Source organism: Colias croceus, chromosome 1, assembly GCF_905220415.1.
Source record: "Colias croceus chromosome 1, ilColCroc2.1".
Classification (NCBI taxonomy): Eukaryota; Metazoa; Arthropoda; class Insecta; order Lepidoptera; family Pieridae; genus Colias; species Colias croceus.
In genome coordinates this window covers 12,691,505-12,823,248 of record NC_059537.1, presented here as the reverse complement: position 1 = coordinate 12,823,248, position 131,744 = coordinate 12,691,505, and the positions used below count along the sequence as shown (strand labels likewise).

The 131,744-nt window shown below is 33.5% G+C and overlaps 12 protein-coding genes, 1 long non-coding RNA gene and 3 other non-coding genes across 21 annotated transcripts; 13 read left to right on the top strand and 3 right to left on the bottom strand.

The window, feature by feature from the left end:
* Positions 1 to 10,351: 10,351 nt before the first annotated feature.
* On the bottom strand, positions 10,352 to 15,418 carry LOC123694578 (epidermal retinol dehydrogenase 2-like). Of its 6 annotated transcripts, none has more exons than XM_045640045.1 (6): positions 15,130 to 15,418; positions 14,714 to 14,758; positions 14,357 to 14,557; positions 13,698 to 14,027; positions 13,103 to 13,347; positions 10,352 to 11,610 (listed from the first exon to the last, which is right to left on the bottom strand). In XM_045640045.1, the coding sequence occupies exons 2-6, from the start codon at positions 14,714 to 14,716 to the stop codon at positions 11,418 to 11,420; spliced, it is 972 nt and encodes a 323-aa protein (XP_045496001.1). In that variant the 5' UTR covers positions 14,717 to 14,758; positions 15,130 to 15,418; the 3' UTR covers positions 10,352 to 11,417. The 6 variants fall into 6 exon arrangements, with proteins under 6 accessions (XP_045496001.1, XP_045496005.1, XP_045496011.1 ...); XM_045640049.1 differs by lacking the exon at positions 15,130 to 15,418 and adding an exon at positions 14,874 to 15,074; XM_045640055.1 differs by lacking the exon at positions 14,714 to 14,758 and having other exon boundaries at positions 15,130 to 15,413.
* A 243-nt stretch (positions 15,419 to 15,661) lies between these two features.
* Positions 15,662 to 17,496, top strand: LOC123694409 (BLOC-1-related complex subunit 8 homolog). Its single transcript, XM_045639840.1, has 3 exons — positions 15,662 to 15,849; positions 16,327 to 16,504; positions 17,035 to 17,496. Exons 1-3 carry the CDS (start codon positions 15,798 to 15,800, stop codon positions 17,318 to 17,320), a joined length of 516 nt encoding a protein of 171 aa, XP_045495796.1. The 5' UTR covers positions 15,662 to 15,797; the 3' UTR covers positions 17,321 to 17,496.
* Positions 17,497 to 20,209: 2,713 nt separating this feature from the next.
* Positions 20,210 to 45,773, bottom strand: LOC123705983 (ATP-binding cassette sub-family A member 17-like). The gene is made up of 33 exons (XM_045655107.1): positions 45,688 to 45,773; positions 45,158 to 45,390; positions 44,269 to 44,375; positions 43,672 to 43,845; positions 42,581 to 42,736; positions 41,880 to 42,096; positions 41,348 to 41,527; positions 40,867 to 41,030; positions 40,565 to 40,675; positions 40,347 to 40,470; positions 39,886 to 40,046; positions 39,393 to 39,566; positions 39,004 to 39,069; positions 38,786 to 38,921; positions 29,761 to 30,013; positions 29,403 to 29,485; positions 29,166 to 29,278; positions 28,527 to 28,631; positions 28,028 to 28,113; positions 27,868 to 27,943; positions 27,663 to 27,767; positions 27,089 to 27,241; positions 26,545 to 26,658; positions 25,918 to 26,071; positions 25,322 to 25,444; positions 24,943 to 25,137; positions 23,133 to 23,408; positions 22,674 to 22,844; positions 22,481 to 22,551; positions 22,242 to 22,389; positions 21,698 to 21,908; positions 21,072 to 21,273; positions 20,210 to 20,690 (listed from the first exon to the last, which is right to left on the bottom strand). Exons 1-33 carry the CDS (start codon positions 45,771 to 45,773, stop codon positions 20,361 to 20,363), a joined length of 5,058 nt encoding a protein of 1,685 aa, XP_045511063.1. The 3' UTR covers positions 20,210 to 20,360.
* Trnaf-gaa lies at positions 43,183 to 43,255 on the top strand. The gene has a single exon. It is a non-coding gene; the product is annotated as a tRNA-Phe (tRNA).
* Positions 45,774 to 49,123: 3,350 nt separating the features above from the next.
* Positions 49,124 to 49,242, top strand: LOC123697745. The gene has a single exon (XR_006752264.1). It is a non-coding gene; the product is annotated as a 5S ribosomal RNA (ribosomal RNA).
* A 366-nt stretch (positions 49,243 to 49,608) lies between these two features.
* LOC123694159 (wiskott-Aldrich syndrome protein-like) lies at positions 49,609 to 50,479 on the top strand. Its single transcript, XM_045639496.1, has 2 exons — positions 49,609 to 49,716; positions 49,906 to 50,479. Exons 1-2 carry the CDS (start codon positions 49,656 to 49,658, stop codon positions 50,295 to 50,297), a joined length of 453 nt encoding a protein of 150 aa, XP_045495452.1. The 5' UTR covers positions 49,609 to 49,655; the 3' UTR covers positions 50,298 to 50,479.
* Positions 50,480 to 52,487: 2,008 nt separating this feature from the next.
* On the top strand, positions 52,488 to 53,628 carry LOC123694400 (keratin, type II cytoskeletal 2 epidermal-like). Its single transcript, XM_045639828.1, has 2 exons — positions 52,488 to 52,598; positions 53,236 to 53,628. The coding sequence occupies exons 1-2, from the start codon at positions 52,538 to 52,540 to the stop codon at positions 53,550 to 53,552; spliced, it is 378 nt and encodes a 125-aa protein (XP_045495784.1). The 5' UTR covers positions 52,488 to 52,537; the 3' UTR covers positions 53,553 to 53,628.
* Positions 53,629 to 61,590: 7,962 nt separating this feature from the next.
* Positions 61,591 to 62,939, bottom strand: LOC123694026 (acanthoscurrin-2-like). The gene is made up of 2 exons (XM_045639323.1): positions 62,811 to 62,939; positions 61,591 to 62,077 (listed from the first exon to the last, which is right to left on the bottom strand). The coding sequence occupies exons 1-2, from the start codon at positions 62,869 to 62,871 to the stop codon at positions 61,740 to 61,742; spliced, it is 399 nt and encodes a 132-aa protein (XP_045495279.1). The 5' UTR covers positions 62,872 to 62,939; the 3' UTR covers positions 61,591 to 61,739.
* Positions 62,940 to 65,765: 2,826 nt separating this feature from the next.
* LOC123693811 (glycine-rich cell wall structural protein 1.8-like) lies at positions 65,766 to 67,868 on the top strand. The gene is made up of 2 exons (XM_045639048.1): positions 65,766 to 65,865; positions 66,074 to 67,868. Exons 1-2 carry the CDS (start codon positions 65,793 to 65,795, stop codon positions 67,837 to 67,839), a joined length of 1,839 nt encoding a protein of 612 aa, XP_045495004.1. The 5' UTR covers positions 65,766 to 65,792; the 3' UTR covers positions 67,840 to 67,868.
* Positions 67,869 to 78,396: 10,528 nt separating this feature from the next.
* On the top strand, positions 78,397 to 83,676 carry LOC123705975 (prisilkin-39-like). Its single transcript, XM_045655099.1, has 4 exons — positions 78,397 to 78,469; positions 78,723 to 78,974; positions 81,352 to 81,849; positions 82,940 to 83,676. The coding sequence occupies exons 1-4, from the start codon at positions 78,400 to 78,402 to the stop codon at positions 83,674 to 83,676; spliced, it is 1,557 nt and encodes a 518-aa protein (XP_045511055.1). The 5' UTR covers positions 78,397 to 78,399.
* Positions 83,677 to 87,629: 3,953 nt separating this feature from the next.
* Positions 87,630 to 88,455, top strand: LOC123694675. Its single transcript, XM_045640172.1, has 2 exons — positions 87,630 to 87,732; positions 87,888 to 88,455. The coding sequence occupies exons 1-2, from the start codon at positions 87,669 to 87,671 to the stop codon at positions 88,370 to 88,372; spliced, it is 549 nt and encodes a 182-aa protein (XP_045496128.1). The 5' UTR covers positions 87,630 to 87,668; the 3' UTR covers positions 88,373 to 88,455.
* A 1,097-nt stretch (positions 88,456 to 89,552) lies between these two features.
* On the top strand, positions 89,553 to 91,839 carry LOC123692694. The gene is made up of 2 exons (XR_006751589.1): positions 89,553 to 89,732; positions 91,605 to 91,839. It is a non-coding gene; the product is annotated as an uncharacterized LOC123692694 (long non-coding RNA).
* Positions 91,840 to 101,128: 9,289 nt separating this feature from the next.
* On the top strand, positions 101,129 to 102,650 carry LOC123691075. The gene is made up of 2 exons (XM_045635304.1): positions 101,129 to 101,295; positions 101,596 to 102,650. Exons 1-2 carry the CDS (start codon positions 101,202 to 101,204, stop codon positions 102,282 to 102,284), a joined length of 783 nt encoding a protein of 260 aa, XP_045491260.1. The 5' UTR covers positions 101,129 to 101,201; the 3' UTR covers positions 102,285 to 102,650.
* A 9,815-nt stretch (positions 102,651 to 112,465) lies between these two features.
* On the top strand, positions 112,466 to 115,765 carry LOC123694606 (glycine-rich cell wall structural protein-like). Its single transcript, XM_045640089.1, has 2 exons — positions 112,466 to 112,605; positions 113,814 to 115,765. Exons 1-2 carry the CDS (start codon positions 112,548 to 112,550, stop codon positions 115,628 to 115,630), a joined length of 1,875 nt encoding a protein of 624 aa, XP_045496045.1. The 5' UTR covers positions 112,466 to 112,547; the 3' UTR covers positions 115,631 to 115,765.
* Positions 115,766 to 123,503: 7,738 nt separating this feature from the next.
* On the top strand, positions 123,504 to 123,622 carry LOC123698033. Its single transcript, XR_006752340.1, has one exon. It is a non-coding gene; the product is annotated as a 5S ribosomal RNA (ribosomal RNA).
* A 4,259-nt stretch (positions 123,623 to 127,881) lies between these two features.
* LOC123694571 (ctenidin-3-like) lies at positions 127,882 to 129,326 on the top strand. The gene is made up of 3 exons (XM_045640039.1): positions 127,882 to 128,087; positions 128,424 to 128,705; positions 129,206 to 129,326. The coding sequence occupies exons 1-2, from the start codon at positions 128,024 to 128,026 to the stop codon at positions 128,690 to 128,692; spliced, it is 333 nt and encodes a 110-aa protein (XP_045495995.1). The 5' UTR covers positions 127,882 to 128,023; the 3' UTR covers positions 128,693 to 128,705; positions 129,206 to 129,326.
* Positions 129,327 to 131,744: the final 2,418 nt, after the last annotated feature.

Sequence of the window (131,744 nt, the reverse complement as noted above, 5' to 3'; positions counted from 1 at the left end):
GGTAAGAGGGAGAGAGTATATATACCTAATGATTTTGTACTTGAAAGCAGATATTAAATTAAAAAAAAATTGTTATACCTGAAAATAAATGTGATATTTATTGAATTTCATTTGATAAATTGTTTTCCACAAAATTGTGAAATTTTCACATCCCCAAGTTAAGTTAAGAAGTATCAATAAAATATTGTCATCGAAATCATCATCAAATGGAGAAATGGCAACAAGTTATCGGATACATTACTAATGCAATGTTATTCTGGGGTTTGATGATAAGCTGTCTTAATAAATAGAGATTTTCTCGTTCGAATAATTTCACGCTAATAATTTATACATTCATTTCTTTGCAACTTGTCAATCCTGTAGAATCAGTTTGCAGTTAAATAATGTACTCTACAGCTAGCATTTTGCTACTATTATGTATTCTGTGCTACAGCTGCACACACAGGTAATAAAGGTTCAATGTCAAAAAACATATTTCCACATAAATCCCGCTCGGATTCTAAGAAATATTTCTATGTTACTTTGTATGAATTGAATGTTCCATGTAGTACTTTATGAAATCGCATCATAAAACTTTCAGACATCAATGCCCCGACGCTCCATTTTTCAAGAAAGCGAAGAACAGATACTTTTATAGTTACTACTTATCAAAATCAATTTCCTGTAGAAGCCATAAGCTTGAGGATGTTACTGTCGATAAACAATGTTCATTATAATATTGGAGTATCAAATGACACCCCAGAAACCAATACGAAGTGCACTCCGGCACATTGAATACAATATGAATGATTCATATTCAGCCACTAATAAAGCAGCCGCCGTATTTCCTGTGTATGAACGGTACATTACAGCCTCTGTATTACGTGATCTCAATATCAACACGACTTTATGCAAAGCAGTATACAATGAAATGCGAATTTCAGTGAAGTGATTATTCTGTCGGACAATGGGGGCGCGGAGAACGATCAGTAACAGGTCAATTAATTACTTTTATTGTCGAACATTTTTCTGCAGTAATAATCAAGCTATCCGGGAATATTATTTTTAAATGTACAGGCTATAGTACCGTTAAATCCTATCTTCCATCGACATCGACCAAGAGTTGTTCTAAGGCTTAGTTTGTGAGTGGTAGTACCTAAGTATAAATCCACTGAGCTTTCGTCTCCATTTTCACTGATCCTCTCCTTTATAGAAAATTCTTTGAAATAAGTAGGAATACAAACGATTTAGTTGTTTTGGTGTTGGAAAATGTGGATTTTAGATATAAAAGGATCATCCTAGTCCGTTTGAACAGTCTGCAATATACCCACAAAGAAATTAATATATGTACGCGTATTAAAATAAGTTCCTCGTCTGCACGTTCCAAACATCTTTGAAATACGGAGACAACAGGTCTTGAATAAACATAATTCGACTATGGAGGGTGAATCATATTATTCAAAGTTACTTTTATAGGTTTATTTAAACATTATTTATCGTGGTCCTGAGCCACCTGCCTCCCATATTTCTAACCAATTACTTTAAGCCTTATTCGTTCCGTGGCGATAGCGAAATCTCACGAAATAAATTCAGATAATGTGCCCCGATAAGGTTCTTTAATTATTAGGGTATAAGATTTTTCTCGCGAAATAGCAATTTCTGACGAAGGAAGAATCGCTTAATTCTTGCTATTGTGGTGCTGAATAGGAATTTTCCACTTAATTTTAAATTAATAAAATGCTTATCGACATCATAAAAAATATAACATTAATTATCATAATTTCAATATTTCTGGCCTAAGCGAAAAAGTATCAAATAGTAAAAATACTCGTATTTGGTAATTAATATATCTGGAAGAATTCCCAGCGAGATTTGACGTTTTAACGTAGAAAGAGACGGAAATTGAGAATATAAATACGAAAACGTCGATTTACTGTTAAAGGGCTACCCTACATCAAGGGAAGGTAGTAGCCCGTGGGCGAACTCTGATAAAATCTACACATACATCTAATATAAATTTGTTTTCAAATGTTGCATAAAAAGAGCCATATGTACCACGTACGTTAGGCCTTAGGGGTATAAAAATGTAACGTCTAGTTCTACCTTATAGCGAGCAACACTGATAATTTATGAGAAGAGTATCGTTTAAGAGTCATTGTCCGGAAAGCATAAAAGCTTTTAACGTTAACAGAGCACCCCACAAATGCACCCAGCCCAGTCATTCTGCGGTTCAAAAACATTAAAATGAATTCTGGCTGAATGTAGCCATTAAAGATTATTACTTTTTTATCGCGAAAAAGTTCCGAGCATTGGATGGTTGGATGCCTGAAAATCGTTTTGTTATTTATCCTATGCTGGCACTATCTGATTTTGATATGATCAAATTGACACATTATTTAAATAAATTACATAGTCAACTCGTTCTCAAGGTCTATTTCATACTTCTAAGTCAAGGATACACATCAAGGTCAAATGCAAAGTGAAATGTAACAGCTTTTATTTAATAAAGGAGCGAACTTACTAGAGCACCAATCCATAAACACGTGGAATGACTTCTGATAGTTTCAGTAAATGAAGTCAGATAATTTTATAAATAACATGAGCAACATCTGTACCTCACCAATAAAAAATATTTTAATATTTCAAAGAATAATCAATTGATAAGCCAGACTATTTTCTCCTTCGATTAAGCTTAAAGATTGCCCAAAGATAAAATATTGTGACGGTGACAAAGCTTCCTATAGACCTTCCGATGACCTTACAAAATGCCTTCAAATTTATTCGACAAGTTTAAGTACTGTTTTCACTTAGCACATGTCACCGTCAACTATTAATCTTGTTTCTCGAAACAATTTATTACTGACAATGAAACGTAAACCATGGCTATTTAGCGAATTGGTAATTTAAAGCTTTAGGAGAGCAGTAGGACAATTTCTATATAATATAGATAATACAAATCGTATGCTTTTTATTATAATTATTGTCAACTATTCAATAATTTGATGGGAGCGTAATGCGCTTACCTCTGTCGTTACCTACGTATATGAATTATTTGTGAATTGCCTTAACATTGTTTCTTATGACTTATCCTTTTATCCTTCTTCTATTCGCTATTTGAAAAGCGATAAAAGTTAATATGCACTTAAAATTGCTATTTTTTGTCCAAGTCGCTTGATTGCTTGTAGTCTATTATTCTATTATAATTCTATTCAGAAATTTTATTTTGTAAGGTTGTTCAACTTGAAGCAAAAAACTGCGAATGGAAATTTAATTACTACAAGTGAATTACCTTTCGGTGAACAAGATAAACAAGTTCCGAACGGAACAGGTTTTTATGCAACAATGCGTTTCGTTCAAGAATTTACATACAAATATCTTTGCAACTCTGCCTAAATATTCTGTAAAATATCCCTTGAAAACTAGGTATAAATTAAACCAAGCACTTCGATTTATAACATTTATTCTGAAACAAATGTAACAGTTTGACGATATACATCAGAATCGCATTTACAATCTAAAATGTTATTGTACGTTATGAATTGTATTAAATACTAGCTTCCGCCCGCGACTCTGTCCGCGCGGAAAAATTAAGAAAAATTACGATTTATTTTTTTTCTACGTATTTTTCCGGGATAAAAAGTATCCTATTTTATGCCCAGGATAATAAGGTATAATTATACCAAGTTTCATCGAAATCGAACCGTTAGTTTTCACGTGAAGCCTGAACATACAGACAGACAGACAGACAGACAGACAACAATTTTTTTAATCACATATTTGGGCTTGATATCGATCCAGTAACACCCCCTACTATTTTTTTACACAATATTTTCAATGTACAGAATTGACCCTTCTACAGATTTATTATAGGTATAGATTCACAGTGAAACGGTTCGTTCCTTCAATAAGCGTATTGTTTTCACTAGTCACGTATCACCAATTAAAGTTAGAAACTGTTTTCAGTTAAGGAGCTTATGTATTATGATTTAGAACAGTCCCTGAATATTGTTGCTAATGGCTCGGGTTCAGCATAATATAATGTACCTTATTCAAGTACACATATTTCATAATTTAATTTAATTGGGTGTTTATTTAGAGTATTTTAAGAAAACACCAATTTAAAACAGGCAGAGATCGTGCTCGGTTAACAAAATATCTCATAACAAAAGAGCTATTCCCTATCACAAAGAAAATTGTAAAAAAAGTACAAAGAGCGGAAACAAAGAGCAGCTTTGCTCATTTAAAAATTTCAACTTAAAAATGAAACATAATCATGACTATTTTACTTTGCGCAATTTAATTTGTTGGGACGCTCGCGAAGTTTTGGTTCTCGTCTGGTGTCTGAGGTTTAAGGAAGTTTTTACTAGTTTTAATTGAGTGTAACTTGGTGCTTGGCCTCAATTAAGAGTATGGTAAACATCCTTTCATGAAATTGAATTTTGTATGCATGTAGTTCCTACCTATGAATATGCATTACAATTACACTTGTTTTCAGCTTAAGGTCACTATAAAAAAATCACACACATAAAAAAAATGAATTTGCAGCTAACTCGACGATATTCCATTTCAATTATTATGTGTTGGTCCAATGAAATCCAATATCTACATCAACAATGTAGCCAAAAGTAAGATGTTTAAACGTCTTACAGCAAACTGTTCGAATAAATCAATTCTGAATAGGCCTGGACTAAATGCCAAAAACAAAATGAATCGCGGCACCTCTGGTAGATTTACAAAAGGAGCATTGGAGCAATAACAAGACGGGGAATAATGGCTTATTCAAATAACGTGAACACCGCACTTTGGAAAACGATCAGTCTGCGCACCTGCTGCGGAACAAAAACCTTTTAATGTCGACCGTAAACCCAATGAGGGTAGTAGAATTTTTAAATTTATGTTACGTTCCTAGTTGACCCTGTTCGTATCGGATATTTTTAGAGAAAGGAGCATTTTTTTAAGTAGCCAGTCTTTCTGAATTGTATCTTTATTGAAGCAGCCCAAAAGTACCTATTTGTTATTTTAAATTTTGTAATATATCCAAGTTCAAGGATTTATTTTTGTAGTTATGAGTGAATTTTATACAGACGAAAATGATGTTGCATTTATGTGTCATAGTGAGTACAGATAGCTTTCGTAAAGTGTAGAAACTAAAGGCTGTGAGAGCAATTTTGGAGAGGCGGGCGTGCGGGCTGTGACCTTTTTCAGATAATATGCCTACTTTTACAAAATTTTGATTCACAAATAAGCTCTAGGCTTTTACGCTCATCTCAAACGCCATGTAAAGCGATGTATCTAGACACCGCTTTTTATATTTAGCCATTCAATGTTTTTGAAACTTTGGTGGAATAAAAAAGGTAGGATCTTAAATAAGCAATTACACTTACATTTTTCGTCTTATCCAACATAATAATTGTTAAAATAGGAAATATTTGATTGTATGTTTATAATAATATGTTTATTGTAATATAGACAATAATTATAATAGGTATGGTTGGGTGAACCAGCCAATCGCCACAGGGAATACACTGTACACATGTCAGCAAGTAGGTAAAATTAGTTAACTTTGCCAGTTTAACAAATAATGGTATTGAAAGGGGTATTATTTACATTTCAATAGATCCGCTACAAACTAACCACAATTTAATAATAATTACTAATGAATGCTCTCGTTTCAATCAAAATATTTCAGTAATTGGATGTTTTAATGTAGTATAGCAATTATTTTTTATTAGAAAATCGTCTGACTCTATGTCTATAGCATCATTTAATGAATAAACGTTTAAATCGGTTCTATTTCCTAAATAATTCAATTCCAAAAGAAATTCTCATAATTGAATGTATGGACACTCGAAACAGTTTAGAAATTTATTTTTATAAGATTTCCTTATAAATTGCTTTCGATGTTAAATGTTTAGTGGAGATTAAGCTTTGAAAACTTTAAAGAAGCATTAGCTGTGTGAATATAATTTCTATTGAATGGCGATGAAAATTGTCCGCAGAAATAGCGATTCCCATTAATATAACAATAAATAACGATTTGCTAATGCCCCACGCCATTACGAAGCAATTAATCAAGAAATGATGAATTGGAATGACAAAAAATTCAGGGATGGCTTATAATCGATGTAATTTTTCAAACGGTCATTAGTATTCTGATCTTCGGTTATAAATTGACGAGTTAGATATAAAGGCATACTTATAGGGTACGTATTCACAATCGATAGGTTAATCAATGAATGGTTTATATTATTAGTATTGTTGTAGGTAGCGAACCTGCGATCCTGGAAAGGGCGAATCAGAAAGTATTCCTATTCATACCTGGGTTTTCTCTGACAAAATACCTGAATAGTCAGGGTTAGTTTATACCAGCCATATGCTATTTGGTAAGTAGAAATAATTAAACAAAAGAAAGTTGACTTGAAGTAGTAATGAAGACGAAATTAATTATGAACTTATTTATTAATAAATCAAATTGAAAAGAGGACCTCGAATATCACCAGATTTCAATTAAAAAACACAACAATTACAACCGATGTTTGAAAACCTGCACATTTTTAAAGCTGGTTAATAAATAGATTATGTTAAAAACATGCAATATAAATAAGCAACAAAATTATATTCTCTTTTGTATCTTAACATTTTACTGTGAAGCATTATGTTACAAAGTATTGAATATCTTGCATTTTGAATAATACTTTTAAACCAGAAATATAATCTGGTAACTAGATATTTTATGGCGTAATTAGACTAGCTAGCATTGTATTAATTATAGTTACTGACCTTCTATACATTTCATATAGAATAAAATTCCTTTCTTAGAGACATGCGTTTTTCAAATAAATTCATAAAAATTATTATGGAACCAGTTCTTTAAAAATTAAATAAAAAAACGTTTCTGTTATCACTATGTTACTCATAAGAATTGTAGCTTTCTAATCCATATTCTAATATTATAAAGCTGAATAGATTGTTTGTTTGTTTGGACACAATAATCTCAGGAACTACTGCAACTGGTCCCATTTGAAAAATTCTCTCTCTATTCTTGGTGTTAGTTAGCCCTTTGTAAGGCTTTATAGCATCACGCTAAGACCAACAGGAGTTCAGATAGAAAGATTTAAACTCAGTCAAGCAGATTTTGAGTTATCAAACAATCAAACAAAAAAAAATATCAAATCTTTTCTGCTAATAATATAAGTAAAAACATAGACAAGCAGTGATTATAGTATCCTACTTAATGTTACAGATTTTTACGATTTTGTTGTTCTTAGTTAGTCATAAAAATCAGCTTCTACTCACAACTAACAGTTAATGACATGGGAAAAATATCTTTGAAAATATAAAACTGTTTAGATTTATAATTATAAATCTATAAAAACAGTTTAACTAAGGCAATTGCCTTAGTTACAATATACACCTAAAAGATTGCGACAAAAAAGCATCAAAAAGGTATTTAGATCGACTTACATGAAAATGAAAGTGTTGTAACTAAATTATGTGTAATAAATTATTTCATAGGTAGGTTTCATTCACAGTAAAAAAATATTACTAAATCAAGCATACAGTTCTCGTTGATACACATGAGTACTGTTATTTTCTTTTCCTTTTTACCAAAATATTAAATAAATAAAGTCAAAACAATTCTAAATTGAAACATAAATTTACAAGCATTGAGATATACATATGGAGACGACGACGACGACTGAAAATCAGTGGCACGAATGGTTTTATTATCATTCGTGCCGAATACTGAGTTGGTCCCTTTTGTCAACATGAAAATGCCCAGTACCTTACTTACCTACTTATTGATGATAAATTTAATGTGTGTATATTATCTGTGTAAATCTCATGCTCTGGTGTATTTGTGTTATGTTGACAATAAACGTTTATTTATTTATTTTATTTATTCATTAAAGAATATAATTTATTAAATATGTTTATTTTAAATAGAAATCATATCTACCTAGGTACCTACAAATAAAAAATTCTTATATTTCGACAAAGCAGTTTACAATTTAAAAAAAAATATTTGGAGATAAATTTAAGTATGTTTTGTTAACAAAATCTTGTTTAACTACCAAATAAATAAATTCTTATAAATTTTTAGTAAAGCCTTAAAAACCTACATTACATATATTATTTATTAATCAAGCTAAGTATTAAGAATTCGCCAACCATCGGCGTTGTGAAGGACATGTTTTATTAAATTTAACTAGTGTTGAATGATAATTTTTAAAATACAGCACAAGTTGCAGATATTTAATGTATTAACTAGATTATTTTAATTTTTAAATAGATCCAGAGAGTTAAAAATATTACGTTTACTATATTTTTCGCGTAAAACGATTAGATTTTTGACATCAATTTAAGTTCCATAATTTACAATATTATGTTCATGCAAATTAAATAACATGTCGTTTCGTTTAATATTTTTCAAGATAATAGGGACATGAAACACTTACCTATAAGAAAATTAACTTAACGTAACCAATACAATAAAACGGCAATTTTCATTTATATCGATCGACTGTAACTAGCTGTCTGTGTTAGAATATGAAACTAATAACTTACTTTCTTCTTTGCCACGGGCTTGGAGTCAAAAAATCTGCTTACCACTGTCACAAATATACAGTTATATGCAAAAACTAAGGGATAAACTTAACACTGATTTGTTATCGAAGTTAATTAACAATTTAAAAAAAGAAAAACAGAAACAATCTCGAAACGATAAACAGCTATGCCAGCGCCACTGTGTTTAGAAGTGTCAAATGGATTGTAAATTTACCGAAAAAAATTATTTGACTGGATACGAGTCTTTTGGCTCCATAAAAGTGACATTTCACGATGCAGATGCTTTCTCATTGACCTAATCTTCTTAATATATATAAATCTCGTGTCACAATGTTTGTCCTCAATGGACTCCTAAACCACTTAACCGATTGTAATAAAATTCGCACACCATGTGCAGTTCGATCCAACTTGAGAGATAGGATAGGTTTTATCCCGGAAATCCCTTGGGAACGGGAACTATGTCGATTTTTCTTTGAAAACGCGGGCGAAGCCGCGGGCGGAAAGCTAGTCATTATTTAAATTTTAATAAAACTATTACTACATACAAGCATCTGAGTATATAGAGCATATGTGCATATGAGTGTGAGTTTGAGGTGTTTGGGCATAGCTGCCGTCCGAAGCAGATTGCACGGTATAAATGGAAAATTTTTAAAATTATATACTTAAAGCGATCCTAACAATCTAACAATCTGAAACGATGGTCATATTATATTGTGAGTGAAAAGATGTAGACAGCGTTGTGGGAGTGGCCCGTCGAAATGTGGCTGATTAGCCAAACCTTACTTCAGTTGTCTTTTTCGCTCATCATGCCATCATACTTTGCAGTGTGTGTCCCGTGGTGTGTCCTAGGAGTCCGTAAGGCGTAAGTGTGACGTTGAATGAATGAATGAAATGAAATATGAATGAGTGCGGCGTAAGTGTGACGTTTTTGAAGATCAAATGCTGTGTTGTGTTAAGTGTTAACTATCTACACTTTTTACGTAATATAATATCACAGAGCAAGTAATCTACATCTACACTAATATTATAAAGAGGAAAACTTTGTTTGTTTGTTTGATTGTAATGAATAGGCTCATAAACAACTGGACCGATTTTAAAAATTCTTTCACCATTCGAAAGCTACATTATCCACGAGTAACATAGGCTAGGTTTTATCCCGGAATTATGCGGGTTTTTCTTTGAAAACGCGGGCGAAGCCGCATGCGGAAAGCTAGTATAGTAGGTATAAAAATATAATATCATTGGACCTACATTTACCCACCAATCAAACAAAAAATTTGCGTCATAGTCGCTGCTGAATTTGGAATATGATATGTTGTAGACTCTATGCGTGACACTTCTGAGTTAATTACTGTACGTGGAATTAAAACTAAAAAATAAAAACCGGCCAAGTGCGATTCTGATTCGCGAACCGATTTTTTATATTATGCACCTATAAATGTTGTACCTTGAAATTAGTTTTTCCTTTACGTGTGCTATTGTTGCTTTGTACCAAAATATAAACTGATTAAAGCGCGTCACACACGGTGAAGATACTATAATATTTTATATTAAGATACTCTAATATAAAACGTTATAGTATCTTAAGGTATCCGGTATCAGCGTTCTGACCATCATTTTTCTTTTTGTCATTGCGTACTAAGACCCCTCAACCCCTGTAGATTGTAGAACCGCCATCCTGTTACAAATGACCCACAAAATTTCGGGCAATAGGGTAATTCGCTTAATAGTTCTATCTCTATTGCTATTAAATTTTTGAGAAATATTTTAAACGGAAACTATTAATTAAAATAAAATACGATAATTCATTACAAAACTTTATTAAAAAGTCTCAAGAATTCTGTATAAAATAGCTATGCGAAAATACAAATATAAAACTTAAATCTATACTTATAATAATATGGAAATGATTTGTTATTTACTCTTTTATGTTAAATATATTTTAAAAATTAAAATACTCTTTTTATAAAAAAAAAAAAAAAATCTTACAAAATAATATTACAATAAGTCTTTCTTAATGCCATATAGGTACATAGGAACTTACTATTTTTGGAGATCACAATAATGTGAGTTAATAATAACTCTTTTAATTAAAATATATCAAAAATAAAAGCTCAATTTGGAATATTAAACATCTTATCTTATAATGAGCTTCATAAAAACTTTGTAACTGATACCTATATCTTATGATTTCTTTCCAATAAATCACTGAGATAACATTTCATGACCTTCATTTGTATAGTACATATATTAAACATTGTTACCTTTTATAATTAATCAACACCTTACGTTTTTAAGGGTCATTCCTGGATTTACATTTAGACATCTATATAATATTCAGGATCATGAACCCACATAAAGATAAAAATAGCTCAAACGTTTTAAAATCATGTAATTTGAAGAAAGGCTAATCTCAGTATGCATTGAACATTATTCATGCATGATAAGATTAAAAATGTTTTGTCAAACATTTTTTTATATTTTCCAGGAAGAAATAGCAAAAAAATTTTAATCTTTGAATTACGTACTATTTACTGGAATTCGACCTACCTAATACACCATAAATTACAATACAAATAAATTATTTCATTTAACTTCCAAGCACATCATAACCTTCAACTTTGATACATAATTGTTCAGTTACACATAGTAGACATACGATGCAAGTCTTTGTAGTTAACTAAAACTATAGTTAGGCACTTATTTCTTTATTTCTAAATATTCCGATAAGAAATTTTTTAAATGAATAAAAAAATTCTTATTCTTAGGCACTTATTGTCTATCTGAACTATAGGCACTTTTTTCATTTCTTTTTGAATGCTTTTTGAAAGAGAAATAATAAAAAAATTTATAGGCACAGCATTGAAAATTTACCCAAAATCTACCCCTGTATCTAGGAGATCTCTAATCAAAACGGTAGCTTTACGTGGTAGAATTCGTAATAAATGTCCGAGATATAACAGATGTTTGGGCACAGATGCTTCCGGGTAATTTCGTCGGACACTCTCTAGAATGGACGTAGCAGCCCTGTCTGGTGTTATTGTCCCGAAGTAGCTTGGTATCCTGAAATAAGAAATGTTTAAATTTCAGATAATGCAGATAAATGTTGCTTATTGCTAAATAAGCAAACATCATAGATTATTGCAGTTGCAGATATAAGTATCAGTAATGATAATCTCAAATGACATTATGAACAAGTGATAACTGCGTTAAAAACAACCGACTTCAAACTTGCACTTGCAAAATTCACAAATACCTACAGACAAAAATGCTCATAAAATAAAAACTACTGGGCCTATCCGAATAAAATTTTTATGGGACCAATTCGACACCATCCCGCATGGAACAATCAACAAGAATGGAACAAACAAAAAGAATCACGTAAATCGGTTCAGAAACCTCGGAGTAATCGGTGTACATACATAAAAAAAACATACCGGCCGAATTGATAACCTCCACCTTTTTTTTGAAGTCGGTTAAAAACGATGGACATAAGTGAAAAAGCTATATTTTCTGCCATGTCCAGAAAGTATGTGATTAAGTCTTGAATGATTAATCCTACCTACCTCCTTCACTACCTATTAGTTTAGTTCAATTTTATAACAAAGCATGAAATTAATTAAATTATAGTCTCATAAACAAACACAACAATAAACACAACAAACAATAAAACACAACAAACACAACACAACAAACACAACAAACAATAAACAACACCACACCACACAAGTACTGACTGGTCATGGTGGATTCGCCTTCTATTTGAACAGATTCAAGCTGAAGGAGAATCCGTCATGTCTATGTCAGCCCGGAGTAGAGGAGACGGTTCCTCACCTGTTACTCGAGTGCCCAATTTTTGCAAGCAATAGATATGCTATTGAGCAAAAATTGGGCATGGCGATGACGGGTGAGAATCTGCCTTCCGCCCTGGGGGACAAGTGTAGGGATGCGTTCTTGCAATATTGTAAGCATATTGTAGTCGTAGTTAACCAAAGAAATAAGTAGTGTGTGATATTAGTTTAACTGTGATATAGGATTAAGTTGAGTGTTTTGTGCCGTGTTTTTATTGAATTTGTACTAAATAATTTTGTCTTTATTTTATATTTATTTTATTTTATTTTATTTATTCATCTTAGGGAAACAACAAATATTGTAATTTAATTTAAGCTCTTCTAATTTTAATAGTACCTTATTTATATTTATATTATGTGAGTAACCAGTATGTTAATATTTCTAAAAATTGAAAAAAAAAAAAAAAAAAAAAAAGGCAAGAAAAGTCTCTGGACTATAATCCAGAGGTGGCGCGAACACCCTGTGATGACGGGTGCCATTAAAAAAAAAAAAAAAAAAAAAAAAAAAAAGTCTCATAAACACAATTTGATGAGAGTAGTATGAAGTTCTTTCATGCATCTAACTGATTTTAAATATTTTAAGACTCAGTATTAACTCTGATTTTGGAGATTTGAGACTAGATACAATGAATGCTAGTACAATTTAACACTGTATCTAGTTCTTATAATTTTCATGAATTTGATAATAATAATTCGGTACTCACTTCAACCTCACATCTGAGTTGTTATCCACAATAAACGGATAGATATGTGACAGTGTTACATGCACTCCTGTAATTTTATTCACTCGTAGATCTTCCATCAGTGATTCCGCTAGGCCTTGTACTGCAAATTGTGCGACACTGAGCGGCATTCTGTCCTTTATGTAGCTTAGACCAGCCACAGATGTTAACGCTACTATGTGACCGTGGTTCTTGGCTTTCATTTTCGGCATGAACTGGTCTATGAGCTAGAATTTATTTAAAAAAAAGATTAGTATAATTGAGTATTTGTCTATAGTTGAAAATATTCCTGTTTTCTTATAAAAATATCAACATAGGCTCCTTTTAAATGGGTACCTATGATTTAAAAATGCTGACTAAATTTTACAAAAAAGTTTTGGTTAAATCATGTCATTGTTTAGTTGTTTTTAATTTGACAAGAAATAAACACTTTTAGTAGGTACTTATGTCAAAGATACTTTCAGTTTCAATATCTATTAGCTGACTGTATTGAATAGGTATGTACACTTCAGAACATTAATTGATCAATAATTTGTGTTATGAAAATTTTCAGCTAAAATATAATTATAATTCTTACCCAAAAGTACGAAGTCAGTGTCAAATCCAGTGTATCATGTATATTTTGGGGAGGCTGTGTGATCAAGGACCTTGGGCTTGGTATACCACAACAGTAAAACAGCATACTAACGAAACCCAAATCGACTTTAATGTGCGAAGCAAGTTCTATAATATTTTCCTTCTTCGTAATATCACATGTGTATCCATAAACTGCATTACTAGTTTGTTTTATATAATCTATAGTTTTTTCATTATTTTCCTCATTTATGTCCACACATATTACTGTAGCACCTAGATCAGCTAATTGTATAGCTATAGAACGGCCAACACCTCTGCCAGCACCAATAACCTTAAATGATAATAAATAGTATGTTACTAACAACATAGGACAAAGTTTAAAATCATCAAACAACCAGTGAATCGAGCTAACAAGGTGTGCAGACTATACTAAAATACTAAAACTATAACACTTACCTAAATAAAGGCTTAATAAATAATAATTATACATTGAAAATTTCACCTCTTTCTATTTAATTGATCAATGATAATATTGCATAGCAAACAGATACGTCTTACAAAAATGATGTTCAAAGATAGCACTGATCGCTCTACACATAAATCACTATTTCATATTGTTCATGTTTTTATTAATTTTAATAAAATATGATAGTAGCTTACCAATGCAGTTTCATTTTCCAAAGACTTCATATGTGGTGGTATAAAGAATTCATATACCGACTCAATTATGGCATAAATTGTGTTCAAGTACACCCATACTGCGTCCACCACCAGAACACAGAATGAATACAACCTGAGCAGCATTTGGAATGGTAACATGGGGTTTAAGATGGTCGTTAATATACTGGTGTTTTCCGAAGACTGAAAAAAAATTTAGCTAAATTATCTGCTTAATAAATATTAATAATTAAGCAATATTCCAAAATATATAAATATAAGCACACTCTAAAGTCTACTAATAAGCAAATATTATTATTTATTTTATAAAATAAAGAGGGTATTTATAAAAGTACTCACCATGATTAAATTTGCAGTTAAAAGTTATAAAAGGTTAGTAGACAACTAAAATAAATATAATTAGTTAGTACCAACACCTTGATAATGAACAATATAATTTTTACAATTAATTAATTACATAGATAAATAAATTATCGATAGGTACTGATTATACAATCACCTTGACTTTTTAATATAAGCAGGTTAACGAGCTATTATATGTTTATAAACGGATCTTACTAACGTCAAGTGCACATATTGCACGATAAGCTGATAAAATAAAATTAGTCAAAGATAAAACATAATATCAAACAACATAAAACATAATAATCACAAATGTATAATTAGTGTGAAGCCAACATTGTGAATTGTCTAGTTGTATAATAATAATTAAACCACAGAATTAAACCCTAGAAACATACTAGATACATACTCACATTTGTTTTACAATATTCTGAATCAAAGTAAAATTCTTTGAATTGAACAGAAATAATAAATAAATATTTTTATATAAATATTCAACGATTTGTCAATATACCTAGGTATAATACCAAACTTTATTGAAAAATGAAAAAAACTAACGGTCGTTCATTGGACTTTGGAGTCACAGAGTTGAGAGTGCTGATATGAGCGTATGAGATATGAGCTGATTCATTCATCTGGGAATAGCTTATGGGAATAGTTTATGAGATTAGGAATAAGTTGAAAAAAATATGCCCAACCAAGCCGAATCGAAGTTACGAAAAAAACTTAGGTCCGGCCACAAAATATATACGTATGACCGTAAAAATTATAATAAATAAGCCGTTCGCGTTGGTTTTATAACATTTTAGCTGAGCATTTTACTGATTTTAGACTTAGAAAATTGACTCAATATAATCTGTGGTTTGTCACTTGTCAAATATCAGCTGATATTTGTTGTCTTCATTTGACATTTTGTTTATACCGTTTAGTTTAGGTTTGTACCGTTGTACCGTGTTTTCTACGTCTTGATCTCAAAATATTATATTGTTTATCGCTACATTTAAAGTGTATAAATATTTATTTTATTCAAATTGGATAATTTTCGTGAGGTTTAAAAACGTTACTATTTTATATTGTAACAATGGCGTTTGTTTATCAAGGCGATGCTGATTTAGAAACAAAAGCGAAAAAAGGTTTGTGTTCGTTTTCGCAGGATGCATTATCTTATTTTAAAGTCATTTAAACTCTTAAATGTAATGGAAAATTGCAGGGGCCAGGTAATTTCAAAAATTATGAAGATGTATTTTCGATTATAAATACGGTGTTGCTATAGTTAGAGAAAATATAGCAACACGATCACAGATTGAGATAGAAGCATTCGCATTTATAAAAAAGTACATATCCAAAAAAAATACGTGTGGCACTCGGGGACTGCCGCGGTAAAGCTATTGCATGCTATGCCTTCAAGCCACACCTCCGAGCCCGTCGGAGTGGGGAGCGTGAGGTTTTTTCGTTACGGAATTTCTCGATTCGGACCCCGCGCTCAAGGCCCGCGATAGAAGCTATGCAATAGCTTAACAATCTCTAGTTACATCTAAATTTTACACTGTAAGATATACCAGACCAAAGTACATATCCAAAAATTTCAAAATTATTATTTTTTATTACAGCGGCGGAAAGAATATCGGAAAACATGCATATTGTAGCAAACGAACCGTCCTTAGCTTTGTATCGTCTACAGGAGCATGTGAGGAAAGCCTTGCCTCCAATGGTTGAACGAAGAGTGGAAGTGACCAAACTCCAACATGAACTTCAGGGTCGATGTTATGATGTGGAATATGCTTTGAGGTAAACCTGTTTAACTTACGATTTATATTCTAATACTTGTACACATTGAAATTTATAAAATTCTGTATCAAATTTCATACAGATTCAAATTAATGGTATTTTTATTGTATAAATACACTAGTTAAATGCTAGCTGTTTTCTTTCTTTGTACTCAGATATGATTTGAACACCATCCAGAATTCATTGCTAGTTTAGAAAACAATCCTATCAAAATGTTGTCTGGCAGAAATTCGCTTATGATTAACAGCCCCCTATTTCACATATAATATGACTAGTGGTCCGCCCCGGCTTCGCCCGTGGTACCTACATGTTTAAACTATCCTATCTCTCAAGTTGGATCGAACTGCACATGGTGTGCGAATTTTATTATAATTGGTTAAGTGGTTTAGGAGTCCATTGAGGACAAACATTGTGACACGAGATTTATATATATTAAGATATATTATTGAGTAAAGTTTCTTTCCTCTTTGTTTATTTTTATGTAAAGATTTGTGTGCATTATTGCTCAATTTACTCTTTAAACATTTCAGTGCTGTAAAATCCATGGACGCTGCTGCAACCAGCTTCCAGAACATTCAAGAAATGTTGAAGCAGGCTATATTTTTAAAACAACAGTTAAAATATGAGGAGACTAGAAGAAATAAAAAAGTTACAAATTCTGTGTACAAACGTCTCTCTGCTCATATTGTTCTTGATCTGCCAGACTTATCTGATTTCTCTATGGTTCGTGAGACAACCAATAGAATAGAGAATATGATGGCTCATGCTAGGGGGTCTAATGCTGAGTTACATAGGTCTCATACTACATTACATTAGACTGAATAGTGTGTTACCTATAGTGGTCATATTTGGTATGATCTCTATATTTTAACAGTGTGAGTCATTTAGTAATGGAACATTGGACTTATTTGAAGTCAAGACTAGTCAGTTTTCTCGAAAAGTAATGGATATATTATTTTCTTTTACTCAATAACAAATAACTTATTAAACAATTTCTTATAGTTATTGAATAATCAAATGAGATGATTCCCATATAGTCAATGGGAGTTTTTATATCTTGTCATATTACTTCCTTCTAGTTATATTTATGTAGATGTAGATGTATTTTTCAGTACTTGTAATACTATTTGATATTAGGGCCGATATTTCAATCCTTGGTTAAAATTCATCCGTCCAATATAGTATTACACTAACATTTTAAAATGTCACCTGTAAACTGTCAAATACATACAATTAGAATACATTTTTTAAATGGTAGTTTAATACGTTATTCGATGAATAAGTGATAACCAACAATTGAAAAATCAGCCCTCATAATATATGTATTTAGATGGTTATGGTCTATGTAACATTTATAGTTTACAATCTAGTACAATTCTAATACTGGCTTTGGTGCATTGCTCACATTAGTGTTAATTTTTGAATTTGATTTTGATTTATTAGTGTTAAATCACAGAACAGTAAGAATATAATAGAAGTGCTATAATGTCATCATTAGTATGAAAACCAGTGTCGCCAAACCCACACATTTAAACCGATAGCACACCCCGGACACTCCATACAAAATTATCGTTTTGACAGTCACACTGTAGAGACTGCAAATGTGTGTGTTAACGCTTTATGGTTGGCACATTTTTGACTAGCGTAAAAAAAAATCGCGTTTTTCTGATGAAATACATCCGTAAACAGCACAATATCTAACCATTTTCTACGAAAAACGATAATCACAAATCCAAAATAATAAAATTACTTTAAGTCAATTTGATTAATGTTGTCAATCTTCGTGGCGTATCGTCCCTGTAGAAAAATATGGACCATTTTTAGACTGATCGTGCGGGGTGAGGTAAGTGTTTAATTTTGGCGGGAGGCGGAGAGTGTCCGTTCTGTAGCGTTTAGCTACTATTATGTATTCTGTGCCGATAGTTATACAGTACACTACAAGTAAACTATGCCTTTGATTGGACAGCTTAATTTGAGTAAAAACTGACTTAGGTTATAAATTCAGCATTTCAATATGTACCCTAACGAACCAAGTTACGGTTTATTTTAGTATAACATCCCTAGGTATATTAGCTGTTTTGTTTCTCTTTGCTCAGAAATTCCAAATTCGAAAACATTCAGCTATTCCACAACAGATGGCGTTGGTTTTCAATACATATAACTTTGAACCTCTACACATAAAGATAAGGTTGAAATTTGTGTCACTCTAAATTAATGACATTAACTTGACATTAACCTGATGCTATGCTCTAAGGGATGTCAGCCTTGTTATCGATAATTCACAAATAAATATATTTTTGTGCATTTTTTTTTCTTTCTATTATATGAGTATAGGATAATGTGTCACATTTTGGAGTATGTTTATTACTACTAAGTACGTCTTTTCATATTATTATATTTAAATAAAAAACGGAATAGAATAGTATAAATCTATATTTACAAAGCAAACAGAAAATATGCATTATTTTAAATCTTGGAACTGCCGTAGGTTTGATGTATCGGTGGCCTTTGTTAGATTGCTTATTGCTGTTCGGCATCCAGTTAACTCGTCACGTTGCATTTATTATCCATTTCTCTTTTAAATTAGGCTCTTTCGAAAATCTATAAATAAATAGGACAAATGAAAGCTAAGGAAAAATAGAATAAAATTTAATATTTAAAATGTTTGTCTTTTCTAAAGTATCGATACTGTCGATATGCGCCACATGCATCACTAATCCGACATTCGTTTGTTTATTTCAATAATATTCCAGAAAGTCTTGTTTGCTGTTCAATCTATATTAGTACTTATATCTTATGGATTAAGGTTCATTTTGACTTAATATTTTTATAAATTTTTGACAAATTACGACAAGCGAAGTTGTAACATAAAATATATTTAAAATAAATTAAAATAAGACTTACCGATGGTATGAAATGCCTCGATTGCTGATATTATTTCGTCTGCTATCATTTTTCCACTCTAATACCGAACAACACGCTCTAAATAATGAATAAATATGGAAATAAGGTTTGACAGTTGACAACCGACTCCAATATTTTTCTGCGCACAACTGAGAGCGAGTTAGGTGATCTTACCTTACTAGTGACACGTGGGCCACGCCCACATCGCACTTCTATTATGTTCTTACTGTTCTGTGTGTTAAATCTAAATCATTGCTATAGGTATATTTTCTATTATAAAAACTTATTTCTTTGGTGATAGCACTAAAAGATACAACAAGTTAGGATTAAATTATTCAGTACTAGAGACAGAGACAGAGTTACAGTACAGTTACTACTACTTTTTCTCGGGTATCAAAATATCTCCATACCAAATTTCATGCAAATTGGTTCAGTAGTTTAGGCGTGATTGAGTAACAGACAGACAGACAGAGTTACTTTCGCATTTATAATATTAGGATGGATTATTTTTATTAGGGTATTATAAAAACCATTTGTCTGAAGCTAGATTTTGTATCTTTTGTATTTTAGTGTGCTTTAAGTTTATATTTTTTGTTCCTCGTTATGTCCAATTGTGCCATAAATCTGATTTGACCATTAGATTTTTCTTATACTGTCAGTGAAGGAAGAATTTGTTTAATTTAGCGTAGGTATATTTAAAATAGCTTATCATGCACTAATAATAAGGATTAAAATGAAATATCTGTATTATTGTATGCAAAATTGCTTTATTAACACAATATTATTCTTGCCTAACCTCACGCTTATTTTAACAAAATAAATTAAATTTAAAAACAAATATGTTTTACTTCTTTATAATATCATTAATTAATATATTAACAATGCCAACTAACATGCTTCACGTCATAAAGCTTATATTATCTATTTTAATCTGTGGCTACCATTATATATTTTATCTGTGGAAAATAACAGACCATGGCAACTCTTTAAGCTTGGTTATGGAATATTTCTTTTCAAACGGTATTAACTTCGCCAGGGCTTGTTTATTTGGCCTTTTCTTTGGCTTTGATTGGCACAAATACTTAGTAAAGATAGACTTTGGTTCCACATCATCCATTTGGCCAGATTCACTGCTTAATATGCTATTGTATATGTAGTCTATGGGCACAGACGACACAACATATGAATACACATTATGGTTTTCAGCTTGTAGCTTTTCCATCTTTTCAAAAATCGTTGCCCAAGTCAAATCAGCGTCTAAAACTTGAACATTAGCGAGCACCTGTGAAAATAACAATATCAATATAACATAGATATGTATTTTAAAGTGAGAAATATGTTACATAATTCATGGCACATAATTTTTGCTAAAGTAACAAAATTCGCAGTTTTCTTTCTATATAAGACAGGTCTCGGTTGTATCAATGAAAGGTATGACCGGGGTAAATAATTATTTATACAGTTCTCATTTTAGTTTACAGCAAACAGACATAATATATTAAAAACCAAAATGCTCATGCAGATGTGACATCCGCCAACGTGTCAGACTTCCTAATTGTACCTATATCGTGGTGAAACACTTAAAATTTCATCAGGTATTTGCAGTGGGATTAGAAAGAGCTAAAACTCATGTTTTAAATGGTAAACCAAAGCTTTAAAATACCTCAGTTACATCATTGATTATAAACATCTTGAAATATTTCGAGAACATTCTCTCCACATCTATTTCGTTCTTGAGGTGTATCACTACGGTATACCCCTTATCGCTATACCGTTCTATTAGATTATCCACGTAGTCTATGTCATAGATGCCGCCATTCACGAATATGGCCAAGCGATTCGTGATCGGCATGTGGCTTTCAACACTGGTGAAAATGATTAAATATTATGTCCTGAGATCTACGTTAATTAATTTAAACCTTAAGTGAAAAGGTGTAGTATAGTAGTGGTAAAAAAGCAATGGAAAACATAATGTTATAAATTAATGTCAAAAAAAAGACGTGTGGCACTCGGGGACTGCCGCGGTAAAGCTATGCAGCATGCTATGCCTTCAAGCCACACCTCGGTCGGAGTGGGGAGCGTGAGGTTTTTTCGTTACGGAATTTCTCGATTCGGTCCCCGCGCTCAAGGCCCGCGATAGAAGCTATGCAATAGCTTAAAAAAACAAAAACGGTTTCGAGGAATCGACGCACCGCCATTTAATGAGTACTATTGATAAAGTAACGAGGACTCTCTTATACTTACCTATTATTTATGACTTTTTTTTAATTAGTACTTTTTAATGTTCACCTGCTAGAACAGATAAGTATAGCATGTCCACGTTTCCTCAACTTATGGATAATCGAGTACATAGCGCGCTGAACAGAGTATTTCTGGTATGCCGTGCATTCATCCAGGATTATAACCGGAGGGGCTCCGATGACTGCAGCGGCGAAATGTATGCGCGTTTGTTCGTTGGGTTCCAGGTATTGAATGAGCTTGTATGTGAAATTGTGCAATTCTGGAATATAGAGATTTGGTATGAGAAGAACGTGCTGAATATTGTCACTTATCGTTAAGGATGCGCGATGGAAGCTACCTATAGTTATAGAAATATCGAAATACCATTACCTAGATAAAATATGAAATTATGCGAGCGTAATGTTATAGGTGAAATTCTTAATAACAGTGGTTCGCAGCATAGGTTAAAAAACATGACAAATTATGAATTCAGAACTCCTGCCGATTTTGAGAACGTCGCATCAGTTAAAAAAAAAACCTATTTGTTATGTGAATAAAAATGACTTGATAATAAGGTAATTAACATCAAATTCGTGAAAGAATAATATATTACCAAGCGCATCAATATAATTGCTAATCTCCTTCCTCACGTCCGATCTTGGCACTCCACGAAGCACTGCTATGAGAGCCAGCGCATCGTACACTGTCATCCAATGAGGTAGAGGATTGTGCCGACAACTTAGGCTTATTTGACGACTATACTGTAATAATGATTTTGTAGGTGACCCAACCAACTAGCTTAATTAGCCGTTAAATTGATAGCTTAGCCTTTTGGGCTTGAATGTTTACTACCTGATATGGATTTCTATCCAAACTCCATTTAGACATGCTCCATAGTTTGCCTTCGTTGGGCAATTTTAAGCCTGAAAGAAAAACTAGTAAACTAAATAATAGTTAAAAATTCTCTGACAAAATCTGACCGATGTAGGTAGCTGGTAGTAAGTACTTAACGAAATCGGAAAAAATATAAATATTATCTTCTTACCAGCCAGTAACTCGCAAAGCTTCAGTCTTCCATGATGGAGTAAACCAGATAATGCCAATGCTTCACCCCTGCCAATCCCTAAGTTAATATGTTTGATGACATACTTCCCATAGTGTAGTTGAGATACATTGGACGCGAGAAGATACTCTCCGAACGTGTCCCTTTTGATTGCTAAAAAGGAGAGTTACATTTTTTAAATTTATTCAAAGTTAGATAGTAATTATTTAATCAAATAAAGGTAGCTATAATAAGTATACGGATAGCAAACATCGTAAATCGTAATTAAACTAGAGTAGGTAACTAACTTAGTTTTGAGAATTTAGCATCGAAGATTTTAACTCTTTCCATAAATATGACTATGTGTAGGTGTAGAAATAGATTATTATTCTTCAGACCTTCTTTTTGCTTTTGATACAATTGCAAAACGATCTAATTACAATTATAATGAGTGAAACTAACATGTTTTAGATCTCATTTCAATAGTTTTATTTACAACATCTTCCTTTTCTTGTAAAACACCCAATGAGTCAAGACTAGTTTCCTTTTTGTCAATATAAATCCATTTGCAAATGACGTACGAGCAGAACCTTTGGATATATTTATATTCCCAAATAAGCAGAATAGCTGTGAAAACAATGGCTATAGAGAACATCGCAAATATCTCCATGCGGACTCCAGGCGCGTTTTGGAGATAATACTGCCTCGAGAAACATTGCTGCAGGACGCCGCATTTTGCTGAAAAACAATAATAAATTGATATTTCAGTAATGTAAGTGTAACGTAAGTAGGATTTCCGGCAGAAAAATTAAAGAAAAACGTGTGGCACTTGGGGACTGCCGCGGTAAAGCTATTGCATAGCATGCCTTCAAGCCACACCTCCGTGCCCGTCGGAGTGGGGAGCGTGAGGTTTTTTCGTTACGAAATTTCTTGATTCGTTCCCCGCGCTCAAGGCCCGTGATAGAAGCTATGCAATAGCTTAACCTCCTGGGGCCTGCGGTCATATATATATTACATAAACAATAAAAAAATATTTCAACGCCATCTTTTGCGTATATGCGGGAATAATACCTCAAATCGATGTAGTGGTATGTCATCCGCTTTATTAAACGGTTTTTGGTTTTATAAGTGACAGTGATTTGAAGTATTCTCATTTCGAAGTTGACGGTGGCTGTGCGACGGCAAACACGTGGTCAGTAATCTTACATTTTTAGTGGAACCATTAGTATATTGCAGTATATCTTTGTATATCTAATTATAATAGATATTATTTCTGCAACCGCAATAGTTATTTTGTAAGATAAATCTAAAACTTGTGAAAAATATGAATGTTTTCTTTTATGTCATACTGGTAAGACATTTGGTCTCAATTCTTGCCAAATTGGTATTGGTTACAAGGGCCCCATGTATTACCTATATGACATTATTTAGTTTATGTTACAGATTTTATTATAATTTTCAAGGATTATAAGATACTGAGATCTACCAACACCTGGATGAGTCAAATATTGACCTATATGATGGACCTATGGAGTTTCTTGCCGGTTCTTCTCCATAGATACTGCTTTCCGATTCGGTGGTAAATGTTAATACTGTTATGACGATTCAAAAGTGCTTTTAGAAGAAGTCTAATTTAATAAATAAATGTTTGAGATGAAGATAATCCCCCAAATGATACCGATGAAGCCGCCCAAACACCAGAAAATGAGTCTTCTTCCATTCGTCCAATGAGTATGAGTCACGTCAGTACAGAATCGTCACTATATATGTCATCTTCAGTTGTTGGCAGACCATTTCGGGGACGCACATGACGTGGACCAAGAATTAGAGGAGGCTGACCAAGAGGATGGATTAGAAATAAGACCTATGGGTGGACGTGACAATATAAATACACCGCCGCGCCGGTGCAAAATAATTGAACTGGTTATTTCTCACCCTTAAAAATACCTATCTTTGAACCAAGTTACAAAAAATAGATACAGAACAATAGATAGAATAATAAATATTAGGTTTCAAGTTTAAAAATATATAATAACTAAAAAAACAAGTAGTTTTTCTTCATTTTCATAAACTTATTACACTTGGAACTGGGACCCCCTGTAATATATAAATGACATAAAGAAAATCCAAGTTTTCCACGAAAGATTTTTTTTTCCATTTTTTTTAATATCTATAATTGCATTAGAACAGATACAGCTAATTTTTATTAAAAAAGAAAGAAAAAAAAATCCTGGGTCTCAGGAGGTTAAAATGTTTAGGACTAGGTACTTACGACAACACTTGTGGAGAGTTTTCGACGAGCAGAGATTTCGCCGTTTGAATATATTGCATTCGCTATTATATAGAAAGATTTTCTTAATCTTAATTAAAGCGTACGCCATATTGAATTGCGGCGAGAAACTTAGGAAATTCAGGACATAATCAAGAGCATTGCCGTAAAACAATTTAGCTAATACTGTAGTTTCACCTGAAACAGCAATTTGATGTAGTAAAAATAGATGAGAAAAAATATACTTACACAAGGTAAGGTTAAGAGGTAATGTATGCTCCACCTTAGGCCGTGTGTGTACCTATACAACTTACCTAGCATAAAGCGAAATTACTAAAAACAATACAAATAACTATGTAGCAATAATTAAAATCCATCTTACCAAAAACGATATTCACCATGATGAAAATCATGGAATTCAGTGCCGCACGTGGGCCCAAGCTAAATAGATAGGCTTGTGGTATGCAACCGATTCCATATACCGCCAATATCACGGTTATTATTGCTGCAAATATAATCTGTTGATGTTTGACGTATAAAAATGGAAAACTGGTTATTTAAATTGTACTAGGCACTACGATTTCGATTGCTATTTTAATCAGGAGCGTAGCTACCGCCGTATCTGCCGTATCAATTATACGAGGCCCCCCAACATGCGTAGGCAAAAATTACTAAAAACTTCCCAAATTTTTTTTTCAGAAATGACAAAAGTCAAAAAAGCATTTTTCTGGCCTCCTGTGTGTAAATTTAATTTGAATTGTTTGTAAAAATTTTGGAATAAGTGACAGATAGATAATTATGATGAATAGGTACGTAAATATTTCTTTTAATTTAGTGCAGACATTTTTTTTTTCTTTTGTGAGAAATCTTTACACTTCCTAAAGGCCCCCAAACAATTTTTTATACGGGGCTTCGCCAAGGCACGCTACGCTTCTGCTTTTAATCGTTAATTATTTCATTAAAAGCTGCTACACTTACCTATATCAGACACGCCAAAATAGAAGGGAGCCACTAAAGTCATGATTCCCACAATCGCCCCTGACATCACAGCCACAAGAATCCAATAGAGAATAAGATCACATAGAAACATTGAGAACCAATATCGAAGTGGGGAGAAGTTTATGGTGTAGCACTGAAATATTATATAACTACTAGCTGTGCCACGCGGTTTTACCCGCACTGCTCCGCTCCTGTTGATCTTAGCGTGATGATATAATATAGCCTATAAGCCTTCCTCGATATATAGGTAGGCTATCTAACACATTGAGTTACTATGTATCTAACACCGAAATAATTTTCCAAATCGGTAAGGTAGGTAGTTCCTGAGATTAGCGCGTTCAAACAAACAAAATGATTATTGTTTATATTATTCATTGAACAAATATGTATGTCTGTCTATCTGTTACACGTTTATGGCAAGGCAGGCAGCAGGCTGCAGGGAGGTTCTAAAAAAATTTACCTACCGCTGAGATAGAGACGGTAAATTCGTGACTATAAGTACGTGGGCATTTTACAAAAATTAACTGGCGCAAATTTATTTTCTTTTAGCTAATTGGAAAAAACATCCTTAAAGAAGTAAACATTTTCATTAGTAACTGTACCTACCTGTGTATGTCTTATAAACCCGCTCTCCAAAGACGGTATCAGAATCATGTGTGATATTGTTAGAATCAGCAGAAATTGTATAAATATAGGCGGGTGTTCTGCATACTTTACCCACTGAAATCGAAAACGGTAATAGCCTAATAACAAAGTTATTACTTTAAAAATAACTTTGTAAGTACCATCTTCTAGGGTTTGATTTTACGCGAGTATTATACATTTAGAAATTAAAGACTTTTTAACGGATTTTAAACGCGATTTATTCATTCTATTATTTTCCCGACGTTTCGAACACTTTACAGCGAGCGTGGTCACGGGGAGACTCAAGTCTCCCCGTGACCACGCTCGCTGTAAAGTGTTCGAAACGTCGGGAAAATAATAGAATGAATAAATCGCGTTTAAAATCCGTTAAAAAGTCTTTAATTTCTAAAAGTACCATCTTACAAAAGAAAAACTTCTCTATAAATTATATAATTTTTTAAGATTTTGTAAGTGTGCGTTTTACACAAAACAAAATAGGCAAAAACAAAATCATAATTATACTAACTGGTGTAAGATCCAACGCTAGTGGGTCATCAGTGACCTGAATAGTGGAGTCTGGAGCCATGGTATAATGCCTCATCAGCGCCATGTATACGCGAGCTAAAGACCTGGCAGCCGCTCCGTGGTCGTAATGTATTGGACTGTATAATACTTTAATCTGCAACATTTTAATGTATTATGCTGTATGAAGTTACTTATCCGTATTTAGTATTAAAGCTATTTAGCTGGTATTCGACGTAACAACTAAATGAGAAACTATCTACCTACCCTTTTAATTGCATCACTATCCGTTGATTAATCAACTAGAAAGTAAACTAGTAAAATACTAGATGCTACTGAATGTAAACTTGGTGATTTGATCATAGGTGCTTTAAGTTATGTCGAGATTATTGGAATAAGGTTGATTCGCTATTTCGTAGTGCAAAATGATGAAATGGGGTGGTCTACAGCGGTAGAGCCATGTGATTGTTTTACCAGGACCATATATATGCATCCATATGTTTTACAATTTATAAGAAAATAATGAGGTATTCACGATCGATATGGATCGATATGTGATGAGTAATTGAGTAGCTTACCGATATTATGTCATTAATGGACGATACTTCCATTCCATAAGCGAACATGTAAACATAATGCTGGGGAGAGTCTATGGCCCTAGTCACCAGATATTCCGAGATGCTCTAAAATTTAAATTAATTTAAATAATTACCTACTAAATTATTGAGACACCTTTAATTTTTAAATGAACAACAATTTAAGATAAATAAAAGTTATATTTACTTCTGTATGTTGAAGAGCGGTGTATGCCATATTCTCAATTTCTTTTTCCGCTGCGTTCGTTTCGGATAACACGTATCTGTGACAATATAATATTTGAAATTTTAAAAACCCGTATGAAAAAAAAATATACATCTCAAAATCAAAAAATAAATTAACTAACGCATTGGCTATCGATTGAGCGGCGCTTGAATTATCAGATTGTAATACCAATGTCGTTTTCTGTTCTAACGCTTCCACTGTTAAAATCTAAAATGAGAAATAGATACAGTATAATATAAATATAACAAGTATTCATTATGATTATAAGTGAATTGTTTTATTTTGAAAAGTACAGAACTGGAGAAAAGTTAAATCTAACGAAATACTAAAATTAAAATATGAAATTAGATCTGTAGTTGCTGAAAGCGAGAAGATTTTATTTATTTGTTTGGCTGAACGCCCTTTTCTTAGGAACTACGGGGTTCTATTTGAAAAATTCATCAACAGTGTTAGATAGATAAATCTACTAATCAGATAGCCCATTTATTGAGAGTGGATATAGGCTATATTATATCAACACACTAAGACCAATTTATAGAGGGGAAGCAATGCGGGTAAAACCGCGGGACATTGCTAGTCATATAAATGTCTAAGATTATAAAGTAGCAAGTTATTCATACATCACCGTGCAGAATCTTTTTAGCAACTCGATCGTGTTCTATATCAGTCAAAACTTGAGACAAAGATAGACCGATGAACACTCCAGCAATTAATGCAGACAATACCTGTTAGTCATAAAATTATTTTATTTTAGTGCTTTAACTTATGGAGTTTCTTGCCGATTCTTCTCCATAGATACAGTTTTCCGAATCGGTGGTAAATGTTAAAATATGTATTGACGTTTCAAAAGTGCTTCTCGAATAAGTCTAATTGAATAAATAAATGTTTGAGTTTGAGTTTGAGTTTAACTCCAAAAACCTCCGGGGCCTACAAAGGTTCTGTAATCCTAAATCAACTTCGCTATTGGCCAAATAAATTGAAACTTTTGAAGGTAGAGCTCATGTTATGTAGGCATGCGCGTTATAGCAAGAAATTCCTTCTGTTTATAATATGTACACCTAGGCCCTAGCATGTTTATTACCGATTTTGATGGATTTCAATAGAGATTGATTAATTTAGTCGCGAAGTCTAAGCGAGCGAAGCGGGCAAAGATAGAGTTTAAAGACGTAATGTTACTTTCATTAAACCGTAATATTATAATATACATGTTATATGAGTAAAAATTTTATGATATTATAGTAGTAACATAATAGTATTACCGTACTGACTAAAATAACTCGGTAGTGTCGATAAAACGAAGTGAACTTCTGTCCAATGTACGTCAAATGAGTAACATTCTTAAATTGTACATCTTCTCTTTCAGGATTTTCATCTAAAATGAGAATAAGTATTTCTTACATATATTTCTAATGTGAAAATGCTATCTATATTACAACAAAACAACTAACTATTATTGAATTATTTATTTATAAGAAAGTGGATATGTCTATAATTACCCATTAGATGTGCTAGAGCTGTTCTAGAAAGTTCGTGAGTTTCTGGTGTTCCGTGAATCGAAGCTCGTGATTCAAAGATAGCTCTGTAAAGTAAAATTAATTTTAAAAGTATATTTTTTAATTCAATTTCAGGCAAAAAAATGCTTAGGTACGCATTTATTGTTCCTTTTTACTATATTTGCTACTTTGCTTATTCTATTTCTATGTTTTATTGGTGATGATAACTTCAGGCATATCCTTATCTTGATGTATTTCAATTTTGTGACTTCCTGTAAAATGTCTGGAAAAACTTTAAAGAAAAATGTCATACTTACTTACCTATAATTTCATGTCTTATATAGCTAACAGAGCTATTTACCTGTTACAAATCTCCTCCGAATCAGCAATGCTAATAGAAATCGATAGAATGCCGTATTTAGATTCATTATCATTCAGAGTTTTAACAAAATCCGCTACTTTCCCAGTAGGTCGTGTAGGAACTCGCAATATCAGTAAGGTACCCAAATGGGCCCTTACAGTAGCTCCAACTTCTGAAGCTTTATCTAATAATTCATCCTTCCCTTCCGTGTATCTATTCTTTCTGAATGTTATTCTTAGTCTGTATTCTCGACCTGAAATAAAGTATCATTTATTGTCTATATTATAATATATAAAGCTACACTACCACTCACTCACTCACTGACATCGCTTTTCTCGGAAACTACGTGGAAAGTGGGGGGGATTTCGACGTGATCGTGTAGAGGTGCGCCGAGTGACCAGAGGAAAAATATAGCGATCTCGATCACCTTCGAATACCGAGTGGACCCCTGGTGGTGCGCAGAAACGGTGCCACCTGGAGGGGGGGTGTCTGAACAAAAAATGCTCGGAACTGGTGGCGATTACCAGGGATGATGGAAAAATGGTGATTTTCGCGAAAACAAGATGGCCGCCGTACTTTGCCAAAATCGCCGTTTATGAATCCTTACGTCTCAAATTTGGCACACGTGCTCTGTTCGAGCCGGCGAATCGATCGGTGCCCCGTTCGAGTGGCTCCGGGCCCCAGTTTCCAACTTCCATACAACGTAAAATCCAACGGCCCGCGGAAACGGTGCGAGTTGGGTGGGGGGTGTCGGAACTAAAAATGATCACCACCCTGGGACGCTACCAGGGAGCCGTAGTGGGACGCTCGATTTTGGAATTTTTTCCATTTTTGGCGCAAACATAAAAACGTAAATTTAGACGAGGTGGCGCAACGGAGAAATACACCAATGATGCATTCGTACTCGCCCAGCTCCCAGGATATCCAGAAAAATACGAAATCTTAAACTTTCCCTCATCTCTCGAAGACGGTCAACGGCCCGCGCAAACGGTAGCAGCTACATCTGGGGTGCTCGAACTAAACTTGGAGTAGACCTCGAGCAATTACCACAGAGTGCGAAAAAAATTCAAAATGGCGGAAAAAATGGCCGCCGCCATACAAATTCTAAAACGGCCACCGCTGGTGTGATCGCGCTGAAACTTGGCACAGGGGCTTTAATCGAGCCGCACATTAAGGTGGGATACTCATAATTGAATTTCCACCGCTGGTTTCCGAGTTTCATACAACGCGAAATTCGACGGCTCTCGGAAACAGCGCGAGATAGGTGGGGGGTGTAGAACTAAAAAATGATCAGGAAGATGGGGTGCTACCAGGGCAATGGAGAAATTTCAAATTGGACGCCATTTTTTTTTTCAAAAATGGCCAATTTTTCAAAGCAAGATGGTGGCGCCGGTTACTTTACGATGGGTCTAAAAATTGACTTTTGTGCTCTTATCGGCCATATTTACAAAACTGCATACTCAGAATCTCTCTCCGACCCCTGGTTTCCATTTTCCATACATCAGGAAATTCAACGGCTCTCTGAACCGGTGACAGGTAGGTCGGGGTCGCCTAAGTAAAAAATGTTTAAAAACTTGGTCCGCTTCCAGGCACATAAAATTTTTTGCTAAAAAGCGAAATTTTTTTTTTCGAAAATTTTGTATGGAAATTTCCATAGTAGGAAGGATGATTGAATAGCAACGGCAAAAGGTGGTACCGCGGGCTGCTTGCTGCCCGCGCACCGCGCAACCTCGAAGGTCGACAGCCTCCCGGAGTAGAAAATATTTGAAATAAGTAATTTATAAGCAGTTTCGACTGACTGTGGAATCGCTGTTAGCAGATAATAACAAATGGATAAGGAATTCTAATGCATTTTCAAATGACTGAAGATTTCTTCCCTGGGACGCGCCGCGGGCTGCTTACTGCCCGCGCACCACGCAACTTCGGTGGAAGATGGCCTCCCGGAGTAAAAAAAAATGAATAGGGAATTTATAAGCATTTCGGACTGACTGTAGAATCGCTGTTAGCAGATGTAACAAATGGACAGGAAATTCGAATGCATTTTCAAATGACTGAAGATTGCTGCCCTGGGATGAGCCGCGAGCTGCTTGCAGCTCGCGCACCACTCACCCTCGAAGGTGGACAGCCCTCCGGAATAGAAAATATTTGAATGAGAAATTTATGAGCACTTCCGATTGACTGTGGAATCGCTGTTAGCAGATAATAACAAATTGACGGGGAATTTTAATGCATAATAATAATAATGAATTTGATTTTAATCGACGCTACTAAAAAGACTGAAGTTTTCAATATGTTTTATACATCTTCACACATAATAAACTGAATTCGCAAGGGTGATATTACAGTTAATCTGTTATCGTTAAGAAGTTATTTAAAGCTTATTTTTCTTTGTTAATTTATGTATGTTATTTTAATTTAGTTAAGTTTATTATGTTTTATAAAATTGTATCTCTGTCGCATTGGGCATTGTCCTGTAATGGCATGTGATGTTTTTTTAATAAATAAATAAATATTTTATTGAGTGAATAAGCCAATCGTTCACGCTTTATAAGCGTAGGACTTACACCAAGAGTAGTACACTACTCTCTGTTTTTGTATCGAAAATAGCGTATTTTTGTATTGCGAATAATGTAGTTCTTGAATTGCAAGTAAGGTAAATAGCACAACTAAATATTATGTAGTAATTAAGTAGGTATATTAAATCGTTTTTATTCGGTTTTTTTAACGTAGTTTTTTTTTTCAAATCAAATCATTTATTGCATACTAATATATTTTACATAATATTAGAAACCTTATGCAGGTATTGCAATATAATATTATATTTAAATTACATTAATATTGTCACATACATTTCAATTTTCCAATACACAGATTACAATTACATACAATTAATATACAATTTAGATATGTCCGGGATTATACATTATAAATATTCGTAGATAACGATATAAGACGTAAATAGAAATACTCATATAGATGCATAGATATACATTGATTGCGATTGATTTATTTGGTAGGTTTAGTTAGATCGAAGTTTTCAAGTTAAGTTTAGTTTGGGATTCAGTAGGTTTAGATAGTTAGGTAAGTATAATTTATTTTTGTTAGTTTCAATTACATTTATTAGGTATATGAGATTGGAAAGACTTAACCACACGAAAATTCAAGTTTAGCGTAGTTTAGCTTCGAAATATTCATTTATTGAATAAAAGCATTTTTGGATTAAAAGGAGCTTTAGTTGTTTGTTAAAAGAATAAATAGTTTTTGGGTTTTTAATTTGGTCAGGAAGTTTTTTTGTTATATATTTTTATAGCCATGTGATAGGGGCTATGATTTAACATTTTGATTCTTGAGAATGGTAGGTGTAATCTATTTTACACGCTTTATTTAAAGCGCGTATTTACTTCGTGGTGTTCCTCGACTCGTGAAAATGTATTAATATTTTTATAGACAAATGTGCAAATTTCGTGTAAGTATATACATAGATGGTAATGTTAAAAGGTTATATTTTCTAAAGTATGGTTTGCAACTGTTTGTGTTTTTTATTTGGGCTAAGATTCTCACGCACTTCTTCTGCATTTTAAATAAATCATTAACATCAACGCTGTTTCCCCATAACATCACACCATATCTTAACCATGAGTAGGCGTACCCGTAATATGCAGATAAAGCGGTGTGTAAGTTTGTTTGCTATGTTTTATCTGGAATAGGGCATAGGTAAATTTCGACAACTTAGATTTTAAATATTCAATATGTGTTTTCCAATTAATATGTTGTTTCCAAGTTATTTTTATTTAATACTTTTTAGTGTATTTTTCATCACGAATCAATGATTTTTTATCAGTGACTGTAGATTGTAGAATCTCTGTTAGCATATAGTAACAAATGGACAGGAAATTCGAATGCATTTTCAATTGACTGAAGATTTCTGCCCCGGGATGAGACGCACCCGCACCTTCGAAAGTGGACGGCCCCCCAGAGCAGAAAATTTATGAATTGGGAATTTATAAGCACTTCCGATTGACTGTGGAATCGCAGTTAGCAGAAAATTATAAATGGACTTGGAATTCTAACACATTTTCTAATGACTGCCCTATTGCTTCAACCCAGGGGCAAAAGGGGCTCGCGGGCTGCTTGCAGCCCGCGCACAACGCACCAGCTAGTTATAATATATAAAGCTACACTACCACTCACTGACTGACTGACATCGGGTTTCTCGGAAACTACGCGGAAAGTTGGGGGGATTTCGACGTGACCGTGTAGAGGTGCGCCGAGTGACCACCGGAAAAATATTGACATCTCCAACACCCTGGACAAGAGAGTGGACCCCTGGAGGTGCGCAGAAACGGTGGCACCTGGAGGGGGGGTGTCTGAACAAAAAATGCTCGGAACTGGTGGCGATTACCAGGGGAGGTGGAAAAATGGGGATTTTCGCGAAAACAAGATGGCCGCCGTACTTTGCCAAAATCGCCGTTTATGAATCCTTACGTCTCAAATTTGGCACACGTGCTCTGTTCGAGCCGGCGAATCGATCGGTGCCCCGTTCGAGTGGCTCCGGGCCCCAGTTTCCAACTTTCATACAACGCGAAATCCAACGGCCCGCGGAAACGGTCCGAGTTGGGTGGGGGGTCCCGGAACTAAAAATGATCACCACCCTGGGACGCTACCAGGGAGCTACAGTGGGACGCTCGATTTTGGAATTTTTCCATTTTTGGCGCAAACATAAAAACGTAAATTTAGACGAGGTGGTGCAATGGAGAAATACACCAATGATGCATTCGTACTCGCCCAGCTCCCAGGATATCCAGAAAAATCCGAAATCTTAAACTTTCCCTCATCTCTCGAAGACGGTCAACGGCCCGCGCAAACGGTAGCAGCTACATCTGGGGTGCTCAAACTAAACTTGTAGTAGACCTCGAGCAATTACCACAGATAGTGAAAAAAATTCAAAATGGCGGAAAAAATGGCCGCCGCCATACAAATTCTAAAATGGTCATCTCTGGTCCGATCGCGCTGAAACTTGGCACAGGGGCTTTAGTCGAGCCGCACATTGAGATGGCATACTCATAATCGAGTTTCCATCGCTGGTTTCCGAGTTTCATACAACGCGAAATTCGACGGCTCTCCAAAACGGCACTAGATAGCCGGGGGGTGTAGAACTAAAAATTGATCAGGAAGATGGGGCGCTCCCAGGGCAATCGAGAAATTTCAAATTGGACGCAATTTTTTTTTCAAAAATGGCCAATTTTTCAAAGCAAGTTGGTGGCGCCGGTTACTTTACGATCGGTCTGAAAATTGACTTCTGTGCTCTAATCGGCCATATTTACAAAACTGCATACTCAGAATTTCTCTCCGACCCTCGGTTTCCATTTTCCATACATCACGAAATTCAACGGCTCTCTGAACCGGTGGCAGGTAGGGCGGGGTCGCCGAAGTAAAAAATGCTTCAAAACCTGGTCCGCTTCCAGGCATGTAAAAATATTTGGTAAAAAGCGAAATTTTTTTTTTCGAAAATTTTGTATGGAAATTTCCATAGTAGGAAGGGTAATTGAATAGCAACGGCAAAAGACGGCGCCGCGGGCTGCTTGCTGCTCGCGCACCGCGCAACCTCGAAGGTCGACAGCCTCCCGGAGTAATAAATATTTATTAACTTTTGAACTACCGCACGAGCCAAGCGAGCGAAGCGAGCGAATCACGGCAGCGGCTGGCGTAAATATTTAAATAGGTAGCGAGGAGCGAAGCGACGAGCGTGTTAGGTTAACTTTTGAACTACTGCACTAGCCAAGCGAGCGAAGCGAGCAAGTCACGTCAGCGGCCGGCGTAAAAATTCAAAGAAGTAGCGAGGAGCGAAGCGACGAGCGAGTTAGGTTAACTTTTGAACTATCCCTTTTACCAGACTCACAGAAAAAGAATCGAAGGAATTCAAAGAAGACTTGTTCGCCAGCTGGCTTACCGAGCTGGTATCAAGAAATCATTGACTCGATATGAAGACAGACTTAAATATTTCAATATGAGATCTCTTGAGTCGCGTCGCACTATAGCTGATCTTCTGTTTTTGTATAAAGTGTTTAATAATGGTTTCGACTGTCCAGCGTTACTAACCAGATTTAATATTAATGTACCATCTAGAGTTCCTCGTCAACCTCGTTGCCTTTTTAGTGCCCCCTCTTATCGGACAAACCTTGGTAAAAACTCACCAACAGTCAGACTCACCCATGAGTATAACAAGCTCACTGGTATCTCGCAAGACATAGACATCTTCAGTCAATCTCTAACACGCTTCAAATTGTTAATCCTTCAATTTAGCCAATGATAAAAGTTTCTATTTTTCCTTTATTAATTAATGTAACCAACCTGTATAATTTTATTGTAGTGATTAATTTTAATATACCTAATTGTAATTGAATAATATTTGCAATTTTAATAATAATTATGTATTTGAATTCTGTATATAATTAATTGCTCTTTAATTTTTTATTATATAATATTTTTTTTTATAATATTTTTTTATAATTTGACGAATATAATTGTAATTTTAGATTTGTAATTGTAATACTTTTTTGGTTTTCCTATATAATTAATGTTATTAAATTTATTTTAATATTTTTAAGAAATTGACGAATTGTAATTGTAATTGTAATGGTAATTGTAATTGTAATTGTAATTTTAATTTTAATTTTAATTTTAATTGTAATTGTAATCCATTCTGAACGCTGTAATTTCCTTTAATTAGAGGTGTAGAAGATCATGTACTTGTATTAGATGTAACGAATGTAATCTGTATCCTCTGTCGGAAATTCTAAAATAAATAAATAAATAAATAAATAAATACTGCACTAGCCAAGCGAGCGAAGCGAGCAAGTCACGTCAGCAGCCGGCGTAAATATTGAAAGAAAGAGCGAGGAGCGAAGCGACGAGCGAGTTAGGTTAACTTTTGAACTACTGCACTAGCCAAGCGAGCGAAGCGAGCAAGTCACGTCAGCGGCCGGCGTAAATATTCAAAGAAGTAGCGAGGAGCGAAGCGACGAGCGAGTTAGGTTAACTTTTGAACTACTGCACTAGCCAAGCGAGCGAAGCGAGCCAGTCACGTCAGCGGCCGGCGTAAATATTCAAATAGGTAGCGAGGAGCGATTAAGCGACGAGCGTGTTAAGTAAACTCTTGAACAGAAGCGACTTTAGGGCGATTCCCACTCAAACAAAAAAACTACGTAGGTTAAAAACTATTAAAACTACGTTAAAAAAACCGACTTCAAAAACGGAAAAGTAGGTTCTTATTTTTAGTGCCGAAAACATAATGATTTTGATTTTAAACGAAGCTACTAAAAAGACTGAAGTTTTCAATACGTAATAATATATTCATCTTCACACATTTATTGAGTGAATGAGCCAATCGTTCACGCTTTATAAGCGTAGGACTTACACCAAGAGTAGTGTAGTTTTTGTATCGAAAATAGCCAATTTTTTGTATTGCGAATAATGTAATTGAATTGCAAGTAGGTAGTTCTTGTATCGAAATAATCGTAGTTCTTGTATCAAAAAATAGCGTAGTTTAATAAGTGCTTATGCTTGGCACCGACTTCAAACCTATATAGTGAATAACACAACTAAATAATATGTAGTAACTAATTAATTATTTTTTACTTTTCCGTTTTTGAAGTCGGTTTTTTTAAAGTAGTTATTTTTATAGTGTAACGATATCTTATTCGATACACCCTTTGACTTTAGTGCTATGGCTTTCACTTAGATATTTTTAGTGCCGAAAGCATAATGAATTTGATTTTAAACGACGCTACTAATGATGACTTGAAGTTTTCAATATGTTTTATACATCTTCACACATTAATTGTCTTGAACAGTTTATTATGAAAAGTCACCGCTATTGATTAGACACATCAAAAAAATAAAATTCGGGATCACGTTTCAAAAATTTAACCAATATTTGAATAAGTAATTTATAAGCAGTTTCGACTGACTGTAGAATCGCTGTTAGCAGATGTAACAAATGGATAGGAAATTTGAATGCATTTTCAAATGACTGAAGATTTCTGCTCTGGGATGAGCCGCGAGCTGCTTGCAGCTCGCGCACCGCACGTCCTCGAAGGTGAACAGCCCCCCGGAATAGAAAATATTTGAATGGGGAATTTATAAGCACTTCGATTGACTGTGGAATCGCTGTTAGCAGATAATAACAAATTGACAGGGAATTTTAACGCATTTTCAAATGACTGAAGATTTCTGCCCTGGGATGAGCCGCGAGCTACTTGCAGCTCGCGCACCACGCACCCTCGAAGGTGAACCGCCCCCCGGAATATAAAATATTTGAATTTGAAATTTATAAGCACTTCCGATTGACTGTGGAATCGCTGTTTGCAGATAATAGCAAATTTACGGGGAATTTTAATGCATTTTCAAATGACTGAAGATTTCTGCCCTGGGATGCTTCGCGGGCTGCTTGCAGCCCGCGCACTACGCTCCCTCGAAGGTGGACAGCCTCCCGGAGTGGAAAATACTTGAATGGGGAATTTATAAGCATTACCGACTGACTGTAGAATCGCTGTTAGCAGATGTTACAAATGGACAGAAAATTCGAATTTATTTTCAAATGACTGCCCTATTGCTTCAACCCAGGGGCAAAAGGGGCTCGCGGGCTGCTTGCAGCCCGCGCACAACGCACCTTCGAAGGTCGACAGCATTCCAGAATAGAAAATATTTGAATTGGGAATTTATAAGCATTACCGACTGACTGTAGAATCGCTGTTAGCAGATGTAACAAATGCACAGAAAATTCGAATATATTTTTAAATGACTGCCCTATAGCTTCAACCCAGGGGCAAAAGGGGCTCGCGGGCTGCTTGCAGCCCGCGCACAACGCACCAGCTAGTCTATAATATAACATACAAAAATCGAATACTTAAGGTTATGAGTATATTGTACCGAAGTATATCTTTTTTTTTACTCATCATATAACTTTAATACTTTCACTAACAAAGTTAATCTATGTCATCAAGTATCATGCATTTATTCTTACCGTATTTGAAAAACATATAAGCAGGAGTGCCGCCAAAAACCAAAGCTCTATTGTCAAAAATAAACACACGGTCTGCATACTCCATATACACACTGGCATAACTCACTTTTATCAAAGTAATGTATTTCCTGTATAGCTAAAAAAATTATTAAAAAAATTATGAAAGTTTACAATTTATTTTTCCAAAAAAAATGATAATGATGTATATAATAATGTACCATAATTTTATCCTTGATAACCGCTGTATAGTGTGGATCCCCAGTGAAATGAGGTATTATAATTATCTGCAAAATTAAGTTAATTTGTACAAACACTTAAAACAAGCTTATTATAAACTCATGAAATTATTGTAATGTCACCACTCCTTGATATTCGTTAGAGTACAATCACACTTCACAGTATTACAATATTATTTTCCTACAGTAAGGAATCGCCTTTGATGTCGCGCGATGCCGCCGCCAGTGTAGGTACTCACGCTGCCACGTGTAAATATGCTAGGGTTGTCACCAAATGGGATAGGTTCAGTAGTTTATGCGTGAAAACCATACATACACACAAACCTTTTCTCTTTATAATATTATTAGTATGTATTAGTATAGATAGGTACCCTAGGCTCCAAAAGCATTGCAATCGCCCAACACAGCTGTCCTTTATAATATCCGTCCAAATTCCGTATGTACTCCCTTTTCACTCCCTCCAAACCGCACTCTTTGAGGAGATATTTCGATCTCAAATGTCCATACTCCGACACGTATTGGCTTGTTTCGTTCCAAAGACAGATCTTGGAATTTAGAAGAAACATTATTTATTTAATAAGTAAAAGATAAAATAGTAAATCTTTTAATCGATGTGCGAGTGTGACTAAGTTCTTAAAAAAAAGAATAAAGCTTTATACAGAACCACGCTCGCTATACAAGTATTAAACGAATGAAATGAATGTACCTTATGACTTTTATGAAAAGCTGAAGAAATATTTAAATATTTTATTACTGAGTTAAAATTAGTCTTGTCAAAGTCATGGTCGTCAAAGCAATTGATGCTACTCAATGTTAAAGTTGGAGATAAAAAATACAATGAAATATTATGTCTATTTTGCTTACAGAAACAAAGAATATAAAGTGCTCTTCAACCGTCAGATCATCAATGAGAAATTCACTGCGATGGCAATAGCCCATCATTGTCTGCATTGACATTAGATTCAATCCAGGCCTTAGCTCCTCACCGAGGATGTTAATACTGCCTTTGTCAGGAAGAGTCAATCCTAAAGCAAATTCTTTAATATTACCGAAGCAAAATATACGCATATGTAGATGATTTCCTTGGATATCTACTTTTGATATCGATTTGATGTTATGACATTCATTTTATCGACATCACTACCTAGTCTTCAGAAAATATTGCGAGGAATTGTGAGGAAACATGTGGCATCTACCAAACCAAATGGTCCGCGTGGTGATTATAAATCAAAACATAAAAAGCCTATGTTTGTGCAGAGGGAGAAAATAAGCGATGATTTATTTATTTATTTTTGGTAATCCAATGATGCATATAAACTTCTTACCCGTGATAAGATCTTCAAATGTGGTCATCATTTTCACTTGTATGAGTTCTGCGTGGAGAATCGTAAACTCGCCCCGGTAAATATCTAACGTTATATTATTTAGAACCGGACGATCCATTATACTCTAAAAAGGACAATTTGAAGAACATTATGACCATATGTACCTATATTACAAGATACTTAATTATATTATATGCCTATGTAAATGTAAAATGTACCTTGGACACGTTACGCATACTAATAGCCTTCGCTACAAATTCGTCTACCTCTTGCAATTTGTCCCGTTCCCTGCCAGTCGGATTTTCAATTTTATGCAGCACGTTTACGTCCTAAATAAAACGACATAAATGTTTAAAAGTATGTTAATTTAACTGATGCTTTCTTTTCCTTGAAACGACTTTTAAGCGCATGAAATTCAATGTGATTAAAGTTTCAAGCTTTCTGCGTACTTTTCCACAACTTTTACAGACTGTTGTAAAATTTTCAAAATATGATTTTGAGATAGAGATTCAATATCTACCTCAACTTTCTTAAACAGAACCGTCTTCCATGACACTTCTCCTCCTATTGCTATCTGTTTTACCGTGCGCTGCAATAACATCAACACGCTGAAGTATGCGGCTATCAAGAAGAGCCAGAAGAACGTCGTAAATATTATGGACTGTCCCTCCCAGTGGTTTTCCTCTGAAAATGTCATATTTATTTTGTACCTACACAAAGTTTTAACAAAGAAAAAATCTGATTCTTTATTTTGTTTTTATGCTAATATCAACCTTTATGATATGAAGCTAATTATGTGTTTTCTTGATTGTTGTGGGCTTTTACCCGGGTTTAGCTTTAGTTGCCAAGTCAATTAGCTGGTATCAAAATCATTCCATAGTAGTCAAAAAAGTAGTTTTAAATTTTATTTTAACAAGTGTGATGCGTACATATTACGATAATAATATGTAATTATTATTATCGTATGCTTATCAAAAGCTCTAAGTTGATTTATTCCTCACGTCCAGTCTGCAGCAGCGCAAACTCATTCATCGCGTGGTGCAGCCCCAGGGGCGGTATGATCACATGCAGGAGGAAGGTGAGAGCCGGGTGCGCGGAGTCGATCTGGTGGTGGATGATCAGCTCCGCCACGAACATCTGCATCAGTGTGAACAGTGTCGTCCATACGATTGCAACCCACGCTGGAAAGAACAAGTAGAATTTGGTGCATTAAATACTATTATTTTATATCTTTATCTAAATACATAGCCCTGAATTTTGCTTGAGGAATATCTTTATTAAAGTTGTTATAACTTCTTTTATATGTTTTTTTAATTTTGTTTACACATTTTTACACATTTTTTAACTTGGCTTATGAAATTTATATTGATCATACAAGAGACAATGCCTGCCAGGAAACGAGAAAACAATAAAAAATCCATTTCATACAAAACCATTTATCATTCAAAAGTTATCGTGTATAAAAGTATATTCACTTAAAAGCTTAAAAAAATATTATCACTTGTATAAAGCCGTGAGTTTAAAAATAGATACCTGTATCATGAAACATAGACATGATCATCGCCAGCATAATCATAACCGACACGTACGCGAGCAGTATCACGAAGCTGTACAGCAGGTGGATCCACCTGAAGATCAGCAGCAGACACGTGCTACCGAGCAGGCAGACAGGTAGGACCGTGAGGTAGGCGTACACCAGCCAGCCGAGGTACATGGATGAGTAGTCTACGTTGCGGAGGCGGAGGGCGCGCTATAAGTACAATAGTACCTAGTAAGGAGATGAGTTAATATCGGTGGTAAATGTTAAAAGTTTGTAATGACGATTCGAAAGTGCTTCTAAAAGAAGCCTATTTGAATAAATAAATGTTTGAGTTTGATTTTGAGTTTTAGTGAGTGAAATTAGAAGTTCGATTATTTATCTCAACATGCAAAGGATTTGTCACAATTTTTGGAGTGTAATCTAAAGATTATAAAAATAATTATGTACACATTTTAATCGTATTAACTGTGGTAATAACTAATAACCAATCATTTACTTGAGTTGTAAACATTAAAAAAAACACAGGATAGGAGCAGTGAGAACAAGTTTGTGATTTACCTAGTACCACAGCACAGACTAATAGTAACGTGACTAAGACCTAAGACGTGTACCACATAATAATATTTATAAAAAACACCTTAAAATACAATAGGTAAAAAAGCTCTGTTACTCACATAGATTTAGAAAAGCCAACCTTAAATCTATTGATAGTCTCCTTAACAACCAGCGCTTGGGTTTCCAAAACTGGAGGTAACAAAGCCAGAGTAAAGCACAGAAGTATCCCCGAGATAGCCTGCCTTACTCTGTTCTCTTGCATTAATGGTGATACTGGCATGGACACTAGACTTAACTGAAAATTAATAAATACATGATTCTGCAACTGGACGTCAAGCGCGTGTATTGCATGAAACTAGAAAATAAAATAATTCGATTTTTCTCTAGATCGTATTAAGTAGTTATGTGAATTCAGTTCATCTACGTGTAAAAAAAACGTTTTTACGGATGTTAATTGAATGTGCTTGAAATTAAACAGAGTTTTCTGAAGGGATTTGTATTGTTATGCTATTGTAGGTCAGTAATGCGATTCATAAAAGTACCTACTAAAGAATCGTACATACATTTTAGATATATTCTTATTTCTTTGAAAGGCAAACCAAAGTTATAGTTTTAGTAGAAGTAGCGGTAGTATAATAATTATTGTACATGATTGACATTGTTATAAAAATTATGATAAATCATTATTAGTTGATTCAATAATCATACCAATTGATCGATAATTTTAGAAAGATGTTCATCGCCGAAATAGCTCAGTTGGGAGAGCGTTAGACTGAAGATCTAAAGGTCCCCGGTTCAATCCCGGGTTTCGGCAATCTTTCTTTTTATTATACTTAATACGCATCTTTAAAAAAATATTACCTATTTATAACTAAGCTACGCTTAGAGCATTCTCTAGGAAGCTACGCATTATATTTTGAGCATGACTTTTTGTTAATATCTCAACATGTTTTGAAGCGCCTTCTGTATAAGAATAGCAAACATGAGAAACGTCGTTCATGCCGAGCCGTCTACTCACCTACTTTACTTATTTCTCCGTTAAAATAGCAAATAATACATGCCTTGCATCAAATAGGCTATCAGATATTATCAGCAAGCGGTGAAAACAGAAGAGCAAACACAAAAACTAAAGTATTCAGCAAATCAAATCACAAATTCTCATACAAATGTTCTCGTTAACGGTACGAATACTTAGACGATATTTTTCGTTGTTTCAGCTCATCTAATTACCTCATATGAAGGTGGTGTAACACTGACATGTTCCAGCAGTGCTTCGCTGACAGCCAGCTGGACGGCCAGGAACCCACTCCTCAGGTGAGGGTTGTGCGACACCGTGTTTTCTGGCCTAGTTGCGTAGCGGGCTCGCTCTGTACTACGAATGCTGAATCTCCACATTCTGTTTACCTTTATGGTAGCATTTTGCGTATTAAAAATTAAATATCGATTTAAAAATGAAGAATATACGGTTCAAACTTAGACTCTACATCATTTATGGGAATGCCGGTAAAAACTAGAAACAGACGCATTCATTGTATCTGCAAATACCTAAGTTCAGTTTTTTAAATTCAGTTTTTTTTTTGCTATAAAATTTTATCATAGCATTTTGTAATTTAAGGAAGTTGAAAAAAATCGTCTGTTGTTAAAATATTGTTTTTGTCTAACATGCGATCTTTAAAAGAACATAGCCACAGATCTATTACACCAGATCTGTGAACATAGCCAACATCGTCTATTGACACTTCAAAGTTCTAATTTACACGAGTTAGATGTCGCATAATGTCACAGATAATATACTGGATATTATGACGTCTATCTTTAAAATAATACCTCCAGCTTCCAAATAACCCATATGATCGGGTTATTTATCGGCGTACCCTGAGACCGATTGTACAGCATATTGTTAAGGTCATCCTCGGTCGACGCACTCATTGTATCTGCAAATACCTATGTTCTTAGAATCATTACGTAGCATATTCGCCATAGTAATAATAGTGTGTACATACACTTGTAAAAAAGCTATGAAAAACCTCGCGCCGTCAAACAACACTCAGGGCTAATGTACTGACGACAAGTATGTCTTTCGGGGAATTATTGAATAATTTAACTTCTGTGTTTGTTGGTATCAAGTATTATTGAAAAGAAGAGATTCGTAACATATCATTAAGTGATAGGCAGATACATCATGCGCCTTCGTACATGATAAATGATAATAGAGTCATCGATAAAGATCTAACTCTAAGCCTATGGTCGTAATTTCACAAAGCATTACTATTGGAACTGGTCTAATTTATTAAGTTTATAAATGTCCATAAACTATATTTTATATAACATATAATATATTTAGAAATTAACCTAACCCTAGAAAATACTATATTATAATATATTTTCAATAGTATTCGTACAATTTAGTAGATATAAACAGAATCAGTTTTTCGGTCTTGAAAGACGAGTACTAAGTTAAGGTCTCCAACATATTGTTCATAATATTATAATCTTCAAATTATTAAACACATAACAGTGTTCAACACATACGCCTAAGGGGCCATCAAAAATGTGACAACTTGTAAAAAGGACGGGACGGGTTTCTTAAATAAATTATGGATGGCCCCTAATTCGCCAACAAATACCTGCATCGCTCTTAACCAGAGGTATTTAGATAATACTATACTAGCTCTACAACCTAACTTCTAACTAACTGCCATACAATATAACATACCGACACCCAACCGCCCAGCAGCCTTGTTCATAATATACGTATACGGGGGGATGTCAGGCGCATATCCGAGTATATTCTGCGTGTTGAGAGACGCTATGATGTCAGCAGACGTGAGCGGTGGTTCTGGTATCGCTTCGATTGGCGTCATGAACACTGGCTTCGCGATGTACACAGATATGGAGTAGAGGCAGAGAGCGAATAATGTTTCCATTACTAGGATTCGCCATCTACGTCTGGGAAGAATTTTTTAAATTATGAATGATAAATTAGATATGATTATACAATTGGATTCCATCTTACAGGTATTACTCGATTTAAAAGTAGGCTACTGTAATATTCGCTTTGAATAATAACTAGACGGTCAACAGGACTGTAGGTATGTAGGTAGTTCTACTAACATACCTAGTGCATATAAAAAATATCATCTAGGTATTAATTCACTACTTAATAATTTTTATTTTATCCATAAAGCTCTGACGCACGACTGGAACATTTCCAATTTGTTTAAAATTACGAGATCAGCTACTTACTGTCTTTGGAGATAAGACTTCCAAAATAATGTGCTGCAATGTCTCTGAAATCGGCTGTGGATAGATTTTTTCTCCTCCGCTGTCATTATTTTTCTTCATTTACTCTTATTCAAGAAAATATAACAATAATATTTTCACCTAGGATTTATTGACCATTCATTCATGTCAAAACGAATACTGACATACTGACATTGTGTTTATTTACTTTTTACTTGATAATGAGTTCCTATTGGCTATTACCTACACTTTTATTACAGCTTGCTAAGTAAGCTTGTATATAAAACGTAGTATATAAAATTTTCCAACTCATTAGGTACTTAATTTATGTACACATAGGCTAAAATAGCCTTTTTATGTAGTTCCGATTATCAGTTACCGAAACACGATGTCATAATATTATGTTAAACTCTACAACTCTAGATTTTTATATAGATTTTATAACTAGCGAACCCCGCGAACTCCGTTTCGCCACCTTATGTTTAAATACAAAACGAAATGTTACAATTGTGGTTACAACCATGAGGCGCTGTATGTGAAAAATGATTTTCCCGCTTTTGCGCTTTTCTGTTGAAATGTTTCCTTTGCAATAAACCTCACGGAGCCCGAGACCTTTCCAACCACTTTCCAACAAATGCAAATCCATCGAAATCGGTTCGTGCGTTCTGGAGTTCGTCAGGAAGGAAAACCCGACTTATTTTTATATAGTAGATTATTATTATAAACAAATAAATTAATATATTATGTTCGTACTGTACATTCCGAAGATTCCAATGTAAAGCCTTAAACCTTGTCAAGGACTTATCGATAGTTAATTATTAAGCAAATATTATTTCGAAATAGAACGCGAATTTGGTAATACCCGCTAACGAGTCCACATGAATACAATAAACAGTTATGTTTTAATTTTACATGGGTTCCGTATATTCATATTGTGTGATTACTATTATAGTCTATAGACTATATTACTTAACGTTAGTTTAACTTTATATATAAAAATCTATATGTACCTACGGTATAAGACATAAGATACATACTTTCCTACTGTTATGTATAATACCTAAATCACTTCGAAATTAATTGTCAGTATTCTTGTTATGTAAGAAGTTGGTAAGTTTCTTATGAGGAAATTCAAGTCATACAAACTGAACTACTTGTTTTTCATATATTCTAAAGGAATTCCAAAACACAAGAACATTAAACACGGCGTAATATTATATTTTAAATTAAATTAAAAATTTCCCAATACCACCACTATAAGGTGACCTCTTGCTTACCTCTACTATTAGATACCTATAGTTTATTTTATACTGGTTATCGTATCGGTTACTGCCGGGTTGTGTACTATGCTAATACAACCAAGTACATAAATGTATGGTTGTAATTATATAAATGGATGATATCATATATTTTATGTCAGTTTATGTAGAGCTTATATGGTGCGTTCAAAATGATTCGTTATATTTATGTGTGTGTTTGTGTTTTGCTGATATCTGGACTATCACAAGCAGGTTTGTTGATTGTAGAGTGTAGACAAAAGTATATTGAAAACATACTACCCGTAATTTCGTTAACACTATGAGATAGAGCATTTAAATAATTTTATAATACTAGCTGCTCCGCGCGGTTTCACCCCCGTGGCTCCACTCCTGTTGGTCGTAGCGTGATGATATATAGCCTGTAGCCTTCCTCGATAAATGAGCTATATAACACTGAAAGAATTTTTCAAATTGGACCAGTAGTTCCCGAGATTAGCGCGTTCAAACAAACAAACAAACTGTTCAGTCTTATAATATTAGTATATATAATTGTTATTGTAATATACATATAATATAATTGTTAACAATAAATGAATAGTGAAAAAGTAATTATTAGCTTTATACTTATTAAAGGTAAACTAGATTAAAATTTCCTAACACAGTTACGTTTACTGGACAAAATCCAAGCATAATTATATTCCATAGAGGCATAGACATTTTGTGAACCAAAAACCCGCATAGTTCCCGTTCCCGTGGGATTTCGGGGATTGCGTCATTTTCCCGGGATAAAAAAAGTAGCCTATGTCCTTTCTTGTGTGTCAAAATATCTCCATACCAAATTTCATGAAAATTGGTTCAGTAGTTTAGGCGTGATTGAGTAACAGACAGACAGACAGAGTTACTTTCGCATTTATAATATTAATTATTAATATATAGTATAGTATGGATTACATTGAGATAAAGCTATACGAATAAAAATTAGAATCATGGTAAAATCTTGCAATAAAATTATTAATACTTTAATCTACTAAAAGATACCTACAATCTACGTATATATATATATATATATTTTATTGATATAAAATCTACTTCCAGGTATTCGTGTAGCACGTTCCCCGCAGTTTGGGTACAGCCAAGCGAGTTCTAGCGCGAGCTCTGGCTTCGGCGGGCACTATGGAGGGTACTCTCCAATACGACCCTTGTTTGGCGGTGGCGGTTACGGCGGAGGCGGTTTCGGTGGAGGCGGTTACGGCGGTGGCGGTTATGGCGGCGGTGGTTTCGGACCTGGCGGAGGCTTCGGACCCGGCGGGGGCTTCGGACCTGGATTCGGTGGTTTTGGTGGAGGTTCCCTGAGCGTATCGAAGAGTGTCAGTATCGGTGCAGGAGGCGGAGCCCAATCCAGCTCTGGTGCCTTCTCTTTTGGCAAATGATAATAAATAATAAATGTACTGGAAGACTGCAAATTGTGCTTGTTTAATTGAATGTAGGTATGAAAAATAACGTGTTGGAGCCAAATTTAATAAATTGTTATTTGTGTTTTGAATAAAGTTATTGTTGTTAAACTAACTGTTAAATGTTGTATTATTTTACCCTAGAAGACTAGAAATAACACACTACACACTATCAAAATATAACCAAACCTAAGTATGTCTGTTTTATAAGATATCATATTTAGGTTCGTCTAAAAGATTGAAAAGAAAAGTTTTTATTACTATAAAATCAATTTCTACTCTATAATAAAGAGTGTAAACCAGTTTGTAGAGTAGATACTTTATGCCTCATTTCGGAAGTAAATTATTTCATGGAATCTATTGAAACACCTATTTTTAATAATTTTTTTTATCATAACATCACGACATAGTATGAAATAAAGTCGCTTTTGTCTGTCCTTATGTATGTTTAAATCTTTAAAACTACGTTACTATATTATATTACTAGCTTACCGCCCGCGGCTTCGCCCGCTTTGTCTAAAACCTAATAAATTACATACAATTCCTTTATATTAATACCTTCCTCTTGAATTATTCTATCAATTAAAAAAAACCGCATCAAAATCCGTTGCGTAGTTTAAAAAATTTATGCATACAAATGGACATAGGGGCAGAGAAAGCGATTTGTTTTATACTATGTAGTGATCATGTACCTTACCATTTATATAAAGCAATTTCGTTACACCTATCGCCAACGTCCATACCACGTTGAATACACCGGTTCTCGTCCGATCACCGAAGTTAAGCAACGTCGGGCGCGGTCAGTACTTGGATGGGTGACCGCCTGGGAACACCGCGTGATGTTGGCTTTTTACATTTTGTTTCATTTTTCGATTTAATAAGATAAGAACTCGAAAAACTTTTGATTTAATAAGTTGGATTAAGTTCTTAGTAACCTAAAAACTGAACTAATAACAACTAGAGGACTAGTTATTTTTTCTCAAAAGTTTTAAATAAGTAAAAAGTTTTTAATAATTTAAAAGCAAAGTACTAAAGTATAATCCTTCATGATAACAACAGGAGCAATACCAATTAATTTATATGGGTTTTTTATCCATCATCGGGTATTTACTATATTAAAGAAATACATACATATAAGGTGTGATTTAACAATAATCACATAGGTGTTAATAGAAGTATTGTTCCTTTTAATAAATAACTTATAACATGTCATATTGTCGTCAGTAGGATTTTCAGCGTTGAGAATAAGCCAGACAGAAAAATGGCCCGTCTTTTAACATTTTGCACGTTTTTCATCGTCATTTTTAGTATGGCAAATGCAGGTAACTTTTTTGTAAGACATATCACATAGGTGTAGGTACTAGAATTTGTCGACTTCAGTATTTACCGATTCAATATTTTCAATATTATATATTTTTAGAATACTAACACAAAATAATGAGAGATTTTTTATTTAGATAAATTATTTATATTATGCTTAGCAAATATCTACAATTTTTTTTTTATTTCAGCAAATCGAGTCGAGCGGTCGCCTCAGTTCGCGCAATCAAATGCATTAGCAATAGGGGGTGGTTTTGGCGGACCATTCGGGCATAGTTTCTACCCACATAGACCACCATCGCCCTTTGGACATGGGTTCTATCCACCCCCTCCGCCTCCACCACCTCCACCGCCTTTTGGGGGTGGATTTTACCCGCCTCCACCTCCACCGCCTTTTGGGGGTGGTTTTTACCCGCCCCCACCGCCTCCACCGCCTTATGGTGGTTTTGGTAACGGCTTCTATCCGCCTTCACATGGACATGGCCAAGGAAGTGGTTTCGGAGGAGGCTTGAGCATAGCAAAGAGTGTGAGCATCAGTACAGGAGGTGGGGCTCAAGCTAGTTCGAATGCTGTGGGTAAATGATATGTTGTATTGTTGTATGCTATGACTGGTACTTTATGTAATTAAAATGACAAGGATTGGATTGTTGTGTGTTTTATATTATAGAGTCGTGTGTAAATGTAAGATAATTAAAATAAGTTTGTGTTTTGTTCATTTGATGTTTCAATGTGTTGTGTTTTATGAATAAATTGTTAACAATTTTTTACTTGTTGTTTATTTTTAATGAAATCGTTTTGAAATAATATCTGAACTGAAACATAAATACCTATTACAACTGAATTTATGAACCTACCTATTTTTATAAAATAGAAGTATTGAATTGTAAATTGTTATACTTACTAAACACGAAAACAGAAATGAACATAAAAGCTGTGCGATAGAGAAATAGGGAAAATAGTGGCATTGAAATTCATAGTACCTAAGTATTATATAGAGGGAAATTTAAACCCTTTTTGCCTCTGACACAAACGTAATGAATGTTGTTATTATTTAAAACAAATAAACAGTTCGGAGCTCCTTTTTACACGCTTTATATTAGCTTCACCTGTATGTTTGTAACCGACTTCTTTGGGCGCGATTTTGACCCACTTTAAACGGCCAGATTTCGTTCAAACTTTGTAGATTTATTGAGGACCGATGACAATACACTAATTTGATAAAATTTTCTATTTTTTAGTTCGGTTTTCTATAAAAAGCGTGTTTTTTAGTTTTTTTAAACTATTATTATTTTATTTTTAAAATATAATGGCTAATGAGTAATTTGCACTATTTACATAGTGTGCTACTTTACATTTTAAAGGTAGAAACTACAATTGTGCAATATGTAAGTAATTCCTGCTATAAGGCTTCCTTTGACTTCTGTCGTGTTCGATCATTTATGAGAAATTTTAGTAATGAGTGCTATGTTTAGCATTAATCAATAATACAGTTTTTAGACCTTACTCTTTAGGTATATCTACCATGAAATAAATTTCATAACAAAATTCTTGATAACAACTGACATCACTGAGAAAATTATGGTGAAAATGAATAGTTCAAATATATACGGCAAATATTACTCAGAAATTTATCAGAGGTAATCCCCGTGTATTTCTCTATATTTAAAACTAAAACCGCAGTGTCAATAAACTTTAATAGCCAAGTACTTGTTTGTTATGATTTTAATTCCAGTGGGTTCCGTATGATATTATTTTTGTTTTCCTTCTCTACTCTTATCTCTATATTTTGTTAAGAAGGCTATGGCTATAATTGGATTTATTTTTCTACATTGTTTAATATTATATTTACGTTTTTAAAGACATACTTATTGTTGAAACCTTATTAAAGGAAGGTAACTTAAATAAAAAATAATAATAGTTTAAAAAAACTAAAAAACACGCTTTTTGTAGAAAACCGAACTAAAAAATAGAAAATTTTATCAAATTAGTGTATTGTCATCGGTCCTCAATAAATCTACAAAGTTTGAACGAAATCTGGTCGTTTAAAGTGGGTCAAAATCGCGCCCAAAGAAGTCGGTTACAAACATACAAACATACAGGTGAAGCTAATATAAACCGTGTAAAAAGGCATAACTTTACAGAACTATCAAAAATATAGTAATACATTTATTCCGACGAATTTCTGAATAAATAGAAAAGTAGTAACTTATCTTTAAAAAAATATTTTTAAACCATTTTCAAGACACGAACCCCACAGTACTAAATATTTTCTTTATATCCATAAATCTTTGCTGATACTGCTGATACTGGTATGTTTAAAAATACTTTTCTAAAACACAAAATTATGCTCGATAAAAGAAAAACTGAACCCTAAAAGTCGCCTGGAAACAAACTTAACGAAAACAAACACAAACAGACTGCCAAAATTCGCATCATTACACCGCACCAGTATAACTTGACCCCTCCTTAACATGTCATTAACTAGATGTGCCCTGCGGTTTTACCAGCATTACTCCTATCCTATTGGTCTTAGTGTGATGATATACAACCTCTAGCCTCCTTGATAAATGGACTATCTAATAGTGAAAAGTTTTTTCAAATCGGACTCGTGGTTACAGAGATTAGCGGTCAAGCGAACAAACAAACTCTTCAGCCTTATAATATTAGTATACATTGAGCGGTGTCATCTTACACTGGCCAATAATATAACTTGTGATGATGATCTATACTAATATACACATAGCTGTTAAGTGGAAGTATTGTAGTGATTACATATAAATTGAGGCATCTTGTTCCTTGCGTTAGTGACAGTGTGATAACAAAATGAGTCGGTTAAATTTAATCTGTGTCTTGATTTTGGTAGTCCTTGGAATAAGCCATGCAGGTACTTTTTAATTGATTTTAATAAATACAAATTGGGATAGAGTTGGTATCCAGAGTCCAGACTCTGTACAATAGATACTTATGTTTGCTTTTAAATATTATCTATTCAATAACAATGTTCTTAATTTATGCATCTTATTTGTTAAACTATTTTTTGTGTGATAATTATTCTAATATTCATATGCATGTATACATAATTAGACAACAAGTAGAGCCTTTGTAGAACTATCACTAATAATGCTCACAAGGTTTTACGTCATAAGCTATAATCAATTATTATGGCCTATGGGGTAATAAAAACAACTTAACAAAATATTATCACATTATTTACATAGAATTTAAATTGTTCTTATCGAGCGGGATATAAACGAAACATTAAGATGCAAATTATATGATTTTATTTGAAAGTTTCATTTTTGTAGTTCAGTTTGTGTCTGAAGGTTAATTAATAATCTTGATAAATACTCTGAAATCTCATCTAGCAAGCTTTAAACCAAAACAATACAGGCCACAAACCATTTTCAAATGCACCTCTATATAGATGCTTTTAGGTTTTAATATCTAGGTACTTTATAAATCACAAGCGTAAATTCAGTTTAATTACTCTTAAACAAGTTAACACTTCATTCTCTTTACAGCTCGGATAGCCAGATCTCCACAGTTTGGAGGGGCCAGTGCGAGCGCCCAGGCAGGAGCTTTTGGTGGTAACAGATTTAACCCCGGCCCATCTCGTCCCGGTTTTGGCCAAGGCGGTTTTGGCCAAGGCGGTTTCGGACAACGCGGTTTCGGTCAACGCGGTTTCGGTCAAGGTGGTTTCGGACAAGGCGGTTTCGGCCGTCCCGGTTTCAACCGTCCAGGAGGTGGTCCGTCCATAAGCATTGCGAAGAGTGTCAGCATTAGTGCAGGAAGAGGTGGTGCGCAGTCGAGCTCCAGTGCTAACTCCTTTGGCAAATGATCAAATTGATGTATAAGACTTTAAAAACCGTCCGAATTTGTGATCTTTTTGTTTTTAAATAAATAATTATCTCCTACGCTGTGTTTTTTACTTGCAATATATGAGACGTACACAATTACGATTGCTTCCTGACTATTTCACACATAAAACAATATGTAGAACAAAACTATGTCTAAATATAAATATATTTTTGTAATTATGTGTAATCGAATCGACTCGAATCATAATATATATAGACACTTGATCAGATAAAAATAATTGATATTTATAAATGCAAAAAACAATCAAAAGCCTCCTAGCAAAAAAATGTTGAAAAAACTAGATATTGTTTAAAAAAATATACAAGGCTCAAAGTTTAAGAAAAGGGCTTTTGTGAATTACCCAAATGAGGATTCAACTAACATTTAAAATATCTGTTACGTAGATTGTTCATTTTTTATTTATTCAAAATTCATTTAGATTATTACAGGAATGAAGGTAAACACGAATGAAGGATAATTACCAAATGAGTTCCTGCAGATTATCGATTAAAACTGAAACTATAATCGCTTCCACATAGGTGATACAATGGTGATACAAGAATCAGCTCACAACATTTAATTCACAATCTAAGTGTTTGAAAATATATGCAAATAATGCACTATCTACACAAGTAACCACTTTCCTGTTAATTATGACAAAAAAAGAAAAACAAATAGCTGAATTTGCTGCTGAATATTTAAAAATTTCTAGATATTTTATTACCATCAACATCATGGTGGCTGTCATTTAGAAGTATGTACTTACCCAATAACTCAATTTCAAGGAGAGGCTTCCTAAATACAAATAACAATTAAAAAATAATACCAAATAAAAACCTTACGTACGCTCTTATTACGTTTTATCGTTTTAATTTCAGTACCTAATACATATTAATCTAATAACATTGTTGTTGTATAATATGGAAGAATACTTAAACTTATATTTCAGTTGCAGCCAAGTGTTATTAAAATGGCGCGTTTTAAATTAATTTGCTTAACATTTTTGGTGATTTTGGGACTTGCTCTTGCAGGTGATAGAATTTTTTGATACAAATTTTCGAGTTTTTCTCATTTGAAGTACGAGCATAATCCATACTAATATTATAAATGCGAAAGTAACTCTGTCTGTCTGTCTGTTACTCAATCACGCCTAAACTACTGAACCAATTTGCATGAAATTTGGTATGGAGATATTTTGATACCCGAGAAAGGACATAGGCTACCTTTTATTGCAAAATATGTACCACGGGCGAAGCCGGGGCGGACCACTAGTTATACAGGGTGGCCCGTTTTCAGTGGTCCAAAAATTTTTTTCAGCTTGAGAGCATCATGAGTAATCATTTAAAACAAACTTTAGTTAAGCGAAAACTTATGGTTTAGAAATTATGAATTTTTTTTAAATAATCCGAAGTTTCAATGTTTTTGACACAAAACTACTCTGTTATGAAAACTACTGGACCGAATTCAATGAAATTTGGTATAGGTATAGCGCAATAACCTACCTATCGCGCTATAGGCTCATCTTGTGTAAATAATTACACTGAATTTTTTTAATTTAACTTTTTCTGTAGTTTTTTTAATTTCTCGGCAAAATGTCGATTTTTCGAAAAAATCCTGTGAAAAAAAAATGTACCACCAAGGTTTTGCTGGTACTGCTAAAAACTTCCTTAACATAAGGTTATTCTTTACACAAAAAACCATAGTTGTCCTTCGATTGTAACATCTTCAAAAACAATATCATGTGCATTAACACATGAAAATCGAAAAATTACGAAATTTACCATAATTCAATTTTAATCATTTGGAACGGCCAATTTTTGGTTAAAGAACCATTTATTGCCATAAAAGTAATTGCCATCAGTATTCACATGGCTATAAAAGTTAAAATGAATGAAATAAATTTTTTACCTACTAGCCAAGATAACTTTACTTTATTCTAATGTCAATTTATAGTTTTTTTTTTGTTATTTAGTTTTTAGGTTTAAATCTTAATAAAAGGTTTGGAGAATCAATAAAACAACATAAATATTAATTAACATATTGTTTATTTTTTACAAAAGGTTTTCGAAATGCCGTCCGCCTTTCGCTAAACATAATCTGCATCTGCGTAAGAAATTTCTTCGCAGCCTATTAAATGGCTGCCGGCTTTCTTTAATGGCTGTTATAGCCATTTGAATTTATGCCTATAAATAACCATAAATTCATTATACATAGGTACATTTGTATACCAGTTTATGGTATTATACCATTTAATACCATAGGTTCATACCTATCCGGAGAGGAGGATCGGTCGCGGTGGCACCATCCACTGGCCAGCCTGTTCACCCGACTTGAACCCCGTTGATTTTTTCATTTGGGGATACATTAAGGAGATTGTGTACGCACGGGAGAGCACATCGGAGCAAGAATTGGAGGAAAATTCAAGTGGCTATAACAGCCATTAAAGAAAGCCGGCAGCCATTTAATAGGCTGCGAATAAATTTTCTTACGCAGATGCAGATCTAGACACGCGGCAGCGTGTCAAGCCGAGTTCAAGCGAAGAGAACTGGCGAGCAGCAGCCGTGTGTATATTTACACGAACCATTTCGAGCCACTTTTCACCCCCTTATAACTCGAAAACTATTTAAGTTATATAAACCAAATTTGGTACATATCAAGAGGACCTCAAGATAAACAAGAACCTTAAATTTCATAAATACAGATTAAACAGTTGCGTAGATATTAATATCCAAAAATCGCAATTTTTAAGACTGACTGACTTATAGACATATACAAAACCTAACCCACTTCCAGATGACCTAGAAAGTTCAAATTTTGTAATCAACTAGGTAATAGTGAGTGTACAAAGGAAAAAATCAGAAAATACTGAATTTATTTGTATTTAATTTTTTTTTCAATGACATAAATTTTGTTTGTATGGAAAAATGGAAAAGTTTAAAAAAAAAGAAAATAGTATATTCACCTTACTAGTCTTAAAAAATAGATCAAAACTAATCAGTGGCCGAAAAAAATTTTGAAATCCATCAATAAATGACTGAGATATAGATTATTGAAGTTTACATATTTTAGGACGAAATATCTGTAGATTCGAAGCGCCTCTGACATCACACTCACTCGCGCTAGTATCGCTAGGGCGGATTACTTCGATTGCATGATTTCTTTATTCAAAACTGTTATTAAACGTAAAATAAAAAAAAAATTGTAATAAACATAGGTATTGCCTTTATTGCTCATACAGTTAAAAATAATATATAATTTTACATATTCACATTTATTTATTCTTTATTTATGAGTGTTTAGTTTAGTTTTAATTTCAGTGTAAATAAATAAATAAATAAATAAAATCTTTATTTTGCTTTAAACATGGTATTCAATGGTGATACAATTATATTAATAAAGCACAAACATGTTTAGCCAATACAAGCATGCAAAAATAATTACCATAAATGGTGTAATGGAAGCAGGCTTCGTCGAAGGTCGAAATGATTTAATTTTCGTAATATTAATATGAGTGAAACATCTTTAGGCGCGTTTAGAGTAAAATTTCAAGATCGCGTCAAGGCAATACCGTAACGTCATGGAGTAAGGCGACGATTCTTCTACAACGATCTTTGCATCTTGGTAATAGTGTGTGTACAAATTCACGCTGGATGTTTAGAAAATCATGTAATCTTTTAAACAGAAAACGAGTTTAAAAAATTGCAGATAATGACGGGGCAATGTGCGCTGACATTCATAACATACAAGAAAATATAGAAAATAATACTAAACAAACCATACAGAGAAACCGCAAGAAAAAAAAATCGTATATAAAAAGTATTATATTTATAAAGTAAATCAAATTTGCAGAGTAATTTTCTGTACAAAAAGTAATGATATCCCACCAAAAACATAAATGTAAAAATTGGAGCCGAGTTCAATCGTTGACTTAATTTGCCAAAAAAAGAAATGAGATCTAAATGTGTGCCAAGTTCTGCAGACAGTCCAGAAATTTATTTACCAAGATGTATTTAGTTCTTAGGTTGACTGAAAACTCAATTGTTTTATTTTCCCTTAGAGAACAATGTTTATTCCAAAATATAACTTTTTTAATTTGAATAATATAATTATTTTCACAAAGCAAACAACTAATGACCTATTGAACCCCATAATTTGATGAGGCTAGTTTTACATACTGTTTATATTTTGTGAGGTTCTAAAAACTAGCCTCATCAAATTATGGGGTTCAATAGGTAATTAGTTGTTTGCTTTGTGAAAATAATTATATTATTCAAATTAAAAAAGTTATATTTTGGAATAAACATTGTTCTCTAAGGGAAAATAAAACAATTGAGTTTTCAGTCCACCTAAGAACTTAATACATCTTTGTAAATAAATTTCTGGACTGTCTGCAGAACTTGGCACACATTTAGATCTCATTTCTTTTTTTGGCAAATTAAGTCAACGATTGAACTCGGCTCCAATTTTTACATTTATGTTTTTGGTAGGATATTATGTTTAGCGAAAGGCGGACGGCATTTCGAAAACCTTTTGTAAAAAATAAACAATATGTTAATTAATATTTATGTTGTTTTATTGATTCTCCAAACCTTTTATTAAGATTTAAACCTAATAACTAAATAACAAAAAAAAAAAACTCTATAAATTGACATTAGAATAAAGTAAAGTTATCTTGGCTAGTAGGTAAAAAATTTATTTCATTCATTTTAACTTTTATAGCCATGTGAATACTGATTTGTAACGACTTTTATGGCAATAAATGGTTCTTTAACCAAAAATTGGCCGTTCCAAATGATTAAAATTGAATTTTGGTAAATTTCGTAATTTTTCGATTTTCATGTGTTGAATGCACATGATAATATTGTTTTTGAAGATGTTACAATCGAAGGACAACTATAATTTTTTGTGTAAAGAATAACCTTATGTTAAGGAAGTTTTTAGCAGTACCAGCAAAACCTTGGTGGTACATTTTTTTTTCACAGGATTTTTTCGAAAAATCGACATTTTGCCGAGAAATTAAAAAAACTACAGAAAAAGTTAAATTAAAAAAATTCAGTGTAATTATTTACACAAGATGAGCCTATAGCGCGATAGGTAGGTTATTGCGCTATACCTACACCAAATTTCATTCAATTCGGTCTAGTAGTTTTCATAACAGAGTAGTTTTGTGTCAAAAACATTGAAACTTCGGATTATTTAAAAAAAAATTCATAATTTCTAAACCATAAGTTTTCGCTTAACTAAAGTTTGTTTTAAATGATTACTCATGATGCTCTCAAGCTGAAAAAAATTTTTGGACCACTGTAAACGGGCCACCCTGTATATAATTTTTACAATAGTTGTCAGTTTAAGGATTGCCTTGATTTTTAAGCTGTTTTGTTGTTCTTTCTTATGTTTGTTTATTTCCAGTCCCTACTTGGCCCGTCGATTAGAAGTCAAGAAGTTTTCTAAATTTTTAAGATCAGTATTCTGATTTTGTAATATTAGAGAGAATATATAAATTACATCGGCATATACAGTAATCCAAAATTAATAATGCGCATGCAAATCTTCGCTAATTGTCGTATTTCCGAAGACACTCGAATCATTGAATCGTATGAGCCCTAAACAACGAACTTCCATTTTACACCTTGTTCAAAAGAAATAGAAGTCAATTCACGGTCATACACATTCAAAAACAAGTCTGTCAGTCAAAAAACTCAAAAATCCGTCAGTTGTCTTTAATTATTGGTGGTGACTGCACGTGTTCTCTCTGTGTGGAATTATATAGAGCTGCTATTACGTACCCTTCTTGGTTTTGTTTTTAAAGGTGAATTGAATTAATCGATGAAATGATTTACACAGGTGATGGCAGTAGGGAAAGTGAAAATGAAGAAGAGTTCCGATGTATCTAAAATGTCAGAAATAAAGATAATCCCTGAATTTGATTGTTTTTATTTTTTTTTGTAATTGTCATAATATTGAAGAATGATCAGTACTGTAAATACTTTTGAACTGAGATTTTAATGATAAGATTTACATATATGGTTTAAATATAAACCTGTGTTTGAAAACCATACTTTATCTACACTAATATTATAAAGAGGAAAACTTTGTTTGTTTGTTTGATTGTGATGAATAGGCTCATGAACTACTGGACTGATTTTAAAAATTCTTTCACCATTCGAAAGTTACACTATCCACGAGTAACATAGGCTAGGTTTTATCCCGGAAATCCCACGGGAACGGGAACTATGCGGGTTTTTCTTTGAAAACGCGAAACTGCGAAGCCGCATGCGGAAAGCTAATACAATATAAATTTTGTATTATTTTAACCTTCTTTTCTTCCATCATTACACCAGCTTCAGTAAGACACTTTAAAAGTACTATAAAATTTTCCAAGTAAATCAATCCAACAAAGATAATATATTCGCAATCGTGGGGTTATACTCGCTATTTACTTACAAGGAATTATCGAAACAAAATCGTTACTTACCTACAAATACATATTAATCTCTTTTAGCACAAAACATATAATTTGACTAAATTATGCATGAAGAAAATGCATTAACCGCTCTATATAGATATCATCTTCGGACTCTCCGAGAATATGACAGTTGCCGAACAGTGACGAAGATTTCTATGCGCATTATTACTTTTGGATTACTGTAATTACCTCGTAAGCTGTGGCGAGATCAGACAAACCCTGCTCATAAAAAGGGAAAAATGACTTTGACGAAAGATTTTATTTCCAACTTCCAATTTCATCAACTGCTCAAATGTGTCAATTAATTTATGTTATTTATAGCATGTAACGTGTAACTATTTGTATCAATTCGTTGTAGGTGTGCGATTATCCCGATCACCTCAATTTGGTGGTAGACCAGGTGATTTCGGTTTCGGGCAAATCGACTCTAGGGGAGGCTTTGGAGGCTTCGGACAAGGCACTTTCGGCAACGGCAGTTTCGGTGGTCTTAGAAAATAAATAGCAATGGTGGTTTTCAAGGAGTGGTTAATTTGAAAAGCTCACAAAAATATGTTTTTTTTTTCATAACAGTTTCGATTGACTTTATTGATTTCATTATATGTATAATCGGTCTAAAAATAATTGTGTTCTTAAGAAATTAAGAAAGAAATTATTAACTCACTCAAAGTTATTTTTGAGTGAGTTAATAATTTAAATTTCTTAAAATAAGGATTTCATGTTAAACAACCCTCATGTAAATATGTATATTTGATTTATTAAAAGTTTTAAGAAATACTTTCTTCAGTTTGCCTTTTTTAACTGGGTAAGAAATAATAGAAACACCATTTTTATGTCGACTTGTATGAGAGGTTCTTGTTAATGGCTCGTAGAAACAAAAAAACTACAAAAAATTTATTAAACAGTACTTATATCTGAATAATAAAAATACTACAACTAATATATTAAGTTCACTTCTTATTAGAAGTGCATAATTATAATGAAAAAAAGGTGACCTACATTTGTTTATTTATGTAATTCACTAAATATTTCAAGGATTTGTACAAATGAATACCGCGAAATCCCACAGAATTGAAAAGCAAACACATAAATAGGTATTTGTTATGACGTCATCTACAACGTCTGAGTGCATTATAATTGAACTGTACTTGAAAACCATTTACATAGAACACCCTTGCATATGAAATTAGCACATACACAATACAATGTTTATAATTTAGATTTATATGAGAATGAACAAGAAAATATATAAAATCTTGTGTTACCCAAATGATATAAAACTGTTTATAACAGAACAATTGGATTTTTTTGTTGGAACAATTCGAAGTTTTTATCACACAAATGATAATTAATTAACTGGATGATTTTTACTTAGTTTTTGTAACATTTATTAAGATGTATCTACTAAATTACATTGATAAGTCAAATAATTATCAAATAATCAGAGATCAGATTTCAAATAAAACTCAGTTTTTTCATTTTCTGTCTTTGTTTCAGATTTTTATACATCGTAGGTTCAAAGGTTCACAGGTAAATACTTTAATAAATAAAAAGCTTTAAACATTTTGTACATTTATTAAATAACATTAGTATCACATAAAAAACATATTAACGTATGTAGTTTAAAAAATAAATACAGAGTACATCATTAAATCAATCATCTCAATCGAAACCGTTATGTAGTTCTCTCATAAATCACTTAATTTATCCTCCGAAACCCCGTCCAAAACCACCTTGGCCAAAACCATTTTGCCCGAAACCACCGTTGCCAAGGCCACCTTGTCCAAAGCCCCTTTGCCCGAAGCCACCTTGTCCACGAGCTTGTCCGAAACCACCTTGTCCAAAACCTCGTTGTCCGAATCCACCTTGTCCAAACCCGCCGTTCCCAAAACCACCTTGTCCAAAGCCGCCATTGCCAAAACCACCTTGCCCAAACCCGCCATTGCCGAAACCACCTTGGCCGAAACCGCCTTGGCCGAAACCACCTTGGCCAAAACCTCCTGGTCTACCACCAAATTGAGGAGATCGAGGTAATCGTACACCTGTAACGAAGTAATATTAATTATATACCTCGAAGTAATTATTACACGAAATAATTTAGACTCACGAATTAGGATAATTGGGAAACTTATCTAACATTGATAAACGGATTGAATCGTTAATCCATACTAATATTATAAATGCGAAAGTAACTCTGTCTGTCTGTCTGTCTGTTACTCAATCACGCCTAAACTACTGAACCAATTTGCATGAAATTTGGTATAGAGATATTTTGATACCCGAGAAAGGACATAGGATAGGTTTTATCCCGGAAATCCCACGGGAACGGGAACTATGCGGGTTTTACTTTGACTGCGCAGGCGATGCCGCGGGTGGAAAGCTAGTTTAAAATAATTTAAGTCTTCACTAGATCTGCCATATATCTGTATCTATTTTATTTATATCACATCTTTTTTGATAATTTATAGCCTACTAGCTCGGCGCCCGCGGCTTCGCCCGCTTTCTCTAAAACGATTTGAGATTTAAACTCCTATCTATCAAGTTGGACCGAACTGCACATGGTGTGCGAATTTTATTATAATCGGAGTCCATTGAGGACAAACATTGTGACACGAGATTTCTGATTTATATATATTAAGATAGGTAGGTCTAATAACATGAGATAAGATTATTAAGAACCGTGAATGGCGAAGCTGTGCTCATTAATATCACTTCCAACTAAGGCAAAACTCCAAAACCAATATCAATAATTCGATAACATCTTATTAATATCACCTGCAAGAGCAAGTCCCAAAATCACTACAAATGTTAAACAAATTAAGTTAAAACGCGCCATTTTTAGTAACACTTGGCGGCGACTGAGATATAAGTTGAAATATTCTCCCGTTTTATACAATAACAACGTTATTAGAGTAGTGTGTATTGCTTGAACAAATCTGGGGGCACGGTAGTGCCCCCGCCAAGACGAGCCAAGCGAACAAGCGACGGGCACTACCTACCTTTTCTCGAAGCGCTTCGACGTTTTTTTGAACCCTCATAACTTGGGTTTGGATTATGCTAGATCAACAAAATTTTCGGGATATATTGTCAATAGCGGACTTATTGAACATATTAAGTTTTAATGACATTAGCTTTTATACTTCAGATTTTATTTATATCTAAAAAACGCTAATTTCGTCACTGACTCACTGATGATCATCAAAATTCTTATGGTATTTCCTAATGTCCTAGAAAGCTGAAATTTTGTATGTAAGCTAGTATTAGCACACAAACAACAAAAAAATTATAAAACTTGTAACTTTCATCCCCCATCCCCTTAAACTAGGGGATGGGAGATTGTATGAGACCTGTAATTTTAAATTAAATTTTGATGACGCTAGAGGTCTAATCTAATAATCTAAAACTTGGTTCCCCTAGATATATATATGTTTGTTAAAAAAAAAATTAAAAGTTTAATCGACATATACAATTTTGTTACAAACAACTTACAAAAAGAAATGAAATCCCACCAAAAACATTTTCATGTAAAATGTTGCCATGACTCGCTCTGTCAAAAAGTTATCAGATCTCATGTAGAGCCAAGCTTCTAACACTACACGCCCTAACTCTACAAGGCCTAACTTCACAAACTCTACACCTTAGTCAAAATATGTGGCTTGGCCGTTCGTTACTACAAGAACTATTGTACAACACAAAAGTTATGAACAGTGAATTAATTTTTCACCTTACGCCGATGTGAATGTAGCGAAATGGCCAAGCCACATATTTTGACTAAGGTGTAGAGTTTGTGAAGTTAGGCCTTGTAGAGTTAGGGCGTGTAGTGTTAGAAGCTTGGCTCTACATGAGATCTGATAACTTTTTGACAGAGCGAGTCATGGCAACATTTTACATGAAAATGTTTTTGGTGGGATATGTATTACTAGAATTGAGACGAAATAATATCGTAGGTTATATTTTTATTTTTATTCTTTAATTTTAATTGTAAGGTTAGTCTGTTCTTGAGACTGAGAATATCCATACTAATATTATAAATGCGAAAGTGACTCTGTCTGTCTGTCTGTCTGTTACTCAATCACGCCTTAACTACTGAACCAATTTGCATGAAATTTGGTATAGAGATATTTTGATACCCGAGAAAGGACATAGGCTACTTTTTACCCCGGGAAATAGGATAGGTTTTATCCTGGAAATCCCACGGGGACGGGAACTATGCGGGTTTTTCTTTGACTGCGCGGGCGAAGCTGCGGGTGCAAAGCTAGTACTAGAATATAATGATAAGCTATCCTAGAACACATCGCTTTGTAATTGGAATTAATACAAAATCATGGGTTATACCTACACAAAAACCAAATTTATAACTACGTTTTCTGTCAGAATAGAAGTTTTTATAACAAAGTTGATCATAATATTATATACTTACCTTTAATGGGCTAGCTTTGGCTAGTTGTTTTATAACAATTATTAAAATCCATCGATGTGAATCTACCTCACTGCTAATGTCTGTTAATTTGACACGAATGAAATAAACATCAATTATTTCTACGATTTTAATTATTTTACTAAGGATAAACAAGATTGTTGAGATGATTAACAAGAACTAAACCGACTTCAAAAATGAAGTACCTAAAAGACGGTGCCCAAAACAAGTAAAACAAGTATTTTATATGAAGTAGTTACTTGTAACTGCTGAATATCGTATTCCCTTGTCAATGTTTCTTTATCAGATCGACATTCAGTAAGTTGTATCGTGTTTTATAAAACTCAATTAAAAAATCAATAAACGCAATAGTCGCCGCTATCTATGATTTTTGAACAGATTTTTTATCAGATTCTGTATTCTATATCTCTAATCAGATATGAATATTATGATGATGGTTTAACTGATATTCGGAAGGGTGACCTTGCCAAATTAAAAAAAAAGACGGGTTGCACTCCGGGAGTGCCGGCAGAAGTGAAAACTTGATTATTAACGTTCAGCATGTTTGATATTTTGGAATGGTATCCGTCTTACGCATGGAATATAAGGGCTAAAAAAAAATCCGTCTTACGCTTTTTCGATCAGGCCACGTGTCCTGACGCGAGTTTAAGATTTTATTCAACGCCGCTAAAGAAGTTTTCACTTCAAAAAATAATAAAATAAGAACTATTCCTGTAATGGATAAAGTCATGGGTGTCACTAGCCTTACTAATTTATTATTAACTAGCTTTCCGCCCGCGGCTTCACCCGCGTTTTCAAAGAAAAACCCGTTCCCGTAGGATTTCCGGGATAAAACCTATCCTATGTCCTTTCTCGGGTATCAAAATATCTCTATACCAAATTTCATGCAAATTTATAATATTAGTATGGATTATTAATGTGAAAGCATATATTTATTTCTCTGTTTCTTTCACGTCGCATTAATGGATCGATTTGATGAAATAATAATATTTAGTGGCTGGAATTTGGAGGTTTGAGAGTGACATAAACTAACATTTCCATGGGAATTTCCTTTCACTAGGACGGAAAATTAGACCTTAATAAAATGAAAAAATTATAAAGCGGGTTTTTCCAACCTTATCAATTTATATACATTTTAGACAAATCTAACAACTCGTGTGAGTTTTCTTAGATCGGTGTTATATTGACCGTGTCTATTATCACTTATCAGGTTGACTAAAACTAAATATTCTTGGAAAGCAGGATTTGCCTATTTATGCTGGCTATAAAATGATAGCATCGTGCTGTACTAGGTCAGACTGCACAGCGATCTCAACAAGATGACAAAATTGAGTGTGTTCTTTTTAACTGTAGCAATTTGTGTTGCTCTTGGAGCAGCGCATGGATATCCAGGTAATTTCAATTGTAATTACTTAAGGTTTATACAATGAGCCTTTTAATAAACGCTGAGAGAAATGACGTAACTACGAAGTGCTAAATTTTAATACAAACTTGGGCTCCGAAAACACCAATATGTGAAGTTTACTTTAACTAATTATGTCTATTTTTTGTAGATATTATGTAATTAATATGAGCTTTTATACAATTAATTTATTTTCAGGTTTCCTGGACCACCCACCGCTACCGCCACCACCACCTCCACCATTCCCATTCTTTCACACGAAGAATTGGAGCGGAATAGCAAAGTCTTCTGATGGCCGTGCTCAAGGAGTATTCAGTGGAGCATCTGCTTCAACTAATGCAGGACAAAACACTGGAGAAGCCCTATCATTGGCATCTGTTGCACCTGATGGGCAAGCTGAAGGATGTGATGAAGGCCAATCTGGTCAATACAATGTTCAGTCCGGTGGTGCTTTTGGCGGATCTGAAGGAGCCAGTAGTGGAAACGGAGGTGCCGCTGGTGGTCAGTCAGGGGGTGCTTTTGGTGGAAAATCTGTAGGAGGCGGTTTCGGAGAATTCTCTTCGTTCAAAAAGGTCAAAGAATCCCACTTCAGTTTCAAAGCTGGAGGACAGAAAACGTTTGGCGCACAAGGTGGATTTGCAGGACAAGGAGGAAGCCAAGGCCAAACGGGTGGTTTTGGTGCTACTGGTGCTGATGCTGGAAATAATGATGCTCAGTCACAGGGACAGGGCGGTTTCAGTAGTTCTAATTCTGAAAGCTCTTCCTTTGGTCAAGGTGGTGACAAAGGTCAAGCGGCTGCGTTGATTAACGGTCATGAATCTGAAAGTGAATTCGGCCAACAAAAGCAACAGGGTGGTGGATTTGCTCTTCAACATAAAGAAGGTGGTGCATTCGAACAGCAAAGTCAGCAGGCTGGTGGATTTGATAAAGAAAGCGGTCAAGGTGGCTTTAATCAACATTATGAACAAGGACAACAAACACAACATAGTAACGGATTAGGACATAGTTCTGAAGTTGGACAACTAAATCAAGCCGGTGGATTTGGACAAAATCAAGGTGGAAGTGGTGCTGGATTTGCCGGATCTTCTGCTAGCAGCCAAGCCTCTTCTAATTCTCAAAGTGGTTTGGGGCTATCCGGTCAACAGCAACAATCTGGCTCCGGTTCCGGTTTTGGTGGTCAAGGTGGTTACGGATTCGGTTTTGGCCATGGCCACGGTTCCCAAAGTGGCAATTTAGAACAACAAACACAACAAAGTGGTGGCTTTGGACAACAAAGTCAACAAGCTAGCGGAAATGATGGAAGTTTAGCTGGCTCAGGTGCCAATAGCCAAGCCTCTACTGTTGCACAAGGAAGCGGATCATCAGGTCAACAGCAATCTGGTTCTGGCAGTCAAGGTGGTTATGGATTCGGTTTTGGTCACGGTCAAGGTTCCAAACATGGATATGGAATTGCTCAAAGTGGTGATTTTGGACAACAAGCTCAACAGAGCAATGACTTAGGACAACAAAGTCAACAGGCTTCTGCACTTGAACAACAATCCAGCGGGAATGGCGGTGCTTTAGCTGGCTCAAGTGCTAACAGCCAAGCCTCTGCACAAGGAAGCTTTGGCTTAAGTCAACAGCAATCCGGATCGCAGTTTGGCGGTCAAGGAGGCTATGTATATGGGCATGGTCGCGGCTTTAACCACGGTTACGGAAGCGGTAACGGTTTCGGAAGCTCCAAATACCAGGCAGCTGATAGTAATGAACAAACGGGTGTAGCTAGTGGATCGCAGGCTAGTGGAGCTAGTTCAGGTAACAAGGACGTATCTGCATCGCTTAGTGGAGCTTTGAACCTCGCTTCACAAGGCCTGGAGTCAGCTCAGAACGCTGGTTGCAGTACATGTGGGGGTAAAGGCGGTTATGCTCTTAGTAACGCTAGGAGTCATAACGGCAACGCAGTCGCCGTTTCTATTGGGGGTTAAATCAATGTGTATTTTTGTGTTATGTTTTAATTATTTATGAGAATAAATCGCTGTTAAAAATGTATTTTTGTTGTTTTTATATGCCTATACTTACCTATTCAATTAAAGTTAAATATATGTCCAGTTAATATGCTTTATTAATTCGGCAACATGTAAAACAACTTTATTATTTAAAAAGAACACCCTAAATTACATTATATTATTTTGAAATAAGTACTACCTACCTACTCATAATAAAATTAGAATGGTATTAATTTAACTTATTAATATTAAACTTAACTTCGAGGAATGTAGATCTTCAAAAAATATCTGAACTATTTTGTTAGTCATTATGTAGTATTTGCATGTATAAACTTACAAACCTTAATTATATAGACCAGCCGCCAAATATAACCAAATATTTGGCGGCTGCAGCAGCTACAGTTTATATTATTATACATTATTTCCATGATAAATTGTAAACAAAATTACAAATTATAATTCTATTGACTATTTTCACAGATGTTTAAAAATTTATCGAACTTGTTTCCTTATTTCATATCCACAGCTTGTAATGTTTTAAAGTATAAAACAAAAGACAAGCTGTTCTGGCTGTTTCATATTTCTTTTACTATCTCATACTTTGTTAGAATATATAACCTATACATATTATAAAACATTTTATTAGGAAAATAATTTCGTCAAAAGTTTTATTCTATTATTTATTAAGTCTATGGCTTGCTTTGTTGATTCCAAAATAATACCTAGTTACCTATCTCATAAAGGACAATGAATGGAAAATTATGAATTTATATTTTAGCATAATTAGAATGAAGAAAATATTATACCTAGATTAGTACGACGCGACGTGTATAGAATATCCCACTAAAAACATAAATGTAAAAATTGGAGCCGAGTTCAATCGTTGACTTAATTTGCCAAAAAAAGAATTGAGATCTAAATGTGTGCCAAGTTCTGCAGACAGTCTAGAAATTTATTTACAAAGATGTATTAAGTTCTTAGGTTGACTGAAAACTCAATTGTTTTATTTTCCCTTAGAGAACAATGTTTATTCCAAAATATAACTTTTTTAATTTGAATAATATAATTATTTTCACAAAGCAAACAACTAATGACCTATTGAACCCCATAATTTGATGAGGCTAGTTTTACATACTGTTTATATTTTGTGAGGTTCTAAAAACTAGCCTCATTTTTAGTGGGATATCATTACTTTTTGTACAGATAATTACTCTGCAAATTTGATTTACTTTATAAATATAATACTTTTTATATACGATTTTTTTTCTTGCGGTTTCTCTGTATGGTTTGTTTAGTATTATTTTCTATATTTTCTTGTATGTTATGAATGTCAGCGCACATTGCCCCGTCATTATCTGCAATTTTTTAAACTCGTTTTCTGTTTAAAAGATTACATGATTTTCTAAACATCCAGGGTGAATTTGTACACACACTATTACCAAGATGCAAAGATCGTTGTAGAAGAATCGTCGCCTTACTCCATGACGTTACGGTATTGCCATGACGCGATCTTGAAATTTTACTCTAAACGCGCCTAAAGATGTTTCACTCATATTAATATTACGCAAATTAAATCATTTCGACCTTCGACGAAGCCTTCTTCCATTACACCATTAATTATGGTAATTATTTTTGCATGCTTGTATTGGCTAAACATGTTAGTGCTTTATTAATATAATTGTATCACCATTGAATACCATGTTTAAAGCAAAATAAAGATTTTATTTATTTATTTATTATTTATTTATTTACACTGAAATTAAAACTAAACTAAACACTCATAAATAAAGAATAAATAAATGTGAATATGTAAAATTATATATTATTTTTAACTGTATGAGCAATAAAGGCAATATTTTTATTACAATTTTCTTTTATTTTACGTTTAATAACAGTTTTGAATAAAGAAATCATGCAATTGAAGTAATCCGCCCTAGCGATATCTACTAGCGCGAGCGAGTGTGATGTCAGAGGCGCTTCGAATCTACAGATGTTTCGTCCTAAAATATGTTTATTTATTTATTTTATTTATTTATCATTTATTCAGGAAATTATTACATTATTCTTAAAACTAAACAATTTAAAAATTATATATATACTTAAAAACTAAAATTACATTGACATAAAAGAAAAAGAAAAATAAAAGCAATATTTCCTGAAAAGGTCTTGGCTCAGCACAATACCATAGTTCTTTGAACCATAGCGCTGGTATTCTGCCAAGACCCGTTCGAGGAAGTTCAGCGTACCAAATATAAAATATAATATGTAGATAGTATGAAATAATAATATTTGTGCATATAATAGAAATAAAATATAGAAAATATGATTAAAGAGAAAACTAATACATAAAAGTGATAAGAATAAAATAAAAATATAAATAAGTTAATACATAAAATAACAATAGTGTAAAGAAACAAAACGTGAGAATATCATAATAAGAAAAAGAAAAGATTTCTCGTGGCAGCCCCAAGTCTGTGCGGTGTGGAGCGAAATAAATATAAATCTATTTTTTACTTTGTGTATCAAGTAAATGGGCTTTGTACAATTTTTTGAAAGAGTACTTTGAGCACACTTGTTTAATCGGCGGTGGAATATTGTTCCAACACTTCGTCGCACAGTACTTAAAGCTACCACGGAAAGCTCGCGATCGATGCCGAGGGACGGACAGTGCGTTAGTTACGCTCCTTACTGGATTCCGACCATGATCTTTCCTCCATCTTAATTTTTGGTACAGATAAGAAGGACACTTGGATTTGAACAGATCAAAAAGTAGACAAGCCAAATATAGATCTTGTCTACCTTTCATGTTAAGCATTTTGGCGGAGTTTAAGAAAGGTGTTATATGTGATCTCGGAGGGACATTGAAGCAGTATCTAACACAGGCATTTTGCACTCTCTGAATAAGACGTTGCGAGCGTTGAAGTAAGCAAGGGCCATACACATTGATACAATAATTCAACTTAGATAATACCAGAGATTCAGCTAAAAGGATACGGAGGTTAGTGTTTATGTAAGGTCGAAATTTGTAAATCACTTTTAATCGATAGAAGCAACTGCGCACGACTTCAAGGACATGGCTTTCAAAGTTGAGATGTTTATCGAAAGTAACACCTAAATTACGAGCCTCATCAACCTTCTGTATGGGAACATTTTCAATATAAAGAGAAATATTAGAGTTCTCTATTGCTTGCACTTGTCGCCTGGATCCAACAATCATATATTTTGATTTATTAGGGTTCAGCACTAATGAATTATTATATGACCATTGTGATATACCATTTAAATCCTGAGAGATTTTATTTAAAGAGGATGACAAATCTTCACAGTTCACAGGCAAATATACCTGCAGGTCGTCTGCATAGATGTGATATTTGCATAGGCTAATGCAATTAGTAATATCTGCTGCATATATTATGAACAGAAGTGGACCTAGAATGGATCCCTGAGGTACACCTCGTGTCACGAAAAGTTCACTGGATGTACAAGTCGAACCATCATTATTATTAACAATAACCTTCTGTGAGCGACCTCCTAGGTAACTTTGAAACCAATCTAAGGAACTATTGTCAAACCCATAGAAGGAAAGCTTAGCGACCATAAGCTGCAAATTTAAACAGTCAAAAGCTCGAGAGAAATCTAAAAGTACTAACGCTGTCGCATATCCCTCATCCTGATTAGCTAGTAGATCATCGGTGACATTGAGCAAAGCTGTTGTAGTGCCTCGTTGCCTTCTAAACCCCGACTGCAGCTCAGGAAAAATATTGTGCTTTTCACAGTATTTCACAACTTGAAAGTAAACAACCTTTTCGAGTATCTTAGATAGAAATGGAAGTATACTTATAGGTCTGAGATCTTTAAAGTCCCCTGGGTTGTCAGTTTTAGGCAAAGGACGAACGAGCGCAATTTTCCAAATAGATGGGAACGTAGATGTAGCTAGAGAGCGATTTATAATAGCTGTAATTACCTTAAGTGTCGTAGGAAGTGTGAGTAAAATCATATCTCTAGGAATACCATCATAACCCTCAGCATTGGACTTCAAAGTAATGATAATTTTAGCTACGGCATTCTCATCAACAAGATCAAATTTAAAGACACCTTTGCCGTAATTATTATTACTAAAGTAGTCAAGGATGGATTGATCTACATTGCCAGTTCCAGGAATATTTAAAAAATGTGAGTTAATCGTATCTGGATCTCGAAGATGGTCAGGCAAAACGGCACTAGCTTTAAAATTAGGTAAAACTTGACTCTTTAATTTTTTCCACAAAACTTTGCTATTTTGTAAATGAGCATTAATATGGGAATCATAGAATGAGATCCTTTCTTGATGCAAACATATATTGACAAAACTTTTTAATGATTTATAATAAATCTTGTCTTTCTCACATTTTGTTTTACGGTATTTAACGAGTGCATCATCCCGAACCGACATCAGATGTTTGACATTACTAGTAAGCCATGGACAGCGTCTATTCTTGAGCAAAATGGTGGTTTTAGCAGCATGTTTATTAAACAGAGACATAATATATGAATTAAAAGCAGTCACCATATCATTTACGTCTAGCATTTGGCAAACATCGTTCCAAGGAATTGAGGCAAGGTCGTTATTGAAATCCATCAAGTTGATATTTTTTAAAGGTCTGTAAGTGATAAAAGTACTAATTGATTTAGGTTTTTTAATTTTAAAGTTCGCAAAGACCATAGCATGACCGCCGAGCTCAGGGATGTGGCAAACGAGTGTGGAAAAAACAGACATATTTGTACATAGTAAATCGAGAGTAGATTCGCTGTGAGATGTGAAATGTGTTGGTTCAGTGATGTGGTTATCTAAACCACAGCACTGAAGGAATTGTTTGAGACTAACCGACATACTACTCTGACTATTATGAATATTGATATTGAAATCTCCAAGTAAAACAATGTTATCAAAATCGGAAAAATAAGAAAGCGATTCCGAAAGAGCGTCAAAGAAAATGTCTATACTTTGCCAAGGTGGACGATAAGCAGTCCCAACTAATATCTTGTTGCAATTGATATTGACAGATATCCACATCTGTTCAATACAGTGATTAATGTTACTATTAGGGTGTTTACATATACGAAAAGAAAGCTGTTGACTAATAAAAAATCCTACTCCACCACCACGTGATCGCGTGCCTGGTGGGCGAGGAATGTGACGAAAAGTATAACCAGGGAGACGCGGAGCTTGCCCTTCATGACCTTTTCGTAGCCAGGTTTCATTAATTGCGAAGATATCAGGCATATGTTTCTCAAAAGCGACTTGGAACTCATCATGATTTGTACATAATGATCCAGCATTAAACAAACCAATTTTTAAATAAATATTTTTAACCATTTTTTATATATAGGAAAATAACAATAGAATAATAACATAATTTAGATGCAACTATATAAATTATTACATAGGAAATAATAATATAATGATGTGAATAAATAGTGAAGTATTGAAATGAATTATAAATTATAAAATTTTTATAATATGGTAATATAATTTGAGCGTAGCATTATAAAATACAATGTTTTGCCTATGTACGTAAAACATAAATATATACCTGGAAACTATAGCAAAAATATATTTAATCACATAATATAGAATCAAAAAGTTAATTTTCAGATTAAAGTACGCATACATATGTAAACTTCAATAATCTATATCTCAGTCATTTATTGATGGATTTCAAAATTTTTTTCGGCCACTGATTAGTTTTGATCTATTTTTTAAGACTAGTAAGGTGAATATACTATTTTCTTTTTTTTTAAACTTTTCCATTTTTCCATACAAACAAAATTTATGTCATTGAAAAAAAAATTAAATACAAATAAATTCAGTATTTTCTGATTTTTTCCTTTGTACACTCACTATTACCTAGTTGACTACAAAATTTGAACTTTCTAGGTCATCTGGAAGTGGGTTAGGTTTTGTATATGTCTATAAGTCAGTCAGTCTTAAAAATTGCAATTTTTGGATATTAATATCTACGCAACTGTTTAATCTGTATTTATGAAATTTAAGGTTCTTGTTTATCTTGAGGTCCTCTTGATATGTACCAAATTTAGTTTATATAACTTAAATAGTTTTCGAGTTATAAGGGGGTGAAAAGTGGCTCGAAATGGTTCGTGTAAATATACACACGGCTGCTGCTCGCCAGTTCTCTTCGCTTGAACTCGGCTTGACACGCTGCCGCGTGTCTAGATTAAAGGATCATCTAAATGTCATGAAAGTAAATTAGTATCTAGTAAACTTCATACAAAACAAACGCAAATCAAATCGGATGTTTGATTGTACAAATAAAATCTTAGCAAAGACACCTTATAAACAAATTGCCTTTAGGTAACGTGATGACCGTATTCAAGATTTTATTTGTAAAACCAAACATCCGATTTGAGCGTTTGTATGAATTAATTGGTGTATTTTATGAACCTAATTGTTTAAATGCAAGATCTAATAATTTTATAGAGATGATACTTTTAATTATAGACGAACCTAATTTTTAATGCTTATTTCTTTTTTGATAATAGGACCTTCAACTCTTCATCTTTAGCAGACATTATAAGAACTTTATGATAATAATTAATTAAATATTATTATATTCAATTAATCTGTAGGGGCTTGTTATGTGCGGGTGTAATAAAATATGAAATTACTACGCAAAGGTTATATTTCGTTAACTACATATATTTAACCGTATGTAATTAATATCCGACCTAATGCGACCCACCCGCGTCCCGACAAGCCCGTAACTCTCTGTGCATAGCGCACGAACTGTTTATATATGAGTTACCGTGTGAACTTTCTTAGCGTTCACTTAGAATTCGATAACTCATAAATTGGCTTGTCGACGCTACATCATTCCCCCCTTAAAAATAAAAAAGGGTATACAAGTAAAAAAACTTACAATAAAACTAAACTAAACAATAAACAGATGGGTGTATATAAAGTGTCGCTATATAAGGTTACAAAATGTTTACAATATAAAGTATAAAAAATGTTCACAATATAAATCAATCATAACGTATACAAGTGGTTAACAGTTAACACCTAATTTCGTTAAACTATTTATGTTATTACAAAAACTCGGTTGGGTCTTCTAAGTGGCGTGCGATAATTGTTACACGTCATTTAACACTTAGTAACATCAACATTTCAAATCTCAATACATTCTTTACACTTGTGTCGTTTAATATTACAAAAACTATTACCATACACTCAAAATCCATAAATCAAAAGTATACTTAAATTTCTAAGTAAGTAGTAAACATTTCAATAAAAACTCAACACAAACATAAATTTGAAATACCATAGGTACCTAAAACGTTAAACCATTAACAATGAACTCGTTTCAAATTTCACAAGTGCTATTATTTATTAAATACGATGTGTTGATTACTAAGTATTTATTATACATTTCTATGAAGTCTTATATGAATACTTATAATCATCGTAATTCTAATAAATTTAAAATAGTTGTTACAATTACAAATACAATACTATTACCTAAATCGTACTGGTAATCGTATAGCTCTTCCACTACGCGTGGTATGTGTATTAGGCAATTCGCTACTTGGAATTTGTAATGGAACCTCAGTATCTGCCCCAGATGTCGTATCACTATCATCATTCAAATAATGTGCAGGTTTTAGACGGTCTACAGATATTCTAACTTTCCTGCCAGTCATTTGAATAAAATACCTTTTCCTCTCGACTCAGCACACGATAAGGACCGTCGTATGTTGGTTATAGAGGCTTACGCACTGCGTCGTTTCTTACAAAAACATAATCGCATTTTTCTAAATCGGGGTGAATATATATGTTCCGTCTTACATTCTGCCTAATAGCTACTGACTGATATTTCCTAATAGTATCTCGTAATTTACTTACATACTCAAGACTGCTATCTATTTCAAAACTCGATTTTTTATCGTAATAATCACTACACAGTAAACTCACTCGCGGATCGGTTATTTTTCGACACTGGTAAAATTAAAACATTTCTGATTGCGCCGGTGTCCACTAAAAACTTAATAGATGCTGCTTCCGCCACACACAAGGTTGAAAGCACTTGCTGGCATTGTTCTTATAGCGGTAATGGTAATAACATAACCATTAACCAATTTGGTCTTCTCTGTTTTGATATTCCTGCACGATCGTGATTTTGAGATGCGGAACGATGCGTGCTATTTCCATACCTTCGACCGCTAAACGATTTGCCTCTCGAGCCTGCACATTCCAGCTGGTTTACCCGCTGCTTTAGTTGTGCTAACTGCTCGAGAAGGGTATACTGTACCGACGAAACTGCTCGAACTGGAACTGCCGGATTCATTTTTAATTATTAACAAACGATATCTATGCAATTCACTATAATAATGTTCACTTTTCGCCGGGAGTCACCAATGGAGGGTCTTATTATGTGCGGGTGTAATAAAAGATGAAATTACTACGCAAAGGTTATATTTTGTTAAATTACATATATTTATTCGTATGTAATTAATATTCGACCTAATGCGACCCACCCGCGTCCCGACAAGCCCTTGACTCTCTGTGCATAGCGCACGAACTGTTTATATATGAGTTACCGTGTGAACTTTCTTAGCGTTCACTTAGAATTCGATAACTCATAAATTGGCTTGTCGACGCTACAAATCAAACAATTAACATCAGCTTCATTAGTAATTATTTATTTACAAATAAGAAAATGTAACAAAAGAAAATGCACACAGTAGTTTTAATCTCTTATCTCTTTATGGTTAGCAATAAAATTATTAATCTATACATATAATAAATCTGTAGAAGGGTCAATTCTGTACATTGAAAATATTGAAAAAATAAATAGCAGGGGGTGTTACTGAATCTATACCAAACCCAAATATGTCATTAAAAAAATTTTTGTCTGTCTGTCTGTCTGTCTGTCTGTCTGTCTGTCTGTATGTGAAGGCATCACGTGAAAACTAGCGGTTCGATTTCGATGAAACTTGGTATAATTATACCTTATTATCCTGGGCGTAAAATAGGATACTTTTGATTCTGGAAAAATACGTAGAAAAAAAAATAATCTTAATTTTTCAGTTTTATCCATAGACGTTTTTCCGTAGAACCGCGAACACACGTTGCGTATTATTATAGGCCTAGCCGTATTTGGGAATTGCGTCCAATAGATATTTATAAGATGTCATTGTCAGAGTTACTCAAAATGGATAAATAAACCATCCACGCGGAGACCGACATCCGCGCGGACGGAGTCGCGGGCGGAAGCTAGTTACTATTAAAACCCTATATCACCGCTCAATGTGTCTTTTGTCAGTTTTCTCTCATAAAAACTGTCTTTACAAAAATATAAAAAATGGTTGTTTAGTCGAGCTGTTATCGGGATTGGCGCTTAGCAACACATTTGGCGATAGGTATTGCACGCCTCATAAGCGAAGCGTTGAGGTGGGTACTACTGTCACTTCGCGCAAAACATCTGATTTTTCAAACTTAAAATGTCTTTATGTATCATACATTGCACTTGTAAGATAATACATACACACACATATTAAGAAAAAACACTATTTTTAACATTCATGATATTTTTGATGTCATTTTTGTTATTTAAACTAGTTAAAAAACAGTTTAAAAAAGTTCTGTCTTGGACGTCCTGGACGACGTGGAGTGTGTCTGTATGTGCGGAGGATTTTCTTGTTAACACGATAGCGACCGAAATACTTTACTAATCGAGTCTTTTTTTTTCTCTTACGCTTGAGTATGCTCAGGAATAGAACCCTTTCATTTTTCAGGGTCTGATTCGATGTGGTTTAATTGTTATTAAATAAACAAAAAAAATATCGACTTTTTTTTATATTTATAGTGTACCTACTCAAAATTCACCATTATAAACTCGATTCTTTATACTATGTATAAGCCAAGGTTTAAAAAAATAAATTGGAAGTCAGTCCCTTAAACCTGCGCAGTTTCACATCTAGGTGGGGCCACAAGAAAAATAGCTCAATTATTACGGTACCGCTTTCTTTACTTTTCCAACTGTTTTATTTTATTTCTTTTTTGTATTTATAGTGTACTCTTTATAAATAATCAATTTTATTGTAAAGGATGAGATTATGAGGCGTGCACTTTTGGATTTTCCAAACTATTTTTTATTTATGTTAATTATTTTCTAGAAAAGATATAAGTTAACATCTCAGTTCAAAGAAGATATTAACATTATCATTTCTTAAAAAATTACCCAAACAAGTGTCGTCGTAGTAAATACGGATATATTAAGTATGGAATCATGTAGGTACATTGGAAAATCCTTTTTAAATCACTAATTAAATTGTCAAACATTGTCCGACAAACATATTACATCAAAAACAAACTTCGAGGATATGTAATCTGATTTAATATCACTTTACATTTTTTATTATCATCTAGGCGTTATTGGGAATTCTTAGTAAGACTGTCAATTTGTCTAATAAACATTGTTGAAAAGTATATAAAATTTGTTGCATCTCCGTTTTTTTAGCATATCTCCGAAACACACCAGAATGTTGAGGTTAGGCTTTATAATTTTCGCGGCATTTTATGTGGCCACCTGTTTGCCCATAGATAATAATCGTAAGTTGACAGTTATCTATAATTTAAATACAGATTATAAAAAATATTTAGGCGATATTTTTATCTGACATTTTTATTTGTTCACTTTTATAAACTGCATATGAATATAAAAATATGAATTAATTTTCGATTGAGATAATCAAAGAAAATTTTAAATATCTACAATTGTAAAATTTTATAAAATCAAAAACAATAATAAGAAAATGTTATAAAATATATTGATATTTCATAAAAAATATGGTATTTTTTTCAGAAAGCATCCTAATTAACCGCTTGCAGCGATCTGCTGAAGATTGTGGTCCGAACGGACACCCTCACCCACCATTCTGGCCACCACCACCTCCGTTCTGGCCACCAGGACCTCCTCCACCCTGGCATCATAGATTTGGAAACAATTGGGGACCTGGACCGCAGAATTTCCCACATTCTCAGGACATAAGACAAGATAATGAAGATGATTTTGGCAAATTACCATGTGATAATTGCAATAGTAATGCCGCCATAAGTAACTCTAAAAGTGACTCCGGAGACGCTATCTCGATAGCAATTTCGAGGTCTGGGAAACCAAAGACATAAGAAAAACCATAGAGAATTGTCATACCAAATTAACTAATAAATGAACATGCAACGAAAGATAGTACCTATTAATAAATTATTTTCGTCCGTTCCTGCATATAGTTAATAACAGAATATAGGCACATTAAAACTAGACGAAGCTTTAGTCACCATATCACCAGATCTATCAGTGAAAAACAAAGTTCCTATCAAAACCAGTTCAGCCATTTTGAGGATTAGCGTTACAGACAGTTTTTTTATAATTATATTATTATAACGTAAGCTTTTAAATGTATTAATTTAAAAGGACATTACAATATTATTAAGTTGTCCGTCGTTGCACATCCTCAACTGAACAAAGGCCTCCAATTATTTCAATTTCAATTATTTATTAGTACTAGTTATAGATTTTATTTATGACATAATGTTTAGTTTTAAATAAATGCAAGTTTTACGAAATATCTGTTTCTTTCTTGTTTTTTTTTTTTTAATTCAATAACTTATCTGTTTATGAATTTTGTTTTTGAATGTTAAAAAAATCCTTAAATTAAGAGCAATCTTATAGAACCATAGATAACAAATTATTATTAATACATAAGGTTGTTGAACCCGCTGAGTATCTATAAACTTCATAAACTAGAGTTAGCATATCGTTAGTATTCAAGGCAAATAATTTTAGACATTTATTATAGTGTTCCTGATTTTATTACTAGTGCTTAGTTTTTGCTAGACTTTTAATTGGTCGAACCGTTTTAATGTTATGTTCTAAGAAAAAGATAATTTTTTATACAAGATTGCACATTAATTTGATACGTTATGCCTTACGTTATGCTTCCTCCATACTGTGAAGAGTGATAAACGTTATGACATTACATGACATAATAATTGAGTAAAGACATAGAGAATCTGTGTAGAGGATATTTACAGTTTTTATTGAGTTTAATGTAGGCTACCTCCTTGGTAATCCTGTGTTATCACCACAGGTTATCACCTTAAATTAACGTAAATGATAAAACCGTAAAATCTGCGATTCTTCACTTTGCACACTAGTAAAGAAAAATAATACCTACACACTGATATTATTACTGTCCCTTTTCCTAACTACGTTGGCGTACTATTTCTGATGAGAAACCGTCAATAATTCGTATAACGTAAATAAGAAATATTCGTATTTAATTGTAATTTAATTTTTATAGAACCAATTTATTAAAACATAAAAGAAACTCGATACATATATCGATTTTGCGTGAATCATGAACCAGTTTCCATAAATCTATTTTTCTGCCGTTCCAGTTAACTCATCAATTTATGCAAAATTATTCATTCTAAATAACATATGTGAGGACTTTTTAATTAAATAAAAATGTCTTCCGCCTAATATTCCATATAAGGGTATTTTGTATACTTCCGGAGGAAGTTAGCTTTAAATTTGCAATGTCAATGTTAAAGGCGTAGGCGGTGCCCTTGCATCAAATAATATATAACCGTTTGACCCGCCGAATGTCTTCACAAAGCAAACAAAATGTCTAAGTATCTTGTGATTTTCCTGGTCTGCCTTGGTTGGAGCCTTGTTTCTGCTGCAGGTATTAATTTGTATCTTATTCATCACTAGCTGTGCCGCACGGTATCGCCCATTGGCAATAATTTATGTCTTATGTGCTATAGTACTGTAAAGTTTTATCCATCCAGCACTTTTTGAACCAATTTGTTACAAACATACAAAACCTTTACTCTTAATAATACATAATATGTATTAGAATAGACCAGCTTACCGTGGACTTCGCCCGATTTGCTTAAAACTTACACTTAAACATTTGCCAAAACCATTACATTTTTTAAAAAATAGCATAAAAATCCGTTGCGTATAATTTTAAAAATCTAAGCATAAACAGACAGACCAACAAAGAGCGGAAAGCGACTTTGTATAATTAACTTCATAGCCAGTACAATATGATATTGGCACCGTTATATAAATGTTCTTAGAGCTTTTGTTGTTACAAAGCTTACGGTCCAATGTTATTATTTTTTCTCATTATAGAGTCCCGTTTTGACATTGTACATAGATTACTGTTTATAATAATTTAGCACGTTTGAATACGTACAATACGTATATACATATATGTATTTTTTTTATTCTCATAGAAAATATAGCTAAATGACAACACCTTTTAATTAAAAATAGGTACTTATAAATATTTTTTTTAGTAAAATAGCATAGGTAATATTCACAAATAATTTGACAAATTTTAATTAGGTATGTTTGGTTAAACTAACTATTATTTAATCTGTTGTTAACAATGTAGTTAAACTCCATTTTGCAATTTCAGATGCGCAAAATAGAAATGACTACGAAGATAATAATATAGACGCAAGACATTTACACAAGAAAAGACGTTGTCACTTCGGATCCTGCGGAGGAGGCTTTGGCAATTACGGAGGTTTTGGAGGCCATCAAGGTTACGGGGGCTATGGGGGTTACCAAGGCTACCAGGGCTACCAAGGAGGCTATCAAGGCAACCAATACCCATACCCGCCTATCAATATAGGTATTAGTCAATCTCAATCTTCAGCGTCTGGTGGTTACGGTGGTTATAACCCTAATTACAATCAGTACAATGGATACCAAGGCTATCCAAACCACGGATATAACAGACCATATAGGCCCTTCTTCGGGAGCGGCTATGGTCCATCCAATAATCAATACAATGGAAACTATTACTTGGCAAATACTGGAAATGGTTATGGTTTAACAGGATTCGGAGGCGGATTTGGAGGCGGTTATGATGAACAGTATGATGGTGATGAACATTATGAAAGATCTGCAAGTAAGAAAGACTGAACTAGTAGATTTACGGACTGTAGGGTTGAAATAAATATAACTATGTATTAAGCAAATATGAGTATAAAATGTGGTATCTTTTTTGTTGTTTTATCGTTCACGTAAAAATATATTATGTTCACAATTATAATAGCTACTTTACGAAGGATATAAAACTCTGCTGATAAATAATTAATTTCTTTAAAATGTTTGTCTTCAACATCAATCACAGAGAGTTCGAGATTTATCACTTTCAAATACACCATTACCAGTTCCATGCATAATAAATTGTCATGATTATTTTTATGACGAAATGTATTACAAAATATATCGAACGTTGAACTGCGAACTATTTAATAAATCAATACATAAAACAAATCGCTTGCTTTTTTATCCTCTCCAATGTCATAATTGCCTCTATCAAGGAGTCAAAATACATTATCGTTTATTATATTACACATTTGCATATTTGATGTGGTAATTTAAGAACTCAAAGCTGTTTGTGGTTACCACAATATTTTAATAATTTAAGCAAACTATGTCCTTCCGGCAAACCTTGTGAAATGAGACTTGCAAAAAACTTTATGATGTTACCCATCGTGTCAATTAGCATTTAATATTACTATCCAAAATATTTATAGGATCACAGATAAATTATTGTACCGTAAGGTTTGTGATAAATTTTTGAGTGTCAATGCCTCACACGAATCTGACCTAGTTGGTGGGGGAACTTATGATATATAAAAACTAAGAGAAATGGTAGGTTAGTATTCACAACGAGAAAGGTACTCATCAAACTAAAAATGATCTCAAAACTGACAACCCTCCTGGCTATCCTAGCTGTGAGCAAAGCCGCGCCGTGGCTGGGTAAGTGATAATCCAAACGAAATTACCTATTGTTAACACTGATCTATTGTAAACATTATTCAGTGCATAAGTTATTGATTGAACATCGTGATTGTATTATTTGCATATTCTACTTCAGATTACGTCACAATCATGCACTTAACGACAATTTTGTCAATATCCTTCTTTATAATAAGATTTTTCACAACATTCAGAGATTGCTTATTCTAAAAATAATCTTATTTTTTCAGGTCATCCTGGAATCTATTTAAGACAAGCTCAGCCTCCTAGTATAGCGTTCGGTTTCGGCAGTGGCTTCAGCAGCGACATTGGTGGCATCAAACATACAAGCAGCTATGGAAATTCATTCCAAACTGGAAACGCTCAAGCTTACGGCGGTGGTTTTGGATCAGCTGATGGGAACACCTACGCTCGCGGTGTAGGATACGCTCAAACATACCCTCAATCAAACTGGAAACCCCAATATCAATATAGACACACAGTACCTCAAGATTTCCAGCAAGCATCCGCCGCTACATTCAACTCAGGAGGAAGGTCGTATAACTCTGCTTCCGCTCAAAGCTTCGGCAATATTGGATCAGCTGTTTCCTCTGCTCAATCTATCGACGGGATGGGTTCAGCTGTAAGTGCTGTACAGAATAACGGACAGTCGCAAACGGCAATTTCTTCCGTGAACAGTCTTGGACGCAACGGCTATGACTCCACCATTGCTACTACAAATAGTAACGGTCATGGCTATGGTACAGCTATTTCTAGAGGTGATAACTTAGGAGGATACCAATCTGCCATTTCCTCAACACAAGGGTACGGAAATCAGGGACAATTTGCTGTAGCTCAGAACGTTGGTGGATACAGAACAAGCAATGCTTACAATGTTAACCAAGGTTCAGTTCAAAACAGTGTAGCCATAAACGGGCCAGGCATTCAAGTAGCACAGACATATTCTAATAATAACGGTTATTATTAAACTTAAGACTGTGAATTAGTCATTTAAGTATTTTAATGTAATAATGGTTAAACCATTGTAATAAAGACTGCACTTAAAAATGTATTTTATTTGAAAATCCAAAATTTGTTGACATAAATTGAAGTTATGGTAATTTTCATGGAAGATATGTTTAATTTAGCGATTTTATCTAATAACTTCTATAATCGTGAATGTCACATATGTGGGCCGAAGTAGTTTAATTATATTATGTCTTGTTTATTTATTTTATACAGAAACCTGTTTGCATATACAGTTGCTACTTGCCACTGAGTCATATTTGATTTAAGGAAATTTAAAAAAGCACCTTCCTAATTTGAGATAAACATTTCTGAGATAACCGTTATATGAAAGTTGATTTTTTGGAGATTTAATATTAAAATATGACTATATGGTTGTCTCAAAATCCTTAGAATTTAGACCAACCGTATTCCTTAAATGTCAATAGTTTTCTTAAGAATTAATTTTAGAGACAGACTTTAATAAATAAAAAAAAAAAAAAATCATTTATTGAACAAGCTTCCTTACATCAGAATATAGACCCCAGACTCCCAATATAGCTTTCGCTGTGTTTCAGGAGTCTGTGCCTTCCCGATACATTACATCAGAATAGTTCATTAGTAATTAGTTACAAAAGAAAATTTTTACTTAATGTTGACAGATGAAAAATAATAATAAATTATAATAATATTTAAAACGATTTAGTTCCATAATAGCATATAGAATAATTATTAAGACAATTAAAATAATTAATACAATTAAAACAATTAATACAATCAAAATAATTATTTGACTAGTTAGTATATTTTATAGAATTAAAGATTTAAAAAAAAATGTGTATTTTGAAGACGTAGTGTAGGTAGGGTGTGGGTGTGTGTGTGGGTGTGTGTGTGTGTGTGTGTGTGTGTGTGTGTGTGTGTGTGTTTGTATGTGCGTATGTATGTGTGAATAATGTGAGAGTTCATTATGAGGCTTATTATATTTTCAATACATTCCAATGTCGTTTTTAACAAATAAAATAAAGTTTATAGAGACAGTAAAAAAAAAAATAACATTTTAAATTAATTATTATAAGTCAATAAAATTAAAGAAAATTATTTATTTTTTTCCTTTATATATTTGGTGTTTGTTTTGTATATGTGGGCATTAACAGGTGCTCCATTTCATAATAATCGAGTGGTAAAAGCCATTCTTTTAGCTTTTGTATCATTTTATAATTAGTGAGATCAAAAGCATTTTTAATATATAAACTGAAACGATTATAGAGGATGGGTGCTAGGTAATAAGACTGCCTTTGTGCAAAGCGAGTCTTAGTGTAAGGTACAGGTACACGATAGTTTCTTTTAGTATTCAAGGGATTATTATTTTTCGGTACCTCTAGGCGGTGAAACCGTTTAATTAATTGAAGTACAAAAATCTTACGAGCACATAAGAGATTAGCCCTCTTGAATAGCATCGAGGTAGTAGTACTTTGTGTGTCGTCTTCTTGTTCGTAGAGTATTTATTTAATACTTTTTTATTGCTCTGAGAATGTTACAATAAAACTTAACCTCAGAATACACTAAACATATAACCCATATGCGCTTCAAAAGAAGCTTCTTTTCGCGCACAAAGGTCTTATAGAACCAACTTCCTCATACGGTATTTCCAAACGGTTACGACTTAGGGACCTTCAAGAAAGAGCAACTCTTACCTCAAAGACACAACACACTCACAATGTCCCCGGCATTGAAAACTAACCATCAGGTGACGCGTCTGCTCTGTTGCCTCCTCTTATACAAAAATAAAGCATTGCTGTTTTGATATTGTATTGTATTTGATGATCATGATGAAGATTTTTCCAATGTTTGTTTCGTCGCGATTACCGCGTGATCCCAGTAAACGTAATTTTTTTGTGACTTCTTTTCTGTTATATTTTTGGATAAAGATGTGGGTAGCTTTTGTGTAAGTACCTTTTTGCCAATAAAAAATTAAAATTGATTCATTGTTTGATTTATACTTACTCTTTTAATTTGATTAATATTTTTAAGTAAGTCGATCGTATCGAAGCTGTGTATCGAAGAGCCTGCTTGTATTTGCTGGCGTGCCCTTTCTAGACTCTATATTTTATCAGTGACGAGACAGATAATATCTCAGAGATAATATAATACTATACTGTTACATAGTGTTAACTTTTACATCATACACATATTCATCAAAATCTCTACCTCTCTATACAGGGTGTCCCAAAAAGTAGTGATGAACGGAAGCTGGGAGGTAGAGGACCTAGAGGGCTATCCGAATCACCCCCATGTATGTTATGTGATTTTTCGTATTTTCGGAGTAATGACATTTTTTTCAATTTTTCATCTATCGCTGAGTACAATGATATTTTCACTCATGGTGACGTCAATTATTGCGCTAGATGCTTGATTTTTTTTGTGTGCTAAGCTGAAAGATAGGCCAATTCAGTATGGTAACATTTACTATCGTTAGATATTCGAATGGAATATAAAAAAAAATGCCAAGAAAGATAAAATTACCCAGTATGTTCTCAACTTCAAGGGCCCATAAAAAAATAAAATCACATAAAAAAAATTTTCCATTTGGCTTTTAAAAACTTGCTCTATCTATCATGTAGCTACCCTAAAAATTTCATTTTATTATTCAGAAGGCTTCAATTGAAAAATTGGAATCTAAATGTGGTTAGTGCAAAAATTTTATTAACATGATGATCATTAAAACCAATAAATAGGTTTTTAATGACCAGAAATTTTTAAAATAACTCCGCTGTTGCTCAATGTAAGTGCTACATCACCGTAAAAAGTTGTCTTTTAAATGTCTGAATGCCCTTTTATTATTTTTAATGGTTTCTTCTGCAACTATGAATTTCCGGGTTATTTCGTTCAAATTGTGGCATTATCTCAAGTAGCCGAGGTCTTTTTAGTATCTCCATTGAAACAAATCAATGGGGTTTAGGTCGAGGGACAGTGGAGGCCAGGCTTTAAGGCAGGCGTCACCGGCGCATGCGCAGGCTGCAACGACAAATCCATCTTTCAGGGTATCTTTGCCCTTTAAACTGGCCTCCACGGTCCGCGGACATAAACCCTATTGATTTTATTCCGTGGGGATACTACAAAGACGAGAGACTGAAAGATAGGGATAAAGACAAAGAAGTTGGTTAAAAAAAACTCAAGACAATCTCACATCTAGATTATACAATCGCAGACGTCAATAATATGCGTGTCTTGGTGATAGAAAATTGTTTTTTTTTTTTTTTTTTTATAAATATAAATTTTAAATTAAACACACGTTTGCAATTTCTTAACTTCTTATCATACTAGTCTAGAGTTTTAAAGTGGCATTCTAGCATTACATTACCCAGCCTTTTATATAATCACAAATGAATATTATTTTTGAATGCTTTAAGAAATTTACCGGATTGGAGGAAAATTGCTCAAAATTGGGAGAAGTGGACTGAGGGAAGAGAGGCCTTTGCCTAGCAGTGGGATAGTCATGGCTAATAATATTTAATAAAAACAAAATTAACATATAAATAGATATAAGCTAAAATATACGATTATTGTGTCCTAAAACTTTATTGTTAAAAAAGGCGACGGAAACAAATGACCATTGTGTCGCCTTTTATGGATATTTTTGTGTTTTGGAATTCGGAACACCCATAATTATGAATTAATTAACTCTATAACAGTTTAAATTCGACCTTAATATAGATTTTACAGTATATTAAAATCTGACCTAAATGTACAAAAAGCTAATAAAAATACTGTTAAATAATAAAAAGACAACGCATAGTTTGCGAATAAGTGACAAGCCTTAATGGTATATTATATATCTTTTCGTGTCACTGAGATATTAGATACTTTAGAACATTTATTAAGTCCCGTTAGTTTGGCTATAAACGAGATTGTAGTTTGTGGTGAATATAAGCGGATGCTGTGATCATCGGGCAGCATTTGAATCCATACCGCATTATGACGAATATATCAAGTTCAATATTAATTTTAATCGCTGTTTTATTTAAATCATCGGTTGCAGGTATGATATATGTAACATTATATAATGATAATGTGGTCTTGTTTTTTTTTTTGTTAATTAATTATTAGTGATTCGTCGAGTTTTTGGTCCAATTTGGTCATTTTAAATCAATCAAATTCATACTTCTGAATTAATGTTTCTGTGTTTAATTTCAGGTGCATTGGATGGAAAATCTCAAAATGGTGTTCATGGAAAATCTGAAAATGGTGTTCACATGAAATTTGTTATGCCAGAAAATTCTAGAAACCTCGGAGTCACCAGCGTAGCTCAAGTGACGTCACGGAATGGCAAAGTTTCATCCATGAGCGGCATCCATTACTATCCTGTAGCTGATCAAAAGAAAGGAAATATAAACAGTTTTAGTAAAGACAACAAAATAGCACCACGTGGCATGTTTGTCACAACTTACAGAACAGGATCCAACCCGCCAGTAACCAAAGTTTGGAGCTCAGATTCTGAAATGCCCAATTTAAATCCTTGGTTATTTAATCCTCCTATTGTATCTTTAAGGGGAATGTTTCCCGATTTTTCTGAACTACATAATATGGCAACACCTTGGCCGTTGAGGCATATTCGTAACGCGCCAAATTACAACTTATGGAGGTATCCCATTTACGACCCGTTTAGGAATATGTGGTGAATTGTGTTAACTAGTTTTAGTATAGGTTTTTAATTGTTAATGTTAAATATAGATATTTTATTTATTAAAATGCCTTTACAATGTTTCTCGACTTTTTATTTTTCAATCTAATTAAGTAACATTTTTTAAGAAATATAAAATAGTCTATGCTCTTTAAAAATGTCTAAACGAAAACCTCAATGATTAATTACAAATTAAATTGGCACAGATTTAATAATCATTTATTTATGGTGCTATAATAAATTACTTCCTTTAAATTATCGGCAGCAAAATTAATTTTAAAGTCTGCTTTAAAATTAACTGTTCATACGTGTTTTATCTTCGAATATATCGTCTGTTTTAATTACCATGTGCCATAAATTATAAGTCACAGCTCGTACTACATTCCAGTAGATGCATGAAGGTGTGTGCTTAGTTTCATAATTATAACTTATAACTTAGATCATTAATGATCTAAGACTTATAAGGATTGCAAAATTATTTATCAATGTAATATAATAGGTACTTATAGTAAGTACTAGCTTTCCGCCCGCGGCTTCGCCCGCGTTTTCAGAGAAAACCCCGCATAGTTCCCTTTCCCCTGGGATTTCCGGGATAAAACCTATCCTATCTCTCAAGTTGGATCGAACTGCACATGGTTTGCGAATTTTATTATAATCAGTTATGTGGTTTAGGAGTCCATTGAGGACAAACATTGTGACACGAGATTTATATATATTAAGATTAGCTAATATAATATGGGAAGGTAAGTAGTTTAATAAAGACCTTCTCAAAATAACTATGTAGAGACTTTCAGTTGTTAGAATTTTCCATTGTTTCAATTAGGTACTTAATGTATTTTTTGAGATAAAACTATTGAAAAAAGAAAAGGAACATCGAATACCGATTTACGCTTAGGTAAATTTAATTATTTTTTATTAATTCTTTAAAAATCCTGAAAATAATCAATAAAATCTTTTTTACCACTCCACCCGCAAAAATAGGTTTATCCGATGCTGTTCATTTGGCTACGAAATAATTAACACTTAACTAAAAATCTAATCATGATCTAATCGAAATGAATAATATCGCATAAAAACTTATTTGACATTTATTCAATTATAATAGATAATATTATAATATTGTAAATGTAAGCCGCCAATTAATTGCAACTTATTATTCCCCACATTATCTGTAAAAGGAGATGCATTTCGCAAGTAAAAGCAATACGATTGGTCCGCCATGTTGGCTAGCGCATTTGCGCGTGCTTCTTGTAAGTGTACACGCGTCAACATGAGAATATTTATTTTATTATCTGTCCTCTTTGTTCTCTCTGTTGTATTCGCTGCACCACAGTCTAAATTACAGTTTGGGGAATATGGTGAGTACATAATTTAATTATTATGACTAGATATTTATTAGATAATTGTTTTAGATTAAAAAAAGTAGAGAGTTTGTTGTGTCTAATTTTTAAAAATGCTTACCTTGTTGTATGATTATAAGGCCAGGCTTCAATGTAGACATTGTCTTTTTATTTATAGTTATTACCCATTAGTTAAAAAACATATTTATTAATGATTAAAGTTTCTAGAACTAAAACTTATTAGGGATTCTGTCACAATCAGCCTTGTAGGTATGTGTGATATGTTGGAGGTTAGAGGTCGCCATTAGGATGTTTACAAACATTATATTATGACTCTTTTTACCTTGTTTCGATAATATATATTAAAAAAATACTTTAGGAAATTAAATGTGGTTAAGTTCATAGTAAGTACCTACTTAAAGTTTTGTTTTTTTATTTCATGATATTTTTATAAAATATATTAATAACAAAAAAAAATAACCGAAGGGCCAGAAAAATAATAAAAATAAAATAATCTAAAATCCACTAACCTAACCTAACTACCTAAGTAGGTAAATGTTGAATGTATCATACGTCTCATGTCACCTTTTTGCCTGTAGGTATGTTCTTGACATTAATAACGGTTGCTATTGCTACCAAGCTTGGTTTGCTACGATCATAATAATTTTGTCTATAACCGACAACTGATTTTGTTTTTATAATCTGTATATTAACAATGATTAGTAAGTACCTACCTATAATAGAATTCAATTATTCTTATATTGTTAAGTATATAAATTTATAAATTTACAAACAGATATTCCCTATCATCGAGACACCAGGCTAAAGCTATTTCTTTAGAAAAAAAATTGTACAACCCCGTTAACTTCAGGATACTAATGTGTAATTTCAAACATTTAAATAATTTATATAACAAATTAGTATCAAATTCGAACCTGCAACTGTCGATGCATGATATATCCATGCATGTCAATGGGTATCTTCGATGAAGTTATTAAAAAAGGACTATTACAAAAACTAAATTTACTTTAAAAATAGCATCGGCAAAAAGACTTGTATCCAGTCAAGCCCCACGAAAAAAATATATGATTCATTATCTGTGGCTATAAATGTACATGGCGCCAATTCCTATTCAATAAAACAAGAAACGATTGCGAGAAAATGGGATTATAATGATGCAACTATAACCAGATTATGGCGGTTATGCAAATAACTTGAATGTAGAACATGTTTCAATGTGCGACTTTTTATATAAACGTATTGGTAGGTACTTGCTTGAATTGTAGAAATAAATTATTAGTAAAATAATTGTTGTAAAATAATGAATCCCATATTTATTAAGAGTCAGTCACATTTTAAATATCTTTGTATTCAAAATATAAGGGCCGATATTTCAATCCTTTAAAATATCCGTCCAATAAATAGTAACTATACGATAATACTTGCGATAATATTATACAGATGTCACCTGTAAAATGTCAAAAAACGTGCAAATAATACATTTTTGAAATGGTTGTTTAATACAATATTCGACGAATTCGATTCAACCACCATTCAACCAAGGATTGAAAAATCGGCCCTAAGGTTTAATATTTTGACAATTATATCAACCTGTCTATGTACAAATAATAATAAAACAGATAGCGTCAGAAGCATACCTATTATATGAAAATTAAAAATTCAACTCCTTTTTTTATTTATATATTCTAATGTATTCTTGTTATGAACAATATGAATTGTATACTTTAAAAATGTGTTTGATATTATAATATTATGTTGTCTACTTAATAATAATCTATGAAAATATTGATAGCGGAAATCGCAACTTTAAAGGTTCCTCTGTACGACCCAATTTGCACCTATTCCACTAATCATACACATCTTTTTCAGATAACAAACAAGTCATAGAAGAAGTGGTGGTAGAATCGGTACTTCGTGTGAAGAGTCCCTCCGGTCGGCAAGGGAGGACCAACAGCAAAACGAACCTGGAAGATGGCGCTCGAGTCGCGGAAACTAAACAATTGTTGTAATAATAAATAAAGCTTTATGTTAGTGTAATATGTATGTATATGTGTGTGAAATAAATTCAAAGAATCTGTGGTAAAATAAATCCTTTCCTTGATAATCCTGGTAATATGACATTTTAATTAAGTAAGGTCTATAAAATAATATGTATATGTATCTCAAAGTTACCGCTTCTATAAAAAAACTTAAAACATGCATTTCTCATATTTTATTCCCTATCATTAAATAAAATTTATAAATAGGAAGGAACCCATTTGCTTTAAAATAATTAAATCCTAAAATTGACTGAGTTTTTAGACGTGGTTTTGCATACGCAAATGTATTAGGTATAATAGTGATAAACTATTTATAGGTATATACTTATAAAGTTATAACACAAGTAAACACCGTGTTAACATAATAAATACATTAGCGTACACCAAACAGAATACAAAAAACTCCACACAAAATGAATCCTCCTCTATGAGTCATCTATGGAACAAGCTCGCCGATAGATGGCGCATCTTCACATTACATGATGTTTTTAAAAGTACTACAAAATAACTCAATGTAGGTGTTACAATTTATGGTTCTTACTTATCTTTGAATATAATAACGTACAAAATAGATTAGAACAGATGTTTGAAATATTAAATCCTAGCCTGCTTATTTTATAAATGAGAAAGTTTGGAACTATTGACGCAATACCTAATGAGCCTTTAACTTCATCGCATGTTCCAGAAGATAAGAACATCAGTTATAGAAATACTGACTTATTCCCGCGAAAAACGCGCGGCACAGCTAGTTGAAATATAATTCATGTAGGTAGTCGATATTTCATTAACCGACTTCAAAAAAAAGGAGGAGGTTATCAATTCGGCCGGTATATTTTTTTTTTTTTTATGTATGTACACCGATTACTCCGAGGTTTCTGAACCGATTTACGTGATTCTTTTTTTGTTCGATGCGGGATGGTGTCGAATTGGTCCCATAAAAATTTTATTCGAATAGGCCCAGTAGTTTTTATTTTATGAGCATTTTTGTCTGTAGGTATTTGTAAATTTTGTAAGTGCAAGTTTGAAGTCGGTTGTTTTTAACGCAGTTATCACTTGTTTATGTAGGTTTCACTCTCAACACTTCTCTGAAATAGTCCTTGGACTTTAGAAGGTCGTAATTCCTATCTCAGTAATATTGTATATTGTTTTTTATATTAATATTTATATTTTTAGCTTTCCGTCTCACCGTCTAGGTCTGCGGCTTCTTCCGTCGCGGGTCAAATAATGATTATTTATGTTATGACCGACATTTAAACTACCTTTTAACCCGATAAATATGGTCTAGTTTATCTCCAGATACAAAAAAATAAACCTACTAAAGATAGACCTTTGTAACAAGAATGCTTGTCTAGTATTACTTACGTATTAATAAAATTACAAATACAAATAAAACTCTCCCTGGCTAAATAGATACCTATTTTTAATGATTTAAAAACTTTTTGCAAGCGACAAAATGTTAAAATTTTGTTCCTCAAGATCGTGTCGGCGTTTGATGATAGATTAAAAAAGCGCTAATACCAATAATGGTATTCATAGAGCGGTACGCGGGGTGGCGTGCCAAAGTGATGCGCACGCGCTGCGAATATACTACCGCCGCGATCCGCTATACAGGATGCTTTTTATAAAAAAAGTTTTTAGAGGTGTCAAGGGACACCCAGATGGAACGAAGTTACTGAAATAGCTGACTTGCTTTCTATGAGAGAAAGACAGACAGAGAAACTCGTGCACGCTATCTGTCGCAAAAAGTATCGTTACAACTTTTCATGAGATTTTTTTCCGTCTAGCCCTCTTTTACAACGCGCGATAAGAAACTTCGTCCAAAAAAAAAATATGACAAAAATAGAATTGAGGAGTGATGAATGTATATATAGATTGAAAGCTTGGCATGACTTACCTATAATGTAGTTAAAATTTATTCTTTAAAATAAATTGTTCGTAACTTAGAACGAGTAAAATCGATAACAGCATTGGAGAGTCATCGAGACGAAGTTTGGACTCTGGATTATATTAGAAACCAACAAATAAATTATAGCAAGGTAAGTATATTAAAATAAGATCTTTCTGTCTTGTTTAAGAGTTAATTGTATAATTATATTTAATCATTTCAGTTTGGATAAAGTATACTGTAGGTTGCCTGTATAAATATATTTGCAGTCTTACTAGCCCGAACATTTGCTAAATTTGGACTTAATATAAAAAAAAATCTCGTATGATTATTCTTATTTGAACGTTCTCTCTATTTGCATACCAGATTAGAAGCAAGTGAATGCGTAGAGTACAACAGTTAAAAGCTTATTTTATAAAGAACATAATTTAGATCTTTTTTTGTAAAGATGTTAAGCTAAGATGGTACACGCTTCCCTAGTAGGTACCCGTACGGCGTACACGGTACACTCTACGCTTGAAATAGCTACTTACCTATAACCACATGGCATTCTTACTTACGGCTACGTAGATAAATAGATTATAGATTTCTTACCACAAGAACACCCTGTACTTACCGAAATAATACCATATTTGAATACAATCAAACGCGCAAGGGATCACCGAGCCCGTTAGAGGCGCGCGCGCACTATCCACCATTATTTATTTCGACCATATGCCCAGAATACGGTTACATCTTCTTAGAAGCAAGGATCCAACGATTTCCATGCAAAACCTGTCATTGATTTGTTGTTATGTCAATTTTTACATGGATTTTTCTGTGAGACACGCCTTATTGCCAATTTAACTGCTTTTGTAGATGTGCAAGTACATACGAAATTGGTTATCGATTACTGGAATTGAGACGCAGGTCGACTGATGCTAGCCGCGACATGATCTTTGCATGCCTATTTTGTGAACGCTTATTTCCTAGTAGTTATTTGAGTATATTTGTTAAGATATATTTTGTTAATTTGTGTAATTATAATATTTTGTTGATAGATGCTTTTTTTAAAGCTGAAACTCTTACTCTACATGGTCAACAAAACCTGCTTCACAGTTAAATTCTCTGTAACCTATAAATCTATTTAATTAAACTTATCTAAAAACGTAGGCAAGAAAATCAGGCTGCTCGCTTCATCTATCCAACTTCCAAGCTTGTCATTATGTCATCAGAATTTAAAACATCCACTCCTAAAAATTAGGTATATAAATATAAATATGCTTTTTTATGAACTTCTCACTTTGAGTTTGAGTTTGAGTTTAGATAAGCTGCACATTACTCCTAATAATGTTATCCTGTCTATCTTCAAAATACCTACCTTCAAAATTATCCTAATTTTCCAACACGTTCTACTACTTGGTCTACTTCCAAGCAAAAAGCGATCGATACGATTTAATATCTACTGTACATCCTCACAATATGTTCATTAGAATAATGTGTTCACAGAAAGAACATAATTAGACCATTTAGTATTCCAAGGAGGTAACGAACCCTTAAGAGCAGAAAATATGGGTCATTTTGCATTCATTATTTGCAATTTAGGTCTTTGCTACTGTTTACCATACAGATAGATGATACTAGCAATGTCTGTTTGTCTTTGTCGGAACATATTCAGTTTTATTCGCACTAATTTTCATCAATTATTCAAAGCACATTTTTTTAGTAGCTCCATAAATTATTATAAGAAGATCTTCCGTAAACAATATTTTAAAATTTTTATACATCGAAATAGAGCCTCGGTTAAGTGAGAACATTTAAATACCTTTTCTAATATAAAGAAAACTAAACTACTAATACATCAATGATACAACAATCGGTCGGCAAGTATTTTTAAATCTGTAAAAGATTTTGCAAAATTATGATGCTATTTTTATACATAGGTATTATAAGCAATAATATGCTTGTATACTTACTTACTATATTTATACAATCTGTAACTTATTCTGTACAATAGCACATAATAAAAACGAATGCAAAACAGCATCGCATTGCATTTGTTTGCTATTATCAGAAAATCAATGAAAATAATCACGTCCTGAACTTCGTCTTTACCAATCCATAATTACAATTGTACATAAAAATCGCATTAAACACCTGCGCAATATTCAATTTGAATATATAAAAAATTAATGAAATATTCATTGATAATTGGTGATACGAATTTGTTAAATCCATCGCGAGTTTATACTGAAGACTCAAACTATATCGCTAGACGACCTCGATAGGATTTAAATTCAGAAATCACAGTTCGCAGATGTACAACGGATTTATTTCATTGGAGAACAATAAAAATTCGTATTACGCGCAATGCATTATAATGACCATAGATTCGGGAGTAATAAATTAAAAATGGTTGAACGGCACGTGAATTCAAAGCTTCCGTAGGTATTCCCGTGTTTATAACGAACTATCTTTGAAACAGCGTGATATAATCTGTGGCGAGTGGTGACGTGCGTCATAACACACGGTAGACTATGAATCAGACGAAACAATGACGATTATGAATTGATAACAATTATGTCATCTACCCTGTATAAGGGCACAATTCGTTTGGGAGCTACGTGGGATATTCCCGATAAAAATATGATCAAGTCATCAAAATAGAAAATGTTTGAGATGTAGCATCTTATTCGATTCAATGCACATGAAAGTCGTCATTATGGCGTGCATGGATCATACTAAACAGTCAATTGAGAGGTTGTATGAGTTCTAGGAACGCTAAATAATAAGCCAGTCATAAGTCTCTCCACGCCTGGAGTTAAATTAAGCGGTTTATTGCATGCAACCAACATCTGACACATTTTTTCTAAGCTCGTCCGCATAATTTTCCAAACAAATTTGTCGAACGTGATTATTGAGCTAAACAATTCTTTTGATAATTTGAATAAAACAATGTCATAAATTTGATGCTACATTGGATCGACTCGATCCACGAATTAAGTGATTTCTTTGAATCGGTTAGTCTGGATGAACCTACAGAATATGATATGAATCTTGACAACAATCAAATTTTCTTGGAGACGCTCAATAAACTGAGATTTAAATATTAACTAAACGTCGTGTTCACAAACATAACGAAATTTATATTTTTGTCCTCTTGCCAAAAATTCGAGTACAAAATCCCTATAATTTGCTTTGGTAATTACATATCTGTGTGGCGAGGAAATCAAATTGCCAAGAGAATTACATGCAGACATAATATCACTTTTTAGGGTACCGAATCTCATAGCGAAACCCTTAAAGGATCACTTTGTTGTCCGTCTGGCTATCTGACTGTCAAGATTATTTTTCGCGTGGAGGTATTAAGCTGAAATTTATATTGAATAGGTACTCAAGTGTACGGTCCTTTGAATCTGTGAAAAAATCAAACTTATAAGCCAACCAATCAAAAGATATATCTGCTTATGCTGAAAATTATCGCAAATGACGAAACGAAAATTTGAAATAATTTAAGGGAAGAAACAGTACATATTTTATTCATACTATTATTGGACATAAACATAATATTTCAGATAAACGTTCTAGTTCAAAGTTTTACGAAAAGAAATCTGAATATTTAAATCACTATTCCTTGTTCATTGTTAACGTCTTCCCGGTTCCCGCTATAAATTCAAGACACACATTGATCCAGAAGATACAAATAATAACAATATCGATCGTGAACTTAGGCACGTAACCACATCGATGCTAATGCCCCGATAGGACTTCACAATAAACAGGAAAATGCGACCACACATAGACTAGCTGTTAAGAATATTGTCTTAAGAAAGCAGAATATCTGATAAAAGGTGTAATTTAAATTGTATGGATGCATAGGCATCAGGTGCATGTTACTTTTTTAAATTAACTACTCGCGTAATTAAGTGGTCTTAATTAATGTTATAAACGAAAATAATGGCATAATATTTTTGGGCTTAAAGCTTTCGTGAATTTACAACTATAATTTGTTTTCCGAACGAAAATTCTGAATAGAGTACCTGAAAGACAAGTTTGAGGAACTACCAAAAGGTAACAATGTTGGCGTTCATAAAAATGAAACCATGATGTAACAATAAAATTCTCTGTAAATAATTACACTTTGATATGTAGATGATAGTGTTAATAGTATACAATGACTCCTGCATTGTGTGCCGTCTACGTTAAGGGCGCAAATGACGTCAAATGTACCAATAGATTTTAAGGATTCAACAATGGGTTTTGGGTGCCAAAAGTATATTACTTAGAATTTCATAGATTGGAATCAATTGGAAAGGTTTGCAACAGGAACATGCGTTTTGAAACATGAATGTTTGCGCCTAATTTGTGAGGGATTTAAACTTAAACATACAGGATGAAAGCAGTTCTGTCTGTCGGTCTATACCTCCTTCATATGCACCTACCATTTGAGATGAAATTTATCACGAAGATAGTTTGTGACCTGAAAAAGATCAGGATAGCTTTACACTATGTTTTGATACTTTGAACTATGCGTTTTCCTTTTACAACCCGGGCGAAGCCTCAGCCCTCAGGCGCAACATGAATATTTCAGTTTAGACAATCTCTCTTTCCTTTTACTTTGGTCATAAAATTAGAAAAAACATATCTGAAACAGAGCCATTGGAATAAACACAACAATAAATAAAGGCAAAGTAGTTCTAGACTCTAACGGTATGGCGCTTACATTGATACAAGATTAGGTACTATCAGGACAGGCGCAGCAGTCCAAATGTCTGCAACGACAAATATATGCACAAACGGTTCACGGAACTTGCATTGAAGGGTAAAGCCTGATTTAAAATATATACTTAAACAAATGTTTTGTATCACTTTTGTAGAGGAAAATAACGTTTATAATAAATTGTGATTACAATCAAATTGATAAAACTAAGACAGATTTGTTTTTTTTATCAAGAATATATGAGTTCTAATAAAAACATGGAAGACTTTCAATTTAATTAACTTGTTAACTGTTTTCGAAATATCTGAAAAGGCAAAAATGTTTGCAATTTTCATTTCCTAATTCCTAGTCACAATAAAATTTCGCATCATATCTTCAAATAATTATTCTAATGTAAATGATACAGCAATTTACAAACAAACAAACCTAAATACTATTAGATAATATTAAATGTGTAAAAAATTCAATTAAATTAATCTTTTAAAGTCACAACACGCAAATGCATCACCGATCGCCATTGTTACAATACAATCGACCTGCATTTATTCTTGGAATATCAAATTAATTCTACTTATTTATCGGACACTTAGTTATATTTTTAGAACGACTTTGAATATATTTTGCTGTAAATTAGCTAACATCTGTTCAGCCTTTGTTTTATCTACAAATCCAAATTTATTATTCTCAATTTATTCTCCTTTTTTCCGAATCCGTTCTTCAATTTCATGTTTCCATAATAATCCATCATAAATCCATCTTCTTAAAGATTTGATTTTAAACTAATTTAAGTATCTCCGTTAGTAAAAATTATTTACTTGTGAGTAAAATTAATTTTCATTGTATCTGTGCAAGTTCAAGTCTGCTTATAAAAAAAATATCAGTAAAAAATTAAGAATATGTATTTCGTTAATCCGCACTTGACCAGCATGATGATTAGAACCAAACCCTTCTTAACCTTACCCTAATAAATTGGGCAGATGATAAAGAAGCTATCACGCACTATAAAGCAAAAACTTTGTTAGCAACAATCAGCTTCATATCGTCATTAGGTACGTTTGATTCATGTACATTCCCCAAAAGTAGCTAGATTTGTATAAAGATTAAACCTAAAGAATCTACATACGAAACATTCCTAACCAAGCGCTCCAACAGACAGTCTGTCGCTATTTTCTCACGTAATAACTGCGCATCATGGCTCATAAACATATCAAAAGAGATAAAATCGGTCATACAGTCCACTCCGAACCAAAACGTTTGCATACAAATATCGCCATTCATTTTTCCGACAGGACCCACTATGTACTGTTCGCTCGCAAATTTGACTATTACGACCGTTTAAGAGGCTATATGGCGTGGTCAGTGATGTTATCTTGGAGGTAGAAAGAAACCGATTGTATCAGCTCTAGGTAGCAGCGTCGTGCCTAACATACACAATAAATTATACCATTATTTAAATTTTATCGCACTCCATCTACACGTGGGGTTACTTATCTTTAATATCATTGAGTTCAAATTTTCAATACTATAGCAGTGTGAATGTACGGATTTACTATAGATTTCGGTGTCTGAGCATGGATATTGCTCCTATAATGAAAAGATAATTGATTTTAATATCTATATCTATCACGCAAGTCATTATAATATTATTAAATGTCTTGCCACAATAGAGCCTACTTATATTATTCGACAACAACATTCGCACTTCTCACGTACCTAAAGCTAGCAATGAAGCCTCATATGAATTACAAATAGTCATAGTATTTTTCTAAAAAATTATAGGACAATTAAAAAAAAACAAAGCAAAAGCGGAAATCCTTACTGTGATGTCGTCTAGATAATATCATAGGATGAATTAAACTACTTACAATTCCATTATACCTATAACTTATTTAAAGCACTTCTTGCAAGCCTATTTAAAAACAATTCTTTAACAAGAACTTCTGATCCTGATAATGCTGAACGCAATGAATTTCCTCAATACATTATACAATCCCGTTGTCCCTTCCAAGAAATCCAGTAAAAAGCTCCTTGGCGCTAGGGTATAAATCTTCATGAATGAACCTTATCAATATTATTATCATTTGTGTATGCAATCCAAGTGCATTCACTTGCAAGCCAATGACGCCTTTGTATTGTAAACTCACACGATATTTCACTATGGAGTAAATCGTATCAATGCCTTGTTAATATGCAGTCAGTGTAAGCTACATAAATAACTATTAACACTCTTTGTTATGATTGACTATTCCAGGCATCTCTTTAGGCAATTGTAGTTCATAGGTTCATTCCTACCTCGTATGACGTCAAGGATTTATAATTTAAATTTCAGAAAATATTCTAGGGCCTAATCTTATTTCAAGAAACGAATTATGAAATACATATTTGTGGATAAATTCGGTGGGATTACAGATTGTAGCTTTAGTAGCATTCATAGAAAGTCTTAATATCTATTAATGACAAACACAATAAAAAATTCCATTCCAGTTCGCTAATCCTCCGCTCTTTTATAGTTTGTTTATCCTGCAAATGCATTTATGACTCACCAATGCAATTAGAAGTGGGCCACAGGCGCCAAACAGTTAGATAGATTTATAGATACGTGTCCAGAATCAGCCTAGACCAATTTCGATAACGGGCTAAAGCTCAGCCGAATCGTGTAATATGATCGGTTCAGGCGCAGACGCTGGCGATGTGCCCTGAATGACAATCAGTTCAAACCAAATGGACTATATAATGCGTCGTCAGGTTCGGTACATCACTAACTCGAAAGCAGCTAAACGCACAACACCCTTCTGAAGACTAAGGGTAATTCAGTGCTACCTGAAAAAAAATCATCTTCAAAAATGAAGGCAGTAAGCGTGGCTCTCGTTATTGCCTGCGCGCTCTGGGAAGTCACGGGATACCCATTCCCTTATTATGGCGCTAATGTGGATTCTTGTGAGTTAATTCAAATATTATTTTTATTTAGGGTTGTGTCTCGATATAAATTTGCCAAATTATAATTCTTAAATTATCGTCAGTTATTATAAAAAAATATAAAGAAATACTCACTTTTTGAGTAGTTAATTACTTTGATAGACATTTTTCAATAATTATAAAAAAATATCTCCCTCACAAAATATCGATACTATTTAATATTAAATAATAATTTCGTCATCTGTAATAACAAACTACATAGTATTTATAATGCATATCTATAATCATAAAACGTCCTTAATTTCATTATATTATTCACAGATTCATATGGTTCTGCAGACAGAAATCGTGGAGGTATGGTGCTAAGCCGCTACTACAACCCCTACTACAACCCTCGCGCCGTCGGTGGTAGTATGGCAGCCTTCATGTTCAAGCCTGAAGAGCAATACACCCCACAGACGAGCCAATACTACGTACCAGACAGACGCCGCCAGACCGTGCAAGAAAACTACACGCCACAACAGAACGAAGTGTACTATCAGACTCCAGAACAATCCTCCGTTCCTGAGCAGTCCTATGTTCCAGAACAACAATTTGTTCCCGCTGAACAACCCGCCGAACAACCCGCTGTTGTTACCGAAGCCACGGAAATCGCAGACCCAACCGAAAAGATCGAATCTCCCACAACAGTGAAAGCCGTAGCCGTCCCTGAAATAACCGAACCTGAAGTTGAAGAAGTGCCAGAGCCCGCCCCTGTGCCCAGGAAGCGTGTCACCAAGAAGAAGCAAGTGAAGAGACCCGTCGATGAGGAGGAAGATGAAGGCGATGACTACCCCAGAATCCCAAGCGGTGCCTACTTCCCCATGTTCTTCGGCTACGGAGGCAGAGCTGCCCAAGGGGCTCCCCAAGGAGCGACGGCTATCGCTAATGCCTTCAGCACTGGCCGTGGTGGTGTTGCTACCAGCCACGCCACGGCGTACGGCCCACCCAGACCCGAAAATAAATACTAAGTCAATATAAATCTACGTAAGATGAAATAGAGCCTTTGAAAGCAAAGCTTCGATGTATAACAGTGACATCTAGTGGAAATGGTATACAATATTTGCAATATCTGCAGAATTGCAAAAATGGTTTGAGTCTGAGTATAGAATTACGTCGATCAAATACAGATGGCGCGCAAAACAAAAAGCTTGTCAAAGGTACATATATAATATAATATAATATATTTTATATTAAACCAGAAACATTTTAATTTGTTATATAATTAAAATAAGCCGTTATAGATCAACTTGTAACGTAAAAATTGCCAGAAATATAGTTAAGTTTTTGTAAAACTTTAAGTGTGAAACGTTGAATAAATTGCCATTAAATCTGTACCAAGGTTTTTTATTTCTCTGCATTGTGCTTATAAAATTTGCTCAAGGTCTTTGAGGTAAATGTTGACTTATAATACCTACTTTATGAGTTCAATCTAATAGGTATCTAAGCAAGTAAAAAATGGATGCAATATGTTCATTTTTTACTTGCAATGAGAACTTGTTTACTTGAACTCTTACATTTTATAATCGTCGTCATCTAATACTACCTAAACTTTAAAATAATGTTAACATGAAAACAAAATAATAAATAAGGAGGTAGTAGTGCCAAGGTTAGGACCACGTAATGCTGTAGGTCCTGCGCCTGATCTCTGTGCTCGTGTCGCCCATCCCATACTATCATGAAGACAATTGAATGCACTCAATGATATTATGAGTAAAAGGTGTAGATACATTATTAGCACTCCGGGAGTGGCAAATCGAAATGTGGCTAATTAGATACATTTTTAATTTTACATCATTGATTCTTTTTCGCGATAGTTGAATCACGCTATCATCGTGTGTGCGTTAGTTTTTGATGTTCGAATGTTGTTGGTAACCTATCTTTGGAATGTACCTACTAGTTTTGCTATTTTAGATATAAAAATTCGCTTTAAGTGGTACAGTAGGTAAAAAACATTGGAATTAATTTAATCAAATCTAAAAACATATTGTGAAAATATATATTTTTCTTGGATGTTATACGTAAAACGAATAAAAAAGCAAATCTCTCAGGAATAGGTTCTAAAATATTGTGCAAGTAATGTTTGTTATAATTATAAAAATATATTATTTAAAATAAAAAAATAAACCAACTATAAGAGCTAGGTACTTAGTACCACATTATATAGAAAATATGGTTCTTATACTGTGTTAGTACTTTACCTACACTCAGGCAATAGACATTTAATAAATGCATATACATACCTATAAAAACAAATCCAAAAATATTTTGGTGTGTGGTTTATATGGTTTCATTTCTCAATCTATCTTATCTATACATATAATAAATCTGTAGAAGGGTCAATTCTGTACATAGAAAATATTGAAAAAATAAATACCAGGGGGTGTTACTGGATCGATACCAAACCCAAATATGTGATTAAAAAAATTTTTGTCTGTCTGTCTGTCTGTCTGTCTGTCTGTCTGTCTGTCTGTATGTGAAGGCATCACGTGAAAACTAACGGTTCGATTTCGATGAAACTTGGTATAATTATACCTTATTATCCTGGGCGTAAAATAGGATACTTTTTATCCTGGAAAAATACGTAGAAAGAAAATAATCTTAATTTTTCAGTTTTATCCATAGACGTTGTTCTGTAGAACCGCGAACACACGTTGCGTATTATTATAGGCCTAGCCGTATTTGGGTCCAATAGATATTTATAAGATGTCATTGTCAGAGTTAATCAAAATGAAGAAATAAACCATCCACGCGAAGACCGACATCCGCGCGGACGGAGTCGCGGGCGGAAGCTAGTCTTCAATATAATATGATAAAAATATGTGGTAAAAATATTGCAATAATAACTGCGATTACATCACAATGCACATAATTATCACAATAATAAGTGGATTTTGATGGTCAATTGTTTTAATTATAACATTCCTTAGAAAACCCTATAAACCGCACATAACTTAACATTATCTAGGTATTAAGTACTATAGATTTCCGCCCGCGTTTTCAAAGGAAAACCCGCATAGTATAGTTCCGGTTTCCGTGGGATTTCCGGGATAGAACCTATCCTATGTGTTAATCCAAGTTACCCTCTATATGTGTGCTAAATTTCATTGTAATCGGTTCAGTAGTAGGATTGGTGGTAGGTATTTGCGTGAAAGAGTAACAAACACACACATCCTCACAAACTTTCGCATTTATAATTAGTAGGTAGGATTTGTTATTTATACATTTTTTTATCCAGTAGATTATTTTTAACAAATGCTTAATCAATTACTCCATAAAAGGGAAGAACTGAACTGGCAAGTCATCAACTAACGCTCGTTAAATAATAATAATTTAACAATACCTTCATTTATCAAGGACCATCAACTCTGACATTATAATACAAAGCCTATAAATAAAATCTATTTTAAATATCAGTACCATCTTTTGTTAAGATAAATGATGTAACAGTTCATCCAGGATGTGGTATTGATGCATTTGTCGTGACTCGATACGCGTTTACATAGAATGGCGCTCATAAATAAATCTATAATTGACATTATCTGAGTAATGGGAGAACATTTTTGTTGCAACTGAAGATGCCGAGGCATTTTCCATCCTTATAAAAAAGACGTAACCATTCATTTGAAACAGGGATCGAATAAATTGATACTTAGTTCGTTTTTAGGGTTCCGTAGCCAAAATGGCAAAAACGGAACCCTTATAGTTTCGTCATGTCCGTCTGTCCGTCTGTCCGTCTGTCCGTCTGTCACAGCCGATTTACTCGGAAACTATAAGTACTACAGTGATGAAATTTGATGGGAATATGTGTTGTATGAACCGCTACAAAAATATGACAATAAATAGTAAAAAAAAGAATTGGGGGTGGGGCCCCCCATACATGTAACTGAGGGATGAAATTTTTTTTTTCGATGTACATACCCGTGTGGGGTATCAATGGAAAGGTCTTTTAAAATGATATAAAGTTTTCTAAAAAACATTTTTCTTAAAGTGAACGGTTTTTGAGATATCAGCTCTCAAAGTCGTAAAAAGTATGTCCCCCCCCCTCTATTTTTATAACTACGGGGTATAAAATTCTAAAAAAAATAGAGGTGATGCATGCTAATTAACTCTTTCAACGATTTTTGGTTTGATCAAAGTATCTCTTATAGTTTTTGAGATAGGTTGATTTAACTGTAATTTTGGTTTTATATTTGCTGCTACGGAACCCTTTGTGCGCGAGCCCGACTCGCACTTGGCCGGTTTTTATTATTAGTAAAACTAAGGCTCGGACTTTAAACATTATTTCAATGTTGGATAGCCCAAATATAGAGGAAGTCTATCGGTTATATACGAGTATCATCACACTAAAGGTGGGTTCCCACGGCATGTCTGCTTCACAAGCATCGGCAGACGACAAGCGCATGTCGCCGTCCGTCGCGATTTGAACTGAGCGTTCCCACGGCATGTCTGCGTATGGCAAGCACTGGCGAGCACGGTGGACGGTCATTCCTACTAATACCTAATCTGTGGGTCATTACAAGATGTTAAGTGATACGTTAAGTTAATTAAAATTAGATGGGTGGTGTTTGATTTAAAAGGAGAAAAAAAAATATGTACATATACATATTATATACGTACCTATATATATAAAAATAGATACCTAATAATAAATAAATAAGTAAAAACAATATCTATAAATACATGCTATAAATACACATACATACACATATATACTTACATACATACATATCATATATGATACATAATACATAACTATGTATAAATAAAAATATTACAGCTCGTTGAAGAGATGACGTATTTGTACGATAATAATAATTATCGTACGGTTCCGAACAATGACGCGCTACATGTCGTGTCAACAACATGTCAACAACATGTGACATGTTGTTGTGTCAACAACATTTTCACGACATGTTTGCTTCACAAACCCGACCGCGCCACACCATACCACATGCCATGGGAATCGGCGCGCTTGTGGTTGTTTGACGATGTTTGCCGACGCATGTGCTATCCATCGGAAGTCGGTAAGATCAAAGGTGCGCGCTTGGCGCGGTGCGACGGCGTTGGTCGACGTCCGTCAGGGCTTGCCGTCTGTAGCGCGTCATTGTTCGGAACCGTACGATAATTGTTATTATCGTACAAATACGTCATCTCTTCAACGAGCTGTAATATTTTTATTTATACATAGTTATGTATTATGTATCATATATGATATGTATGTATGTAAGTATATATGTGTATGTATGTGTATTTATAGCATGTATTTATAGATATTGTTTTTACTTATTTATTTATTATTAGGTATCTATTTTTATATATATACGTATATAATATGTATATGTACATATTTTTTTTTCTCCTTTTAAATCAAACACCACCCATCTAATTTTAATTAACTTAACGTATCACTTAACATCTTGTAATGACCCACAGATTAGGTATTAGTAGGAATGACCGTCCACCGTGCTCGCCAGTGCTTGCCATACGCAGACATGCCGTGGGAACGCTCAGTTCAAATCGCGACGGACGGCGACATGCGCTTGTCGTCTGCCGATGCTTGTGAAGCAGACATGCCGTGGGAACCCACCTTTAGACCAATAAGACCGGAGCAATGCATGTGCAAACCCATTGCTCTGCTCCTTTTCACGCAGAGCACAGCCATTTATACCTCTACAATTTTGTTAGCTTTGTTTATTAATTATTTATAGAGATATTTTTCATCCCTTCCTATTCGTCCGCTTAGTTATATAAACGGTAATCATATTTAATATTTCAATGTTATTTAAAATACAAGGCCTCATAACAATTATTAACAATACATGCATCCTATTAACTTCTATAGAGGTATAATAATACTTATGTAAAAAGGAAAAAACACCTGGGCAAGATTCTGCTATAATTGCTTGTACAATTAACTTTTTGTGAGACAAATTACATATTTGTAACGGTTAGCGCCTACCGTAATTTACTCGTAGTTTTTGTACTTACACACTATATATGTTGTCAAGTTGTCCTACGTGTTGTATTATAAAATATTATGTTTTTCTTGGCTCTTATCAGCTGTGACTAAAACATACGTCAGAGATTTTTACTTTTATACTTATCTGTATAAAATTCAGTTTTATAATTTGCTATATTTACTTAGAGACATCAAAATCTCAGAAAATATCCGGCAGATAGATCACAATAGATAGATAGAAGTCATAGGTAGTAAAATGTAAATAAACCCTATATCACAGAATACATAATAGTAGCTAAACGCTACAGAACGGACACTCTCCTCCTCCCGCCAAAATTAAACACTTACCTCACCCCGCACGATCAGACATAAAATGGTCCATATTTTTCTACAGGGACGATACGCAACGAAGATTGACAACATTAATCAAATTGACTTAAAGTAATTTTATTATTTTGGATTTGTGATTATCGTTTTTCGTAGAAAATGGTTAGATATTGTGCTGTTTACGGATGTATTTCATCAGAAAAACGCGAATTTTTTTTTAAGCTAGTCAAAAATGTGCCAACCATAGAGCGTTAACACACACATTTGCAGTCTCTACAGTGTGACTGTCAAAACGATAATTTTGTATGGAGTGTCCGGGGTGTGCCCTATATATTGAAATAATTACTATTGCGCCTGTAGTTTTGTTTTAGCAGTAATGTAAAATGACATAAGCCTATGTATAAATTGAGATGAAAATATTGAAAAAAATGTAGGTCAATTAATAATATGATTGTAACATTTATAGAGATCTTTTTTTAATTCACATTACTTGGACAATTTCCCCTAGATAACAAAAGTTATAAGGTTATTAGCACAGAAAACTGAAAAGATAATCTGGGAAAAAAACGCTCAATTAAACGTAAATTATATATCTACTTAAGAGAATGCATATATATATATATATATATATATATATATCTAATTAAAAGAGGTAGGTTAATAAAATAAAATTAATTTTTATAATTAAATCGTATTATACCCAACGAGGATTTTCCATTAAATCACGTGTAGATATAAATTCTTTGGATTTACCAAATTCATAATTATTTCAAAGAAAAAACCTTTGTACTGAGGAGATATTGATTATTAATTAATAATAATTATTGTTGCAATGCTTTTTAGCATTTTTTATCAAAATAATTAGCTTTAGCTTCTGTATTGCTGGTAAACTTTGACATTCATTATCCAAATATAACCAAAAAGTTCAAAAATAACCACAACTTTTTAAGTAAACAACATCATGGCAAAAAAATCAATATTTTTTTTTTCAAAATTTTCTTGAGTAGTAAAAACTACGTACCTAGGTTTAATATTAATTTATTAGTAGGTTTTAGTATAATATAATTTATTAGGTTTGACAATGCGGGCGAAGCCGCGGACAGTAAGCTAGTATAAAGTAGAACGAAAACAGGATAAACAAGTTTTATATCTCATTTTCTTCTAATTTTATAAAAAAAAATGTATATTATATACTTCGTAGTTATACTTAACTATTTATTATATTCAATTGTTCTTCATTTTATAACTTAAATTTCCAACAATCCCAATCAAACTTCATAACAGTCGAGACGAAAAAACTAGCACTTACTTATAAAAAGTCAGAGATACTATCACAAGCCACGAGAAGCCAAAAATAAAACTTTATTCACTCTGATTATACTCGATTCACCTTCAAGTTCTTGCACTGTAATATTTCATTATAATCCCAGCATTTGTATGTAACACGACCAATAAAATATTCTTCATAGATATTATATTAAGCCAGTTTCAAACTTATTCGACAAAAGCTTAATTACTATCATTAATAAATAAATACTTTTAATATAAAAAATAATGTAGACAATTCATTAGGTTGTTATTCGAAGAAAAGCCTTATAAATTAGAATAAAGGTGATAAATAATAATCTAAGTATGCAAAACTACTTCAACTTAAGATGAATTTTGTTAGTAAGTATGTATAGGTATGCTCTTCCTCACTAAAGTGGATTTTTTTTTATTAATTAATGTGAAATGGGATAACATATACCTATTAAATGTATGAAGTCGCAAGCTCAAATAGTTAATCAATTATCACTTAGTTATACTTATCACATGTGAGATTTTCTCAACTAAACTAGGTTTTACTAATAGGCAGGCACCACTACGGATCATACCGAAAAACTTTACAATGGGCCTTGATTATCATGCATTGTGATGTCTAGCTGAACAATACAATGTCAAGGTGTGACCCCAGCGTTGGAATTACCTCCTCGCCGATCTTATCTCCTGGTACCTCGCCACGAGCAAAAAGCTCAAACTTTTGTGAAAATATCACGATCCGACTCATGAAATTAATATGACGCATGTAGTACGGGAGCTAGCAACGTTTAAAAAAAAGCCATTTTAGTATAGTTGGGTTTTTGATATACTGTTTCTCTTGCTATTTCGGTTAGAGTCCGGGCTGTCTGGCTGGCCGCAGTGGTTGCGTTTATTAGTGCGCATCTTATCTGCACAGGAAAATATCCCTAATTTAAAGTCATTTTTTAACGCGTAATTTTTAATCTTTTGCCTTTAGATAGATCCATCAGACATAATTTTTTTATTGCAAGACGTTTTTTTCGTTGTAAAATAGGTGCCATACGCAATTTTTATTTCAAAATAACTAAAATGTCATCGAAATAAGTGAAATTACATCAACATGAGTCCGCTTAAAAGGTAAGTAATAACTTTATTATTTATATTATATTATCCTTTTTTAATACTTATATTGAATAATTAGTAAACTTATATTTTTAATAGATGGTTTCATATTTATTACACTTTTGGGTATAAATATGAATTTGATGATATTTGTATTTTCTAGTGTTTGATTTTGAAATTAAAGACTTGGGAAAATAATACAATGAATAAATCGCGTTTAAAATCCGTTAAAATGTCTTTAATTTCTTGATGATATTTGGTTTTTATCAAGTTTACATTAACGTCCTATTTGAGGTTCGTTGGGAAAAAGGAGGCGATATGGTAGATTGTTGCAAAAAAACTGTAAATAGTAAAATGAATATTATATATAGTATAAGTAACACAGTGATTACTTATCCTTCACTGGGACTCATGTTGATGGAATTTCACTTATTTCGATGATATTTTAATTATTTTGAAATAAAAATTGCGTCTGGCACCTATTTAACAACGAAAAACACGTCTTGCAATAAAAAATGTATGTCTAATGGATCTATCTAAAGGCAAACGATTAAAAATTACGCGTTAAAAAATGACTTTAAATTAAGGATATTTTCCTGTGCAGATAAGATGCGCACTAATAAACGCAACCACTGCGGCTAGCCAGACAGCCCGGACTATAACCGAAATAGCAAGAGGAACAGCATATCAAAGAACCAACTATACTAAAATGCTCACTTGTCAACGTTGCTACCTCCTAGAATAATGTTTGAAATTTGAATGTTCAATTTTCCCATGACTAATTTCATAATACTTAAAATTCACATGGCGAACCGAAAGCGTCAATGTTCTGTTTATGTTTTTTCCACAATAGTGCAATTATAATTGTTGTCTGAATAAAACTTGAAACTTTTTATTGAAGAACTTGTATTCCATAGGCAATTTATAAAGCTGATTACTAAAAGTAAAAATAATTAAAGGTATACACGAGTTTATATTTTAGTGTAGATAATATAATTAACAGTACCGAGATACTAGGTAGGTATGGTTATGATAATTTAAAGTTAAAATGTGAGTTAAATTAATATTATTTGCAAAAAAGGTTAGAATAAAAAACATTAATTTATTAATGCAATAAATTTTATTACATAAACGCATGTAGGAAAAATTTAAGACAGCAATGCAGAAATGAAATGAATTTCTGCATTATTTAGGTATCTAGTTATACTAATATTATAAAGCTGAAGAGTTTGTTTTTTTGTTTGAATGCGCTAATCTCAGGAACTTCTGGTCCGATTTGAAAAATTATTTCGGTGTTAGATAGCCCATTTATCGAGGAAGGCTACATAATATCATCACTTTAAGGCAAAAAGGAGCGGAGCCACGGGGATAAAACCGTGGGGCGCAGCTAGTATTGTTATATTTTGAAACTGTCAATACATCACTAAATATAGGAACTCGAATTATGCAATCAAATAAACAATATGGAATCGTTTCTAATTTTTAAATACGCTTCGATAATTTTTGATGGAAAATCACAAATAATTAAGTAAAAAATAAATATTTAAAGTAGGTATACAAAGTATTAAATATCCTATAGTTAGATTATTATAAAACAAGGACTCTTTTCAAATTTCAATTTACTTATCCTGCTTAGATCAAAAGTTAATTGAAAAGCCACATACGATAATTATAATATAGTAAACATAATTAAAAGGTTATAATGGTTATCATTATAACACTGTTAATTATTAGAATTTCTATTTATCCATATCGATTTTCCGAATTACAACATTTCATGTTTACAAACTAGATTATATAATTCTTAAGATTTCTATGTAAGTATGTATAGAAACGTGAATAAATAAATACTGATGATATCATTACTTGCAACACCTCGTTTTCTTGGCGGGAAATTAACAATTATCATTTTTTAATGAGCATAATTATTGTTACATATTAAATCATCGATTGTCAACTGTCTTTTGTGGGCTTTTGAATAATAGTCGGAAATTTTATCATAGACTTTTTTTCATCTAAATTTCTAGTAACACGAGTCTTCTCTTATTCTGTAGTTTTTTTTATTCATGTTGGTATACAGTATACAAGAACATATTTTAATTAATTGTCCTATATAGTTTTGTTTATACAATCTACGCCTTTGTAATTATGTAAGCTTTGTTTCCCCCTGTTTCCCCTAATTGTTTTTTTAAACCATTTATTTGACATCCCAAATTAAAAAATAGTGCTTATTTGGTAGTGACAGATATGATTTGCGCGGGAAATTCAGATTTGGAATTATCATGAAAATATCTTGTCATTATAATTTCAAAGAAGTTTACATAACATTAATGTTTGCATGACATTCGTTTATCAATCGATAATAATTATTTATTGGTTCAAGTTCTGAAAATCAGCGGACACGAGTACGCACGACGTGTATCAAAAAAACCATTAGTTTTCCCCGTACTTAGTATTCTAGTGAACTTGTTTATGTCTCGATTATAATAAGAGATGTATAAAAGGATTATAAAGATGAAATCATTGTTAGTGTGTGTTCGCAGCCATGAAGCGGTCGTTGTTTTTAGTTTTTGGGATTGCCCTGGCTCTTGGAGATGCTACAGGTACATACTTTCTATTTATTTATATACAAACTTTTTTTTAAGTTTTCCAAACGGATAGAGCGCGTTAACATGCGATAAAAAATTTTATTGGTTTAGTGTTTTTGTTCTTTGTAATAGTTAATATGAGGGTGTAAATGTTTTAAATTGGTTTTAAGTAAGAAACAAACTTAATATTTTTATCAAATAAAATTTAAACGAAATCAATTAATTCGATTTATGAAACTTATTTGATAGGTATTTCTAAAATACAGAGCATTAATATATAATAGAGTTATTGTATTTGTATTTTTAGTAATGTTTCACACAAAAGTACTGATTTCAAATTTATTTCATCTGCAGAAATATAAAATTTTCCTGAGTCTATCTATTATACAGATATAATTAATTATCAAACAGCATATTGTAAGCATATAATATGTATTAATTTCTAATGCTTGAAGGTCTCGTAAAATGTTATCTCGACTTCCGGATCTCAGTAACCTTTGTAATAGAATCTATCGATAGGTACATAACTAAATATTATTTCATACAAATGAATTAAGTGGAAATATAATATATTTTAAATTTTCCATTATAAAAGTAGCATCTTTAGGGAATAGATGGGTAGTTTAAATAATAAAGTATATCATATTCTAAGTACGTTTCGCTGACTGTAAAGTGAATCGATTACCCATGTTGAAATTTTTGTAAGAACGGCTTTTCAAACCTCCGAAACAATAGATTAGCAAACGTGTTAAAATCAAAATGTTTATGTGATGTCACAATAACAACAATTTCCATAATTTCAAGTAAATACAACTAAAACCATTTTTTTTTATTCATTAGTCACGGAAAAATTCTGTATATTTAATTACCTACGCTTTGATCAAAACGAATGGTTACTAAAAAAAAAACTAACATAAAAACATAATTTACTACAGTATCATTATTTCATTATTCAGTGCGTCATTATTTTTATAATAATTATTGATTCGATTACAACAAATCACAATGTTTATTGTTGTCATACAGTTTAATAACGTTTGTAATACATATTTTTTAGCAATTTATAGAATCCGGACGGATTAAATAAAATACAAAATAAATAATTTGATTAGGGAAAAGCCACAACTATAATATTAGACTACTTTAATATATTTAAAAAATGTTTTATGTATATTTGAATTAATACCAAGTTATTTAATATATATTCTGTTATAATTTTTCAGAGAGAGTACGTAGATACAGCGGCGGTGGCGGTGGCGGGGGTGGTTTCGGTTTCGGCGGAGGGCTTGGCTTTGGCGGAGGAGGAGGAGGCGGCGGCGGTGGAGGAGGAGGTTTTGGAGGAGGTTCAGGAGGCGGCTTTGACGGTGGTGCAGGACTAGCTGGTGGCCTGGGCGCTATACACCAAGGAGTGCATAGCATTCTCGATAAAGCCCACGGACTTGCAAAGGCTGGACTTGGATTAGGTGCTGGTGGAGGCGGTGTATTGGGAGGTGGCGGCGGATTAGGCGGTGGCGCTGGATTCGGAGGTGGATCTGGATTGGGCGGCGGATCTGGATTGGGTGGCGGTTCAGGATTAGGAGGAAAAGGAACAGAGAAATTCATACAAACTTCGTCACCTGATGGCAAATCTGGAGGCTTCGCTTTCACTGGAACACTTGAGAATGGCGGATACGGCGGCGGCGGTGGCTACAGCAGCGGTGGTTCAGGCTATGGCGGCGGCAAAGGTTTCGGAGGTGGAAGTGGAAGTGGCCTAGGCGCTGGTGCTGGAGGCGGATTGGGAGGTTCAGGCGGTTCTGGAGGATATGGTGGCAGTGGTAGCGGTGGAAATGGAAATGGCGGTGGCTTTGGAGGTGGAGCCGGTGGAGGTGCCGGTGGTGGACTCGGCGGTGGAAAAGGATTTGGAGGCTCAGGAGGTTATGGCGGCTCTGGTTCTAGTGGAAGTGGAGGATCTGGCTACGGTGGAGTTGGAGGCGGATCAGGAAGTGGATTAGGCGGAGGCCATGGTGGTGGTTCTGGAGGAGGATTAGGAGGCGGAGCTGGAAACGGCGGCGGCCTTGGTCTGGGCATATCAGCAAGTTTGGGTGGAAGTATCAGTGGAAGTGGAGGTTCTGGCGGATATGGATCTAAAGGATTTGGAGGATCCGGTGGTCATGGCGGCGGCCTTGGTGGCGGATCCGGCGGTGGATTCGGTGGAGGAGCCGGCGGTGGTCTCGGAGGAGGTTCAGGATTGGGAGGTGGTAAAGGCGCCAGCTATGGTGGATCAAGTGGAGGATTAGGCGGTGGTTCTGGTTTGGGAGGAGGAAATGGCGGTGGTTTCGGAGTCTCCGGTGGATTTGGAGGTGGAGCAGGAGGTGCCGGTGGTTCTGGAATCGGAGGAGGCTCCGGAGGCGGCCATGGCTCTGGTCTAGGAGGTGGCAACGGCGGCGGATTCGGTGGATCTGGAGCTGGTGGTTCAGGAGGAAGGTTTGGAAGTTCTGGCTCCGGTGGATACGGAGGAGGAGCAGGTTTAGGCGGTGGCAATGGAGGCGCCGGTGGTTATGGATCTGGAGGATCTGGTGGTTATGGAGGTGGCGCCGGAGGATCAAGTGGTTTTGGAGGTGGTTCTGGAGGAGGATTAGGAGGTGGCTCTGGAAGTGGATTGGGCGGTGGAGCCGGTGGAGCTGGTGGATATGGATCTAAAGGCAGCGGAGGATCTGGTGGCTATGGAGGTGGCGCTGGAGGATCTGGCGGTTATGGAGGTGGTGCTGGAGGATCTGGTGGTTATGGAGGTGGTCTTGGAGGTGGAGCAGGAGGTGGAGCAGGAGGTGGAGCAGGAGGTGGACTCGGAGGTGGACTTGGAGGTGGTCTCGGAGGTGGAGCAGGAGGTGGATTAGGCGGTTCTGGCAGTGGTGGTTATGGCGGATCTGGTGCTGGTGGCAAGAGCTGCGGCTCCGGTGGTTGTGGAGGCTGTAGCTCATGCGGTTCAGGAGGTGCCCACAGCACTGCATATGCGAGTGCATCAGCATCAGCCAGCGCCCATGCGGGCAGTTACGGCAAATAAAACTCATTATTGTTTTGAGAAACATTTAACAATGTAACGAAGCGTTTTAATTGTTAAGGAACTTAAAAACTGTGATTATTATTGTACTACTTTTAGTTAAGAATTAGTTAATATATTATTTCAGATTTTTTATTATGTTGTTTTTTTTTAAACCTGGCCTGAAACGATAGTTACATAATCAACTCTTCAAATTAGCTTGCAACTTTATCAAGATTCATATTATGTAAAATACTACCTATAACTTAAATATTTCCTTGATGCTAATGATAATTTTATCATGGATACTTTCATGAAGGATCTAATTTAAATACAAAGTTCAATTTCATTTATTTACTGCTTGAACACGTAGGTATATTAGATCTTATAAATATTACAAAACAAAGTTTGTGTTTCGTGTGAACTAGCATGCATTTTATATTAATAATGACATTAGTTGATATTATATTACAAACTAGCGGTCCGCCCCGGCTTCGCCCGTGGAACATATTTCGCAATAAAAGGTACCTAGCCTATGTTCTTTCTCAGGGTCTAAAGACTGTCTGTGGCAAAATTCATCAAAATCAGTCCAGTAGTTTATGAGCCTATTCATTACAATCAATCAAACAAACAAAGTTTTCTCTTTATAATATTAGTGTAGAAAAGTTAATTAAATTATCATAAATTAACACACAAACCACTGGACGTATCGGGCTGAAATTTGGCATGCAGGTAGATGTCATAACGTAGGCGTCCCCTAAGAAAGGATTTCCCGAAATTCTTGCGGGAACAGGGAAAAACGGGGATGCACGTACAAAGTCGTGGGGGGAAGCTAGTCTTCTTAATATATATAAATCTCGTGTCACAATGTTTGTCCTCAATAGACTCCTAAACATCTTAACCGATTATAATAAAATTCGCACACCATGTGCAGTTCGATCCAACTTGAGAGATAGGATAGTTTAAATCTCAAAGCGTTTTAGAGAAAGCGGGCGAAGCCGCGGGCGGTGAGCTAGTTAATTATATGAAGGTAGTTACCACGTAGTTACTGTCTTAGAATAATCAGAAAAACATGATACAGTATTTTGTTAAGATATTTAAAATGAATAGCTGAAGATAGGCTGATATAAACAACAATTATACAAGATGATGAACCTGATAATAAATTCCATTATATTTTAAACGTTTGCAATCTTCAATCTACAATAACAAAAATTAAAATATGATTAGACGTTTAATCTTGTTATTGTAAACAATTGAGATTCTATAAGTTTCTGCGTAGGTAGGTAGGTAGTATAAGGTATGAGATTGTTATCAATGCAAGTCGTGAGTCTTCATTTAAAATGTTTAAAATCGTAAATTATTATTAAGTAATTCAAAATTATAAATCCACTATTTGTGATTATAATATTAATCCGTCAAGTGCGGGTCGGACCCACACACCGAGCGTCCAGAACAAGCCCGTTTTAAACTTTATTTTTACTATTCACTATTTTCTTCTTTACTTGTACTAATACTTGTATTATATTATCTGTGCTTGTACTATTAGACGTTGCTTCGTACCAAATAACTACCAAATTACGGGATTGCTAAATACTATTATTCCTCCTCTTTCGCCTATAGAAGGATTACACTTTTGTAGACACAAATCGCAAACATGAATACCTAACTATATAATAATTTTAATCTATACATAATCTAGAAAAAAGAAATACTGTCTTCTGTCGAAGAAAAGTTTGTCACTTTCGTAGAGCAAAAGCTTATTGAAAGTTGAAACCTCACTATAAGACTCTATAATATAAACTATATAAATAACGGACTATGGCAAAGCTTAAATCAATTTTAACACCGTAAAGATAAGCGTAACTAAATTAAAATAATATGGAACAAAATAAATCAATTTTGAACACTAGTTGACTAGTGTATGTCCAAACTAAATAACACAATCTCAGTGAATGATCTATGCGTATCGCACTTATTAAGAGCAGTGGTGGCTCAGTGGTGAGACCTCGGACTTTGAATCGATAAGTCCGGGGTTCGAGACCAGGCGAGCGCACAGGAAATAAATTGATTTTTTCAATTTATCTGCGCATGTTGTAACATCACCACTGCTCGAACGGTGAAGGAAAACATCGTGAGGAAACCGACATGTCGAAGAATTAAAAAGTTCGACGACATGTGTCATCCGCCAACACGCACTTGGCCAGCGCGGTGGATTATGGCCTGTACCCTCATAGGAGGCCCGTGTCCCAGCAGTGGGAACGTATATGGGCTGATGATGATGATGATGATGATGATGATCGCACTTATATACTTACTAAGCTTTCCACCACGGCTTCACATACATAATAGTGAAATTAGAATAGACGTACATATCTACATGAAAAATGATTGTGCCGTCGATGTTTCAAACATTTTATTATAATCACTACATAGTGTAAAACTCTGTCCCTATGACCTAAGCATGTTTAAATTTTTAAAACTAGGCAGCTGATTTTGATGCGATTTTTTAAAAGATAGAGCGATTCAAGTGGAAGGTGGTTTTTGGAAAGTTTTGTTTGAAAGCAAGAATTCTAATATTGATACAGTAGATATTCTTTTAGGATTTTAAGCACCAGCAAGTAACAAACATCATATATAAATATACAGACAAAACTCAAAATCAAAATACTCAAAATACTGCGCAATTTTTTCATCTATAAAATGTGGAAGAAATTTTTAATACCTACCATCTCAATGTAGAATCTACCCTTTGTAGATTCTACATTGAGATGTTGCTAAAATATAATATTGATGATTTGATGATCACCACTTTTTATTCTCCTCACGCCTGACCCTAAATATAACAGTGACCATAAATACCAAGGCACAGAATATTGATCTACCAAAGTCACTATCCATTCGAAATAACCTCTTCAACAGATGATGTGAGAATTAAAAAATACGAACCGCCTGGAAGCAAGAGACATTTTACCAGTGAAGAACGAAAGCCGTACGAAGGGGTCAACGTAGGTAGTTAAAATGCTCAGGGAGATGAAGACAGGTGGTTATACCATGAATGAACCAGTGGCGCCGGGAATGAACCAGTGGCGCCGGGCTGCCCGGCAATCACATGCTTCTGCAAAGTTGATGTTGATTGATAACCTTATAGCTTGTTAGGTTTTATAAAAAATACATAGCTTGAAAAATGTTTGCCATTGTTAAAGATCCATAATATGTTTCAATAAACGGTGCAAAGGAAAAGGTGTCTATTTTATTCTTATAAACTCATGTTCTAAGCATGAGTCTTGTCGTCTTTTTGAATTAGTCTTTTTTTTAACGTTTTTGAAGAGGCTGCAGTGTGGAGTGGTTGAGGATGTTTACCATGTCTTGATGGAGTGTGTCCGGAACCAAACTCAACGAAAAAGAGGCCTACCAGATGACTATTTATCTAAGGTTGGATTTTGTAATAGCTGTCTAGCATTTCCGATGTCGGACAATGCCAGACTAATATAAATTAATAAAAGTTAGGTAATGTGTATTTAAATCAGAGTTAATTTAATGTTTTTGAGGACATACGGAGCGACATAATCGACTTCCGACTAAGCTCCTTAAATAAAGAAAAAAAAAGAAAGAAACGTTCTTATGGGGAGAAAACACGAAAAAGGGACAATATGGCAGAACAATGTCTGCCTGGAAAGCTAGTTTGAAATAGAAATTGATAAATAAGGAATGCATATAGAAAAAATAGCGCCTTGATGAATAAGCATAGGTAATTGTGCGAGAGAAATATTGCTAAATATTTAGTTTCTAATATGTATAATGTTTATATATGGTTCATAAAGACATATGCCCTGTTCAGTTTTATACAATACTTAAGAAAAAGAATAAGAATAAAATACATTTATTAGGTATGCCAAACTAATGAAAATACAGAAAAGAATGCCTTCTGCTTCTCTATCTCTATCTCTTTACACATATAACTCTATGATTCCATTTCATTTAGAGTTTAAATGTGTTAGGAAGTATATAAAATACCTAAGGGTTCAAAACGTGTGGAAAGTTCCATAATTTTTTTTCGAGCGGTGAATAAAAACGAATGATTGGTTTCAATGTTTCATATACGTGGTTGCACTTCAATGGGTATTATAAAATTTATAAGTACCTAAAATATACTTTTATTAAAGGACTTAATAATTAATAAGTAGATCAATTGATTTTTTATTGAGGTTTCTTATACCTATCGATAAATAATCCATAAATAAAAATAACGCCTTCTCAAAAATATAGCTAAAAGACAGAACAGAAATATTGCTCGATAATTTCTTTTAATTCATTATCCTTTTCATCCAAGAGTGAAGTAAAGATGGAAAACTTTTCCTAATGTAAGCTTACAAATATTCATATCATAATATCATAATTAACAAGTTGCAATCAATCGAAAAATGACAACTTACCCTTTTAAATTGCTATATCTATCTTTCTAATTATATTAGTATTAGATATGTTTGTATGTAACCATTCATATGTGCAATCATTTCATGAGTTCAAGCGTGTTTTAAGGTTTTTTTTAACTACATGAATTATTATCTATCTATATAATATACATATATATATAACTGGTCATGTTTAGGACGCGAAGTACATAAGCTTCCACTGCTGAAATAAAATTTGGCGGGCTGATGATGATGATTTATATGTATAGTTGCAAAATAGTTTCAATACTCCGCTCGTCCAACCAAAAACCTCTGACTTTTTAATTTAAATCGAAAGCATAAGACTAAGGAAATAATATAAGTAAATTGTATTCGAAAATTAGATATTAATTTATAGTTTGCACAGATAAAATAATACTTTGTTTCAGTCTTGTTTTTATTCGTGTGAAAGGATCTTGTAACGTTGCAGCGTAAAAAATAATTCATATCAATTTTGAACAATAAAAACCTTCAGCGTTGTTTGAGAATTAAAAATGTTACAACTTAAGGAAAAGTCAAATGAGTAATACGCTTGATTCATGGAAATAAAAAATGGTAATTTCCGTCGAATTTAATTTATTTGTGAGTTAACCGGTTGATTATTATGTTCAATTTTAATAATAATGTTATCATAATTTGCTTTAATACGATTATGTTTGTTTGTTTGTTTTTCTTCAAGTCCGCGTCGCAATTGAGCGATTTTATAGCATTGTTTTAATGAACAGCTAGAGAGTTATAATTAGATCCTTACATATGAAATTGGCGTTTTGTATGGGAGGAATATTATAAAGTCGATAATTTTTTTTTGTATAATTAATTTATTTATTTATTTATGTGCTTTATTGCATACAAAACATAAATAGAAATCAAAGGGCGGCTACAGCCTTGCTTCAAGCAATTTCTTCCAAGCAACCCGTTATAATGTATTTTATTAATCAAAGTATTTCGAGTTTATATTTGATTGACGAACGTAGGTAGGTAGTGTATAAATTATAAAACTAGCTTTCCGCCCGCGGCTTCTCCCGCTTTGTCTAAAACCTAATAAATTATTAGGTTTTAATAATTAATAATAATTTAAGTTTAATAATATTAAAACCTTCCTCTTGAATCACTCTATCTATTAAAAAACCGCATCAAAATCCGTTGCGTAGTTTTAAAGATTTAAGCATAAATAGAGATATAGGGACAGAGAATGCAACTTTGTTTTATACTACCTATGTAGTGATGATGATGAAGCTATGTTGTGTTGAGCCACCTTTTAACAGGCAATAAGTTCGATAAACTTAAACGCATTCCAAATAGTTCTTAACATCAAACCCAAAAAAAGCATTCGTGTCAACAAAAAAGGCATGTATAATTGAAGCTATAAAAAATCTTAGCAGAATTTTAACATAAAATTTAAACACACGTTAGTAATATTTTTTTATGTATTTATAAACAGCCAAACCGGTAAAATATCCATAAATGTTACGAAATAATTGTAACTATTTAAAAAGTGTAAATGTACAAAATATTTTATTTTAATTTAGGTAGTCACAGTTGTCATTGTTTTTTAAGCTATTGCATAGCTTCTATCGCGGGCCTTGAGCGCGGGGACCGAATCGAGAAATTTCGTAACGAAAAAACCTCACGCTCCCCACTCCGACGGGCGGAATGGCTTGAAGGCATAGCATGCAATAGCTTTACCGCGGCAGTCCCCGAGTGACACACGTCGTTATTTTTTATAAAACTCAACTACTCATTCAAATAGACTTTCTTTAGAAGTGCTTCTGAATCGTCAAGGGTAGAGCAATGTCTATAAATATTATTAAACTTGTTAGTGTAGAAAATTTAAATTATATTTTTAGTAAAATTAATGTTATAAATCATGATAACACAAAAATCTCACTTTTAAATTTAATTTTACAATACTGAACGAAATGTTATGAGGGAAAAACATGTCCTAGCTACCATAATAATAATTATTTTTCAATAGCAACATCTTAAGCTGCATTTACACTTTCTTGTTCGCTATTCGCCTCGTGACTCTACAATCATTCGTTTTTGAAGTAAAACTTCTTTATCGGGGTTGGAAAAAAAATTAGTGTAACATTTTTTCGTTACGCGTGACATTTTTCCGTTACGCGCCATCTTTTTCTTATCCCTACCACGCGTGATTCGACGTATTTCTGTCAAGTTGCATATAGAAAATTATTTTTTTTTAAATAAGGTCATAAAGAAGTTTCACTTCTTACGTGTGTACACTAGTAGTTACACACACACATTTTTTTTGTAGTGTGTCTCGATGTTATAGCCAAAAGGGCTACTACATCTTAACGATGTAGATGTCATCTTGACATGCGAATCAATCATCATGGAATTTGACAACGTCCTACACCGCTACGCGAATGTGAAGGCGAACAGCGACTGCATAGTTTACACATGCATGTTCGTTATTCGCTTCGCTATGCGCGGGTGTAGATGCACCATTATAAGCTTCGTTCAAACAATTAGACTCAAGGTAAAATCTTTAAAATACATGTTGACGAGTCAATCTTGTGAACATATTAATAATTACTTCATAACATTGCATTGTAATTAATTTAGATGTTGTTTTTACCATAAAAATTAAAATCGTTCAAATTAAAAAAAAAGACGTGTGGCACTCGGGGACTGCCGCGGTAAAACTATTGCATAGCATGCCTTCAAGCCACACTCCCGTGCCCGTCGGAGTGAGGAGCGTGAGGTTTTTTCGTTACGGAATTTCTGGATTCGGTCCCCGCGCTCAAGGCCCGCGATAGAAGCTATGTAATAGCTTAAAAATACTTTTAGCTGATCAAATGTTGTAATTAATATTGTGACTCGTGAGTATATTATATTAATTAGAATGCTAGTAAAAATTTGATGGTTGTTATGAATTCTATAATTTGTGTACTTAGTATTAACCTAGAACTGCAACTAAATAATTTAAAATAACTACATTGACTTTATAAATAAACCTAAATAAATATAAATTGGTAACCCTGAAAACAGATCACGAAGTCTACGTAGAAACAAGATACTTATCAATTCGTAGAATACAAAAAACTCAGTCGATCAACGCACTATAGCAATACAAACCGACAAAAAGACGCACAAAAAACTTGATCGTAAAGAGGATCCGATAAGTTTGTAATTATAGGCAATTGTTAATACATTTGTACATTACGCTCTTTTGAATAGAGTTTTATTATTATTAACATTCAAATTGGGAATTAAAAGGTAAAATTTAAAAATTGAAATTAGGTAATTATACTTAGTATAGGTATACTAAGTAGGTACCTATATAGTTTTTAATTTATCCACAGAAGTACCAACTATTTTGTATATTATAAGAAATACCTACATACATGTCTTGCATTGGCAATATAGTATTATATTATTATCTGTGGTAATGTGTATTTAAAAAATATACAATGGCAATCGCCAACGTCCATACCACGTTGAATACACCGGTTCTCGTCCGATCACCGAAGTTAAGCAACGTCGGGCGCGGTCAGTACTTGGATGGGTGACCGCCTGGGAACACCGCGTGATGTTGACTTTTTGCACTTTTGAGGCACTTTATGGTAAAACTCTATTATGATTATTAATAGTCAAGAGTAAAGTTACAATAGGTAATGTAGTAACCTATATAGGGAGAGCATTATATTCCTGGAAGGATCATTCGAAGCGACAATTAGTCCGTATTAAGTTTTTAGTACAATTATAATTTAGCTATCCTAGGGAAAATTATTTTAAAGTAAACCCAGGAAACCCAGTAAGACATGGTCATTATACAGGTCACGAAGTTGTTACATTTATTTAAATAATGCCCATGTATTATTATAGTTGTCTTCATCTTAAATGATTTTAATCACGATTATGTTTTCCTTATAAATTAAGCACGCAATTCGTATACGATAATTCTAAGAATATAATGTATTTACTACGCCTGCTTTGAATTTTTTTGTATTTAAATTGATTATTTCATTATTATACTGTTCGAAATGAAATATATTAAATAACGTCATACTGATTTTAATTTGCTTTTATTAGCTTCATCATCAATCCATCTCTACTGGGATCGGGAAGGCCATAAACAAAAAAGAAGATTAGCTTCATCTGTATTTTTGTAGGCTTGTATATTTTATGTCACGGGTCCTTCTAGTTTAGATTTTGATTTTTAAGTATTAATTTGACGTCGTTGTATTAATTAATAATTTCATGAGTTTAATGTTTATTTTTTTAAGTGTATTGTAGTTTACTTATAAGTAACTTACAAGTAGTACTTATAAGTAAACTACAATACATCAAAGTGTAAAGTGTAAAAAAATAAGTGTATCTATTTAAATATAGCGCAAGTTTCGTTGCAATTTAGTATTAGTTCTAGGAACTATTTATTAGAAGCTAGATCAAGGAGACTGATTTACCAACTTGTCAATATGAGGAAGTCTGAACAATTGCAATGATTTATCTAATAATATCAAACTGAAAATATTTATAATAATAAAAGGCTACATTCGATTGCAGTTTCAGTATCCTTGCTTATTGTTATTTATTATTTACGATCGAGATAACATCGATTGTTAGGTAATGTAAAATATACTTTCAGTTTATTTAAGTCTAGCTTTTAATTAAAGGCTGATTAGTTATATATTTGCTGATAAGTATTATTCGTTTTCATTTATTTCATTTTGATAACGTAACTACTGCTTTTTTGTGTGTATTCGAATTTTAACACAAAAATAATAATTGTTTGCAATTACAAACAAGAACGAGGATGGTTACATAAACGAATAAAATAAGTAATCTATATCTATACTAATATAATAAAACTGAAGAGTTGGTTTGTTTGAACGCGCTAATCACGGGAACTACTGGTCCGATTTGAAAATTCTTTCGTTAGTCCATTTATCGAGGACGCCTATAGGCTATAATATATCATCATGCTAAGACCAACAGGAGCGGAGCAATGCGGGTGACACCGCGGGGTACAGCTAGTTAAAGATAAAACTATGAAACCAGATGATATATTTGCATAACTACCGGATTAAATTAACAACGTACCTATTTATGATATTTCGTTAATACTCAATTAGTCATGTAGGTAACTCTTAAAAAAAACAATAAGAAAAATACAACACTACAATTGGATTTTATCAAGGTCTCAGGTCAATAACACTTGCTTGCCTTTATTGTAACTAAAACGTATTTGATGCAAAAAGTGGGAGTTATCCGAAAATATAAAATAGTTTGGAAAATCCAAAAGTGCACGCCTCATAATCTCATCCTTTACAATAAAATTGATTATTTATAAAGAGTACACTATAAATATAAAAAAAAAAAAATAAAACAGTTGGAAAAGTAAAAAAAGCGGTACCGTAATAATTGAGCTATTTTTCTTGTGGCCCCACCTAGATGTGAAACTGCGCAGGTTTAAGGGACTGACTACCAACTTATTTTTTTAAACCTTGGCTTATAGTATAAAGAATCGAGTTTATAATGGTGAATTTTGAGTACACTATAAATATAAAAAAAAATAAAAAATAAAGAATATATATAGATATACTAAAATTATGGAGAACAGTCGATATTTTTTTTTGTTTATTTAATAACAATTAAACCACATCGAATCAGACCCTGAAAAATGAAAGGGTTCTATTCCTGAGCATACTCAAGCGTAAGAGAAAAAAAAAGACTCGATTAGTAAAGTATTTCGGTCGCTATCGTGTTAACAAGAAAATCCTCCGCACATACAGACACACGGACGTGCAAGACAGAACTTTTTTAAACTGTTTTTTAACTAGTTTAAATAACAAAACTGACATCAAAAATATCATGAATATTAAAAATAGTGTTTTTTCTTAATATGTGTGTGTATGTATTATCTTACAAGTGCAATGTATGATACATAAAGACATTTTAAGTTTGAAAAATCAGATGTTTTGCGCGAAGTGACAGTAGTACCCACCTCAACGCTTCGCTTATGAGGCGTGCAAAAATCAGTACTTTTATAAATTAAAAAAATATATATTTCTTCAGGTTTAAGGCCTCATTTTTCGAATAAATAATAGGTGAGAAAAGGTTGACCAAATACAGCCTCTAGAGTCTAGAGTCTAGATCTTTACTGAAATACAATCATTATAAATACAAAATTGACTGTGTACCTACTACCTATTCCTATATTTTATATCAAAAGTAAGGAAATGAAGGAAATAGTTCATAATATACACAGAAGAAGAACTGCGTCAACGACCTTCATAATATGTCAAAGCTCGATAAAAAGTGCGGAAATCAACAAAAATATTTACATAGTTTTTCCACGTGTTTTCTTGTTTTTCGTGAATTATTTGCGTATTAATATTTCTTGTTTTAATGAATCTAGCTAACCGATTTTCCGATTTCCCAGCGACGCGACGTCAACGCAAGGCGCAATTCCATGCATTTTCATTTGAAACACATCATATTATGAGTATTATAAATCCATACTTACCTACTAATATTATAAATGCGAAACTAACTCTGTATGTCTGTCTGTTACTCAATCACGCCTAAACTACTGAACTAATTTTCATCAAATTTGGTATGGAGATATTTTGATACCCGAGAAAGGACATAAGCTACTTTTTACCCTAGGAAATAGGAAAGGTTTTATACCGGAAATCCCACGGGAACGGGGACTATGCGGGTTTTTCTTTGATTGCGCAGGCGAAGCTGCGGGTGGAAAGCTAGTTATAATACATCTATGGAACTGTTTACATACATTTTATATAAAGGGTATAGACTTCTCACTGAAGTACTAATTAAATGTTCACATTGAATGTATTTCTGTGAATGTAAAGCGAATAAATGTAAACAGTATTATGCAATCGAGGTTTTATTTACATTTGATACTAAGAAATGAACTGACATACATGTGAATTTAAATTGATTAGATTTAGCTTTTCGCCCGCAACCGAGTATTCGTCAAGTTACCTAGTACCTACAGGAAAACACGCATGTTTTCCGTTCCCATGGGATTTCCATTGTTCATTCAAAGCGACAGGTTTACGCATAAGGTTCCCCGTCAACTTATAATTAGTATTGTGATTAGTATTTTTAATATTTACTAACATTAGATTATAAGTTACGAACTAACATTAATGGATGATGGATCCCTGTCATCTAATTGTTTAAAATAAATAAATTATTCGGGAACATCCAAATCAGTTCAGTGGTTGAGGCGCCTGAAGAAGAGTTTCTTTCGCATGTCTGATATTAGTTATGATTTATTTCAAAAAATTGATTCAAATATCGAAAATTATATGATTAAAATATGGTATGATTGACGCAGCGTTTGAGCATAAACAAAAAAACTTGCTCTGTTTTGTGGTTTGAGAAGCTCGATCCACAATAATATTATAACCCGGAAATACATTCAGCGTTGTTCTTATATTACGGTTTGTTTATTTTTTATATAAAAAACATATATGTTAAAGCGAGATGTTTTTGTATACCTTAGTTAAGAGCATAGACTATATACTTATTACGGAGAGTTTGTGGGACTGGCACATAGATTGAAGTATTCGTACCAAACGTTTTACAAATAACGCAACTAAATTCAAACTCAAAAAACCATACATAAACCGCAAAACTTTTTTTTCCAACGTCAATACTTAGCTTTTTTAATATATTTAATAACACACTCGAATGAAGTTCAATATGTCGATGCTTATTATCGTTGATTGGAGTTTTTTATCTACATCGATTATGTCATATTAGGGGTCTATAAAAGTCCCATCTCGTCGGGTATACAGGTATACCCGTTGTATAAGTAGAGGTTACAGGTAGTATTAAAGACCATTAGCATAAAGCAATTAGACACGCTCATAATTCGCTTCACAAAACCGCTCAGTTTGCCGGTTTCTGGTACATCTTTGCTATATAAGGCAAAAACGTAAAAGATTCATGTAGTTTTGTCGAGATGGCGAAAATATTAACAGTCTGCTTGCTGGTTGGGATATTAGTTTACGTTCAAGCCGCACCAAGTAAATATTTAAACTTTTGTCACTAGTTTTAAAAAGTTAAAAGTGTATTGTTATCGTTAGTGTTTGGAATTATGTTGGAGTTAAGATCTTAAAATGCACGAAGTAGTTCTCTGATGAAAGCAAAAACATTAATGAATTATTTGTTTAGAAAAAAAATACCTGTGTAATGACTACATCTTATTCATGTTGTGTATTCTTCGTTATGACAAAGAGCAAGGCAGGAAACAAGCCGCCCGTAAAACAATATCCAGACGACTATATTTTGTCATTCTTTCAACATTAATTGCAGTTCATAATAACAATTTTTAAATATGTTTTATATGCAATATGTTTCAGCTCACTTTAAAAGCAAAGGTCACGGTTACAACCGCGGTCACGGCGGTTACGGCGGCCACGGCGGTGGTTACGGCGGTGGTCACGGCGGTGGTTATGGGGGAGGTCGAGGCTTCAGCCATGGGATAAGCCACGGCGGTGGTCACGGCGGCGGTTTCGGAGGCGGCGGCGGCGGTGGAGGAGGCGGTTACGGTTACGGTTTCGGCGGAGGCGGCGGAGGCGGTGGTGGCGGCGGCGGTGGCGGCGGCGGCGGTTACGGCTACGGGAAATAATGCCGAAATTGCGGTATGAGAAATATTATATATTGTACATAATATACACATTATGGTGACTGAATAAAATTTGTAATTGAGCATGCTAATAGTAGAAAGTAAATAAAGTCGAATCTGCTTAACAAAAAAGCTGCACGAAATATTTACTGTGAACAATGGTAATTTCTTAAAAACCTCTTCAGAGTATTGATTATAAGTATCAATTGCGTCACATGTAAAATTATTGGAATTACCCCGAAAAAATTTTTATTTGGCACATTGAAAATCAAACAGCTGACAAAATTACCAAGATCAGGAATATTTTATTCATATTAATATTTTTTAAATAATAAGGCTATTTCAAAAAGTGGGGGGTCTATCTATCCCGGTTTTACCCTATAGCCTAAAAGTTTTGAAAAAGAAACCTATCTACATTTTTTTCCTAATTAGATATCGAAGGTTTTTAGTTTTTTAATTATGATCAAGTTGGTTAATAACCAATATAACAATTAACATCGATTCTTATAATTTCAGAAATCAGATAGCAGACGAGATCACGCTGATACCAACTTACGACCATTACGTTTAAAATAAATTCATCATAGTGTATAATTGTAATAAATACATAGAAATAAATAAATTATTTTAACAATCATTGCTGTTTTATTTAAAAGAAAGGATAAATAGTCTAGAAAATTAGTAAAATTTATCGTGAAGCCCAAATAAATCGTGTAGTTTTGAAAATCGCTACAGTTACCTTGTCGTATCTTTGTCTCGTCCTTGACATGTCCAGATGATCATATCAAAAGTTCTCAAGAGTGGAGGGTGAGCTAAGGGTGTAGGGGGTGTTCAAAGGACCATTTTAAAGATTTTTTTTCTCTAGAATAACTGTAGCGATTTTCAAAACTACACGAATTATTTCCGCTAATGGCCCGTTTTCGGCCTAATACGTCACAACCTTAGATGTGCAGCCTCCTTACATAGTAGTTGCTTACTACATTATAATAATGATAATTATCTTAGACCACATCTCAGCTTAACATCAGGCGAGATAGTGCTTGTGGTCAAGCTCTTCCCTATCGACAATTAAAAAAAAATAAGGGACAGACAATAAAATATATTATAATGTTTTCTTTTTCAATCTGTTATATGATATCATAAAATTACTAGCAAAATAAGGTTTCCATACATATTTTTAAAAATATTATCTCGAATAAGGCTCATTAAATATGTATAAAATAATTTGGGTATTGAGGATTCCCCGAGAGCGCATTCGTGATTTCCTCTATGAAAATAATGAAATAATTAGTGCTATAAACATTAGAAGACGTATTTTTTTATTCTTATTATTTAAATTTTAATCCACCTATTCTTGGGTAATGTATTCTTAAATGGGTTTATACTCATGCATTGCAAATTGTATTTCAATCTCGATATAATTATATTTCAATTCTGATAATATTATATAATCAAATACATAGTACATACTCTGTTGCTTTAATAGGTTAAAGTATTTAAATAAAAACTACATAACAACAACAAAAGTACTGGATAGATACAGAGGAAAAAAAATGGTTGTCTGTAAAGTCGGTTTACTGACGATAGTTGAACGTGACAACGATTGTGCTTTTTTTGTCGCTCGTTCCGCGGTCTCGCTTACGCTGGAACGCCTCAGAGCGAGGTAACGCCGCATGAGTCATGTTTTTTCGGTCGTGCAGCCGGCTCTATCGAATTATAAGACGTTGTCACGTCAATAAGTTCGACAAAGGTTAGACAAAGGCAATGCCTTTTTTTCTTTTAATTCAACATCTCAAGTACGTCTCAAGTGATTGAAAAATATTTTTTTTTTAATCCAAGGAAATGTTTTTTTAAACTTTTATCATAATGTTAAGCTTTTGAGTTGATATTATAAGTAAAAAGGTGTAAATAGGATATTAGCGCTCAGGAAGTGCCACATATAATAAATACTAGCTGCTCCGCGCGGTTTCACCCTCGTAGCTCCACTCGTAGATTAGAGTATAGATTATTGCCACTGCTCTATAAGTAAATGAAAACATCTTGATGAGTCGGATTTGTTGAAGAAAAATAACTACACTATAAATTTTCTTTTGTCTTATAGACCGAGTAATAATTTGTTATTTTAAATTAAATAATCATAGTTGATAGTATGCATTTTATCAGATTGCAATCTGAACACGTCTTGGACTTACATCTTGTTATTAATATCTAGCAAAGACGAATATAATTAAATATTAGTTTTAAATAAAAAATCTTGTGATTTTATTGTTACTATTGTTTGGCATTAATCACATTGCAAACAATTTCATATTTGGTCCATACAGACACACCGACATAAAAACCTAATATTTTTTCTTATATAAATGAATTAAAGCAGTACGAAGATAAATAAATATTTCAGGACATTTTTCACACACGGCACGATCTGATCCCATACTAACCTTTCGCTTGTGATTATGGAAACCAAATGGGTGATGAACATACATACATAATTTTAAATAAATACTTATTTAGATAATTAACACTCAGACACAGAACAAACTATACTTAACCACCACATAACTTAACCTTGTCAACTGTATCAAATACTTTTGAATGTGCAGAGTAACTAGAATAATTATTTTATGCATACTGATTTGCATTACTGATTTGCATATAACCAAGCATATTATGATATTCATTCACGCATGATTTAGGTACCTATAGTTTCTAACCACAATACCGCAAGTCTTTAATAGATTTATCCTATATCAGACATGGTAAAGCAAATTGCATGAATTTGTAATCAAAATAAATCATAATTTTTTACCTCCTTTGAAGTGCTTTGTTCAATTCGGGTTGAATGGCCGTAAAAAAGTATAAAAATAAACGTAACTTTTAAATACAAAATTTGTAGGAAAATTTCAGAATATTTAAAATGGGTATTTGTATGTGAATGTCTGTATAAAGGTCTTTTTGGTCTTTTTGTATATCTAGGTGTAACAGATTTTCCCATTGTGAATTAATATATAAATAAATCTTGACTTACCTTCATAGATAGCCGATAGGAGATAAA

What these genes read in the sequence shown, in the direction of transcription:
- LOC123694606 (XM_045640089.1), top strand. Translation starts at nt 112,548, where the DNA reads ATGAAGCGGTCGTTGTTTTTAGTTTTTGGGATTGCCCTGGCTCTTGGA. An exon ending in GGCTCTTGGAGATGCTACAG is followed by an intron (nt 112,606 to 113,813) that starts GTACATACTTTC and finishes ATAATTTTTCAG; the next exon opens with AGAGAGTACGTAGATACAGC.
- LOC123694578 (XM_045640045.1), bottom strand. An exon ending in TGGAAAATGAAACTGCATTG is followed by an intron (nt 14,028 to 14,356) that starts GTAAGCTACTAT and finishes TTATCATTTAAG; the next exon opens with GTTATTGGTGCTGGCAGAGG. An exon ending in CACTGACTTCGTACTTTTGG is followed by an intron (nt 13,348 to 13,697) that starts GTAAGAATTATA and finishes AATAAATTCTAG; the next exon opens with CTCATAGACCAGTTCATGCC.
- LOC123705983 (XM_045655107.1), bottom strand. Translation starts at nt 45,773, where the DNA reads ATGACAGCGGAGGAGAAAAAATCTATCCACAGCCGATTTCAGAGACAT. An exon ending in AGACTATCAATAGATTTAAG is followed by an intron (nt 42,097 to 42,580) that starts GTTGGCTTTTCT and finishes TTGTACTTATAG; the next exon opens with CGCGCCCTCCGCCTCCGCAA. An exon ending in TTATCAAGGATAAAATTATG is followed by an intron (nt 38,922 to 39,003) that starts GTACATTATTAT and finishes TAATTTTTTTAG; the next exon opens with CTATACAGGAAATACATTAC.
- LOC123694675 (XM_045640172.1), top strand. Translation starts at nt 87,669, where the DNA reads ATGACGAATATATCAAGTTCAATATTAATTTTAATCGCTGTTTTATTT. An exon ending in ATTTAAATCATCGGTTGCAG is followed by an intron (nt 87,733 to 87,887) that starts GTATGATATATG and finishes GTTTAATTTCAG; the next exon opens with GTGCATTGGATGGAAAATCT.
- LOC123694409 (XM_045639840.1), top strand. Translation starts at nt 15,798, where the DNA reads ATGGCGTTTGTTTATCAAGGCGATGCTGATTTAGAAACAAAAGCGAAA. An exon ending in AGAAACAAAAGCGAAAAAAG is followed by an intron (nt 15,850 to 16,326) that starts GTTTGTGTTCGT and finishes TTTTTATTACAG; the next exon opens with CGGCGGAAAGAATATCGGAA. An exon ending in GATGTGGAATATGCTTTGAG is followed by an intron (nt 16,505 to 17,034) that starts GTAAACCTGTTT and finishes TAAACATTTCAG; the next exon opens with TGCTGTAAAATCCATGGACG.
- LOC123694571 (XM_045640039.1), top strand. Translation starts at nt 128,024, where the DNA reads ATGGCGAAAATATTAACAGTCTGCTTGCTGGTTGGGATATTAGTTTAC. An exon ending in TTACGTTCAAGCCGCACCAA is followed by an intron (nt 128,088 to 128,423) that starts GTAAATATTTAA and finishes AATATGTTTCAG; the next exon opens with CTCACTTTAAAAGCAAAGGT.
- LOC123705975 (XM_045655099.1), top strand. Translation starts at nt 78,400, where the DNA reads ATGTTGAGGTTAGGCTTTATAATTTTCGCGGCATTTTATGTGGCCACC. An exon ending in TTTGCCCATAGATAATAATC is followed by an intron (nt 78,470 to 78,722) that starts GTAAGTTGACAG and finishes TATTTTTTTCAG; the next exon opens with AAAGCATCCTAATTAACCGC. An exon ending in ACATTATGAAAGATCTGCAA is followed by an intron (nt 81,850 to 82,939) that starts GTAAGAAAGACT and finishes TTATTTTTTCAG; the next exon opens with GTCATCCTGGAATCTATTTA.
- LOC123693811 (XM_045639048.1), top strand. Translation starts at nt 65,793, where the DNA reads ATGACAAAATTGAGTGTGTTCTTTTTAACTGTAGCAATTTGTGTTGCT. An exon ending in AGCAGCGCATGGATATCCAG is followed by an intron (nt 65,866 to 66,073) that starts GTAATTTCAATT and finishes ATTTATTTTCAG; the next exon opens with GTTTCCTGGACCACCCACCG.
- LOC123691075 (XM_045635304.1), top strand. Translation starts at nt 101,202, where the DNA reads ATGAAGGCAGTAAGCGTGGCTCTCGTTATTGCCTGCGCGCTCTGGGAA. An exon ending in TGGCGCTAATGTGGATTCTT is followed by an intron (nt 101,296 to 101,595) that starts GTGAGTTAATTC and finishes TATTATTCACAG; the next exon opens with ATTCATATGGTTCTGCAGAC.
- LOC123694400 (XM_045639828.1), top strand. Translation starts at nt 52,538, where the DNA reads ATGAGTCGGTTAAATTTAATCTGTGTCTTGATTTTGGTAGTCCTTGGA. An exon ending in CCTTGGAATAAGCCATGCAG is followed by an intron (nt 52,599 to 53,235) that starts GTACTTTTTAAT and finishes TTCTCTTTACAG; the next exon opens with CTCGGATAGCCAGATCTCCA.
- LOC123694026 (XM_045639323.1), bottom strand. Translation starts at nt 62,871, where the DNA reads ATGGCGCGTTTTAACTTAATTTGTTTAACATTTGTAGTGATTTTGGGA. An exon ending in TTTGGGACTTGCTCTTGCAG is followed by an intron (nt 62,078 to 62,810) that starts GTGATATTAATA and finishes ACTTCGTTACAG; the next exon opens with GTGTACGATTACCTCGATCT.
- LOC123694159 (XM_045639496.1), top strand. Translation starts at nt 49,656, where the DNA reads ATGGCCCGTCTTTTAACATTTTGCACGTTTTTCATCGTCATTTTTAGT. An exon ending in TTTTAGTATGGCAAATGCAG is followed by an intron (nt 49,717 to 49,905) that starts GTAACTTTTTTG and finishes TTTTTATTTCAG; the next exon opens with CAAATCGAGTCGAGCGGTCG.